Source organism: Solanum dulcamara, chromosome 6 (genome assembly GCF_947179165.1).
Source record: "Solanum dulcamara chromosome 6, daSolDulc1.2, whole genome shotgun sequence".
Lineage (NCBI taxonomy): Eukaryota > Viridiplantae > Streptophyta > Magnoliopsida > Solanales > Solanaceae > Solanum > Solanum dulcamara.
The window spans coordinates 8,695,255-8,820,056 of NC_077242.1; the positions used below are offsets into that span (position 1 = coordinate 8,695,255).

Genomic DNA, 124,802 nt, shown 5'->3' on the forward strand with positions numbered 1-124,802 from the left:
AGAGATTCCTCAAATATATTTGTTGAATTGGGCCAGGGTGCCCCCTTAGGCCCTTCATCATGACTCGAGATCGAGTTTGGACTGCTACATCGTTTTTATTTTTAACTACAATAGATGAGATGATATTGTGTGACATCGCTTGCTTCTATTAATGTGCATATGCCTTTGGTGGTGTGCCCCTGTTGTTTTTAAATATGAGTTTGCATCGGTCTATCATGATTTAGTTTTAAAAAAAGTTAAAACATGAGAGCACAATTTGTTTTTATCTCGAAAAAAGTATAATTTAATTTGTACGCGAGGTTAATAGGATATGTGAATTGTATCGATTGAGATAACGAAATGAATAAGCAAGAAATATTATAAATAAGAAATAAGCTAAAAACAACTGAATAAATTTGTATATATATTAAGTAATTAAAGCCTGTTTTGATCTAATTTTGATGGTATCCTCAATGAAAATGAAAGACGATCTCGGTTAAGCTTGATGAATACAAGAACTGGCAAATAAATAACCGTATGAGCTTACTAAAAACTTTAGTATTGAGAGTTAAAATCAGATGATCTTTTTAAAAGGGTGGATTCTCAAAATTTGATGCTCAAAAATCATTCCTTATTCGTATTAAATGACAACTTAAATGGCATTTAAGTGCAAAAAGAGTATAACAGTTGGTTTCATCAGATGACTCCTCTCGATCGAGTGTTCGAACCTTTGTCTCGGTGTATTGCTTCGAGACATATCATATTATCTATCTTTTATTGTTCTCCCGTTCTTTCATGTGTCTGCATCTAACTTGCTTATATTTTTTTAAATTTAATTTTGCCTTATACATAATCGAAAATGAAATATAAATTTACTTTTTAAATAATTATTTATATATGACATTATATAAGACATTTCTATCCATCTAAAAATTATATTTATTACAATAATATAAATAAATATGCGTAATAAAACCTTATTCGTTACATAAACTTTGACCACCGATGGGTCGATAAATTGCCACACATATAATGCGCGGCCACGGCGTACAAGTGTTGTGCGAGAAGGCCATCCACCTGGTGCGAGGAAGAGAAGGCCTTGCGCTTTTCATGATAATTTTGTTGAACGGCATCGGGGAATGTATAGTTGAATTTACAGGGGTGTTTAATTTTCTTTGGGTCTTATCCACATTGGTTAGCGGCAAAAAAAAAACACTCTTTTCGTAGTCACGTCACAATTAATTAAGCTTATCAATTTGAGATATATAGAAATGATGTGGTGTTTCCATCTACTTGAGGGAATGTTCGGAATAGTTTGTTAAATATATCTACTTTTTGTATAGTTTTGATGTTAGAGTAGGTAAAAATCTCATATTAGTTAAAAAATGAATTGGTGAGTAGTCTGCTTATATAGTCTTGAACAGTTTTTTATTCATGAGCTAATTTTTGGAGTTGAGTTAAATTCAACTGTCAAATCTTTACATGGTATAATTAGAGTCAGTTTCATTCCCATTTGAGCTTTCGATTCACGTTCCAATTGGGCCTGAGCGTAAACGGGTGAACAGGGGTGTTAGAATAGGTAAAAATTCCACATTGATTGTGAAATGGATTGATATTCTATATATATGGACTTTAGCAATTCTCCCCTCATGAGCTAACTTTTGGGTTGAGTTAGGTGCAAGTGTCATATCTTTACATTTGATTCTTTAAGCTTATCAAAATTATGTAATTCTAATTTTCGTTAAATATTTAATAAACTCTATGAGTTATATTTGTGAAAACTATGGGGGGAAAATGATTTAGGGGTACTCATATTCTGAGATGTAGTTTTTGCCGTCTCTATTATTTTTGATCTTTTAAAATACAACTTATTTTATTTTTGGTGTCTATTTCAGTTTTTTTATATGACAGATTTTAGGATTTAATGTAACTTTCTTAATATTTCTAGTTAAATCTTTTTCTCTTTCATACTGATCTCCTCAAATATAACTGATAGAGTTCGTTAAATATTTTAAGGAAACTAAACATGCTTATTTTCAGAAAACTTAAATGATCAATCTTTCTCTAAAAAAAAAGGGCCACAACCATATTTTAATTTTTCATATCAAAAAGAGTTATTTTAGTTTTAACTCATAAAATAATTCTTTCAAAAACTTTGACTCTATCCTTTTTAAGTGGTGAGGTGAACGATATTTTTGCGTACGTAATTGGCGGTTTACATCCCAATTCCCAACAATTCAATTCAGGTATAATAGACATAAGTAATTAAAAGTGACAATAAGTTAAATATGACTCCATTATAATAATAAATAAATAAATAATTTCCATATACAAATACATTTGTTACGTACAAACATCAAATTAAGAAATTTCCTTTTCTGAGAGATCAAGTGAGCTGCTCGAGCGATAAGACATGAGTACGTATTTAACGTGAACGTCATCTACTTGGCCTCGTGCATGACATGAAAGTTCATTCATTTTTGTTTGAATTATGAATAAATGGGGCATTCTATAGGCGTAACTTAATTAAAGTAACTTCCATCTTTATTTCACTTATATTTGTTAGTATGTTTTTTTCGTTTAAGAATAAGTGTTGCTTTTCATTTTTTTGAAATTGAATTTTACTAGCCTTCTAAATTAAATTGGATTGGATCAACTTAATGCTTTTAATTAAGATTTTGGAAATTCAGTAACTTTACCAAAAAAAAGAGAAGATAATATAAGTGCAGACGTGCAGTTCTTCTCATGATAATATGATGAAAAAAATATTTTAAAAATATTGCATGTTTGATTATCGAGAAGCAGGATAACGGAACTACTCCTAAAACGAACTTGTAAAATGAATTTATTTATTTTTAAGAGATTCGTCGTTCCTAATGTTATTTCATCATGACTTCTAATTCGTTTCAGACTATCAAATGAAATGTGCATTAATTTGGCATAGAGATAATACTATATGTATATGCTTAAATCTTAATCCCCTTGAGTGTTCAAATAAATTGTTATACCACTGCAAGAAATCAGTATCATACATTTTATAAATGTCATAGTCATATGAAAAACACATAATCATTTACCGATAGAGATCGGATGAGGGCGGGGGCGGGCAAAGCTTTGTCCTGCGATATATTCAACCCATCATATCTTGCTCCGTTTAACAATTTTAAAATTTTTCACCTTGTCCTACCTCGCTCCATTAGCCCTGCCTTGCCCCTCTTCGTTTAGCATTTTTTATTTTTAAGTTTACAATAGTGTTCTTTTTTCTTTCTACTACTCAAATTATGTTTGTGCTAGAGATAATAAAAGTATTTTAATTTTTCTTAAATGCTTCTTGGCAAGATTTATCGTTCTTTATCATTTGTTCGAATTTAAAATAATGAGTCAGGTGTAAAAGAAAATTCTCCAAAATTAGTGTGTGAAAGTAAGTTTCATTAAGCTCCTAAATTGTTCCGCTCCATTGTCATCCCTACTTATTTATATTTATGTGAAAGAGATTGTTCGAAATACCCTACCAACTTGTGCGTAGTCTCATAGACATCTAAAGGAACATTATACAAAATCTTTAAAATTTTACCCAAAAAAAGATAGAAAATATAAGTTTTTTTTTTCTCGAATAAATGGTGCATATCTAAAGAAAGAGAGACAATAAATTGTCATTGTTAAGGCCTTAAGTAGCTATATAGTACATTATATCCCGACTTCACTTGAGACTTCTTTGTGCATAAAGAATGAAATCACACTCATGCATTAATCATTGAAAACAAATATACTTACTATTATAGTCATTGAAAACAAATATACATTACTTACTATTAATATAGTCGGATTTAAAATTTTGAATTTATGTATATTGAGTTGATTTCTCATATGAGCACTCAATTTATATTTTCTTCGGCCCAATTTATATGACATAGTTGAAATTTGGAGAGTCATCTTTGACCTATGTTTCTTTGTATGTTATTTGAATATTTTGAGTCGTTAATTATTGTGGACTGATACTCTAAACGAGATCAATACTATCATGACTTTCGAATATTTTGAGTCGTTAATTATTGTGATTTGTAGTACCTTTTATGTAATTTTCAAAATATATAAAGTTTATTTCAAAAAAATTAAAGCTTACATGTTCGAATTCACAATCAAAGTTTAATAGTCTAAATCTCAAAATTTTAACTATGCTATGTAAATTGTAACTTTTTGAGAATTAATTATTATCTCATAAAGTCACATTCTTTATTGAAGAAAATTAGAATCACGGAGAAAATATAACTTTTTGAGATAAAAACCATTAGTTAAATGATCATCACAAAAATCAAATTCCACTAAAAGCAACTTATTAAGTGAATTCTGAATAAATGATTATACATATTCAATCCATATTTAAATTGATTATACATATTCCATGCATTTTAACACAAAATTTTAACTGATCTACTAAGCTCCTAGGATTAGAAACAATCAAACTAGTTCTGGATCTACTAAGCTCCTAGGATTAGAAAAATGGCATTGTGCCAAGAAAAACAATTAAAACAGGAAAGCAAAAGTTGTTACAATTAGAAAGAAATGATGTCATCCAAAATAGGAAACAGACAAACACAGTTGCAAAATTTGTCATGGTTGGAAACCTCCATTGCCTCGATATCAACACATTTTGGGCAATTGCTTCAGTTTTATCTTCATCAATCAAGATAAGTAAATACTGTAGATAAGGTCTAAATTATTCTAGCAAAATGATGTGGAAAAATATATTTTTTTCCTTATCCTTCTCTTGGCAATTGGCATTATTGTAGTTTTAAGAAGAGACCATACCTCTATCTTTACTCCTATAAATTGAGGCTCTTTGCCTCAACCATTTACATAAACAATTCATCATTGCAATTGTATAGATTATATACACAAAACAAAATATTTAAAAGTTCTAGCCATGGCTGCATCTTTCTCAGTTCCTTCAATGGTAAGATCATCTCTCATCTCACCATCTTTTTTTATACTTAGGCGGATTTAAATGGAGCGACATGAATAAAAATATCGTCCTAATTTATGTGTCACTTTTTCAAATATATTTATTTTCTTTAAAAAAAGGTTTAAAGATCACCATGGTTAAAATCAAATTATTTGACTCTTGAAATTTGAATTGTCTCAGCTTATGGAAGAAGAGATGAGATTTGAAGCAGAGGTAGCAGAGGTGCAAGCATGGTGGAACTCAGAGAGATTCAGGCTAACCAGGAGGCCATATTCAGCCAGGGATGTGGTGGCACTAAGAGGAACTATGAAGCAAAGCTATGCATCCAATGAATTAGCTAAGAAGCTGTGGAGAACACTCAAGAATCACCAAGCTAATGGGACAGCATCAAGGACTTTTGGTGCACTTGACCCTGTTCAAGTCACCATGATGGCTAAGCATTTGGACACTATTTATGTCTCTGGCTGGCAGTGTTCTTCCACTCACACTAGTACTAATGAACCAGGCCCTGATCTTGCTGATTACCCTTATGACACTGTTCCTAACAAAGTGGAACATTTGTTTTTTGCTCAGCAGTATCATGATAGGAAACAGAGAGAAGCAAGAATGAGCATGAGCAGAGAGGAGAGGGCAAGAACCCCTTTTATTGATTACTTGAAACCTATCATTGCTGATGGTGACACTGGATTTGGTGGTGCAACTGCTACTGTTAAGCTATGCAAGCTTTTCGTGGAGCGTGGGGCTGCTGGTGTCCACATTGAGGATCAGTCTTCTGTTACCAAGAAATGTGGTCACATGGCTGGCAAAGTTCTTGTTGCCATCAGTGAACATATTAACAGGCTTGTGGCTGCAAGGTTGCAGTTTGATGTCATGGGGACCGAGACGGTCCTCGTGGCTCGTACTGATGCTGTTGCAGCCACATTGATCCAAACCAATGTGGATACAAGGGATCACCAGTTCATTTTGGGTGTTTCGAACCCTAATCTCAAAGGCAAGGGTTTGGCCACTCTTTTATCTGAAGCTATGGCTGCAGGCAAAACAGGACCTGAACTTCAAGCCATTGAGGATAACTGGTTGAGAATGGCTGAACTCAAGACATTTTCTCAATGTGTTGTTGATGCAATCAAGAAAATGAACCTCGCGGAGCACGAGAAGCAGAGGAGATTGAATGAGTGGATGAATCATTCGAGCTATGAAAAATGTCTCTCGCACGAACAAGCCAGGGAGATTGTTGAAAGACTTGGCCTTCCAAATCTTTTCTGGGACTGGGACTTGCCAAGAACCAGAGAAGGGTTCTACAGGTTTCAGGGTTCAGTAGAGGCTGCAATTGTTCGCGGGTGGGCTTTCGCTCACCACGCTGATCTGGTCTGGATGGAGACATCAAGTCCTGATATGATAGAATGCACAAAATTTTCTGAGGGAGTGAAGTCTCTAAGGCCTGAGCTAATGTTGGCTTACAATCTATCTCCATCATTCAATTGGGATGCATCAGGAATGAATGATAACCAAATGATGGATTTCATTCCAAGAATAGCCAAGTTAGGCTACTGCTGGCAGTTCATAACTCTGGCTGGTTTTCATGCTGATGCACTCATCGTTGACACATTTGCCAAGGATTTCGCCAGGAGGGGAATGTTGGCCTATGTGGAGAAAATACAGAGAGAGGAGAGGAGCCATGGTGTTGACACATTGGCTCATCAGAAATGGTCTGGTGCTAATTACTATGATAGAGTTCTAAGGACTGTCCAGGGAGGCATCACTTCTACTGCTGCTATGGGCAAAGGTATAACCATCTACATCCCCCTTAACGCAATTTTAAAGTGTCGGCATAAAATTTAAACTTTAATACGAATTATTAGTAACAGAGTATTTAAAATATGACAATTGCAGGAGTGACTGAAGAGCAATTTGAGTCAAAATGGACAAGGACTGGAGCAACAAACTTGGGTGATGGAAGTGTGGTGATTGCAAAGTCAAGGATGTAAGAAGAAAGAAAAAAAAGTGATTTCTTTTGGAGCATGAAGATGTGTGGAGCTTTGGAACAATCTCAATTTTTATGTTGTGGACTTCAAGTACAATAAAGATGTTTTAAGCTTTTTTAATAATTCTTCAGGGATTTGAATCATTTTGGGTATTATTTTGGCCCTCAAATTGGCTACTACTGTTATCATTTGTATCTTTATCTTTCTCTATTTGGACTTCAAGTTGTGCTAGAGTTTCCAGTTGCAAATTTATGGATTATTGATGCTTTTACTAAGCTAGTCAATCAACCTGACTTAAAGTGTCCAAAATTTCCATCAAACTGTGTAAAGTCTAAACTGATGGCTCAAAAAGAAACTAATGATTTGTGATCAGACAACACAATGATGTGAAGACCTTACCTCATTATGCCCCGGGCCCCGGGGTTACCTAAATGGGCAAAGGGACTTGTGTTTTAAGTCAGTCACAAGTTCGAGTTATGTGCCAAGTCAATTAAGTTCAATACCAATCCACTATTTAGGTGGAGAATGTTAGAGGGCCAGTCCAGTATTTAGGTAGAGAATGTTAAGAGGGGCGAGTAAAGGTTGAGGGACTTGTGTTTCACGTCAGTTACAAGTTCAAGTCTTGCGCCAAGCAAGTAAGTTCAATATTTAAGTGGAGAATGTTAAAGAGGCAGATAAATCCGGCATTTGTGTTTCATGTCAGTTACAAGTTCAAGCCTTGCGCCAAGCGAGTAAGTTCAATATTTAAGTGGAGAATGTTAAAGAGACAGGTAAATCCGGCAATTGTGTTTCACGTCAGTTACAAGTTCAAGCCTTGCGCCAAGCGAATAAGTTCAATATTTAAGTGGAGAATGTTAGAGAGACAGGTAAATTCGATATTGAAGTGGAGAATGTCAGAGGGGTGAGTGATTGTAATGGGCCCAAAGGTTGGCTCTTGACAATTTTTTTGATCTTAAACCAACCATAAAGGATAGACTCCAAAATTTCTCAAATCATAAAAACAAAAACAGATTTTTTTTAAAAAAAGACCTTACCTCATTGGTTTACTAATCAACTCTGATTTAGATATCTTGCAAATTGTTGTGTCCTTGCCTGAAACTAGCTTTGAAACATAAAATTGTGTTCATATGAAATTTGTAAGTCAAACAAAGTAGCACCAATTTAGATCCTCAAGAATAATGCAAAGAATCTATATTTAAAATCTTATTATTTAATATAATACGGACAACTTATATTATTAGATACAGAGAAAGATAAAACTTCACAAGAATTACGAAGATACATAGAAGAAAATTTGAAGGATTAACGGCAAGTAATGTGTATTATGAGTAACTGATTACTTCTTCCAAGGTTTGATCACAGAGAGAACGATAATCGCGGCGATAATTAGAAGCAAAATTATGGCTATCATCATACATTTTCTTGATTTTTTCTGCAAGCTCTTTGCAGTTTGAAGTGCATCTGTACCCATATTAACGTGATCCACTGCATATCTCACCTGGAAATCCAAGGGAACAAATTTAATTAACCAAAACACTTAATGAAGAGCAAATGAAATTGGGAATTGGGATTTTATTGCATGCTAAAGTTGAATGTTTGGTAAATTTCATAAATTGTCACATAACTATAAGTTTACTTCCACTACAAAAGTTATTTTTATTATTTTTAAGAAATTTAATTTCCTAAAAAAATATTTTTCAAAAATTCTGATACCTGCCAAAATAAATTACATTCCCTATTTATCATGTTCTATTAATAATATTTACAGCTTTAACAAGTTTGTGGAATTGAAATCCATTTAACTAATCAAATTTTTGTAATGTTTTATATCTTTAAAATTAACTTTTAACTAGCACATTCATTTCTTTCGATTAATGTTTGTATACATAAGCCAATCTAATATCATAAATAATTGTATCAATTCACATAGTATCACATAATTGCCAAGAAATAAGAAGCACTTACAAAATATAAGAATAGGGATCCTATTGTTCAAAATGCAAAAGCATTATACCTATCAATCAATCTATATATAGATATATACAAAGGAGAAACATAAGCCCGCTGATGTGGCATGCTTTATTGATCAGGAAATTGATTTATCTATTTTCTTAAATTTTTAGATTTACTTAGCATTTTTAACTAATTTTTTTTTAATAAATATTAAATATGAAAAATAATTGTTAGTACCGTTTTAAAACGTCTACTGAAACGTTGCCATATGAAGAATCAAATTCTAATTAAATCTCTTACCTTTTAATTACATATTTATTACTATTCTAAATCCATAAAAACTATCTCCTTTGCTGAAAGTTTCATTTTACTTGATTTTTGCATTATTTTCCTCCTCTCACTTCTTTTTAAGTTTCATTTTCCCTACTCATCAAACAAAAATTTTTCCTTCTGTAATTATTACCTTCACATTACTTTTTTATAATTATTCTACATTCTCCATTTGTTTACGCTTTTATATAATTATTTGCATAGATTTCACAAACATATGCTAATATGTAGTTAGTTGTTTTTCAGGTTCTATCAACAGAGATTTATGATTTAAAATTTAGCAGCTATAGGCAGAGATTTATGATTTAAAATTTGGACTTGACAAAAAAAGTAGATGAGACTATAGAAGAAGGTGAGATGAAGATGTTCCAAATATAAAATGTATAAATCTGTGTATTTAATTACATGAGAAAGTATATTCTAAAAAGGTGTCTAGAATTTATTATAAAGGGGAAATTAAAAGATGAAATTTCTTTCTCTTTTCTTGCATAATCTGTAAAATAGTTTAACTTGTATTGTCTTCTCTTTTTTGTTTTGAAAAATTATCCTCTTTATTATTTTGAAAAAAGTGAACGAAACTATAAAAGAAAATGAAATGAGATGTTTCGGATGTAAATTACATAAATTTGTGTGTTTAATTGTATGAAATAGGATACAAATTATATAAATTTGTGTATTTTATCATATATGAGGTATTATATTTTATAGATGTACTCGCACTTTATTATAAAATCAAATTAAAAGAAAAAAAGAGTGAGTCATGACAAGTTAGGATGAGAAGGAAAAAAAAAGAAAAATAAAGAAATTACATACAATTCTTTCTCTTTTTAAGAAAGTTTAATTTGTCAAAATAAAAGTAATTCCCTTTTAGTCTTGACAGATGAATTAGAGAGGGAGAATTGAGGATCAAAAAAAGGAGAAAGAGAAAAATTAGAGGGGAAAAAAGAAAAATTAATTGTTTATTTTTTACTTAAATTTTTCATGTCTTTTAAATTTGAATTGTCAATTATTGTGATTTATAATACTTTTTACGTAATTTACAAATATATAAATTTTATTTAAAAAAAATTGAAGATTCTATATGCGCAAATTTCTGATCAAACTAGTGTGATATAAATTGACAAAGAGAAAGTAGTATTATTTATTATTTTTACCAAAAAAATATTTTTTACTAAATGACATGTTATAATATTTAGTATGCATAGCTGTAGTCACAATATCATTTTTTGGCCACAAATTAATATTTCTTGAAACTGATTAAGAATTTTTAAAATTAATTAATTTATTTTTTCGACCGCTCAAAGTGGGAACATATTCACTAGTTATAACAATAAAGGACCTATATTTCTGGTTTTTGAATTTTGTTGTCACTTTTCTCCAAAGGAAAATAGAAAGAAGAAAAAAGAAAAGATTTTAGGAGAAGTTACATAAATACTAACAAATGAGTAAAATATTCTACAATCTACAATTATTAATTAAATTGCATAATCTATAATATATTACTATACCCTATAAATGAGTAAATGAGAAATCCTTTGAATATGGCAATTTTCTAGTAAATGATGAATTTTAATCTGATAGATTATATTTCTTCCTTCAATTAAGAATTAGGTCGACTAAATATAAAAAATATTTAGTAAAATTAATTAGTTCCTACAAAATTTCCATTATGGTACTATCTATTAATAAGGAAACATTGTCACCAGAGGTTACAAATACTGCATCAGACACTATAGTTTTTATTTACATTCATATTCTTCTTTAGTCCATACAAATTTTCCATATTAGTAAAAATACTATCAATTCATAAAGAAGCACTATTGGGTACATCAAATATGTAGCATATCATGTACAATGCGAGATGAGAAAGGGGAATTTTGAGAGATATATGATAACGATGGAGAATAGAGATTCTTGGAATAATTATAAGGTAGGATTACACCAATCTCATAGTGTTAAGAGCTAATCACATTTTATCTTTATTTTTTTAAAATTACAAAAATCCATTAAATTTGGTGAAATTCAGATACATACCAAAACATACTGATACATCGCGTAAAGTGATATATTCGACGTCCCGATACATCATGTAAAGTGATGTATCCGACCGATACATCGCATAAAATGATGTATCCAAGAATAGGAGAGAGTAGGGGGTTTTGTAATTTTTTCAAATGGTAGAAAATTTTCAAGAATATAATAAAATAAGTTGTGTATTTAGATAATTTTTCATAATTATAATATAGATGGAGAATATATATATATATATATATCGTTTATCTATCTCTAGTCTATCCATCATTGATTCTCCAGTCCAATTTTTTGGTTCCCCGAAGTCCCGAATGAAATGCAATGCTAGAGCTAGAATTTTGATTAAGGGGGTTCAAATTTGAAAAAGTAGACATTCGAACAAGTCGAAGGAGGTTCAAAATCAACTATATATACATAAAAAATTATTTTAATCATGTATAAATAGTGTAATTTTCTACCGAAGGGATTCGACTAACCCCCCCCCCCCCGAAACACAAGGTGGCTCCGCCCCTCATAAAATGGATTGTTTGTGCCAACAAAATGAATATGGAGTCCGTTCTGAATGTTTCAACGATTTAAAAGTTCTCGCGAAGAGAATAAGATATTGCTCCCCTTCCCTCTTTCTTTTCCTGCTTTGCTAGTCTTCCTCTCTAATCTGGGTTGGACTGCGACAAGCGCATGAGGAAGAAACCTAAGAGAAGACGCTCGCCTATTAGGTCCTTTTTTCCGGTGCAATACAGGAAAGCACCCTATTTTTGTCATCCATGCAGCTTTTTAGATTTTGTATTGAACACATGGCGTAGCTAGGATCCTTCAAATTCTTTTTGAGCCTATGTTCAAACCAAACCCACCCCCTATTGCACTAAGGCTGGAAAGAATGCCCACCAAGTTCAGATAAGGGAATGTTTTCCCCAACCATTAAAGTAAAGGCTCAACAAAGGGAGGGAGGTGCAACGAGGGAAGAAAAACACTTTAGGAGATCAATTTTTTTTCCATCAAAAACAAAGGAGGTCGAGGATAGCCTACAGTGTGTCTTATATGAAGAGACCATGTTTTTTTGACCGTCGTTGTATGATTGTCGGACCCTCTCATTGCAGTCAAATGGCTTTTCGCTCGTCTCATCGTTCTGCCTTTCCTATTGGAATAGCAGCCTTTGGATTTTGCCTACCATTTTTAATAAAAAATTCAATTAAAATTTTAAATAAATTGTATTTATGTAATTTTCAGAGAATAGTTATAACTTTTTTTAATTATCACTTTAAAAAGTTGTATCTATGTAATTTTCTCAAGAGTTTACATAAAGATGGGTCAAAAAGAAAGAAAAATAGAAGACTAAATTTTTATTTTTTATCCCTTTCTAGATATTTTCACTTCTTTACTTTCTTTTGTGACTGAAATCCACGGTTCTAAAATTGGGGGGTGGAGGATATTTTATCACTTGGGCAATCCCCCTATCGTTTGTGAAACTAAAAATAAATCTAACCATCATGTGCTTGATGTACTCTATGTACAATTATTTTTATCTGAAATTTAAATATATATGGCTCAAGTTCAGACATTCTCGCTTAAATGACTGCACTTCTAATATATATATGATTAAACTCCAATTCTAAAACACCACATATGCGATAGACGTAAATAAATTTTTTAAAAATAATGCATATTAAATAGCAGTGTCCAAATAAAATACACGTCGATGTTTTTTACTTCACGGTCAAGCTAGTAGCTACAAGCCTACAACTTCTTGTTTAATATCCAAACTTGATAATTTAGGGTCAATTAAGAAACTACATCTAAAATCCGCGTTTGATATAATACTAGTTATTTTTTCAATCGAGTAGACCCCTAAATTGATCTATAAACTTGGCTTAGTCAGCTAAAAATTTGAATTCTAAATCCGATTTGAGATATATGTATTTGTTGGACAGAATCATAAACGTCATATTTAGTATAATAATAATAAACTTATTATGTAATTGGATGTCATTTTTTCTTCCCCTTTTTCCCTTCTACGTTTTCCCTTTTTTTTCCCTATTTTTTCTCCTCCACTAACTTTTGTCCCACCAAGTTGAGGAATCAACTTGTATCAATTTGTTGCTTTCTTCATTTGCCGTGGTTATAAATAGTCACCGCAAATGTAAATATACATACAAAATTTCATCTGCTCCTTTCTATTTTCTCTTACTCTCTATTTCTTATTTTGCTAAGTTAGTTTATTATATAACACGTTATCAGCACGAGCCTTCGTCACTTAAAGCTATTTTAAGAAGGTAACAAAAGTGTAAGAATTTTATTTTCTTAAAATATCTAATATTTCTAAACTTGAATTTGTTGCTCTTGATATATTTAGAAAAAAGCTACTCATCATGGCACTAGATGTCGAAATACACCTAGAATCGATGGTTCTGGCAGACACCATCAAAGATGACAATATGACATCTAGTCAAGACCGTGCCAAAGCCATGATATTTTTTCGCCACCATCTTGACGAGGGGGTTAAAATTACAGTACCTCACATTAAAAGACCCTCTTAAACTGTGGAAGAATCTAAAAAAAAAATATGAACACCTGAAATTGATCATCTTTCCACAAGTACGTCATGATTGGCTTAATTTGAGATTAATTAATTTCAAAAATATAACTGAATATAATTCTGCCACGTTTAGAATTATAGCTCAGTTAAATTTATGCGGAGAAGAAATCACTGAACAAGACAAACTTGAAAAAATATATTCCACATTTTCAACTATGAATATGCTCCTGCAACAATATCGCGAAAAGGAGTTTAAAAAATATTCTGAATTACTTTCTCACTTCTTATTGTTGAACGCCACAATGAACTATTAATGAAAAATCATGATAGTCGGTCCGTTGGTTCTTTTCCACTCTCTGAAGTGAATCAGGAAAATTATAACCAACGAGAAAAAAGTCACGACCCCAGTCGTGGTCGTGGTCGACGAAGAAATTATAATCATGATGCTCGACTGACATCGAGAAATGATCAGCAATATAAAAAGAAGAGTGAAAAGCAAAAGCTATACCAAAGAAAAATTTAGAAAGTATATGTCATAGATGTGGACGCATGAGGCATTGCTCACGGATCTACCGGTCATCAAAACATCTGGTTCATCTATATCAAACATCCTTGAAAATGACAGAAAATAATCCAGAGATAAACTTTATCACTGAAGATAATATTGAGCTTATGCATCTAGATGTAGCTGATTTCTTCAATTTCCCAAAAGAAAATATGAATATTGATAACCCTGATAATATTTAAATAATTTTTCTTTTATTTGTCTGTACTAAATAATATATTTGTATTTTTCTAATCCATGTAAATAAATAAAATTTGTATAATGAGTCATGTTTTAATTATAATGTTTATTTTATTTTATTTTTAAGAAAAATATGGATATGACTCAAATTTTGTTTGGATCAATGATCAATCACAAAGATATTTGTGTAATTAATAGTGGAACAATTCATGCCATTTTTAAAGACGAGAAATATTTTTCTAACTTACTTAGAAGAAAAACAAATGTTATTATAATTTTTGGTAAATCAAAAATGATTGAAGGCTCCAGAAGAGCTACTATATTTCTGCCTAATGAGACAAAAATTATTGTAGAAAATGCATCATTCTTTTCTAAATCCCCAAAAAACTTGTTAAGTTTTAAAGATATCCGCAGAAATGAATATCATGTTGAAACACTAAATGAAATAAATATTGAATACCTTGGTATAATCAAGAGTGTCTAGGCCAGAAATATATTTTAAAAAATTACCAACTTTGTCGTGTGACCTACAATATGCAAAAATTAGTGCAATTGAAGCACATTTGATCGAAAATCAGAAGTTTACTGATTTAAATACATTTGTGTTATGACATGATCGAATAGGCCATCCTGAATCAATAATGATGAGTCGAATTCTTGAAAATTCAACTAGACATCCGTTATAGAACCTGAATATTCTTACGAATGATGAATTTTCGTGTGCTGCTAGTTATCAAGGCAAATTAATTGTCGAACCATCAATTTTGAAGGTTGGCATTGAATCACATGGCTTTTTATAGCGTATACATGGAGATCTATGTGGACTTATTCATCCACCTAGTGGATTGTTTAGATATTTTATGGTCCTAATAGATGCATATTTAGATGGTCTCATGTGTGTCATTTATCATCTCGCAACCTGGCGTTTGCGAAGTTGTTAGCACAAATAATAAAATTAATGGCTCAATTCCTAGATTATTCAATTAAGGCTATTCTCCTTGATAATGCTGAAAAATTTACATTCCAAGCTTTTGGTGATTATTGCTTATCAATTGGGATAAAAATTGAACATCTTGTTGCTTATGTTCATACTCAAAATGGCCTTGCAGAGTCATTTATTAAAGCCTACAATTGATAGCACAACCTCTACTAATGAAAACAAAATTGTTAATTACTGTTTGGGATAATGTTATCTTACATGCAACAGCACTTGTACGTCTCAAACTGATAAATTATAATAAATACTCTCCGTCGCAATTAGTATTTGGTCATGAACCAAATATAGTTCATCTATGATTTTGTGATTGTGCAGTATACGTGCCTGTAGCACCACCAAAACGTACAAAGATTGGTCCCCAATGAAGGTTGGGCATCTATGTTGGGTTTGAATCACCCTCCATAATTCGATACCTTAAACTGTTGACAAGAGACTTATTTATTGCTCGATTTGCAGATTGTCGGTTTGATGAAATAACTTTTCCGCAATTAGGGAGAGAGAAAAAAGAATCCAAAGACAAATTGCGTGAAAATTTTTATCACTATCTCATTTTGATCCACGTACCCGCACATGTGAGCAGGAGGTTCAGAAAATCATCCACTTACAGAAAATAGCAAATCAAATGTCAGATGCATTTACTGATTTGCAACGGATAACTAAGTCACATATTCATGCTGTGAATGTGCCTATCCGGATTGATGTCCTAAAAAGACCATCTACTAGTATCATAGCTTCTAAATCTCAAACACGCCTGAAGCGTGATAGATCATTGGGTTCAAAGGATAAAAATCCTAGAAAAAAAAGTGTAAGGAATAATAAAGATGATACTATAAAAGAACCTCCTGAGGGAGATCAAGATTTGAGTAATCCTGATAATCCTGAAGAAATCTGTGAACCCAAGATTCAAGTGAATGAAGAACTTTCAATTAATTTTATTGGTGATGAGATAAATTTAGATCGGTCGAAAATTATGGTGGATAACGTTTTTGCATATAATGTTGCAATTAACGTCATGCAAGATAGTAAAAGTCTTGAGCCTAAATCCGTCGAAGAATGTCGACATAGATGTGATTGGCTAGAATGACAAAAGACAATTCAATCAGAATTAGACTCGCTTGCTAAACGTGAAATTTTTGGACCTGTAGTCCAAACTCCTGAAGGTGTAAAACCAGTTGGATATAAATGAATTTTTGTGCAAAAACAAAATGAGAAAAATGAAATTATAAGATACAAGTTACGCCTTATTGCACAAGGATTCTCTCAAAGACCCGGGGTCAACTATGAAAAAACATATTCACCTGTTATGGATGTAATAACATTTCGATATCTCATCAGTCTTGATGTACATAAAAATCTTGAAATACATCTAATGGATGTAGTTACAGCTTACCTTTATGGTTCACTTGATAATGAAATTTACATGAAAATCTCAGAAAGATTAAAATTGCCTGAAATATGTAATCTCGGGAAATGTACTCAATGAAATTGCAAAGATCATTATATAGTCTGAAACAATCAGGGTGTATGTGGTATAATCGCCTCAGTGAGTACTTGATAAATGAAGGTTATATAAATGATGTCATTTGTCCATGTGTTTTTATTAAGAAAAACAGAACCAAAGTTTGTTATACTTACCGTTTATGTTGATGACACAAATTTCATTGGAACCCCTAAAAAGGTCCAAAAGACGATTGAATATCTAAAGAAAGAATTTGAGATGAAAGACTTTAGAAAGACAAAACTTTATCTAGGTCTGCAAATTGAACATTTAGCAGATGGGGGCTTTGTCCATCAATCTACCTACACTGAAAATATCTTAAAACGATTTTAAATGGACAAAGCACATCCATTAAGTACTCCAATTGTTGTTCGTTCACTTGAAGTGGATAAAGATCCATTTCGACCCCTAGAAGAGAATGAAGAACTTCTTGGTCCTGAAATGTCGTATCTCAGTGTGAAGAACTTCTTCGTCCTGAAGTACCATATCTCAGTACTATTGGTGGATTTATGTATCTTGCTAATGCAACCAGACCTAATATAATATTTTCTGTTAATTTAATGGCAAGGTATAGTTCATCCCCAACGCGAATGCATTGAAACGATATTAAACATATGTTACGATACCTAAAGGGTACTATTGATATGGATTTGTTTTATACTAACAAAGGTTGTGCAAACCTTATTGGTTATGCAGATCAGGTTATTTAGCAGACCCACATAAAGCTCAATCTCAGACAGATTATCTATTTACACAAGGAGGAACTACTATATCATGATGATCTACAAAGCAGTCTATTGTTGCTTTCAAATCATGCTGAAATAATAGCAATTCAAGAAGCAAGTAGAGAATGTGTGTGGTTGAGATCGATGATAAAGTTCATCAAAAAAAAATGCGGCCTAGAAAATGATGTCAAAGTACCCACAATTATATTCGAAGATAATGTCACGTGCATAGATCAATTGAAAGGTGGCTTCATAAAAGGAGACAGAACGAAATATATTTCACCAAAATTATTCTTCACACATGATCTCCAGAAGAATGGTGATATTGATGTACAACAAGTTCGTTCATTTGAAAATCTTGCAGATTTATTTACAAAGGCATTACCAACATCAACTTTTGAGAAGTTAAGATATAAGGTTGGAATGTGTTGTCCCCAAAATATCAAATGAAGTTTTCATCAGCGAGAGTAAAATACGCATTGCACTCTTTTTTCTTTAACCAAGGTTTTGTCCCACTGAATTTTTTCTGGTGAGTTTTTTAATGAGGCAGCACTAAAAAACATATTATCATATGTGTGTACTCTTTCAATAGACTTTTTTCCACTGATTTTCCTAGTAAGATTTTAACGAGACACAATATTTATGGATGTTTACGATAACTATGTATATTATTTCTTGTAAAAAATTTTTTAATTACACATGGACATCCAAGAGAAAGTATTATGTAATTGTATGTCACTTTCCCTTCCCCTTTTTCCCTTCTACATTTTTTCTCTTTTTCTACTTTTTTTCCTCCACTAACTTTTGTCCCACCAAGTTGAGGAATCAACTTGTATCAAATTGTTGCTTTCTTCATTTGCAGTGGTTATAAATAGCCTCTGCAAATGTAAATATACATAAAAATTTCATTTGTTCCTTTCTATTTTCTTTTACTCTCTACTTTTACTAAGTTTGTTTATTATATAACAAAACTAACAATACTTTTTATTTATTTATTTGAAGGGAAGGAGGCGGTGATAAAATACTTACAAGTAACTTGGGACAGCTGCTTCAATCCTTTAAGAGTCCGTTTGGATTGGCTTTAAGTTGGTCAAAATCAACTTAAAGCCCCTTTTTAGCTTTTGAACGTATTTGCCTAATACTAACTTTAAGCCATAAAGTTCTTAAAGTCAGTCAAAAATGAAAAGTTAAGATTTCTAACCTTTTTTTTTCTAAGTGCTTAAAGCCATTTTATTTTTCGTGGTGGTGCTTCAGGATTCCAATGTACTGGGACACTGGACGAGATCTATCAGCAGCGAATTCCCCATACAAATAGAGGCACCTGACCATGGAAATTACTTTTATATCCCTTATATTTTAACTAAATTTCCAAACTACCATTTTTATTCTTTTAACCCTAAAATTCAAACACTTATTTTCAACATAAGCACTTTTATCCAAACACTCAACTGGTTATTTATAAAAATAACTTTCAGCACTTCAAAGTTCTAAAAACACTTCATACATAAAAGTTACTTTTTTTAAACCCATCCAAATGGGCTCTAAGAATGGATATTCCAAGAGGCTTGGTAGCCATTAAAACAACAATTATATAAAGCTAGTTAAAAACAAAAAATATATTTTCTTTCATTTGTGACCTTGAAAAAACAATATAAAAGAAACTTCATTAAATTCACTAATTTGATGAATAAGGTGAATAACTAAGAAAAGGAAAATAGGCAAAAAGATGGGGAAATTATGACTTATAAAGCCTCTAAGAGACTTAACGATATATACTAATCTACATATTCATGAACAATTAGAAGACCGATAACACCAAAAGCTAGTTAACGAAGTGGCGTGAAAATGTAGAAGCTTAGCTTTTCTATCCCCAGTAAACCAAAGGCGTACACACAGGTCGCATGCATAGCTCGAAGCTAAACAGTTAAGCTCCCTTGTTACTCTTCTAAGGTTGTAATTTGAGAATGATGGGGAGAACTATAATGCACACTATAATTACGAAAAGTATAACGGCAATGCACATGCATTTTCAAGACCTCTTCATTAGTTTCTTTGTTGTCTGAAGAGCAATAGTCCCTGATTGGACATAATCAGCTGTATTTGTCACCTGAACAAAATTTCCATTGAGAAATTCGAGACAGAGCATCCCATTTTTAAGGTAGGAATACGCTGAGGAAATAAAGGGAGGGTTGAAAACAAACCTGTGTTTCGATATTATCTAACAAGTCTCCTTGAGCTTCAACCAGAACAGCCATATCTAGATAAATCTGATGCAGATCAAGAAGCTTTCTCTCAATTTCCTTCACTGCATCGTGTCTTTCCTGAATTTCTTCTACGGTGCTTAAGACCTACAGTTGAGCATATTACCGGATGAAATAGGAAGGGAAAATGATAAAGACGTACAAATGTAGCTTATATTTCTAGAGGGGAAATGTGAAACACCCAATTGATTAAACACTCAAAAGTATAGAAAATCTATTCGGATGTGCGCTCATATATAAAACTCATGTTTCCAAACTAATTATATAAAGATACGTGGAATTCAAGGAGTGGCGTATGGGACAAGTTAGTACGTCAAAGGAATTCAAATGAGATCAGCTGGTACTATTTCTGCTAGTTTAACAAGAAGATAAGAATTAACTAACGCAGAAACCATGTCTTCCCTACATTTTATATATACCTAGTGAAATAATATGTTGACGAGAAAAAAGGAGGACTCCAAAAGTGGATGACACGTAAAGTCAGTCGCAAGTTCTAAAACAATCAAAAGAGAAAAGTACAGTGAAATGTAGTAAGAGGTACCTGCCCACGTCCCATTCCTTGGATAGCGTTCTGGAAGATTTGTTCACTGTTTCCAGTTTCTATCAGGTTGTTGATTGTCTAACATGATCATTAGAATAAACATTAGAAGAAGAAAAAAAGCAATCTTATTGATCAGGATTATCAGTTACAAGACTCTGTACTCACCTCCTCATCTGGTCTAGTTCCAGTTACTGCTCAGTTGCGAGATAAAAACACAATAAACCCACATATTAGATCAACATATGGAAATTCAAATATTGATAAGCAGATATCTCAAGTTATATTTCTGTTCGAATAAAATTTGGGATCCAAACCTGTGATCACCCTTCGCTCTACAACTTCACGATATTCGTTGTCTATCCTCTGCCTTAATGTCTGGAAGAACACAACTTATAACCAATTTAAATTGAAGAGAAGACATCACAAAGCAAATAACAAGACTTGTCTATACCTGAAATTCAGTCATGACATCTCTGAACTTCTTTGTCAAGGCACTGCAGATCAACGATTAAAAAAACAAAAAACATTTAAAAAAACATACGCTCGCACAATTACGACTGCTCAAGCACAAGAAGTGGAAAATAACATCAAGCAATATTGAAAAACTATGTTTATTAATGTACTTAGTCATATTTGTCCTTGATCTGTCAACACTTGTACCCTTTCCACATCCAGGCTTTTGTCGATTAGCCAAGTTCTAAAGAAAAGAAAACGATTAGAGTGCTTTTAAGTGATGAAAATTGAACTCAAAAACTGTTTTACTGATCCAAATATAAAAAAATAGACAAATTACCTCTTTATTTATTGCTTCTATTTTTGCTTTGACATTTCTTGCAATCTTCCCAACTTCATCTATATCTTTCTCCATCCGCTTCCTTATAGCTGGAAACGAGTAAAAAACACTTTCTTGAGAGCTTGTGGTTAGCAGGCTCCAGATTACAAAAAAACACAGTACACAGAGAGATAGACGAACCTATCCATGTTGTTTATTAGTAAAGGATCAAATGCCAATTTTCTCTTCAGTTATAGATGAACTTATCCGTGTTAATATTTCACAATTATAGTAAATGAATTGAAAAAATAGTATCCTATTTTTGAGTTTGGACTGAGCAATTTAATAATCTTAAGAGTTTATATTTCACAATACAATAACAACTTAAAGGTAAAAGATATGAGAGCAATAACAGTTTATAGTGAATCGGTTAGCTATACAAGACATAATGAAATAGCACTTATCCGACCTTTCATTGCTGATGCTTTAGTAACAGATTTTGTTTCCTCATTAGCATCCTGAAAGATAATTCTAATTAGTAAATAATCTCTGACAGAGAAAGGGTAAAGAAATTTTAATCAGATGGAAAAGATTAAAGTGATTGCGAATCGCTAAAACTAAAGCATTTTATTTCAAAATGCAAAGTGAGTTAAAAAGGCAAAAGTGAAAACTGATTATTCTCCAGTACTTGTGACAACAAATTTAACACTATATGAACTGAATATTTTCATCCTGGCAACCAAGATCATATTTTGCCATCCAGAGGAGCGACTTAATTCCTTTTTTTCCCAACTGTTCTCCTATAGTTGAACCCATTCTCAACTGTATACTATCCTATTCCATTCCTTGAATGTCATTGTCATCTTCCTCAACATACAATCCAACAGAATCACAAAGTTAAAGCAAGCACCCGAATTTGTTCTAAAGTTCTCTACTAAAAGTTCTGATCTCTTGCAGAATGAAACCAAGTATACATTTTCTGACACTTCTTCTTAAGTAACAGACTTATTCAGACTTCAGTACATTGGGGAGGTGTTATTTTGATCATATATAAATCAGAGAAAAACAGAATACTGATTTAACTAATAGTATTTGGCCTTCATCACTACAATTATTCTCTTGATTCCTTATGAAATATTGACTAGTTAGCGCCTATCAACTACTCCCATTGTCCCAATTTATGTGACACAGTTCGAATTTCAAGAGTCAAACAATTTAATTTTGACTTGTTTGGACATGGAATCTTTAAATTTTTTGAAATAAAATTTTCATATTTGAAAACTACGTAACGAATACTATAAGTCCCAGTATTTGACAGTTCAATATTTACCTTTTTTGATCCCATGTTTTCCGTTGGTCAACAACCAACTAAATCTATTCTTCTTCACTACTCGTACAGGCTTGACGGAGTTAAGTTGTACTGGGGGAATCGTTTTGTCTCAATCATACAAAGATGCCTCAACTGGATAAATTCACTTATTTCACACAATTCTTCTCGTCATGCCTTTTCCTCTATACTTTCTATATTCCTATATGCAATTATGGAGATGGAGTACTAGGGATCAACAACATTCTAAAACTACCGAACCGATATATGAAAAAATTACGGTAAAAAAAGGGCTTGTTTGAATCTCGAAACCCGAAAGGTGCCACATAAATTGGGACGGAAGGAGTAACTATTTTCTCAGACAGGCACCAAGATTATCTTTTGGGTCCGAAAGAACAAGCAACAACCTTGACTATTTCAACAAGTACCAACTATCTCCAACTAGAACAACTACTTGGTAATTCAACCCACCCAGGCAAAGAAGAAATAACCTACCCTTTTTTATCTCTATTGGAATTTGAACCCTGATAGGAAACCAACTATATTGTTATCAATTTCTTCTAAAGCAAGGAATTTCGATAGTACACTGGGGAGATGTTATTTTCAATTTATATATAGCAAAAGAAATACAAATATTTTTTCTTCAACAGTAGAAATGCTACACTTCCAACATGATACCTTAAGAGTCATCAGTAAACCAGAAAGTTTCTCGACCTGTCTCTCGATTTCTTGTATCTACAAAATGAAAATACCATATGTCAGGAACAAGGAGACGGGAGAATAAACCTTACTTATAGTTTTATCTTTAGATGACAACTACACTACTCTGATAATCTCAAAATAACTCAGGGGTCAGTGAAGCAATACCTGCTTGTTAAAGCTCTCGATTCCAGAATCTGACTGGCTCCTCGTAAATCGGTTTCCCATCTCGATATCAGATTCTTTGGAAGCATTATCTTTGACAGAAACGAAGCTTGAATCCTGAAACAGTAACAGAAATTACAGAACAATAAACTTCAAGATCACAGCAACCCCTTGCTTGAAATCAAATAGTGATTAAGGTACAACCTTCATTACAAGTGCTTGCAGCACAACAACAACAACAACATACTCAGTGAAATCCCACAAGTGGGGTCTGGGGAAGGTAGGATGTACGCAGACCTTATTACTACCTCATGGAGATAGAGAGGTTGTTTCCGAAAGACCCTCGGCTCAAAAGTCATAGTCCCAAGTAAGAGAGAAAAATAATATATATAGTATAATGGCAATAAAACAAAAAGCTATGCAAATTTTACAAGACAAGAATAATAACGATATCAAAGTAATGTGATAAACAAAAGCAACAACAACACATCTATAAAGACACGCTTAGACCTACGACCACTCTAAACCGACATACGGTAAGACACCATTCTATCCCTACTAGCCTTCTATCCTAATCCGCGACCTCCACTCCTGCCTATCTAAGGTCATGTCCTCGGTGATATGGAGTAGCGTCATATCTTGTTTAATCACCTCTTTCCAATACAAGTGGGGAGGTTAGCTTCGTTAAATTGCACTCAAGGGTGTAGCTTAGGGGTCAATAAAGTGGGTTCAGAATCATGAGGTCTCGGTTTCTAATCTCAATCGGAGGTAAAAACACGTGATTTCTTCTATTTGTCCAAGCCTTGATCGATACATGGACAAAGTTAGTGGTACTATGTTGGTGGGTGTTACAGTATCCCGAAATGCATTCAAGCTGACCCGAACAACACAGTTATCAAGGGGGAAAAAAAGAACAAGCTTTGTTATTGTAAATAAAGTTAGAACAGCTAGCAGGAAACACAAGAAAAAGCAAGAAACCAGATAGAATATGAAGGTGTAACCTTAATTTTAGTCCAAACTCTACCACCTATAAAAAGATTGGTATTACTTGTTGAATAACCAAGTATTCAGTTCAGAGGCAGAGCCAGGTAGGCCGAAGGGTTCATTACGACAAATTACACTGTTTATACATGATTAAAATTATTTTTTATATATATAACATCGATGTTAAACCTCTTCAATTTCTTCGTGTGTTTAGTTCCTCATATTTTAAAGCTCTTAATGAAAACTCTGGCTCGAGTTGATACATATGATATATCAAAAGAAGTTACATAAAAATCCAATCTTTAGAAACTTCACTAGACTAATATAAGCAAAACTTAACATACAAAATTCAATTCACAGCAAAATTAAAGGAAAGCAAGACACCTGTGATACAAAAACTGAAATCTTGAGAGAAAAAACAACCAAAAGTTTGTTCTTTTATTTCCCTGTAATGAAAACAGCAAAAAATAGGGTCAAGAAAATCAACTAACCGCTAGAAGGTCATTCATGTTTCCCAAATATTAAAAGTTGGGAAATTCTTTTATGGCCGTTTAAGAAGGATTAGTGCTTGTTGATGTTGATCGGAAGAGAAAAGCAAGAAAGCGAAACAACAGTGAGTGGCAATATTTTACCAGTGTTTTTTGTTTGTGGGGTTTTTCTTCGTGTGTGTAAATTTTGTCTTTGTATGGACCGGGCGACCGGCGTGACAATGGGAAGACGAGGACGAGTATACGATTTGATTTATGTGATATTATTTAATTTAATAAAAGAAAAAATAAAAAAAATTAAGATTTATGACGTAAAATATTTGTGGCGTATAAATTATTTCTAAGGGTAAAATGTCAATTTCAAAAATAATAAAAAATATGTTACATAAATTAAAATAAAAAAAAATACTAATAAATAAGAAAAACTTACATAAATATGCTCTCAGTGTTGTAAATTTGGCTTTATATAATTATAAAAAAAAAAATTGTAACGAAAGGCGTTACATCCAACAATATTCGAAATTTGACTACAAAGATACAAAATCATCAAGTATGACAAGGTTCTGAAATAGACGTTTATTATTTTCCATGTATATAGGTAAAAAAATCCTTATTCTACCAGCAAATTTACTGTCCGACAAAATTTCTAAAATCAGTTGACGTTGAAAAGTGTTTTTAGAAAAAGTTTTTTATGAGAAGCTTTTGTGTGTGGTTAATATTTTTTTAAAAAAAAACACTCTTGAGCGATAATTAATGTTTGATTAAATTTTTTAAAAAAAAATTGAATTTAACTCATTAGCCTTTTAGGGTTGGATTGAATTGAATTGGGCCAGTCCATTTTGATAACTCTATTTGTAATCAGTCAATATTGGATTAGATAATACTCTCTCGATGAGCAACAAAAAGGATATAGAACCTCATATACAGTGGTGGATTAAGTCTGGAACAAGCAGCTTTTGGTGGGATGATTGGCTAGGGGTAGGTCCCTTAGCTTACCACAATGAAAGTCTCCCCAGATTGAATAACTCTATTGTATCAGAATTCATGGAAAATGGAGGATGGAATGAAGAGAAAGTAAGAAAACATGCACCCCCTCAGCTGGTGCACAGAATTCTCAGCACTCCCATCAGCTACAATCCAAATATGCAGGATCAAGCTTACTGGAAGCCTAACTCTCATGGTAATTTCACTTGTTCATCAGCCTGGGAGTTGGTAAGGAAGAAAAAGACAAGATCAACCACTAACAGCAACATATGGCACAATAGTATTCCTTTCAAGGCCTCTTTTCTGCTTTGGAGAGCTTTCAGACTTAAACTCCCCACAAATGACAGAATAGTAGCATTTGGACATGCTCCTGCAGCATGCTCCTGTTGTTATAGAGCAGGTCTTGATGATATAGAGCATATCTTTGTATCAGGTTACTTTGCACAACACATATGGAAGCACTTCTCAGGGTACTGGGGTCTGCAACACAGCAACATTCATCTAAAAAACCTATTGATGAGGTGGTGGCTAATCAAAACTAACAATGAGCTACATAAGTTAGTAATGCAGGCCACCCCCATTTTTGTGTGTTGGAATCTATGGAAGAATAGATGTGCCTGCAAGTATGGGGGCAAGAAGTCTAATGCAACTAGAGTAATATTCTCAATATCCAAAGATCTATATATGCTTATCTCCACTGTGTATCCATATATTGATTTGCCAAGTAATTGGGCAGATTTGGTTACCATGGTTGAAAAAAGCCAACATGAATTGAGAATAACCAAAGTATGCTGGACTAAACCACAGCCTACAATGATCAAACTAAACACAGATGGGAGTGCCCTTAACAATCCAGGGAAGATAGGGGCAGGGGGCATTCTAAGGGACCATAATGGAGTGTTAATATATGCTTTTGCATCTCCACTAGGTTGTGGTTCTAATAACCAAGCTGAAGTGCAGGCAGCAATTATTGGTATTCAGTGGTGCCTACAACATGGATACAGCAGGGTAGCCCTTGAAGTGGATTCTGAACTTCTAATCAAGTGGCTCAAACAAGAGGCTAAACCTCCATGGAACATTGTTGCTTATACTACTGAATTGCAGGTATTGGTTAGCAAACTGGAGAATTTCCAGTTCAGTCATATCTTTAGGGAAGCTAATTACACTGCAGATTCACTCTCAAAGGAAAGCCACATGAAAAGCTATACACAACACTACTACAGCTTTCAGCAGCTTCCAAGAGAGACCAAGGGACATTACAAAATGGACAAAGCTGGCATGGCTAGCTTCAGGAGAACCAAGATGAAGAAGATCAATCAACCACATTGAAGGAACTTCTTCATACATTGAGTTATTAACTGATATTAATAATGATAATTAGGTCCATTGAAAAAGGGAGAGTCTCCCTAATTTACTGCTCTTATAGGATAATCTCCTTACCAATAGATTTAGGATTTAGCAGGATGGTACAGGGCAGCAGGTGCAGGGTGTGGAGTAGCATGTGGACTTGTCCAATGCCCCCCAAACTTTGCAGGATGTTAGAATATATTATTTTGACAAGTCCCAAGAAGTTTCAGCCCAAACGGATAATTGGAGGCGTTAGGCGAGCGACATGGAAACATTCAGCTGCCTTAAGCCTAAAGAGAGGGTCTTTAGTAATTTGGACCCTCCAACTTGGGAAAAAAGTCTTCAAACTTTGCAGGACTGAAGGAGAGGATATATATGCTAACTCCATAAAGTTTCAACTCAAATGGATAATTGGAGACGTTAGTCGAGCGACTTGGAAAATGATAACACTCTCCAAAGCTCTTACTGAGGTCCCTTCTTTATTGCTAGTCTGTGTATATTATGTTTTGTTTGGGCTTGTTTGCTGTATTATTGCATGTGTATGGAGTAATATATTAGCATTCCTCAACAACAAATACATAGACAAGAGCACAAAAACAACTTCCAAACACCCTGTAACCTCTAAGCTTCAGCAGGGCAGCAGGTGCAGGGTGAGGAGTAACATATGGACCTGTCCAATGGCCCCCAATCTTTGCAGGATGGTAGAATATAATATTTTGACAAGTCCCAAAAAGTTTCAGCCCAAACGAATAATCGGAGGCGTTAGGCGAGCGACATGGAAACATTCAGCTGCCTTAAGCATAAAGAGAGGGTCTTTAGTAATTTGGATCCTCCAACTTGGGAAACAAGCCTTCACATTTTGCAGGACTAAAGGAGAGGATATATATACTACCTTCATAAAGTTTCAGCTCAAACGGAGAATTAGAAACGTTAGTCGAGCGACTTGGAAAATGATAACAGTCTCCAAGGCTCTTAATGAGGTCCTATCTCTATTGCTAGTCTGTGTATATTATGTCTTGTTTGGGTTTGTTTGTTGTATTACTGCAGGTGTTTGGAGTGATATAGCAGCACTCTTCAACAACAAATACATAGAGAAGAGCACAAATACATCCTCCAAACCCCCTGCAGCCTCTAAGCCTCAGCAGGGCAGCAGGTGCAGGGTGAGGGGTATCATGTGGGCCTGTCCAAAGGCTCCCAAAATTTGCAGGATTGTAGCTTATGTTTTTTTGACAAGGACCAAGAAATTTCAGCCGAAACGGACAATTAGAAACGTTAGGCGAGCGAGCTTGAAACAATCAGCTGTCTTAAAATTAAAAAGGAAGAATTTTGCTAAATTGAAGCTCCATCTTGGGAAACAAGCCTTCAAACTTTGCATGGATAAAGGAGAGAATATATATGCAAACTTCAGAAAGTTCCAGCTCAAACGGATAAGAGGAGACGTTAGTCGAGCGACATGGAAAATGCTAACAGGCTCCAAAACTCTCTTTGAGATCCTTTCTCTTCTATTAACCTGTACAGGTCCTTGCTTGTCTTTGGTTATTTGCTGTGTAATTGCAGGTTGTTGGAGATATACACCAGCATGCTCTAACAATAAATACATGGAGGACAACACTGCTACAGGACTCTCCATGACTGAAACAAAAGGAGTGTGCAGAAATGGAGCCCCCTATTGTTTTTGGTACTTGTTTGGTTGTATGTATTCCTTTGTTTGTTTTTGTTTAGGTGCAATAACTAATGGGGAGCCACACACAAGCAACTTGAACCAGATCACAAGAGAGGATCCTCTGTTCTGTGAAGCATGCTCCAACACAAAATTGGAGCTGCACACAAACCTTCAGCAGTTTCTCCACTCCATCCATGAACTCTCTAAAAGCTCAACACTTGCAGCAGCCCATTGTGCAACCCCTGTCCTGCTGGCTCCTGGTTGTTGTGTAGCTGCAGGTACATCAACAACTGGAGAGCTATTCCATCAGAAATTGGAGAGCTATTCCAAGAAGTCTAACCACCTCAAAACAAAGACCAACAAGCAGCCTAGGGAACCTGCAGCCATCACTAAGAGTCCTACACAAGGACTGTGCAGAGCAGCAACTTCCTTCTGGATTTTGTGGTTGTTTGGTTGTTTGTATTTGGCTGTTAGTTTTTGCTTAGGGACATCAAAAACTGGGGAGCTATTCCATCAGAAATTGGAGTTGATCACCAGGAATTCACAGACACAATCCCATAACATCCAATCCAGTATTTGGCCTTGTTCTTCTCCATCTTTTTGGACATGGCCTTTGTCCACTTATGCAGGCCCTCTTTGGAACTGCTATGAGGGATGCAATGTCCTGGGGCTTCTATGGAGCAACACACTCAGCTGGTCAACCACACTCTCTATTATCAACACACCCCAGCAACAACTCCACCAACCTGCAGCAGACAAGGAACAAATACAACCTAATAGTACTACTATTGGTTACAGTAGCATGCAGATTTCTTGGGTTGTGTGGTTTGTTGGTTTTGATTGTCTGTGTAGGTACTCCAAGAATTTGAACCTGATCACAACAAAGGACATCCATTCTTGTGTAACTGACACCAACAAGCAACCTAATCACAAAGGAAGCAACAAGAAGATGCACACTTGTTTGAGATCTTTTCTATTAACCTTAGCTCCTTTCTTGCTGGTTCTTGTTTGTTGTGTAGATGCAGATGTCAGGATGGACTCATCAACATGTCTTCCCAACACCTACATAGAACACATCACAACTACAACTACCAAAACAAATACCAAAACAATTACTAAGAGGCCTCCACAAGGACTATGCAGAAATGCAACTTCCTTCTGGTTTTTGTGTTTGTTTGGCTGTTTGTCTTTGGCTGATTGTTTTTTCTTAGGGACATCCACACTCTCTAACATCAACACACCACAGCAAACACTCTACCAACTGGCAGCACACAAGGAACATGGGTACAGCAGCCTGCAGATCCCCTTGGTTGTGAGGTGCAGTCGTTTTGATTTATGCAGGTACCCCAGCTGCAGCTTCCTCCTTGAAGCTGCATTGAGCCCCAAGAGCAGTCACCCCAGCAACAACTCCATCCACCTGCAGCAGACAAGAAACATATACAAGTTTGTTTGTTTTGTTTTTCTGTACAGGTACTCCAAGAAGTCTAACCACCTCATAACAAAGACCAACAAGCAGCCTAGGGAGACTGCAGCCATCAGAACCTGCAGATTGGCAGCCTTGGGTTTGTTGTTTTTGTTGTTGTTTGTCTGTGCAGGTGCAGATCCTCATAATTGTAAACAACTGGATACTAAAGCATGGATCACCTATCCATACATATCAGATGCATTCCATCAACAGCTGCAACAGCTACACCAACTTGAAGCAGACAAGGAACAAATACAAGCTAATGGTTGTTGGAGATACAGGCAACAGTGGAACCCAGAAGGAACTCCAACACCCTCAGAGACAACATCCAAGAACCAACAACAATATCATGAGTAGCTGTAGAATGATACACCTCCATCAACTCCATATACATACTGTGGAAACACAAAACCAAACAACTACTCAGCCACACACCAAACAACAACTCAACCACAGAGCTGAAGCTGAAAGTGCAGAATTGAAAGATGAAGTTCAACAGCATCAGTAACAACAGAGGCCAAAACCAACACACCCACGTACAGCAACCTCCAGACTTGGTTGCTTGTGCATGTTGCTGGTTTTGTCTGTCTGTGCAGGTGCACAGCTACACTTTCTTCCACAACAAATCAAAGGCTGTTGGCTACTATAGTTCCATATATTTCCTATCCTTTCAGCCTCCTTAGCTGGTAATCATGATACTGATACAAAGGCATATTTCACCTGGATTTTCTTGGTACGACAAGACTAAAAAGAGCAAAGATGAAAAGAATTTCCCATCCCATGCGAGATAGAAGTTTCGTATACTTGTTCTTCTTCAATGTAGCTATGTCTGGTACGTAGCATAGTTGGAATAGGACTAGTGTAGGTTACTTTTCCTTTTTCTCATGGAAGGGGAGAGTCTCCCTCATTTATGCTTTCATAGTTGAATTGTACCGGGAGGAGTCCTCTCACAGGTTTACTGCTTTCTAGTTATAGTTAGTCTCTTTTTGTATCGGGGATGAGTTAGCCGACCTTAATAGGTTAGCCGACTTATGAACCACCATAAGATCGGAGGTAAGGTTTATGTCCCCCTCCTTGTATTTTTATTTTGATTATTTATGTTAAGGCTTGGGGGTGTTGCTTAACCCCTGACTGTGCACGAGAGGTGGGAGCCTCGTGTAGGGTCTGTTCCCATAAAAAAAAAAAAAAAAAAAAAAGATAATACTCTCTCTGGTTCATATTAAGTAAATTGTTTGATTTTTTTCATAATTCAAAATAAGTATGTTATTCAGAGTTCAAAAAAATTATTGAATTTTTTTTTCATGTTTACTCTTCATTTAATGAAGTTTTTAACTATTTTATATTTTTAGATACCTAATTTGAAAATAATTAAAAATATAATAGTAAAAAATAGCATTTAATTTATATCCTTAAATATTTTTCTTCTTCATACCCCCGACAATGCAACTTAAGATATGCTAACACAAAAATATGTTTATTTATGTATTAGGGTCACGTCGGATCAAACGAGCCCCTATAGCTCAGTGGTAGAGCGTCAGTCTTGTAAACTGAAGGTCTGCAGTTCGATCCTGCATGGGGGCATTTTGTCTTGTATTCCGTAGAAAAAAACATATTTTTTCAATTTCGTTTGTTTGTCTTATTTACTTTTTATCTGCTCGGTAGAAAAAAAAATATTTTTTCAATTTCTTTTGTTTGTATTATTTACTTTTTATCTGCTCGGTAGAAAAATATATATTTTTTCAATTTCGTTTGTTTGTCCTATTTACTTTTTATCTGCTCGGTAGAAAAAATGTGACACCTATTTAATTTGAAAAAATTATCTTAATACACTCCTTTATTTACCATATTTTTTATTACTCCCATCCATTTCAAAAAATTTCAAAAAATCCTTCTTTCCATCCGGTTATATTAATTCAATAATCCGGATACATTAATTTTGATTCATAAATTATCTCTATGTTCAATGTATCATGCTTTAAATGTTAACTGCTAATACATAAAATCCTAATTAATGTATTCGGATTACCATATTTTTAAATAATTTCTGTAAATTGAAAAAAATAGAGAAAAATGATAATTAGTCCTTTATACTATGTAATTTAGGTAAGTTATACATTTAATTTCTCATGTCATATAATATGTCTAATATCATAAAAATAGAAGACATTTGGTACCTTAAGCCTATTTTTAAAGGTATTCTTTACTTTTTAAACTTTCCCAATCAATTTTTAAAAAGTAAAATAAAATGAAGTGAGTAAAATGGGGAAAAGAAAAGGATCGGTTTCAAATTTATATAATAAAGTAATTAATTTATAACAAATATAGTTATATTTTTATTTGCATAAAAAATAATCAACAACAACAACAATACAACAATAACAATCCAGTGAAATCCCACAACGTGGGGTGTACGCAGACCTTACTCCTACCAAGGTAGGACGGCTGTTTTCTGGAGACTCTCGGCTCAATAAAAGTATAAAAAGATGTTAGATAAGGCTAAAAAATTAAAAACGATATGGGAAAAACAAATAACGAAAGCATCACAGATAAAATAGAGTAATCAAAGTATAGAAAGTAATAAATAACAACAGAAATCAGAGCACACGAAATTGTAATGCGCTATTGCGCCTACGAATAGGAAAGAATAACGAGACTATGTACAAGTCTTCTACCCTGTAACGATCCATTAAGTCGTTTTGAGTACTAGGGCTTTTTATTTCATAAAAGATTCATCCCGTAAATTCTTAATTGGGTATTTTGGACTATTTGATAACTATGATTATTTAATTGAGGAGTAAATTTAGATAACTTAATTAATTAATGGGCTAAAGTGGTAATATATTTAATATCTTATAACACTTATTCCATATTTATTAAAATCAGTTAGTGGGATTGTAATTTTTAATATCTAATTAATTAGAAAAAAGGAGAATGGCGAGAACCTCACCTGCAGCGTCGAAACATGAAAAGGTAAAAATTTAAACTGATTTTGCTTTAGTTAGTACATGTACGTATTGAATGGAAGGGTCATATCATTACTATTAGTATATAATTTCTAAAGGAAAGGGGAACCAATCACTGGGGATGTTAGTTGTGATATTGTTTTTTAATGTAAGCAACCTGCATGTTGACTTCAATATCAAAGGTCACTGGCGGCGTGATTTAGTTCGGATTGGGAGATTTCCTTATGGTTATGGTATTATGATTCAAGTTTTGATATATTGAGATAGATAATTAAATACTAAATGTATTATATTATATAAATATTATTAGATTTATGTTACTTGGAGAAATTAAGACTTAACCCTAGGCATGAAAATTTAGAAAATGTAAGGTTTGATTATTAATATGCATCAAGACTTGGAAACTTGATTTTAGATTTGGGTGAGTTGTTGGGTTTAGGTTAAATAGATATATAATATTGGTGTCTACGAATCGTGTACTTACGAATTTTGTATACTTGATAGATTGGAAACGTGAGGCATTGAGGAAAGGGAACTCATTGGTGAATTAGCTTGCTTGATTTTGGTTCTTCGATTAAGGTAGGTTATGGTTTTATTCTATATCATGGATAGACTCTTAATAGTGATTGACATTCATTGAGTAATGTGTGAAGTTTACTACGCATTTAATTGTTGTGGTTTGGATGCTTGATATGTTGTTGTGATTGGTCTAAAATCTCGAGGCCATGAAATCCATAATCTTGAATTTGTCCTATCAAAAATAATGGTGCCTTGAATAAAGAAGGCTTGATGAAATATTGTTAATGAAGTGAAATGTAATCATAAAGAATGATAAATTAATTATATTTGGATCGGGTGTCACGTTCCGACACGGTATATTTGGATTTGGTGTCACGTTCCGACACGATATATTTGGATCGGGTGTCACGTTCCGACACGGTATATTTGGATTTGGTGTCACGTTCCGACACGATATATTTGGATCGGGTGTCACGTTCCGACACGGTATATTTGGATTTGGTGTCACGTTCCGACACGATATATTTGGATCGGGTGTCACATTCCGACACGGTATATTTGGATCGGGTGTCACGTTCCGGCACGGTAATATTAAAGAGAAATAAATTAAAACTTCTTAATACTACCCAATCTCCAAAAACTCATATTTCAAAAGAGTGTGATGTGGAGGCTTGAGTCCTCACGTGTGATCTTGATATTGTTGACTGGTTATGTAATTGTTCATTGATTGCCACCTGTTAAGTGTTGTTGTTGATTTCCCACTATTATTTTATGTATATTGATTTCTATTTTGAGTCGGCCGATGATACCTACTCAGTACATGTTGTCTTGTACTGACCCCTACTTGTATCTTTCTTTGTTTTATTTTGTGGGGTGCAGCGAGTGTTACACCGACTTCGACTCGACCTCAGCTCTAGTCAGTCTCCAGTTCATAAGATTTCAGGATGAGCTATCCTTCTAGCTGGCGATGGAATCTCTTGTCATGACATGGTGTCCTTAGTTTTCGGATACGTTATGTTATTTATTTATTTGGTGTTTGATAATTCGAGACTTAGTTTTAGAATTTATATGTCCTTCATGTGATGACTTTCAGATTTTGGGGGGGAAAATATTTATTTGAGCTTCCGCGTTATTGTTATTAGTTGGGGTTTGTATCGTTGGTTCTCTCACACAGGAGGTTAAGTGTGGGTGCCACTCATGGCCCATTTTGGGTCATGACATACCCCAATGTCATATAAAATATACATTGGCTATACATTATGACATACTCAAAAAGTTGAAGTATAATTTAGAGCAACTTACATAAATAGCTATAGTAATAGGGTTATTAAATTTGAATAACTATAAGTATGTTATTTACCAAGAATGACTATAGTTTATCTCTATAACTCGCTATATATTTGTATAAATATGTTATTTTTTAAATTTATATAGTAATACAGACATAAATATAATGCACTAAATAAGGTAAAATCTGTTACTATATCTAACAACCCTTTATTTATGTCCCTAGAACTCTCAACATCACATTATTAAATTAACAACTACCATTTACCTATTGAAGGCATATCCGATTGGAATCTAAACAGATTAACGAAAAATTTAGAATACATCTCTTCTTTTATTGTCTCGGTTGTTCTTATTAAAATGTGGCATATCGGATTAAAATATCAAGGATGTAACCTACTATAAAAACTTTATGTATTAATTTATCAAACAGAGTAGAATATCATGTTAGCATACAACGCGACAATTTAAATACATTATCCTTAAGAATACAACAACAAATACAATGTACATATAAATACCTCTGATATTAAACAAAAATTTGATACATTGGACAACCCAAAAGAAGAAAAAAGAAAACATAACACAAAATAGTATCCAATTGTATTCAAATATACAAGCATATGAATACTTTGATTTCAAATTAATACAAGTATTTATATAGCTTAGGAGCTGTTTGATTACTATATAAGATAAATCTTATTCATTTATAAAAAGTTATATTAGTTTTACTATGTTTGGTAGAAATTGTATTAGTTTTACTATGTTTGATTGCGTTTTTTTGTAATCCTACATAATTAATACCTACATAAATTATGAGGGAATTTATGTATAAGTTATGCGGGGTAAAAGGTCGAATAAGTTATTGTTATATATATATTAAAATAATAAATTGCATATTTACCCCAATTCGTTTATTTTTAAATCTTTTTCAATTGAGAATTTTACATAACTATTATGTTTTCCTAGCTATTTTTTTTATATACAGACAAATTTCTATTCCTTTCCGTTTGAACTCCAAATGTAAATATTTTTATTAATATTACAAATTGGATTGTATATATTTTGACGGCACATATGCTAATCATATATTAGCACTAATATTATTAAATATATTCCATATATTTAATTAGCATGTATTATATTTTGTTTAGGACGTGAATTTATACATAATTTATATATTTGGTATGTTAAAAGTGTATAAATAATATATGCAACATATTGATAGAATATTTACATTATATAAAATAGAATATTTGAAATAATTAATAGTATTTTATTTTTATAAGCTATAACTAAACCTTACATAATTAAACCATGTATTACTAATACTTGCATAACTAAGCCCTGCATTATTAATACCTGTATAACTAATACATGTATTACTAATACCTGCATAATTCTAACCAACAATCAAACGGGCCCTTAAAGTATTAATATATCAAGGGTACATATAGAACTTAACGTATTAATATATCAAATAAGATAAATTGTGTTAGCCTAGCATATGAACACAATAATTTAAAATACATTAACCTTATGAATACACCTATATCATATACATGTGAATATCTCTTTTGTTAAACACAATTTGATATATTGAACAATCCAACAAATTTAAATACATTAGCCTTATGGATACACCTATATCATATACATATAAATACCTTTGTTGTTAAACAAAAATTGATATATTGGACAACTCCAAAAACAAGATATAACATAGCACATTGTGATTATCCCAAAGTGTATTCAAATATATTTGTATCCAGATGTCACATAATACAAATAAAGTAAAGTATCTATATATATATAAATATTGTACTATCTATAAAAAAAACAAATTTAAAAGAATTTGTGTCTGACATAATTGATTAGGGGCGTGCATTAATTATTTTGCTATTAAATATTTATTTAATTACGTGTACAGTTAAAAAAATGATTATTTGTTTATAATTAATTTTACTATTTAATATTTAATTGTATTCATATATTATCAAAAAAGTAAACTATAACCATTTATATTAAATATATATTGATGTTTGTTATATTCTATAGTTTTTTTCTATAATTTATTTATACATGAGCTATACAGTGACTATATATTATGATATACTAAAAAAGATGAATATAGTTTAACTATATATGAAGTATACACTGACTATTCAATTCCGATCGACTCAAAATCTCCTCTAAACAGTCTCAAATTTTAAATATGAAATACTCTCAATGCTTTAAATCGTTTGATATAGAATTTGCCTCGAAACGATTCATATTTGCGGTACGTCAAATTTTGAAGGAGAAGAAGAAGATGAAAAACAAGGATGAAGCAGCAGAAGATGAAGAAGAAGGAAGAAAAAGATGCAGAAGAAGACGCAGAGGCTGCGTGGCCATGTCAGGTAAATTTAAAAATTGAGCTAAAAAGATTATTTTATTGGACTGACAACTGACATTTTGCATCAAAAGAAAATGCCTTTCACATTATCTGGTGCCGGTAGGAATGATATCTTTGTTGCCCCCAAATTTGCCTCCATTACTTTCTTTCATGTCATTTTTAGTGATATGGGCTTGACTACTTGTGGGCTAATGAGGCTGAAATTAGGCCCAGAAACTCCTTGAGGTTGTTGTTAAATGTTCTAATTAAATGGAAAAACTACCTAATTACACAAATACTCCTATTATATTTACTATTTTTTTATAATTTAAAATAATTATATATTATCTCATTATTTAATATTTTCATATCATATTTCAATTAAGATACACGTAGATATATGTATTTTTGCTATCAGATACATTGAAATAAGGAGGCGAGCGAGGTAGTCTATGTATCCAGATACATGTGAATCACACTAGATACATGCGTTTGGGATACTAAGATACATTATGAAATACAGATACATAGGAAGAGAGGCAAGCGAGAGAGGAGAGAGGTGAACGAGAGAGTCAGATACATGTGAATTCACTTGGATACAGCGAATCTGGAATAAATTACACCTAATTTTGATCTCATGTATTTGGACTCGTCAAAAAAATCTATCTGAAGTCCAAATTTTGGTAAGATTGTAACCCACATGGAGAGAAGTAATTTGCTCCTAGACTAATGTGATTTGTGTTAATTTGTTTGCCCTAATTAAATCAGCACAACAATATGGTCAGCATTAACCAGCAGAATGCCAGAAAAGATGTCCTAGTCCAACGACCAACGCGATGAACTTAATTTTGATTTTAGTAATTACACACTAATTAACAAAAGATAAGTCTATATTTGAAACTGCACATCAAATGGTTTAATTTAACAACTTTTTCAATGTGAAAATCAAAATAAAGATCAAACTCCCCTTGTATTAATACCAATTTTCTCCAAGTAAGTTCATCACAAAATATTTGTGACACCTAAAACTCTAAAAAAGAGTGTACACAAATCTTACCCCTACTTTAAAAAGATAGAGAGATTGTTTCCAATAGACCTTCAGCTCAAAAATGAAAGAAGCAGGACACAAAAATTCAAGGAGAATTTTCAAGATTTGTTGTGGTGTTACTCTACTTTTGTCAATTATTCTTATAATTGTCTCTATCACTTTGTTCTATACTGTTCTCAGGCCCAAAAAACCTCAAATCAATCTCCACCCTATTTCTCTACATGAGATTGAATCCCAAATTCTCTCGCGATTAAGCCTAAACGTGACATTACAGTTGATAATCACGATAAAGAATCCAAATCATGGTAGCTTCAAATTTGAGGACTCGATAGCTTCTCTTATTTACCATGGTAACAATTCAGTAGGTGAAATAGTAATTGAACATGGAACTGTTCCATCTAAGGGAGAGTTAACTACAAGAAGTAATTATGCTAATATTACTGGGGACAAATTGGTAAAAAGTCCTTATTTTATGAAAGATATTGAGGCTGGAAGTTTGAACTTTACATCCAATTTAACTTTGCATGGTAAAGTGAAGGTACTCAAAATTTTCAAGATTCATGCAACTGTTACTAGCTATTGTAACATTTCAGTTTTGGTTCATTCTCATCTTGCTATTCAATTAAGTTGTCATTCGAAAGTCAAGTTATAATTTATGTTGCTCGGAATTCTTAAAAAAATAGAAGGCGCCAAAATGTCGAATTTGGACTATCTGACATGAATAGTGCAACATTTTTTGAAGAGTAGCAATATAAGTTATAATTAATCCGTGTGTATATTCTTTAATGTGTGTATAATAATTGTTAATTATTTTCCTCCAGTTGTGAAATGGCTCAACTTTTTTGTGTTGGTCTTACTTGGTAACATCTTGAGGTAGATTCAATCATGAAAAAATGCAAATTGGAAAACGTGACAAATAATTACTAGTTTTCACTTGCCACTTCTAGAAATTAAGTAGAAAGAGTAAACTAACAGTAAGAAACAAAATATAAACAATAATATCTTGACTTGTAAAATATGGGTTAGACTTCATTAATGAATTATTATCCATACTCATCTTTACTTCTTCAATGTATTAAATATAAATATCCAATTTTAATAGGATAATATAATAATATTATCTCTATTATTACTTAAAGTGTGTGTCAAGTCAATAGTGTGTAACTATTATTGAACGGAGAGAGTATATAATATTATTCCACTATTTGCGATCATTTTTTTATTTTTTCTTATTACAATTATTTTGAGTTGAAAGTTTATCGAAAATAATCTTTTTACTCTACAAAAATAGAAATAAGGTTTGCATTCAAGCTGCCCTCTTCGGACGAATCATTTATAAAATTATATTACTAGATACTTCCTCCGTCTCATGTTAGTTGATCATTTTTCTAAAAATAATTGTCTCATATTAGTTATCCATATTACTAAATCAAGAAAGTATTAATTGGATTTTTTCTATATTACCTTTTTAATTAATGCTTTTTGAAAGTATTCACATTTGTTTGTAAAATTTCCAATAAATTTTTTAAAAGGTGAATTAGTAAAATTACTTTTTTATTTATGATTTCTTAATATGCGTGTAGAAAAAATGATCAATTATGATACATATGAAATAGTATATATTGTTATATAGTACAATATTATTCCAATCATTAGAGCCGGCGGACGGCCGATGATTGAGTCTAGGCCATTTAATTTCTTATGTTTCCCTTCAATCCTTTTTGAAAAAGTAAAACAAAGTATTTTAAAATCATATATACCATAGATGCCATATTTGATCAAGATTTTGTTCTTCTCTTCGAAATTATAATTTATTCAAGAGTTAGTTAGAATTTTTTTGTCCTATAGAAACAGTCCAAATATGAAAAGTTCCAACCATAAAAATTGTCTTTATTAATTATTATCTACTCTTATTTAGTGGGAGAATTATTTTTTTTAGTTAATTTTGGTTGAAAAATATTCCTTAATATTACCAAGCTTCTGTCACGGCCTTACGAGTATTCCCTCTGTTTTACTTTATATCATTTGATTACTTATTATATCAAGATAAAATTGATTAATTTTTTATTTATTTTATTTCTACAATTAATATGATCTTTAAATATGAACTATTTCTAATACTAGTTATTCATATACTTTATATATATTTTCTAACTTATTTTTATGTGCATTGATATAAATAAAAAGCAAAATAATAAAATTGATCAATTTATTAATAATTTCTTAATCACTATATAAAACAAAAAGTGTTCATCTAGTATGAGATTGAAGAAATATTAAATTAAATTAAGTTAAGAAGCAAAATTAAAATTCCTGGTTGGAACTAAGAATCCTCATTTAGTTAACAACCAATTATATATTTTTGACGCATATCCTTCTTTTATTAAAAATACACTCGAAAAAGATGCTATTGCAACTAAAAACTCTTGTATACTTGTATGGAACTTTCCTATTATTAAATAAAATCCTTCTGTTGTTAAGAAAAATAATAATTAAAGTTCCTGGAATTAGTACAATATTTAAAAACATGTTTTAGTTAAAAGTGAACATGTTCAGACTAAATTCAGTGAACGAAATATTTAATGAGCGGCAGACAAGTTGTGACGTGCATTATTACATTAGTCAATAATGATGGTTTCATTTCGTGTGTCATTAGTGGGAAACGCAAAAGTAATTACTACTCCTGTCTCAAATTATCCTTGCATTTTTTTTGTTTTAATTTGCTCTATCTTCGTTACTACTCCTATTTGGACAGTTAATGAATATTTTTTTCTCATAATTTTTCTAATAATTTTGAATTGATAATGTACGTGTGATATAATATTTTTTATATAGTTTTTAAATATTTCAATTTTTTTAAAAAAAAATTGAAGATTCTATATTTAAATTCAAACAGAACATAAGTTAGTTTGATCTTTGTACTTTGAATCGAGTCAAACAAATTGAAATAATAGGAGTAAGTAATTAGGAATAGTTGTTGACTATTTCATAGTCATTTATATTTTAAGAAACAATCTTTCTTGATTAAACAATTACGAATAATAAGTGTATTTTTAAAAATTATAAAAAGATAATTTGAGACAAGTAAAGTATCTAAGTTATCGTCTCCTACCTAGGGAAGGAACTACCTTTATTTGAAGAGTGTCAAGCGACATCACTTTGTCGAAAAATTACAATATAGATCAATTTTGGTTTAATAAATATATGTATAAGTATTGACACCTTTTGACATAAATTAAAATTTTAGTGCAATGGTTAAAGGATTGTAAAATTTGCTTAAGGTTGAGTATTCTACCTTTGCTAGCAACATAATACTATAGTACTTTTTAACTCCACCCATTTTTTTCTTTGAGAAAAATTTATTTTATTAGCTTTTTTTTGTATTTACTTTTTAATATTTTTACAAGTCTTAATACAAATTTTGACTCCATCGCTGACCCACCTCCGCAAACCCTCCACACAAAACCCCCAACCCCAAATTGTGATAATTACACTAATCACGGGATGTACGTACCACGAAAAACATCATTCTCTTCAAGTACAACAAGTGTAGCTATGGATTATTGTTGACTTTAGTACTACTTTGCTTGGCCAATGACAATTAATATTGAAGTTCTTTTTTCTTTCTTATTTTACTCCTCCCATCTATTTTACTGGTCTTTTTTTTTTCTCCCTTTCACGTCTCCTAAAAAAATATAAACTAAAAGGGAATTTAACTAAATTATTTTATTTTAATTTAATACTATTTTTTTTATTATACTAATTGCTGGTCACTACTGCTATAGATGGAAAGCCAATGACTGAAGCATATTACGAGGGAGGCTAAATAGGATAGCTGATACTCTAGCAGTCCACCCAAGGAAATCAAAGGATTCAAAGATGGATGAAAATCAACCTTATGTTTTTTCATGCATTTCCTTTTTTTTTTTTTGTAACAAACACATTCGATAAAGATGTTACTGAAATTGTGACATATATATCAATTCCTTTTTGTATGGATAATTCTTTAAATTAAATAAAATCCTTTCGCCGTTTAGGCTAAAATATAAAATAAAAATTCTCCATACTATTGAGTAAGGTAATAATTAATTATAATATCTTGATCTTTAAAATAACAACTACTTTGGACCGATTGTTTTTAATAAGCACAATAAATAAAATGAATCAAAGAAAATATTTAATCCGTTCACTTTTACTTGTATTATACACTAAAATAACATGTCTATTTTTATTTGTCTAATTTAGAAAACTAAAAGATAATTTATACTTAATTTTTAATTTACTCTTATTATTAAATATAGTCTTTTTCCAAAATATTAAATATATTATATTCAAAAAGTGATTATAAACTTTAGCAACCATGGATTCATGCCATGGATTTAGAGCTACAACACAGCTAAGATCAAACGTCTAAGCTGGAGAAAGAGAATAGAGAAAGAGAATTTTTATTTTCAGAGAATTTTTTGTTACTCAATTACAATGAGATACTTGACATTATATACACCTACAATTCACACTACAACTAACTCATCACCAACCTACTTAACATAGTTGTAACAACCTATTCTAACTAACTCTGCATAAGTTAGTTACACCTCCCTAACTAACTGCCACATCACTGTGCTCAATACTCCCCCTCAAGCTGAATGGTTGGAAGGTATTCTTCATTCCAAGCTTGTCAAGCAAATGATAATGTTGAGCCTTGCCTAGCCCTTTAGTAAACAAATCAGCATGTTGTTCTTTAGTACCAATGTAATGTGTTTTGATCAGCCTTTGTTGTATTTTTTTCTCTTACAAAATGTCAATCTATATCAATGTGTTTGGTTCGTTCATGAAAGATAGGAGTGGCTGCTATTTGAATGGCAGCCTTGCTATCACAAAACATGTCTATTGGTTCTATAACTGGAACTCCAAGTTCCTTGAACAGGCTTGTGAGTTAGGATAACTCAGCCACTGTTGAAGTCATGCTTCTAAATTCAACTTCTACTGAACTTCTGAATATTGTCTCTTGCTTCTTTGATTTCCATGATATCAGTGAGGTACCAAACTTGACCATGTAACCTGTTATTGACTTTCTAGTTTGTGGACTTGTGGCCTAATTTGAGTCACAATATGCAAATAGGTAGGGCTATTCAAAATCGACCGCTACCGATAACCCAACCGCAAAATTGACTTATTGGTATTGCGTTATCGGATTAGCGGGTGGGGAATGGATTTATATTTTATAATTAACTGCTTATCGATGTGGGGGATGGATTACTAAATTTGGTTATTGGGTAAACCGTTAACCCGTTAAGAATTTATTATATTTTTATCCCTAAACATATAAAATATGTATGATAATTATAATTTGTAAACCTAAAAATAAGCCTCAATAGAACAAGTCCATTTAGTTAAATAGGCCAAGCCCATTTAATTAAATAGGCCGAGCCCATTTAGAGTACAAGACCCTAATTTTACCTAAATCTAAATAAGTTGCCAGTTGCACACTTGCACTTGCTAGCTGCTGCCTCTGTCTCATACTCTCATCTCTATTCTCTCATTCTCTTCTCTCTCAAAATTGAAAAATTTATCGAAATAAGTAGACAAATAATAAGCTACAACCGCCAGAAGAGGACGATTGCTCTAACTCTTAGTCTTCTCCCTCAGTCTTGGGATTGTACTCCTCACTGGCTTTGACTTTGCTGCAATCTTTGCAACCCCAAATTCCCACTGCTTTCTGCTTTACTGCATACTTTCCATAAAACTCACAAAAGTACTTGTTGTATTGGCTAACCTCCATCTTCTTAATCTGCTTACGCAGACTGACACCATAACAGGTACCATACTTTCCAACGATTCCAGCCTTCTTGGTCCTCTTAGTCATTTCTATCTATTGATTTTCTAATATGTTCTTTTGATTCATGTTTACTCTTGTTGTGAATTTTGGCTAAAGCATGAATTTCTTTGAGGTTTCAGATCTTTGATTCACTGATTCTTTATGTTAATATGCTAAATCCTCACTTTATGTCTAAATCGGCTTTGAATCTGCTTTGATTATTTCTGTTAATTTTGGTATGTGCTTCACTGATTTTAGAGTTATTAAACTATATGTATAAAATTGATTATCCATATCGTAGCTTATTTGTGGGTTGTTGATTGAAATACAGGAACTTATATATCGTATCTTACATGTTACCACCAATACACCGCCCGATAACCATCCAATAATTGCTAATCTGATATCGAACCAACTGATATCTTATAGGTTGGCTAGTGGATTAGTACTTTTAAAAGTCGATAACCGTTAAGTCAAACTATTAAGCATAATAATCCATCCAATCCGCCTGATAAACAGCCCTACAAATAGGTGCTGAGAGTTGATAGAGGACATAAATAATTCAAGACCAGGTGCCTACTTGATGTATCTAACAATCCTGATAGCAGCAGACATATGAGACTTTTTAGGCTTATGCATGAATTGACTAAGTGTTTGCACAACATAGGCACTGTCTGGCCTTGTCATTGTAAGATACAACAGTCTTCCTACCAGCCTTTGGTACCACATGTATCATCTAGCAACTTGTCATCAATAGTACTTCCTGTGGCCATATCAAAATCATAGGATGTAAGTCTTTGGTTGAAATCTATGGGTGTGGAAGTAGTCTTAACTCCCCTTTGCCCTGAATCTGCAATCAGTTCAAGGGCATCAAAATACTAGATGTATTTCTAGCAATTCAAGACCAAGAAAAAACATTAAATAGCCAAAATCCTTCATTTTAAACTTGTGTTGAAGGCTAAGTCTAATGGACTATAGAAGATTAGGATTAAATCCAGTGATGAGTAAATCATCCATATAGACTAGGATGACAATAACATTAGAACCAACATGATGAGTAAACAAAGAATAGTCAAAATGACTCTGAACAAAGCCTAAGTCTAGGAAAGCAGAAACGAGCTTCAAGTTTCACTGTCTAGAGGCTTGTTTCAGCCCATAAAGAGACTTCTTGAGTTTCCAAACCTGCTGGAGAGAGCCTGGTGATAAACTAAAACCAGATAAAGTAGTGCATATACACTTTCTCAAATAAATTACCTTGTAAAAAATATTATACACATCCATCTGGTAGATGTGCCAATGCTTAGAAGCAGCAACAACAAGGACTAATCTCACAGTTACCATTTTGACAACTGGTGAGAAGGTCTCTTTATAATCCAAACCCTTCTTTTGGTTAAACCCCTTAGCTACTAATTTGGCCTTGAATCTCTCAATGGTACCATCAGCTTTGTACTTGATTTTAAATACCCATTTGCAACCAATAACAGCTTTACAAGGAGGCAAATCAACTATATCCCAAATTCCATTTTCTTCAAGAGATGTAATCTCTTATTGCATAGCCAGAACCCATTTATCATCCTTGGCAGCCTCATGGTAAGATTGAGGTTCTATCTCAACAATGTGAGCTGCTAGGCAACTAGCATAGTCAGAGTTTAAAGAGTCATAACATAGAATGTTGGACATAGGAAAGGCACAATTATTAGCAACATAATCAGTAAACCATCTTGGAGTAGTCCTAGCTCTTTGGGACTGTCTCAAAGGAACAATAGGTGGTGGTGGCTCAACTACCATAGGCTCTACATTTTATGGAAGAGGAGTAGACATAACATGGGAAGGCTCAGATGGTGGAATAGGACAAGCAACAAGAGTTTCTAGTACATCAACTAGCACTTTTTTAGTGAACTCCATAATAGGAAAAATAGAATCATTATTACTCTTGAGTTGTTTAAAGGGGAAAATAGACTTATGAAATACAACATCCCTGCTGTACAGAATCATCTTAGAATGTAGATCAAGTAGTTTATATCCCTCTTAGTAGATGAATATCCCAAGAACACATTAGGAAAGGCCCTGGATGCTAACTTATCTCTCCTTTTAACATTGAATGCATAAGCTAAACAATCAAACACTCTAAGCTGATCTAGAGTGGGGGCTTGTTTGAAAAATAACTCAAAAGAGATTTGCCTCCATGAACAGGATAAGGTAACTTATTTATGATGTGAACAACAGTAAGAACACAATCACCCCAAAAAGTAATAGGAATAGCTGTCTCAAATCTCAAGGCCCTAGCTACTTCTATAATATATCTATGCCTTCTCTCAACCATCCCATTTTGCTGAGGGGTATATACACATGTAGTCTGATGTGTAGTGTCTTGAGTGGCAAAAAATTCTGCAACTGCTTATTAATAAACTCTGAGCCATAGTCATATCTAAAAACTTTGATAGTAGAATTGTATAGAGTATGAATTTTAGAGAAGAAATTTTTCAATAGACAAACAGTCTCATCTTTGGAATTCATTAAGAACAACCAGGACATCCTTGAGAAATCATTTACAAGAGTGAGAAAAAACCTCTTTCCATCAACAGTTGAAACTTTATATGGACCCCAGACATCAGCATGTAATAGATCAAATATAGCATTTGAACAAGTACTACTGACTGGAAACGAAAGTTTAGTTTGTCTAGCTAGAGGACATACAGGACATAAACCACAAGAACTATATACCACACTATGCATAAATCTGTCCATTTTCTTTATTGCAGTAATGGGCATGTGTCCAAGTCTCTTATGCTAGATTCTTAGTGTAATGGATTCCTTAACTACAGCTGAGGAGGTAGGATGTGACACTTTATTGGCAACTATAGGTTGTAGTGGCTTTGCATCAACTTCATCTTTATTAGTAGCTTGAAGAGTGCATTGTGGTGACTTAGATTCAGCCTCAAACAGATACAGACCTTCAGATTCTCTACCAATCCCCAACACTTTGCCATTGCAAAGGTCCTGAAAGACACAGAATTCAGAATAAAATTCTGCCATACAATTCAGTTCATTAGTAATCTTAGACACTCAGAGTAGATTAAACTTGAAGTTTGGGACATAGAGTACATTATTAATCTGTTGATCTTCCATTATACTTACAAATCCTATGTGAGTGATATCAGATTTTTTAACATTTGGCATATGAATTTTCCCAATTTTAATCAATTGTTTTGAGTGACTTAACAGTTTTAACCTAGAGTCCATATGATTAGAAGCTCTTGTATCAATAACCCACTGTGTTTTCTTTAATCTAGATAAAAGTGACAATACAATACCTGAAGTAGTATCAGTAGTGTTACAAGTACTGGTAGTGTTGACTGTGGTTATGTTTGCTGTAACTTCAGTATCCTGACCTCTTTTAATCATCTGATAATATTACTCTGGTGAGAAGATTGGAGCCAACTGTGAAGAGGATTGTTTTCCTGCATCCTAAGTAGTGCAATTTGCTGTAGTTCTTGGTCGATACTTCCCTTTTGCCCTGTGATCATGTGGTGTTCTATCATGTTGATGCCTCCTTCGATCATGCTGAGAGTCACCTCTGTCATGTGGATATCCCCTATTATTCTGGAAGCCTCTATCATTGGAATGCCCAAGCAATTTCCTACAATAAGGTCTAGTATGTCCTGTTCTTCTACAGTAGTCACAATATAGATATGCTCTCTTAGGCTTATAGTTTGAACTTGATTTATTGGACATCATTGCAATAGGTTTATTCACTTCCAATTCGTTCATCACAGTTGATAGAGATCTCTGATTTTCTTCTTGCATAATCAAGGAACAAATCTGATTCAAGCTAGGCAATGGTTTCATTATGAGAATTTGACTCTTAGCTCTGGAATACGAGTCATTCAACCTATGAGGAATTGAAAAACTTTGTGTTTTTGAATATGTTCAGTACATATTTTAGAGGTTTCATAAGCACATATTGGAGGAGGTACTAAGGCATCAAACTCATCCCAAAAGTCACTGAGTTTTGAGAAGTAAACTGATACAGTGTTGCTTTCGTGAGTAAGAAAAGTTATCTCCTTATGCAAATGAAAGGTTCTTACACTGTTTTTCTTGTCAAATTTCACCTTCAAATTTTTCCAAACTCTTCGAGAATCAGATGCATATGCAATGCCTATCATCTGTTCCTTCAAAACAACATTCATCATCCAGGATAGTACAATCGCATTGCATCTCTCCCATCGTTTCAACAGACACTACTAAAAAGAGTCTAAAAAGTGACAAAATAAAAAGCGACGGACGGCGTCGCAAATAAAATATGACGGATAAAATGACGTTGTTCGTTATTTTTATTTATTATTATTTTTTATTACTAGGAGCGACGGATAGTGACGACTAGTCTGTCGCGTATTTTGATGGTTTTTCTGCTAAAAATAAATATTATTTTTATATAAATATTTTATATATTTTATTAAAAATAATTATTTATAAATTAAATATTACGACTCCATCCATCACAAGTATTTATTAATATTTTTTTTAACTTAGCGACGGACAGGGTCTCTAAGTCCGTCGCTATTGGTCAAAATATTTGGTCAAAAAATTTAAAATAGCGAAGGACTGAGTCGCTTTGTCCGTCTCTTTTTGATCAAAAGGGCGGTCAAATATTTTTAAAAAAGAGACGGACTTAGAGACGTTGTCCGTCGCTTTTATTAAAATATATCTGAAATAGAACGTTGTTTTTCTTTTTCCCCTCTCTCTAAATTCTCTCATCTCATTCCCTTCTCTCTACAAAGCCACCACTTTCCATCTCTGCCCCGCCTCCCACCGCCCCCACCCTCGTCGCTATCCCCTGCCTCCTCCACTGCGCCGCCGCCGCTGCTGTTTTAGAAGTATTATTCATCTTAGAGGTTAGGGCTTAAACCTTATAAAAAAATTCAATTTTATTTATTTGTCATTTGGTAGTTAGTTAATTAGTTGATTACATTTAGTTTGTTGTAGTTCATTTGTATATTGAATTGTGAAATTAGTGAATGTAATTATAGTTTTGATTTAAGGGCTTAAGTTAGATTTGGGTTGTTGAATTAGATTGTAAATATTTTAGTAATTTGTGATGTTGGTTAGTTAATTAGTTTATGCCATTTAGTTTGCTATAGTTTATTTGTATATTGGATTGTAAAATTAGTGAATCTAGTTATAATTTTGATTTTAAGCTTTAAGTTAGATTTGAGATTTTTGTATTAGATTGTAAATTGGATAGTAATTTGTGATTTAGTAGTTACTTAATTAGTTTATTCCATGTAATTTGTTTGTATATTGGATTGTAACTTAGGAAGTTTTGAAGTTTGAAACTTAGAGAAAAATATTGGAACTCAATTAGAGGCTTGAGTTTTAGGACTTTAGAACTTATAATTAGAATAATTTAGATACTTGAATTTTAGGATATTTAAATTTAGAAGTTGAACTTAATTAGAATTTTGAAGTTGAGTTTTTTGTTAACTTTAGAAATCTTGTTGAAGTTAAGCTTCCTTTTGAACTAATTAAGTTAATGTTGAACTTTAGAATAATTTAGATACTTGAATATAAGAAATTTTGAAGTTTAAAACTTAGAAAAATATTGGAAATTGGATACTTGAATTATAGGACTTTAATTTAGAACTTATAATTAGAATAACTTAGATATTAATTTTGAACTTTAGGTTTGTATAATTTTTGAAATCTTTAGACTTTAGAATTAATTAAGCTAAGTAGAGTTAGATATTTAAAGTCATGAAGTTGAATTTTAGGGCTTTTGAAGTTAAACTTAGAAATTTTTTAGGTTTGTATAAATTTTGAACCCTTCAGACTTTATAGCTAATTTGAATAACTTATATACTTGAATTTTAGGGTATTTTAATTTAGAACTTCAACTTTAATGTCATGAGGTTTGAAACTTAATTTTTACTTGAATTAATTATAACTTGAATTAATTAGAATATGAACTTAATTATAAGTTGAATTAATTAGAAATTGAAATTAATTATAACTTGAATGAATTAGAACATGAAATTAATGATAACTTGAATTAATTAGAATATGAACTTAATTATAACTTGAATTAATTATAATTTGAATTAAGTAGAACTTGAACTTAATTATTATACGGGATGCTTTAATGTGGACTATTAATGATTTTCCTGCATACGGGATGTTGTCTGGTTGGATGACTGCTGAAAAGTTTGCTTGTCCTCATTGCATAAAAATAGTAAGGCATTGAACTTAAAGCATGGCAGAAATAAATCACGATTTAATTGTCATCGTTAGTTCTTGCCAATAAACCATGAGTTTAGAAAGATGAAACATGCATTAAAAAATAGGATTGAAAATGACCCTCTACCTCCATCATTGACAGGATATCAAATTTGAGAGAGAGTTTCTCAATTGCCTAAAGTTACAAAAACTCCACCATCTAGACTTCCTGGATATGGTGTTAAACATAATTGGAACAAACATAGCATATTCTGGGAGTTTCCGTATTGGAAGGATAATTTCCTATGACATAATCTTAATGTGGTACACATTGAGAAAAAATATTTTGACAATTTGTTTAACACAGTGTTAGATGTTAAGGGCAAGACAAAAGACAACACAAGAGCTAGAATGGACTTAAAGAAATACTTTAGGAGAAAGGAATTATGGTTGCAAGAACTATAAAATGGTAAAATTATCAAGCCTAAAGCCAGTTATTCATTCACATTAGATGAGAAACGTGACATATGTGAGTGGATTAAAAATTTGGGAATACTAGAGGGATATGCTTCGAATTTGGGTAAGCGGGCAGATCTGAATGAAGGAAAGTTGATAGGTATGAAAAGCCATGATTGTCATGTATTTATGAAAATTTTGATTTCTATCACTTTTAGCCATCTACCTGACAGGATATGGAAACCAATCACAGAGGTAAGTCTTTTCTTTAGAGATTTATGTTCTGCAAAAGTTGTTGAAAAGTACTTTAGACAGAATGGAGAAAAATATTTTTGTTATTACTACAAAACTGGAGAAGATTTTTCCATGTGGGTTTTTTGATGTGATGGAGCATCTTCCGATTCATCTTGTAAAAGAAGTCTGTCTTGGAGGTCCAGTTCAAACAGGGTAAATGTATCTATTTGAGAGGTAATGTTTTTCTTATATAAGTAATTAAGTTATTTTTCTTATATATACTATAATTATTAGTTAACATATATTGATATATACATTCAGAAAAATTGGAAGATGCAAACAAACAATTAAACAGAGAGGAAAGATCGAAAAATCAATTGTTCAAGCTCATATTGCGAGAGAAACTGGTGACTTTTATTCCTATTACTTTGGGGATAAAGTTCCTTGTAGGAGAAATAGGCCTAATCGCAATGATAAAGGTGATAGTGATCCAATATTTCCACCGATTTCAATTTTTAATCAAAGTGATCGAGGATCTAAACGGCGTGAAAGACGAGACTTCACTACTATGGAAAGACAATCAACTGTGACCCATATTCTACCTAATTATCCAGAAATTCAGCCATATCTTAAGTAAGTGTTAAATTATATTATCAAATTACATAGTAATAAGTGATTACTAACTATTAAAATTGTATATATCAATATCAACTAGTTCGTAAGGACATGGAGCAATGAAGCCATATGTACGACGTTTTCCAAATGGCTAAAGGATTATGTAAATGTGAAAGTTTATATTAAATCAATAGGTATAATGTTTTCATTTTATAGTAAATTGTATTATTTTGAAATCAATTTGTAGGTTTATGATGAATACTAAAATGTCGAACATTCACCATTTGTGAGAAAATCGCACTCGGGCCTGAATTTCATATTCATACAATGAATAAATATTGTGTGAATGGTTTTAAGTTTCAAACTGAAGAAGTTTCTATGCACAAGAAAATCAATGATAGTGGTGTGTGCGTTCAAAGTGATGTCGACGGTAATGGACAAACTGTAGAATATTATGGTGTCATTCAAGAGATTATTAAATTGAGATATTCAGGTTGGCCTAAAAAATAGTATTGTTTCGGTGTAAGTGGTTTGACCCATCACACAGAGGCACAAGGGTGGAACAACAACATAATATAATTAAAGTTAACTACACCAGACAATACGAAAGTTATGATCCTTTTATCATTTCTCAAAATGCTAAGCAAGTCTATTACGCTCCATATCCACTGCGTAGAGATAAGGCTGATTGGTGGGTTGTTATTACTACAAAGCTTGTGAGAAGAATTGAAATTGAGAATGTATTAAATGTGGCATACCAAAATGATGCTGCATTTGTTCAACAACAAGTTGATGTTGAGTTGGAAACCACACAAGAACATCCTCAACACATACTCGAAGAGGTTTTCGATGATGAACTTATAATACCAAATGTTGAGAAAGAAGTAAACGAGGAATATGAATCATTTGAGAAAGAGGAATGGAATGACAATGAATATGAAACAATTGAGGAGGAGGAATGGAAAGATGACGAAAATAAAATAAGCGAGGAGGAATAACGTGGTAGATTATAACTAGTAAATTATTTAATTTACGTTTTTTATATATTATATTGTTACTTTACATACAAATGTCATCTGGTGATGGTGATAGATCCCGATCATCTTGGGGTTAGCCATTCTAGTAGGAGTACAAAGAAGTCTAGGAGACTTGTTGATCCTGAAGATATCCCAAGACATATTTCTTCAGCGTCGAAGATGCAGCGCCGCCAAGCTAGTCCTACACATATTCATGTTGTGTCTTTCGGGACTATGGATCCTTTAGTTTACCATAGTCAGTTCCGTAGACCACGCGACATTTTTTCTTCTTCACATATCCGATATACTTCAGATGATCAGCCTACCATCTACCCATAGAGGTTATTGCTCGACTCCAGAGAGTAGCATCTTCGTCTACTCCATCTCCCACATCTCAGTCACCTCACATATCTACTCTGAGACTTAGATATTCTAGTGTTGAGACTGACACTCCTACAATATCAGCTTCACTTTTTTCTGCTAATAGACCAGTGGCAGCACATGATGTGCCCGGATTAGCTCCTGGGCAGAGGGACAAACTTAGGAGAGTCATGATTGAGCCCGATGAATCCTCGTAAGTTTAATATTATTTTTTTCTACATTAATAAATTATGCATAAACTAATTACATGTTTATTATGCGTCTTATAGGTGACATCCTTCGAAGAAAGCTGCTAGGTCTCTTCAGGAGAGTGTTAGGAGGCTATATACTGAGCCCTATCACTCTTGGCAGGAGATTCCAAACAGTATCCGTCAGGCGATGTTTAATGAATTCAAGGTATATATATGTTTAAATCTATTTTTTAAGTTACGTTTAATATTTTTACTATACTTTACTTAACTAATTATTTAACATTTTTCATTTTTTCAGACTCTATGTACCTGGGAGCCAAGATACAATATGGTCATTGCGACCATTTTTGAAAGAAAAACGAGCGTCAAACTTTTTAGCTGGCTAAAGAAAATTAGGGATGATCGGGCACCTTATAGTTTGATACTGCCTCATATATTTGAAGAATTATTCTGCTATTAGGATACCGAAGAATTCAAGGCTTCCAAACAAGAAAAAAAAGCAAGAGTCAGCCTAAAGGGTGGGTCGTTGCACACCGGAGGAGCAAAGAGTGTTAGTACAATTTAGAGAGAGATGGTAAGGTTTCTAAATTTTAAGTTTAAATTTATTTTCTTAAATAAATTATTTGACAAAATATTATTTCATTAATTGTATTTTTATTTATAGAAAAAAGAATTGAGACGCACTCCCTATCGTCATGAAGTTTTTAAAAAGACTCATGTAAAGAAAAAGACTAATGCATCGGATCCGGATGAGTGGGTGGAGGAAATGGTCGAATGAGCCTATGTAAGTTATTTAAAATAATGTATAATATATTTTGATTCTAACTTTTATTTTTTAATATGCAGCAAGATTATGAGCGACACATACGTGATATGGGAGATTTGATCCAACTAACGTCTGAACAATCCACTCAAATTTGGACAGAAAAAGTAGTTGGAGGCAACCACAAAGGCCGAATATATGAAATGGGCTCTAGGAATAATGTACGACCACTCCAATCATGTTTAGAAGGTATTGAATCATCACGTCAAGCCGAGGCCATTGACGGGGTTCAGATAGCTGCTATGTCTCAGCAAATTGCAGAACTTACACGCGCATTGACAGAATTTGAGAAAAGAACGGTTGAGGAGCAAAAAAGTATGAATGAACAAGTTGAGCAAATTAAAGAACAAGAGTTCAACCTCGTCCGTCAGCCTCCGCCCCATTATTCAAGAGTATCTACTGCGGATGAATCCGACAATAGTGATGAATACATAGCAAATAGTCCTTAGGTTTCCTATGTTAGTTTATGAACATTTTGTAATTTTTTGTTAACTTTGAAACACTTTAAATCGTTCTAAATAATGACTTTATTCGTTTTAACTGTTTAATTATATTTGTTATTATGTATTTTGCGTATTTATTTTGTTGTTATTTGTGTTTGAATGAGCTGAATTGCTATTAAGTGAATTGAATTTTGATTGCAGGTGGGCAGCAGAAACCAGTTTCTGCTGTCAAAAATATTGCAGATAAGCAACAGACTGGGTCCTTTAGTCTGTCACTTTTTTGGAATCTTTTAAAAAAAAATAATCAGAAAAGTGACGGACAGAGACTCTCAGTCCGTCGCCTTTCTGAAAATTTTTTAGAATACCAAGATCAAACAGCGACGGACGGAGACCAATAATCCATCGCTTTGTATTAAATAATTACTTTTTAAAAAAATAAAAAGATGGAGTCCATCATTTTTTTTATATATTTTTTTAATTAAAACAATTTAGGGGCAACGCAGTCCATCGCTTTTTGCGACCATGTCCTTCGCTTTTTAAAAAATGTCGAGCAAAAAAGCGACGGAAGTGACTACATCGCTTTTCCGTCGAGTTTGACCAAAAAAATGACAATTTCTGTCACTTTTTTGCGTTATTTTTTCATATTTTTTTAGTAGTGAGAGCTCTAGTGTAGGAAGACTTGATACAAGTACCATCAATAAATCCAAATTTGTTCTTGCCAAGCAAAGCAATCTTCATATACCTACTCCATAAAGCATAATTTTCTTTACTAGTTAATTGAATAGCAATTAGTGCTATTCCTGGAATATTTGTAATCTGCAGAAATAGAGGATCATTGTGATCTGTGACTAGATCAGTGCGAGGTGCAGTCGTAGCTAAATCACTCATTACTGGAAGAGAAGAAGAGATCGAATTAAGGAAGTAAAAGAAGTAGTCGAGTTTGCAGAATTTCTGCACTAGATCGAGTGCTCTGACACCATGTAAACTTCAACAATCATGGATTTAGAGTGGCAGCACAGCTAAGATCAAACGTCTAAGCTAGAGAAAGAGAATAGAGAAAGAGGATTTTTATTTTCAGAGAATTTTTTGTTACTCAATTACAATGAGATACTTGGCATTATATACACCTACAATTCATACTACAACTAACTCATCACCAACCTACTTAGCATAGTTGTAACAACCTACTCTAAGTAACTCTGCATAAGTTAGTTACACCTCTCTAACTAACTGCCACGTCACTGTGGTCAATATAAAATTGTCATTTTATTTATTATTCCTTAAAAGATATGTCAATTGTGGAATCAATACTAAATAGGTAAAAATGAACGGGTTATTGGTGCAACTTGTTGATTCATTCAACGACTGAGCTAATGTTCGTCTATTTATGTTCCTTACCTCCTTTTTACCCTCCAAAATAGAACACACTAATTTTCAACTACTAAATATTTTTATTACTTCCCCCATTTAAATTTATATAGTATCTTTCGAATTTCTAGAGTTAAACAAATTTGGCGAAACACAAAACATACTTTAAAACACTTCAAATTTATATATTCGAGAAATACCTTTGAGGACATTTATGTCATTTCAGTACTTGATGAATGATGCTTATCAACAATTTTATTCCGCTAATCCATACATGTTTTATTTATGAGAGTTGCAAAAAGACGACAAAAGGATAAAGATAATAATAAAATGGTTAGAAATAATTGAATTTTGATTGATTAGTTGTGTGTTGACGGGATGATATCCGACATTGTACATGATTATACAGAGAAATTGGTCATTAGAAATCTTAATCCACTATCTAATCATGCTAAAAGCCATATTACTAAAGATGATCAAAATTATGTGATAATTGCTGTGCATCCGACAGACGTGAAGATTGACATTAATTAATTAATTGCCTAAGTTTGAACTGACAACGTTAATTAAGCATGCATGTGCTTAATCTTGATTTTATTATGTATATAGTTTGTTAATTTTCCATCAAGTTAAGACAATTATGACTATTTTATCTCCACTTCTTTCAATATTGCTCCTTCCGTTCACTTTTACATGTTATATTTGAATTTGATATATTCATTAAGAAAAACAATAATTGACATGATTATTTTATCATATTATCTTTATTAATTGATGTTTAGTTAGTATTAAGTTTTGAAACATAACTTGGCAAATAAGTAATTAATATTAACCGTAAAACATGAAAAAAATTTAAATCTTTTTTTTTTGATAGTTTTATTTTAAAATCTGAAATAGTGAACACAGGGAAAAGAGTAATTCATTTGACAAAGTTAATGAATGAATAGACCATTTAATCATCAATTTCATGAATAATCACTTTACACAAAGTTAATCAAACTTTCTATAATTAGCAGCCATTGTCGGTCTTAAATCACATATCACATTTTATATATGTATAACAATTCACAATAAATGATTTTTTTTCGCAACTTGTTATCGGTTCCAAAATCATACTCCCTCCATTTTTTCTATTGATAAGAAAATGAATTTTAAATCTAATTTAACTAGAGACAAATTCATCTTCCAACCATTGATCTGGGATAATTTACATTTACTTATCCATTTTGTTAATTCAAGAGAGAATTTAGTTTCTTTTTAAATTTGACTCTTACCATTAAGTTATAACTTATAACCCTTTCAGGTTTATAATTAGAGTACAAATAATCAAACTCAAAATTTTAAAGCATAGTAATAAGGATAATTTGGATAAAATAAACATTTAATGGACGCTTTTTTAAGGGTATGCCAAATGTAAACTGAACTAGTAGAAATAAACGAAAAGAGTAGTAAACATAATAGTCAGAAAATTTACAATGCCATATATTTTAAAGTCTATTATATTGATTTATGTTATTACGTCCGCATCATATATATATATATATATATATACTGAATGACTATCAAACATACTGTCAATATAAACAGAAGTTAATTACAAACTTAATTATGGTATGTAATTGACAGTCATTGGTCTTCATCATCTTCTTATAATGTGTACATATGCACATGGAGGGGTCATCTTTATGTTTAATATTTTAATTTGAAATGATAAACACTAAACTTCTCCTCTTAACTAAATACAACTAGATTTTTAACTCTAGTCATATTATGTAGTACTTAATTGTTTGCTACTAAATTTATAATTAGTGGATGAGATTTAGATTAATTAACAATTTTCTAGGAATAATCTATAATTTTTTCAACATGTGGCTGCTGGCAAACTAAGCCACCCCTGATCCACGCACATGAAATGTTGTGTTATAAATAAATTAGTAAATTAGAGAGAATATTGAAAGCACCTTTAAAATTAGGCGTGAATTGTTAGTTTCATTTCCGAATTATTGATAGTCTTAAAAACACTCCTTTACTTGGTTAACTGAACTTATACCCCCAATCTTGCAACATGAGTGAAATACATCCCTAAATTCTCGCCAAGTTTAGAAGTGTTTTCAACACTTATCTCGATTTTTTATTAAGAGTCATATGTTCCTACAAGAGTTTGAAACCACTTGTTATGTCATGTAGCGAATCGGGGGTGTATCTAAGTTCTGTTAGCAAGTAGATGGATGTTTTTAATCCTGTCAATAATTCAAGAATGAAACTAATAATTTACGCCAAATTCAGGGGTATTTTCGATACTTCTCTCTGAATTAAATTCATAAATGAAAAGAGCCATTGAGCCCGTTTGGATGGGCTTTAAAAAAAGTAACTTTTATGTATGGAGTGCTTTTAGAACTTTGAAGTGCTGAAAGTTATTTTTATAAATAAGCAGTTGAGTGTTTGGATAAAAGTGCTTATGATGTGAATTTTAGGATTAAAAGAATAAAAAAAGGTAGTTTGGGAATTTAATTAAAATATAATGGATATAAAAGTAATTTCCATGGTCAAAGAAAATGACTTTAAGCACTTTGAAAAAAAAAGGTTAGGAATCCTAACTTTTCATTTTTTACTGACTTTAAGAACTTTATGCTTAAAGTCAGCATTAGACAAACACGTCCAAAAGCTAAAAAGGGGTTTTAAGTTGGTTTTGACCAACTTAAAGCCAATCCAAACGGGCTCATTGTATTTAATTTGTCGAATATAAGCTTGACGGATAATTTATTTGTTTCTTACGAATTAAATTAAATACAGTCTTCTCCAGTTCTCCTTTAAAATAACTCTAAAATAGTAGGCACAAGAATGAAAATTGGAATATACTTGATGCTTCTGTTTAAAAAATAAGACTTTGTAAAGAAATAAGATAACTTTCTTGGGAAAATTTCGTAAATAGGGCTAAATGCATGTTGATTTGGGAAAATAACGAGACTTTGGTTAATTATGAAATGTAACCTCATTTTGGTTTCAAAACATAGCGGAATGCACTGTATTCAACCGTTTAATAATAATGAAATACATTATATTTTTCCGCATAATAAGTGTATAAACGCGTATATAATATCTTTACTGTGGAATACATTGTATTTTCGCGCATAATAATAGTGAAATACATTGTATCCACACCCATAATGATTGTGAAATACACTGTATTCGCATACATAATATAAAATATATTCACGCATATATAATATCTCTGTCTAACTATATTTGCACAAATAATAAGTGTATCCACACATATCTGCGAAAAAGCCCCAAATATCACTATATCATACATATAATTGCTTTAAACTACTACTATATATTAAAAATAATTAGATGGATCAAACCACATAATTTTCCTCGTTTCTATCCTTAGTTGAATATTTCACATTTACTTTTGACAAAATACTAGTACAATTATTGTCACACTATGAGAATAATTAGGTATTAGTGGTTCCGTGTATTGATGAAGCTAAGCAAAGTCAGGAATTTGGTATGGACTAAAAAAAGGGATATAAGAGAGCCTATATTGTAGGATACATCTATGTTTCTCCACTATTTAAAAGTTATATTATATGATCACAATTCACACACTTGCAATGAATATACTAAAAATGTACTATAAGTGATATATAATAGATGACATTACGATGTCTAAATATGTATTATAAATGATTGAAGCATCTAAGTGATATAAAATACTGTGAAAAAACTATTTAATTACCCAATCATTTCTATCATAAACACTCTATAATTTGAAATAGTCACATATTATCTTACTAATTAATAATTTCGTATTTGATTTTAAGTCAGATACACCGCTCCTTCAGATTTTAAGTCATATATATATATATATCAAAGATACTAGATACGTTCTGAAATATAGATGCATAGAGAGAGAGAGGAGAGCGAGCGAGCGAGAGAGTGAGTGTATTAAGATATATGTAAATCACGCTTGAATACAGTCTATTTGAGACAAATTACATCTAATTTAACTCGTATGTATTCGAGATACATGTATCTGGCGAAGTAAATAATGTAGTACGAAAGGTAATTTCGAAATCTAAAGTGAAGGAACTTAATTAAATGCTAAATTAATAAAATTTGTGTTGTACTTTCTCTTTATCGCTTATTAGTAAGTGAGATTGTTCTAAGAGCCCGTTTGGATGGGCTTTAAGTTGGTCAAACCAATTTATAAGCCCCTTTTTAACATTTGGATGTGTTTGCCTAATGCTAACTTTAAGCCATAAAGTTCTTAAAGTTAGTCAAAAATGAAAAATTAGGATTTCTAATTTTTTTTTTCTAAGTGCTTAAAGTCATTTTGTTTGACCATGGAAATTACTTTTATACCCCTTATATTTTAACTAAATTCCCAAACTACCTTTTTTATTCTTTTAACCCTAAAATTCAAACACTTATTTTCAACATAAGCACTTTTATCCAAACACTCAACTGCTTATTTATAAAAATAACTTTCAGCACTTCAAAATTTTAAAATTACTTCATATATAAAAGTTACTTTTTTTAAGTACATTCAAACGGGCTCTAAGTTGTTTATCTTAATTTCATAATAGTACTTTCTCTTTATCGTTTATTGAGTTACACGTAAGACTTTGTCTGTAAAGTGAAAATTATGTAGCTATTTTTCAGATGATAATATGCCAAAAGATGTTCTATTTGTGATTTGTTTTCCAAATTTTAGGTTTCATAACAATAACTTATTATTATTATTATTATTATTATTATTATTATTATTATTATTATTATTATCATTATTATTATTATCATTATTATTATCATTATTATTATTATTATTATTATTATTATTAGAAAATAGAGCATCCTTTTACAAATTTTAGTATGTTCCGTCATTGTCATGTTATCGGTGCAATGCATTTTTACGTCTTCTATTTTTCGAAGTAAGAAACAAAATTATTTTGTAATGTTCGTGCACATATTAACATGTTTATATAGATGTATACATTTTTCTACTAATTTATTACAATTTTTAATGTAATTTTTATTTTTCATATTTATATGTTTATCTTATTAATTAACAAATTATTCATAGGACTTAAGCCTCATTCCGTATTAGATAAAACACCTTTCTTCGCACCCACACACTTCTTAAAATGTTGATCCTAATATATGTGCAAGAGAACAAATGACAACCTAAATGATTTCAATCTCTACTAATCTGTAATTAATAATTAAGGTTGTATAATTAATACTTGGGGTAATACTATGATAAATAAATACACATAAAAAGTGGAAGGGAAGGGGGGGAAAAATAGAAGAGAAAAGTCATACATAATAAAGTTATATACAAATCTCTCTTTCACAAATTTATTTCCATTTTTCTTATATTGGCTCTTGACAAGAGTAATGATGGAATTAAAAAAGAAAAGTCTTACTTACATGTCACTATTTCAAACTAATTAATACACTCCTTTCCCTTAAAAGAAATAGAAAAATATTTTTACATGGTGAAAGAGGAATTAAATTGACCTTTTTTAATATATAATTTCGCTAATGTAAAGTGAGAAGTTGAACCTAAACCAAAGCCATTTTCGAAATCATATTTTCAATAACTAACATATATGTTTGTCCAACGGAAACACCCAGCGCAAACGAAAGGAGACATCAGCCTCTATAGTTGACCAACATGGACAAAGGCACCAAACAAAGTCCCTTCTTCTTGAGGTCCATATAGCTTTTGTTCTTTTCATCAAGACACATAGTACTATTTCTGTCTACTATCTCCATTTCTTGATGTTGTCTAGAGCCACCTTCAAATCCCTAACCAATAAATAAACAAATAACACCATAAATAAATAAAATTAGTTTCATTTTATTTTATTTTCAAAAGATTAATATTAATATGTCTCAGAATTTAGAGAGAATATTAATTACCAGAAAATTTCCATTATTGTTGTCTGCTCTTCGGTAATTGATGTTCATCTGCTTATTAAAACTACTTACCTATTAAAATCAAGCAAGATATCTCAATACAAAACACTATAGAAGACCAAAGAAAATTAATGAACCTTAAATAGGCAAATTATTCATTACTAGTGCGGGTGAAAAGTAATATATAGCTATCTAATAGAATAGTCAAAGATGTATACAAATTGTCCCGAGATTGAGCTAAGTTGAAGAAAGGGGGTTTAATTAAAAATATCACATAGTATAATTAGGGGGAAAATGTTTTTTCTTAATTACATCTAAACTGTTGAATTTCCTTAATATAAGAAAAATTATAGTAAAGATAAATAAGGTTCAGAAATTACTTTTAAGTTATAGATTAAGATTCCAAGTATGACATTTTATTTTTATTTTTTACTTTATCTTGAATCTCCTTAACAAAAGTATCGGCTGATCTGTTAGTGTCCAGACATGACCACCATTATATAAAAAAAGGATAGCAGGCATAAAACATCTCATGTTCACAGAGAATTTGGAAAAAGGTCGCACCTTAAAAAGAAGTGTGATGTAGACAGTATATTCTAATGCAAACATTGAATGCTTGCTTTCAGAGACTTCAACTTGTAACTAATTATAAGTAATACATAGACAATTTTATCGTTGATCCAAAGCTTCCTTTACCGCCGTTAGAATCATACCTTAGGACTATTGACAGGTGAGCTAGCAGTGTCTTCTAAATCAGGATCAGAGATTTTCTTGTTTCTTGGTTTCTTCAAATTCAATCTCTTTAAAAATGGTGAGCCAGTACCCATAATATAGTTGGGAGAATTATTTGTATTACTCATGACATGATCATTGTTCATGTTACAATTCTTCCAAGCAGCATCAGACAACAAAGAGGGGCTTCCAAAACTATTATCATCCTCATAACATGTGTTATTATTATGTTCCATTGAAAAATCCTCCAAATAAGCTGTCCATCCACTCTCTTCTTGTGCATCACTATGACTTGTTTCTTGTTGATTCTTAGATGAATAATCCATTTTCTCTTTACGGGATACCAAATTTAAAGTTTTATTTGAAGTGTTTTGAGGAAATATAATTATTGGAGTTGTTTGATTATTGAGAGCATTTGATGACTTGTAGGCTAAGGGAAGAGGGCTTATAATTTATAAACAATAGAAAATATGTTCAGAAAAAAAAAAGACAAAAAAAGGACTCGTGACGTGGAATCTTGATGGTGGGGCCAGGTGGGGTAGTTAAGGATGTTAAAATTTTGTTGTTAAAATTTAAGTATCATATGCTTTGAATTATTTTATTTGAGTCTAAATAAATTTTTCATTTTTATTAAAGTAGGAATAAAGTTACGTACTTAGGGTATACATTAGACTTTTCAGACCTCATTTATTAAATTAAATCACATAATATGTTGTTATTATTGTTGTATTTTTCTTTCTTAAAAAGAATATCATACTTAATTAGAAAGAATTTAAAATTGAATTTCACAAGTTACTTTAATATTGTTTTAGACTATAAATTCTAAAAGTCATTTTTTTCTTAAACTCCTTGCTCATTTCATCTCAATAAAAATATGTGTAATTAATTACTTCCTTCCTATTTTATTTAACGTGTCTTAATTTGTTTGAGCAAGAAATTTAAGAGGAGTAAATAAAATTTTTGAATTTTATGATTTAAACTTAAAATGTGTATATAATATTATCAAAATATTTTTTAAATCTTATGATCTTAAATATGATAGTTTTGACGTTGGAATCAAAAATATTATTAATAGAAAGATACTTATTTAATTTGTAACTTGATTGTATAATTATTTTTGTAAGATGCATAGAAATTAAGCTAAAAAAAGAGCAGAAAAAGAAAAAAAAAAAGGGGAAGAGAACGTGCACAAAGGAAATAAAACTCAAGGAAGATAAAGGGATAATTCATAATAGTTGACTTGTTAGTTTTGTATTTGCTACTGTACTGAATTAATGAAGGAAATTATAGGCCTTTCTTTTTTTCATTTGGTCACCCACTTTTTGTCTCAACAGAAAAAGGTGTTAATGCCATTGAGACTTTTTGTTTCTTCCATTAATATTATATATTCGTACTTCTTGAACTTTTAGTTGTTGGTGAACGCATTAATTAAATTAATTACTTGTGAACAGGTGCATGAACTACGAAAGAGAGTCTTAAAGTAACAACAATAGAATTATTTTTATTTGATTTATAAATTGTAATTGGGTTGGAGCCATAAAAATAGATATTAATACTTGTATTAAGATAAATTAGTTACATTATACTCATTAGGCGTAGTTTTTTTTAAATTCGATATATATTCGAGATGTTTTGTATTTCGGTTCTTCGAATTGCTCAAACGAATACATAAACTAATACAATATGCTCTAGGTGCGCCATGTCATGATAATCAATCAAGTGTTTTTTTTAATTGGTTTAGCTAATTGGGGAATGTCTGTTAGTTTAATTAGGAGACATGACTTTAGTTAATCAAAAGATATTAATTATTATGATGATCAAATAAGAAGGGGCTTTAGTTTATTGAGCAACATTAGTTTATTAGGTTGAAATTAATGGCAAGCAACGTTTCCTTTGGGCTTTGTCAACAAATTGACTTGTACTATTCCTATTGGTTAAATATTATTAGACGAACAAATAATTCTATTTATAGAAATTGTAATGTAAAGTTGAAAACTATATGTTCAGCTTCTGTTAACCCCTGGATACTCGAAAGAGTCATCTAAATCCCCGCTAAATATAGTATAATTTTGTTCAAAGGAATAAATTTAATTATGTTCAGTGAGCTCAATTCTGATCCATGCAAGATGATTACTGGAATCCTATTGTGTAATTTAAATATAATGTAAACTTAATTACTAATTAAAACTCGATAATCAAGCATAATTATTTGGTATACTTTGTTCAGTTTAGTGGCACGGGACTTGCTTAGGGTGGTCTATCTCTTGTGTGGTTTGAGAGTTATAATTACATTGAAACGGTATTTACTCTTTGCAAATCCGAAGGATAACGACGACGAGGAGTTCTCTCGTCATAAAAAAATGTCCAAAATTTATTTCTTTGTAAATTAATTCATTCTCTCGATCTAAAGATGATCAGTTGAAGTCACTTTTTGCATTTAAACATGCATCTTCATTACAAATATACTATAACTTGTCCTTATGTGGTTTGTAGACTATTATACAGTAGAGGGTTTATTTAGTGTGCACAAAGTGCTCACCACAGAGTGCTCATTAGAAGGCCAAACGCTGTGGTAGAAGTTGTAGTGGCTGCGAGTTATCCTAGGATTTCAAAAAAAATATATTCTATAACTTTGTTTATATTTTCACTTACAACTAACAACTTATTTATCTAAAAAAATATTTTCCAAAATTTTTCACCAAACTGAACATGAAAAAAATCGAAAAATCATACTGAACACGCCCAAAATGTGTGCTTCAGAAAGAAGACTAATGAATTCATTTCTATCACTATTAATTAACCACTATAAAGTAGTTAGGCATTTGATGGTTAAATGGTGATCATGAATAACTTCATTTTAAATGTCCAAAATAATTAAATTATTCTCATTTTGTGAAAGATAACGAATTTTCTTCTTTAAGTTCCCGCAATATGCGGAGTCTAAGAAAGGGGTAGGAATAGGACCACTTCAGTCCCACTTTTGACCTCGCTAAAGATAATTGTGGTGTATATCTAGTGTATATTGCGTGTATTTTACTGTATATCTTATGTATAACACTGTACATACTGTGAAATACACATAACATACAAGTACATACACCGATATACAAGGGCCTAACCAATCAACAACCCTCTAAAGTTGGCACTAAATTTCACTTAGATAGTTTAATCAGATTTTGTTCATTTTAAACACCTTATGTAGGGCCGTGTTGTATCATTTCGACGCCTTTTTTTTTATATTCTCAGATCCAGTTAAGCGTGTATTGACAAACACCTCTACATGGAAAAATAGACCAATCTGAACGTGACACGTGGATTTTTTTAAAAAAAAAAGAGGAAGACCTCACTTTTAATTCTTTTTTTCTCCAAATCTGTAATCCCATGGCCCACACCCCCTTTCTTCATCTTCTTCTACCCAAACTCCACCAAAAACACGAGAATCTCCAGCAATTTCATTCTCAGTTTTAGTTCTTCATCTTCTTCTTATTTTATTCCTTGAAATTATTATTTTTTTCTTCGAAGTAATTTCATTCTTGCTTTGTTATTTTATTTTCTCTTCTTCTCCATTTTCTATATGTAATCTCCCCTTCTCCTAACCCATTTCCTCCATCTTCTTCTTTCTTCTGCTATTATATATTTTTTGTCCTTTCTTTCCATTTTTACGAGTCATTATAATTGCAGCGGAAGATATTAGTATTAAATGATGGATAAAAAATCAAATTTGATTTTCAAGAAAGAAGAAAAAAATTAGTGTACAAAATCAACAAAAAATATAAGTTTTCTCAAAATTTGTGTGGTGATGAAGGGTGGGTCTATGATGGCAGAGAGAAAGAGTGAGGAGGAAAAAGAAGGAGAAAAAAACTGAATAGAGGGTGGTGTAAGGCTGCAGAGAGAGAATGAGGAAGAAGAAGAAAGAGAAAAAATATATATATAAAAAAATCTTTTCAAACGCGCTTAATATTCGTGTTACACACACACTATGCCGAGTCAGCATGAAGTGTTAAAATGACATATCGAGACCTTACTTGAGGTGTCTAAAATGAATAAAGCTTTGTTAAAGTGTCTAAGTGAAAGTTGGTGTCAACTTTAGGAGCACACCGATGGATTCCGCCATCTACAAGTGTGTGTAACCATATGTTACCATGTGTATGTCATATGCATGCCTTGTATATTTAGCGTACGCAAATGTATATCATTATATACAATGAGTAAGTTAAGTATATACATTGACATACATATGATTATTTAGTGTATGCAAATGTATATCATTATATACCATGAGTGTGTCAAGTGTATACATTGACATAAAGGTCTTGATATACACCTTAACTTTACCATTAAAAGTTAATATATCGATCGTTATGAAAGTGTCTCATATATACCCCTATTATTATATAAATAGCTTACATATACCCTTACCGTTACAAAAATGACACACATATACCCCCACCATTACAAAAGTGGCTCACATATACCTTTTTCATATTAAGGAAGTGAATTTTTTCTTATTTTTTATTTTTTTAAAAATTCATGTCGGGGTATATTTTTTTATGAAAAAGTTTTAAAAAATAAAAAAATAAAAATACACCCATACATGGATTTTTTTCTAGCAAAGTTTAGGGGTATATTTAATATTTTTCACACATGAGTTATTTTTTACTTATTTGATTATCATTATTTAAGTTTCTTATTCTTATTTTATTTTTTTCCTTTTCATTATTTGGTGTAAAAATAAGAGAAATAAAAAGAAAGAAGTGTGAATGAAAAAAGAGAAAAAAGTAAGAAAAAATTTAAAGCCTTTTTTTCCGGCTATATTGTGATTTAAAACTAGTTTTTTGTTGTTATATTGAATTTAGTTTTTGAATCTGCGAAAAAGAAATTGGGGCTTGTATAATAAATTTTATATGAAAAGTAGTGAGAAAAATAAATTTGACCATCAAAATAATAAATTCCAATTAGATTTTGAATCAAAAAAAATCAAAAAGAAAAAAGTATGTGTTAGAAGGATCAGCTATACCCCTATATGGATTATTATTTTTTAATAAAAACTTTTTAAAAAATGTTTTTTTCATTTTGTTAGAAGAAAATGATATATACGATTTATTTACGTAACAATAGGGATTTATATGAGTTACTTTCATAACGATAAGTATATCAGCTATAAATGAAAAGGTTAACAGATATATCATGCCCTTTTCTCTCTATGATATTCTTAGTACATGAAGAGAAGTTGTGGAAGCATAAGGGAGAACTTTGCGGTGAAAAAAAATTAACAAAGAGAGGCATTTGATTTTGTGGCTGAGCAACGATGACTAACGGGTGGAACGGGGACTACAACGACTAGATTTTGCGTGATAGAGAAGAAAAAAATCCTAATTTTGTGAGATTTGTTGGAGGTTGTATGTGTTTTGTGAAGTCATTTTTATTATTTTTGAAAGTTGAATAGTATTATTAGTTATGATAATTATTGAGTTTATTTTCTTATATTAATATAAAATTTCAAAATTAAATGATAGGACAATCTGCGTAAATTCTAGAATGGGCCAGTTTATAGTTCTATAGCCCATTAAACTCGACCAAGCCAATGTTTGTAATTGTCGAGGCCTCGAGGGTAGGCATGGTATGATAGAATATCAAATTATCATATCGAAATGAGATTTTCGATATCTTGATTTTAGTATTATGACATGATATTTGGTATTCGATATTTATATATATATATATATATATATATAATTGAATATTGTATCGAAGTATATGTAGTCATATATACAATTCATATAAATATTAGCAAATATTTAAAATGTTATTACTAGAAAATTAATTATTTAGATGTTGAAATTTTGACGACTCTATCTTGATTGAAGTGTTCTTTTTGTGTCATTGATTAATGAAGAAAATTGCTTGCACTTTCTTTTATTTCGACATGTGTAAGGTGTAAATAATTTATAAGTGAGACGTTTCTTAAAAAATCGAAGTCATAATTCTTTATTATATTAGTATATGTAAGTAGTCAAAGTATAGAACAAACTATGATTATCAATTACCATACAATAAAATATCGAAATCGAACTATATAAAGACAGAACTAAATCAAATTAATTTGGTATGATAATGATATAGTATTTTTAAAACTGAGAAATAAAATTACTAAAATAAAATTTTCAATACCGTACTATGCCTGCCCCTAATAACAACTCATAGGGAGTCAGAAGCAAGCAGAGTAAAAGGCGGGTAAAACTGAGACACATTTCAAAGTTAATGAATCAAGTGGGAAAGGCCCATTGCAGTGGCTCCTTTTAGCCCTATGTGTTGAAGTTGAACAAAGAGAGCTTGAACTCAAATTCCATTTTTTTATGGTCGCCATTTAACTAGTACCCGTTTCATAATTTTTTTTTGCAAGTTTACCCGCTTTTGTCAAAAGGTTGGATAGTCGCGTCTGAAGCTTGATAACTTCAATATTGCTTCTAAAAGTGAAGACATATGAGAGACACAAGTGAGAGGTAAAATGGCAATGGAAAAGTTTCACCCAAAAGCAAACTTGAAATTAAAACACTGAACATTGGTTATCTTTATGTGTGTTAAACTTGCATATCCAACTTATATTGACGTACAACAGGTATTGTATTTGTATCAACAGGGAATTAAGAGGAAGGGATGGGTATTGGCAAGGCTAAAAATCCGATATCACAAGTCATGATTGTTGCTGATCCGCTTCTGCCACTAGAAATTACAACCGAAGTATTCTAATTTACTTACAGGAAACATACCTTTCCAGGAATAAGTATTAACAACCTTTAAGAGTACACATGAACATTTTCTCTATTTAAAATACAATGTGATAAATGGAATCTAATAAGGTATTCCAATGTGATAAAAGTAATTTGTGCCTGGAAACCAAGTTTCATAAAATTGAATATGATCTATAGTTTAGAATAAGTATTAACAACACAGTGCACATAACTGTAGGAAGATTTAATAGTAGAAAATAGCAAGCATAACACTGGATACAAAAGGAATCAAATCAAGATTTAATACTAACAATGTCAGCACTAGGAAACTACAACTCATTTTGTGATTGTCTACGTGAAAATTCATGCACAAGCCATCAAAACATAATGTCGGCAAGGGAAACGAAAAGGAACCAATAACAAAAAATGATATGGTTACTAGGGTATCACTGCCAAAAGAAATACAAACTCTTCAATTCTAAGCTTCTGAGTTGAAGGATTAAGCCCTCTTCTTCCTGCTTATAGCTGATCTTTTACCAATACTCATACTCTTGCCAGAATGAGGTAGTAGACCACGTAAAATTGCTAGAACAGCAAATCCTAGAAATGGATAGTACACCATCAGCAATTTGTCTGATGCTTTCTCGGAACCTTTCATTTCACTTAGTATCGCCACCTGAAATTTGCAACATTTATTAGAAAAGCAAAACATAAGCAGATGACTGCTACCTCAATTTGGGAACCGCTGCATCTCTAACATGACCTTTTACTCTCATCCAGAATCAAATGTTTTTAAGTAGAGAAGATGTACGAATAAATGAAACCAAAATTCTGAAACTAAAACAATTGCAACATGTGCATAATGCTGAAACTAAAACAATTGCAACAGGACATGTCAAATCCTCCAACTGGAAACTCATTTACACATTGAAAAATAAATAGAGAGTATCCATCATTGCTCTCATGCTTCTGGGACTCTTCTCTATTGCACTATGTTCATGTTGGTTGTTGCTCTTGAATTAGTACAATGTTCATTTTATTACCTTAATTGCAAATCGCCACACCAACCCACCCACCCCCCAAAAAAGTAAGCAAAAAAGGAAAAGAAATAGAAACAAGCTACAATATGAAGCTCGTGTAAGATTGACGATCAACTGGTTTGGATTTGTCTAATACAAAACAGCAAGACTAGCTAAGACGTATGCATATATTTCTATATTTTTCCTTTTCAGAGACACTAACTTGATTGGAGACAAGATGGTCATGATACCAACAACATCATACCCAGTATAGTCCCACAAGTGTGGTTTGGGGAGGGAGGGGTGTATGTAGACCTTACACTACCTTTGTGAGGCAGAGAGGTTTGTTTCCGATAGACCCTCGGCACAAGAAAATCATTTTTCAAAACAAGTTTGAAAGAAATGTAAAGAGTAAAAAAACAATTATGAAAATATTAAAGAAAGAAAAGTAGTGACAGTAACAACGTAAACCGTAAAGATAACCAAAGTAAAAGAAACAAGGTGGCCATGATACCAAGCTGGAGAAAAGAAAACAGATAAAGAACTTAACATTGCAGATCGAAATGGAAACTGGAGTGGTAAATAGAGTTCCAACTTTTCTTGAGAAGGTGAAATTAGAGTTCCAACTTCCAAGCATACATCAACAACATATCCATCCCACAAGTGGGGTCTGGAGAGGGTGGAGAGCGCAGACCTTACCCCTACCTTTGTGGGGTAGAGAGGTTGTTTCCAATAGAGCTCCAGCTCAAAAAAGAAAGCTTTTGATGCAAGGTTGTCAGAAAATATGACAACAAAGCTAGCAAGATACAAAGCAAATGAAACTACATATACTAATACGACACAAGTCACAAAGAATAAGAAACTAATATTGCTAATAAGGATAGGAGGCTAGTTCCCTGCCTCTCCCACATAAAGTGCAACCACACACGGCTACCTCCTAGTGTTTTACCCTCATCTTCGACCTCCACACTTTCCTATTAGGGTCATGTCCTCAGTAAGCTAAATTGTATCATTTCCTGTCTAATCACCTCCCTAAGTTCTTCTCCGGCCCATCTCTACCCCTCTAACTCCTGCTACAGTCAAACCTCAACCTCAACATACATCCTTCCCATTAATTTCTCAAATTATTTCCAATAACCACAAAAGGTCCAAAAGTTACAATCTTTCATCTTAGAGCTGATGTCAATACAACTTATATTCGGATAAACTAGAGCTTGATGAATCCAATCTTATGGGGGGGGGGGGGGGAGTTCAAAGAAAAGCAAAAGGTAAAACTATCACCCAGAGGGCAGAATACATCTGTTTCATCCCATAATGTTACTAATAAATTTCATCTAATTTAATGCAATTCGACTGATTTATGAAACATAAACCACAAAAACAAGACAATTTGAAGCTATCACAATTCACAACAATCTATAATCTTCAATTAAGCAAGACAAATTGCAATTAGCCCCAAAAATTAAAACAATAAATAAACTCAGCAATTTGAATTAAAAATTAGACAAATTTATTACCATGGCAGTGAGAGTGGAAACACCATAGAGCAAGCAGGTAGTATTAATCCAAGATTTTCCAGCTGCGATAGCATAAAGACTAAGGAGAGAGAGGGGCCAAGCAAAGAGAAGCTCTAACCAGATTAACCCAACAAAGAAATGGGGTTTCTCAGAAACCAAATAGTCACCATATTCTTGAGTGTACCAGCTCTTTAGGTCAACCAACACAGGAGGAAACATGTGTTTAGGAAGAGCAACTTGGCCATCAAAGAGTGGTGCAACAATGGCGATTAACAAGAAGTAGACGAAAAGAAGCAAGTCCAATAGCTTAACAAAACCACCCATTTTCGTCTTCGTTTCTGCAGCAGCAATAGAGGCAGGCACCCAACAGTTGAGCCAATTTTGGAAATAATGTTTTTTTTTTCTGTTTGAAATCTCGCCCACTAGTTCACTTCCATGAAAAGGGGATCTGAGTGAAGATCCACAAACATTCATTTATATAGTACAAGTATTTCTTGCTCATTTCTTTTTCTTTTTCTTTTAAACTTCATGAAATGTTCGATTTCTAGACTGACACGCATGACGCACACTTTTATCTTTTTGTACAGGTATCTCTAACGTTTCAATTTTCCTATGAACACCTATCACTTTGTTGGGATGTTGTTACATGTGTAATGTTATATGTTAGTATTGTATTATATCGCATTAATTAATATAATATTTAGATAAATTATATTATTTTTTATTATATAATGTCCTACGTCAATTTAAATCTAAATAAAATAAAATAATTTAAAGTGCGATAACACTTCACGAATTGAAGGTGCTTCAAAGATAGGAGTCAACCGTCTTTTTGTCTTCTAGGTCAAGTCTTCACATATGGCCACGAGGCACTCCATAGTTCGTCGATCACTTGACGAGTCGTCGATTTTATCGTGGTTTTTAAGGGTCAAATTGTTGAGTTGCAAACATTGATCTACGAGTGACTAGACAATCTGTGAACTGATTTCATGGTCCGTCAAATAATCCGTAGAAGTTGAATTTACGATGCCTACAGAACATTTTCGACGGTCAAAATGACGATTGGTTGAGTGGTTTCACAAGTCGCCAAACGAGTATTTATCTTGAAATCCTCTCGCCTACTTGCAAATCCTTCTCTACGAGAAATAGGACAATCTGTGGATGAATTTCACAGCTCGTCAAATACTATGGTGGATCAATACTTTTAATTCAAACTTCAACTTTTAGGTACGCAATCTATCAAGTTCAAATTTTATTCAAGGAGGTTAAAATGAATCATATTATTATTGCAAATGACTTGACTATATATGTTTCCTTCTTTAGCGTTTGACGGTTCATAATCAGTGCAAATTTTTTAAATTTTATTTTTTCATACAATTTTTTTTTGATCTTATTACACATCTTATTAGAAAATCTTTTACTTATAATCTGAATCAACAAATAATTATTTTCTTTAGCGCTGAGAATAAATCGTTAAGTCTATAAATATATTAATTAGCTAAATTTTATCTTCTTTCCTTTAATCTCTCTTACTAAAATGTTTGATAACATGAAGAATTTAATTTTCATTTCAAATATAGTTAGGCTTAAATATTTTAAATATTTTGGGATGAGATAATATTAAGATTTTGAATAAATAAAAAATTATCTTTTAGAATAAATAAAATAAATAATTAATTATTAAAAAAATCAATTTAATTAAATTTGGGTTGATGATATTTTTAGACTAAAAGATGAAAGGGGCGGTGTTCTTGAATCAAAAAAATGTTGAGGGTATTTTTAGACCAAAAGATGAAGAGGGTATTTTTGAGCTATTTTCAATAAGTTAGGGATATTTTTGAGCCATAAAAATAGGTTGAGGGTATTTTTAGATCAAAAGGTGAAAAAAGGGTATTTATGAGACTTTTTCCGTAAAACAAACATAATAATAAAATCGATCTATTTTAAAATATATATATATATATTTTGCAAATCTACCATTTTATAAATTTCAACTTCTGAAAAATTAAACAAATTATATCCAATAAAGTCGTTGGAGTATATTTGCCTTGGTGATGGATGAATTGACGCGACAAATTCAAGGTGAGATGCCATGGTGTATACTTTTTGCGGACGACATAGTCCTGATCGATGAGACTCGTAGCGGAGTTAACGCTAAGCTGGAGGATTAGAGACATACCTTGGAGTCTAAAGGATTTAAGCTGAGTAGGACCAAGACAGAGTACTTTTAGTGCAAGTTCAATGAGATACCTCAGGAGGCTGGCGCGGAAGTTAGGCTTGGCGACTAGGCCATCCAAAAGAAAAGTAGTTTCAAGTACCTTGGGTCTATCATGCAAGGTAGCGGGGAGATTGACGATGATGTCACACATCGTATTGAGGTAGGGTGGATGAAATGAAGGTTCGCTTCCAGTGTGCTCTGTGATAAGAATGTACCACCACAACTTAAGGGCAAGTTCTACAAAGTGGTGGTTAGACCGGCTATGTTATATGGGGCGGAGTATTGGCCAGTTAAGGTCTCTCACGTTCAAAAGATGAAAGTAGCTGGGATGAGAATGTTGAGATAGATGTGTGGGCATACCAGGAGCGACAAAATTAGAAATGAGGCTATCCGGAACAAGGTAGGAGTGACCTCGGTGGAAGACAAGATACGGGAAATGCGACTGAGATGGTTTGGGCATGTGAAGATGAGAGACATAGATGCTCCAGTGAGGAGGTGTGAGAGGTTGGCCATGGATGGTTTTAGAAGAGGTAGGGGTAGGCCGAAGAAATATTGGGGAGAGGTGATTAGACAGGACATGGTGCAGTTACAACTTACCGAGGACATGACCTTAGATAGGAGGGTGTGGAGGACCCATATTAGGGTAGAAGGCTAGTACATAGTCTCGTTATTCTTTCCTATTAGTAGGCGTATTAGCGTACTATAATTTCTTTTGTGGAGGACTCATATTAGGATAAAATGCTAGGTGACTTAATCTTACACCATAGTAGTTGTAGTTCTGCTCATTGCTTATTGTCATTTGATTTCTGCATTGTATTGTTGTTTATAGGTGTGGGGCCATTGTACTTTGATTATCTTATTTATTTATAGTAGTTAATGCCTCTTTCTTTCCGTACTATTCTATCATGACTTTCTCACTTTTGCTATTTTTTATTTTCGATATGCTTATCCCTATCTGACCTTTTATCTTGTTTTCCTCTCTTGAGCCGAGGGTCTTTCGGAAACAGTCGCCCTATCTTTCAATGTGGGGGTTAGGTCTGCGTACACTCTAACCTCCCCAGACCCCACATGGTGGGACTATACTAGATTTGTTGTTGTTGTAAAGTCGTCGGAGTATAAAATTTGAAATAAAAATATGTCAGAAAGAACTTTTAATTTTATTCTCATTGCGAAAAGTTTATTTCTATTATAAATAAATCTCTTCCCACACATAAATAATAATAATTTTTCTTCTTATAATAAATTTTAGCATCTTCAAGTCATTAGTAGCAATAATATGATTTATTTTATCCTTCCATTGAATAAAGTTATGACTTATAGTTTTTTTTTCTTGTTAATTTTGTTTTGAATTGTTGAAGTTAAAGTTTTTTTCATAAGAGTAATTTGAAGAAAAAGTAGTGGGAGAGAGAAATAACTAAAAAATGAGTTAAGATATAATTTCACCGAGGCATGAATTTCATTAATATAAAATTAAGTTATTTATACAAAAAATGAACAAAGACTAAAAATGATAAGTTTTTAAATACTTAAAGGACTAAATTTGATAAATATATAATTAAAAGACTAAAAACCATTAAATGTATAATTAAGAAATAAAATCTAATAAATTTTTAAATAGTTAAATAACTAAATCCGATTATTTTAGACCTTCCTATAGTTAAGGGCTATTTATGACATTTTGTGACAAAAAATAAATAGAAGGTAGGAAAAAAGGAAGAAGAGACCAAGGAAGAAAGAAAACGCACGCACGTACGCTGTCTCCGGCTCAAATCCATCGCCTTTGATTATCAGCGCCAGTTAAATCTCTCACTTCTCCTCTCTTTCTGTATGTTTATAGATTTTTTTCTTTTTTTCTTTCTTCTTTTCTTTCCCGTAGCTCGTTTGGTGTGGAGTTTGGGGCACAATTTGTGCAATTCTGATGTTGTTGGCTGATTGAAATGTAATTGTGCTTCATTGAACTATAATTTCAGTTAATGGCAGGGAAAATCAATCGCCAACCGCCAAATCAGTGAAAAATGCTTGGTTAAAGTTCTGCCTGCAACCTGTTCGACAAATTGTCTGACAACCAATTTTAATCGCTAGTGAAATGGGTAACCGAGCGACATTAGGAGATGCGTAGAAGTAACTGTGAGTGGTTTATGTGAGATTAGGAGAACTGAAATTTGTTTCCTTTGAGAGACTTGAGCACTTTGACACACATGTGGGACATATACTGAATTGTGTTGTCGGCTGGGATTTCAAATGTTGTTCCTTTGCTCAAAATTTTTCCAAAATGAGTTTACTTGTTGAATTTAACATGTTTTTCTTTTAACTGGTTGCTTTTTCTTTAGTTGACACCACACCTCAATGAATAAAGTCATGCTTGTTTCTTTATGGATGTTGTGATGTTACATTTTGTTTTGATCACTTTGTGGTAGGTATAATTTTTTAAGAATATGAAAATGGTAGTATGTGCATCATTAAATTAGTAGCATTGAGGCTGGTGTGGGTTGTTATATTTTGAGTATTAACATTTGAATTGAGGAGTCTTATGCCATACAAGAGTACATGTATTGGGAGTTTAATTGTGGTAGCACTTCAATAATAGATACGCCTTGAATTTTATTTGGTTGATCTTCATTTTTGAAGAGATAGAGTTAACCTATGATTTCCTTGAACTGAGAGTAATGATGTAGCATGGTACTACTGTAAGGAGACTTTAAGTTTTCATGGGAATTTGTTGCAAACTGGACAAGGTTTAAGGTTCGGCAAAATAAAATAAATATATTGTCAGTTTGTTTTGATTTCGATTATATCTTCTTCTTTTTTAGTAATTAAATCAACTATGGTCAAATTCTTTTTTAATATCAAACTAAATCTAATTAAAATCACTAATGATTTTTTTTTCCCCCTCAATTTGATTCAAATTATTGATTTGCGACCCGATATTGCCCTAACTCAAGAGGGAAGAGACATAAAAGTGTTGTATTATCAAGGTTGAGCGAAAGGACATTAGACAGTAGAGAAGGAAGATGAGTTCTCCAGTGCCCAGAAGAGAGAGTCCATGGGGTTTGCCGGAAGGTGATAACAGACAGCCTAAGGCCCATAGATGCAACGACCGCGTTGAGGATGTTGTTCAGGTCACCTTCCTCTCTTCCCAGTCTGAATTTTATCTTCATTTTTATTTAAAATTATTGCGTCTGAGGTTCTGTTCCATTTCTTAGATAGTTAGATCAATACTGATGCGTGAATCTTTGTGGCCATTCTGGTGGATGTTAGTATTTCAGTCTAATTGAGTACTCTGTTTGTTCCAATTTAAGTTTCTTATTTTCCTTTTTTATCAGTCCCACACTTTCTAAGTTTTCCAATTCCAATGTTCTACTTGACAAGTTGACGACAAGATTTAAAGGAATACACACTTCTTTAATTCAAAACTATTTTTCTTAAACTTCGTGTCCAGTTAAATTAAGACACTTAAATTGGGACAGAGGGAATAATTTTTTGCCTTTTTAGATTCTGAAAGTGCACATATTGTTAACTTGGATGTGTTAAGCCTGGAGATTGTACTCTGAAATTTGTTTCAGCCTATATTGTTATTTACTAAAAATGAGAGAAAAAGCTGATGTGGGATTTTGAAGGTGGAGGAGTAACATGACTTGGGTATTCCAACATTAGGGTGGACCTAGTTCTGATCACGTTGAGAAAATATGGACTTTGAACCTTAAAACATAGCTCAAGTATCATATGGGAAGACTACAATGCATACACTTACCAATTTTAGGATTCTAAATAGTACTCGACACGATGTGCTGAAAGATGTAGCTTCACTACTAGTCTACAAGCAGGTAAAGGAAGAGTACCAATGTTTTGGGGGGACACTGGGCATGTTTTGCGGCTTTTAAAGCGGAGTGCTTCTGGGCTTCAGCACCTCTATGGGGAATACGGTGGTTCAGAAGGTTGTAGAACTTTTGTTTTACTCTGCATCTTCTTGATGCCAGAGATGAAACTTCTTACTCCCTCCATTTCAATTTGTCTGTGTTACTTTCCTTTTTAGTTTGTTTAAAAAAGAATGTCTCTTTCCTAATTTGATGACCGTTTAATTCCAACATTCTACATGGCATATTTAAGGCCACAAGATTAAAGGGCATTATGATACATTAAACATATTTTTAATTAAGACTACAAGATTCAAAAGTCTTCTTTACTTTCTTAAGCTCCATTCTCGGTCAAACCAAGACAAATAAAAAGAAACGGGGGAGTATTACTTCATCAAAAAAATTAAAAATTGATGGTTCAGAGGGCCAAAGAAATGAGGAAAGAATGAAAGACAGGACTTTGCAGGACTTGTGCAATTCATGAGTTTTTCTTTGGAACGAGGAAAAAAAAAAGGAAATCAGGAATCTGACCTAAAATTCTTTGGCATCCCTAGCATAAGGTTCCATAGATTACCAAGTTCAAGAAACAACAGAAATTTCACCAAAAGTCGTAGATATCAACTTCTACTTCCGTTTTTTGTTTGCCTTAATGAATGCGCTTAGGTATTTCAGATGTCACTGATTTTTTCCTACTTTTTACTTCCAAACAATGAGAAAGCTACATTTGGTATACTTCTACGACGCTGTCCAAAGAAAAATTAAAGTAGAGACTTGAAGAGTCCATTAGTAACGGGCTATTGTCTACTTTTTTGATTCATCACAAACCATCGAACTACTAGAAGAAACTTGGCTCTGGAGTAAGTCTTATCTGTTCTAGCTTATAGACCAAATTACAGTTGCATCTAAAAAGAGAAACAAAAACATTTAATCAGTTGTACCATAGCTCATAGAGTTTAAAATTTTGGGCCGGGAGGGGGGAACTTTAAGTTCAATCTATATCTAGGTAAAACTGGAATGCGATGACCAATTTTTGTGTATACAACAACATACCCAGTGTAATCCCACAAGTGGGGTTTGGGGAGGGTAGGATAGACACAGTAGATCTTACCCTACCTTTGTGGAGGTACTTTGTGGAGGTGGAGAGACTGTTTCCGATACACCCTCAGCTCAACAGACAAGAAAAGAATTTGAAGCATGGTAACAAGAAAATATGACGACAAAATAGCAAAATACAAACCAAGTGAGGCAACAAGTAATACACATAGAAGAAAAGGAACATCGCGATTACTAAATACTACTACTAATAAGAAGCATAGAGGAGGCTACCAACCTCTCACACCTTCTTGCTTGCCCATCCACGCACCTCCTCTTCACATGCCCGAACCATCTCTCAGTCTTGCTTCCCTCATCTTGTGTGCTAGGATTCGGAAACTTCCTTTATGTGAAACTCCAATATAGTGGGATGGATTTCAAACTTCTAAACTCCCTGTATGTAAAATTCCATACAGTATCATGGAGTCCGAGGTTTTTTTTTCTAATTGAGAAATGGTAACTTTTGCATCTATATATCCGCATATATACTACATCAAAGTGTAGTCCCCCTTTCAAAAATATTACAATCTAATAAGCCTATTTGTACTTTTTGTTACAAATAGTCTAAAACATCAAAAATATCTTCAGTCTGTCCTAACACTTTTTGTTCACACCAAACGTAATACAAAGCCAAGCAATTCATCTTAAAACTCTGTAGTAGTTCTGCTTGCCCTCAAAACATCTTTGATTTCTTTCTTTCCATACAGTCCACCATATACAAGCTGGAACAATCTTCCATCTCTCCTCCTTTGCTATGGCATTGCCAACTCTAATCCAGCACTTCAATACTCCTATTTTCCTTGATTTCACCCAAGTGATTTTCCTCAAGCAGATGATTAGTCTCCATTGCTGGTCAGTCCATTTACAGTGTAAAAAGAGGTGGTTGACTGTCTCCATTTGTACTTCGCATAAATAGCATCTCGAGCACAATTGGTATTTCCTCTTCTTCATGTTTTCCTGTGTCAGTACTACTTCTCTGGTCAACAGCCATGTGAAACAATTGACCATGTATGGATGGAATCCGAGCTTTTACAAGAGAAACTAATCACTATGTTGGAGTTCTGCCATTAAAACCTACTTTGATGTTGCGCTGCCTTCATCCAATGGCTTCCAACTTATCCTATTTCTGCTGATGCAATTCTTTCAGTTTAATCAAACAATATAAGGAATGTTCATAAAAATCAAGTAAGAGAAATTCCATTCTAATGTTGAACTATATATTAGAAATTAGCTGTGGAGTACATGCCTATACTCTTCGAGCACGCTGCTGATGTAGTGCTTCATATTGGCCCTGCAAAAGAAGTTCCATGTTTGTCACTTATATGTCTTCAAATTACGTTGGTGTAGTAGGTATGTAGTATATTGATCAAGAAACTTAGTGTATACATCTCCTTTCTCAAAAAGATGATTCAATTTTTGCCAAGGCCAGGTTATTTGAATTTGCAGTAGTTCAAATATCGAGCATTAAAATGCGGCTACTGTTGTTTAGTGGTCTGCAAAGTGGCTATTTGTCCATTTTTCCCTCTATCTAGTGTTTGTAGGAAGGAGAGATGTTTGCATATCCCTTGACAAGGATGGGAGTATCCTTCGAGCCTTACTTGTTACCAGACCAGTCCATCGATTCATTGGTTACATTGTGCCCCTGTTTCCATAATCAGATACTCAACTCTTTTGAATGTCTTTAGTTCACCACTGGCCATTTTACATTCTTTCATATAACCGAGCATACCTGTTCAACGTACACATTTTATGCTTGTTTGCCTTTTCTTTTTTCTGCTGAATTATTTATAATACTATGCAGGCATGTTTTGAAGGCAATCCATTTAAAACGATACCAGGGCCTTTCAAGCTATTCTGGCGGTGCATGCGGTCTAAGCCTGGGTAAGCTTCAAGTAATTATTCCGTGGATCAGCTGTGAAATAATTGACATTGAAATAATTAGTCTTATCTCATTAATCATTATATGTCATATAACGCAATGCCTTATATCAAACCATCTTCTAATGGATATTGCAGTTCAAATAAAATTATTGATGAAGACATCTCTTGTTACTCAAGTTACATATTGGCTTACGTTTTCTTTTGATTATCTATAATAGGTATTGGAATAAAGTTGGACTTCTTAAACAATTAGTGTTTATAGAATGCCAAGAATTTGTTATTTTTATCTAAAAATATATACTCCTGAAGACTACTCATACATAATATACAATTAGGCTCCAAAATTTGGAGCCAATCCGAGCATCAGGTTTTGAAAATGATGAACTAGGTTGTTCGTTTCTGATCTTAGATGTTGAAGAGTGAACAACTCAAACAGCAATAAACTTCAGTCTTGACATCTTTGAAATTAATGAAGTTGAATTGTGTGGAAGGAAGATATTTTTCGGGGTTGGAGATTTGAAAGGGGTAAACTTGAAGAGATAAGCTGTAAGAAGGTGAGGTCTAGGGAAAGATACAGTAAACATTGAAGAGTACTTTGAGGGTATGTCATATAGCTTTCAGATCCTTATAGCCTGGATGTTAAATATTTTGTGTTTGAGGCTAAATTAAAAAATTTCCAACGCTGAAACAAATAAACAAGCAAGAATCTTTTTAAAAGAAAAAAGATACGAAGAAATGCTGTTTGGAGCAAGTGCCAAATTTAACTCTAAGCAATAACTTGAAAGTTCTCTTTATTGCTGTCAGTTGGTATAGGTTTCTGTTCCTGTAGTGCTAAAGAAGAGGCTTTTCTAACTTTCTATGTAACATGGTTGTGCAGGGAAGAGCCTACCGAGCCATTCTACTATTTGCAATTGGAACCCCCAAAGAGAGAAGTGCACCTTGAGTAGAGCTTTGCTTGTGTTAATTTCTAAACCTGTAATGAATCCTGTCACTCTAGGTTGTGTTACTTGGCGACAACAATCTGCACTTCGGAAGGTTGTTCATGGCGAATATTCCCTCGAAAGCTTATGTTCTAGTATTTCCTGTTTCCGAATAAGGACGAATATTTTCCCCACCTCTGTCCTTTATTCTCTCTTTTGTTGCATTTATTTTGACTAATGCTTGTACCTGCTCATTATAATAAATTCAACGATGACATGCCTTACGTTCATAATATTTTATTCTACTCCAGTTTTTATCTCCTGCGTGTTTAGCCACTTCTTGGATTAGTCCCTTGGAACTTCAATGTAGGAAATGACATACAAATGTTACTCATACATGTGATCAATTTTCTTGGCTAGAAGTTAGTAAACTCTATTCTAATAAATTTGCAAAACAAGCAATTGGATCTTCATTGTATATACTGCAAGGACGAAATAAGATGGAAAGTTTTCGCCATCCATAAGATATCATATTAACAGCATACCAACACGCTAATTTGACAAGTGGGGCTTAGAGAGGATGATGCGTATGTCGCCTTAACTCCCTACCTTGAAAAGATAGAGAGGGTGTTTCTGATAGACTCTTTGCCCAAGTAAAACATATAAAAAAAACTGGTATATAAAACAAATACTGTAGTAAAATCGAAGAATAAGATAGGTAGAGAATAACAATAGCAATATTGATTAAAAAAACAAGATAATACTCGACTATCTATTAACCTTCCAACTTAATTCTCGACCTCCATGTCTTCTTATTTAGGATCTTAATCCTCAACCTCCATAGCTTCATGTTCTTGGTAAGCCACATGTGTGTCATGCCTTGTCTAATCATATACCTCAATACTTCTTCGGCTAACCTTTACCTCTCCTCATACCCACCATAGTCGACCTCTCACTCCTCCTCATTTGGCCATCTGTGCATCTCCTCTTTCAAAACAACCTGAACACTAACCAAAGTCCAAGTGATGGGTTGACTGATCAGATCATTTCTCTTTCTGGGATTTTAACTGCAGAATGGAAGTGGAACTAGAAGTCAATGATGGGTTCTCCAATGGTGAGGTTACGTTCCATTGTCCATGGTAAGTTGAAGAGCTTGGCTGTGATGAACTTGAATATCTTGTTCACATTTATGTTGTATGTTGCACTTGAGAAAAATAGGGCTGCATTCAGTGCTTTTGCATATGCTCTTGCCTGTTCAAAATCATATTGAAGTATTGTAAATATCAGTTTTTCTCAGCCCAAAGCAACAAAATATGGTCCAAATGCATGCAGTACTTCAGAGGAAATTAAAGATATACACTAGGAAAAGTATCTCTATTAATGTACCTAAGTTGTAGCTGCCCCAGAAACGGAGCACAGGTTAGTGGTTTCCTGATTCTATGGCTCAAACTCATGACCTACAAATCAAACGAACCTCTCTTCGGTGATAAGAAAATGAGGATGATACCTGATTTGCAATGGTCCATTGTACATCTAATGGCAATTGCACGAAATCATCAAACTTTGTTCCTATCAATACTGGAATTGCCGTCTGAAAATTAAAGAACAAATTAATAGAAACATTTCATAATCAAGATAGAAACAGAGAAAGGATGATGATTTCTACCTGATTCCATTGTCGTGCTTGTTTATACCAACTAATAACACTGTGATTTATCAGCAAAAACAATTTTAGGCCATTATTATATATTTCTCCTTCAAATAAAGATTAAAATATCTGATACCTATTCAGTGTACACCGACTTGTGAGATCAAACATGAATAACATTGCTATAGAGTCTTTACAAGCTGTTGGAATCTGGTTACATGCTGAAACATCACCTGCATTATATTGTTAAGTCAAATATGCATCCAAATACGAATTCAAGATTTAAACTAGATGGATTCAATCTTTAAATTTCTTAGCCAGAACAAATTATAAAATCTTTTGAAATTATTGAAATTTGTAACAACCATAAAAAGTAGTACCATTAATATACCTTGAACTTCCCATATGGTATAGGAGATTCTTGCCCCTTTAACACACAGAATTTTATCCATTTGATTTAACCCACTTGTTGAACACCTTTCTTCTCCTCTCTCCTTTCCTACATACTTTGTCTTTAATCAACATTATAAAAGCAAGATTAGAAACATGAAGAAAGAAAAGACTTTTGAAATTTGTAGACAGACTAAAAAAGAAAAAAAACGCGTATACAAAGACTAACCAAGAAACTTGTCTTGCCAATTTGGTTATCACCCAATAGACATATCTTCAAGGCAACCAAATCCTCCAATGCGGCGGAGATGGATGGCGAAGGCATGGTGGTGGTGGTGGAAGTGGAATGGTGATGGTATGACAATTTCCTATACTTAATGGACTTATAGCCTATACAACAACCAACAATTTGGTTCCAAAATGACTTCACATACTTTTGAAGTAGTGCCACCCTGCATATTATTTTCCTCTTTTTGTTCACCTTAAACATTCTTCTATAGCAAAGCAATATACACTTCCTCATGATTGTTTATGTTTTTTGAATTGAAATTGAGAAATGTCCTCAAAAGGAGCTTCTTGCTAATTCATGAAAGTTGTGAAATAAAGACTCTTTTACACTCACATTTTTCTTTTTGTCTACAAGTTGTTTAGTTAATTAATTAATTGTTTTTATGGGGTTAAGGGGAAATTGGATGTGTAACGGTTACCGGCGTTACGGAGAAGAGTTGACTGTTTTATTTGGGCACGTACGTAGATAAAGTCAGATTATGTCTTTGTCTATATCTCTTCTTTGATCGATCCAAATGCTAAATTTCTACTTCTTGAAATGAGGGAAATGTTTGTGGATCCACGTTTTTATTTACTTTTTTCCCCCCATTGTTTGTGGATCTACTTGGTCAGCACAATTTTTTTTAGCTTTTAACACTGTTTTTGTCCATTCACTTTTACTTGTCACGTTTCATTTTATGAGAATTATTTTAATGAACTTTTAGAATTAAATTAATTTAGTATTTAAAATTTAAATAAAGTTATAATCTTTTGCAAGTTAATATAATGAAAAAAATACTTCTTAAAATATTGTCAAAATTCATTCAGTTTGATTCTCAAATAGCGAAACACGACCGGTAAAAGCGAATGAAAAGAGTATTATTGCCTTATTTGATATAGTTTAACAACAAATTATTCTCTCTTTTATAAATTAGCGATAATAATTAGTATGAATTACAAGAAAGGCTAGTGTTATGCAAACATAAAGGAAGATCTCTGAAATTAACTTTTTTCTTTTTATAAATTACCGATTCACAATAATTGTTTGATCTGTTTAAATAACGTAATAAACAAAAATGAGATAAATAATCGGAAGACCTCCCTCCAAGTTCGACCTCGACTTTTGGTAACGAAGAACATCTTTCTCATGTGTACGTGTGGTCATTGAAAGCTCTATACGGATAAAAATAAACTCCTCCAATTTCAAATTGTTCATATTTCTCCTTCTGCTTAGTCTGAGAGGATTATAAAATGAAATTTCATACAACATATATGATTTTAAAAAAATGTTCAAAATGTAGTTAAACATAAGGTTTAATTTTATTTGATTTTTAAATACATGTCTACATGTAATATACTAGTAGTATAAATTTATTCTCCCCAGGTCCCCTCACGAAACCTAACGAGGGGACATTGAACTGATTTAATATTAATTAATACATTGGAGAACATAAATTGGTTGGCTTTGAAATTGTCTGGCTATTTAACATTACATAATCTAACAGGTTTAGATAAGAAAAAAGTAATTTAAAAATTGCATGTGAGTGGCATTGATTCGTTAAAGCATCTTTATATATATATATATATTCATCTCCCTTTTTTCTTTCCATTTTTTTTCTTTAGTGCTTGTCATTTCTCTTTATTCTTTATGCCCATAATTCACTAATGAGGAATTTTATTATTATGCTTCTAATGATGTACCACATGTTTATGTTTCGTGGGAAGCTCTACTTTTAAATATACAGTGATTAATTCTCAAATTAAGGAATAAAATATTGGTAGTTTAAAACTCCACGAAAACTTCTTTGAAGTTCTATATTTTAGCTAGAGGTATTTTTTATCTAAATTTTATTATCATATTAAAATGTGGTTAAATGTTAAATAGTTAGTAAGTATTGTGCTTTTTTTGTCCTAAAATAAGTGTTATCTTAATAAAATAAATATTTATTAAGAAATTAATAAATACAATACTAAACTATCGCTATTAAATAAATGTTTCTCGAAAATTGAACACCATTAAGAAGATGAAATATAAGGATATAGTTGAAAAAACATAGTACTAATTTTTGTTTTGAATTATTAAGATGACACTTAGTTTGATTTTTTTTTAATTAAGATGACATTTATTTTGAGACGGAGAGAGTATCAATCAACACCCGAAAAGTAGATTTTTGCCACTTTACCCAAAAGAATTCCAGAAACTCCTCTTCTGTCACGTTTTAGACTCCAAGAAATCTAGACAAGATGAGCTGCTCAGATAATAAGTGCCCTTTGCCTCTAATCTTAAGGTTGTAAGTGTTGGATTTTTGCCTTGCCTCTCCAAAGAGGTTCACAAATGCTATCAGGTAAGAAGGAATGAGCCTTTATTTATAGAGTATAACCCTTTTCCTATAAATAGAGGCTCATTCCTTCTTACCTGGTAGCATTTGTGAATCTCTTTGTATTTCGAGTGAATTGTGTGAGGTTATTTTTTTTTGATATTTTGTACTCTCATATTTATAGTGTATTACTCATCTCTTCTTGTGGATGTAAGTCGATTGACCGAACCACGCTAAATGTTTGTGTATCTTTTGGTATATTTCTCGTTTATCTTCTTATTCATGGTCTGTCAGGGTTTGATTTGCTAACTTCCGCATGACATCTGATTATTTTGATCATAACAGTAAGTTCAAATCATCAAAGTAACAAACTATTTTAAATTGTTTCTGCTGCAAACAAGTCATTATTACCAAATAATAAAGTTAATTGATTAACAAGTAAAAGTTATGATGGAGTGGTAAGTATTTTTTTATCCTTAACAAGAGGTCTCAAATTCAAACGCACGAGCTGCCTTTGTTTGGGAGCGCCTATAAAATGCTGGGGTTCACTTATGATTAACTTGATCTTAATGGTTCAAACATATGTACTTCACCAACATTATGTTATAACTTAATCAAATAATTGAACAAATTGGGTGGCTCTTCCCTAGGCTATCTAATAGTAGTAGTTGAACATCATACAAACTTACTGGAAAAGCAAGCAAACTGATCAAAATCTTAATAATTACTACTATCATTTTAAGACAATTAGTACAAATGTTACCATTTTTTTTCCCATCTATCCTATTAGTATACAAAGACATTTTTTTTCCTTCTAATATACCTAGCCTTCCGTGTATGAAAAATTGAAATGAAGGTTATTCGACGAGGGATCATTTACATATTAATCATAGGTGCATTGCATTGAGCAAGAAATAAGCAAGCCAATGAACGAATCTTTGATTCAAACAGGCGAGCTCGGCTGCCCATCTGAGCTCTGACCTTGATGTCTCTTGCTGTCAATACTCTTCCGCTTGAGAATGTCCTTAATTTCACTTTCTCTTCTATCAACAAAGGTTATTAAGTCCTTAAAGCTAACGGAGCGGAGGGTACGCCTACTAGGACGTATAGATTCAGGTTCACTGATCTCATGATCCTCTGGCTCGGGGTCATACCTCCGGAATTGACAGTATACCCTGCAGAAAAATGCTATAAGAGCTAGAAAACAAGCAACAGCACATATGAGAAATAGGCCCCAGAAGCTTTTGAGTGAAAGCTGAGTATCATCAGATTGGTTGTTTTGTGAAGAGCATCCGTTTTTAGATAGCCATTTGTCATGGATCCTTTGGAGTTCGCCATTTTCTGACAGTTGAAGGATTGCAGTTGATAGATCAACAGCAAGAGGAGAGTCCCTTTGAAATGCCTGACCATGGATAGTGAAGATTAGCTAAGAGTAGATTGGCTTGCTTGTGCATCAATGTAAAGATAAGACATCTGAGCCTTTCTCAACCCCAAAAGTTGGCTCATGAGGGGAGAATTGCCCAAGTCTATATAAGCAGACCACCAATCCATTCCTCAACCAATGTGGATTTTTACCCACTCTAACACCTCCCTTTACGCACATGCCCAACTGGAGCGTGGATCGGGAGCCCAAACGGGGATGCACCTAGCTCTAATACCATGCAAGTATATGACACTTGAGCCTAACTCAACCTCAAAAACTAGCTCATGAGGGAGGATTGCCCAAGTTCATATAAGCAAACCACCTGTCCATTCCCAAAAAAATGTGGGACTTTTACCCACTCTAACAATCAATCCTTATGAATATACAACAACAACAACAACAAGCTCAGTGTAATCCCATGAGCGGGGTCTGGGAAGGATAGAGTGTACGCAGACCTTACCCCTACCTTGGGAGGTAGAGAGGTTGTTATCGATAGGCATCAATCCTTATGAAAAATGTGCCAATAATATGTAGACTCCCTTTTTTTTCTTTATTTTGAGTTTGATTTCTTTGTTCCTGTTAGGGGTGGGGTGGATGGGAACTTAATGTCTGTTCAGTAATGCAAGGGAAAAGATAAACTTACAAAGCCCCATCCGCCCTTCGTGAACTCCTGTCCTACTGTCCTGAATACGCATTTGCTGTTGGATAAGAAGAGCTCAACATAAGGAAGCTCGTCCACAATGCCAGCAACGCCACCACCTTGCGGACCTTTCTCCAGGGCACTAGTATATTCATCTTCTGTTTTCAATATACGGATCCGTGATTCTAAAACACCTAGCTCTTCAATGAGGTAGTTATAGGCAAATGAGCCGTCCTGAACTCCAATTGGTTCACCAGTTGCAATTAAACTGTCAATTCCTTGAATTCCTGATGACAGCTGCCTTACTGTCAGGATAGATGTCAAGCTAGCTGTATAGCTCGAATTGATAATTAGAACGACAAAGAGCCAAAAGATAAGCACTAAGCGTCCCAAGGTGCTCATTGTGTTTTCTCCTATTAGTTCACACAAGGAACAATGTTAGCTATGCTAGGACAAGCTAAGCTTTCTGTCACAAGAGGAAAGATCTTAAAAAAACAAATCAAAGAGGATGTACGTACTGTGTGCGAAAAACATTGTTGAGAAACTAAACCTGAAAGAGAAAACTGAATCTTAGCACCAGAGTCAATTTTTACCTACAAGTTAAATGATTTGAGTAAAAGGACGATCTTTTTTAGACTTTCACTGCATTGATGATGCCATCAGGATTATTTTTTTTTTCCGCTAAAGAAAGAGTCACTGTGTTATGATTGAATGCAAATGTTCTTAAAGTTTCACATAAAGCATGCATTTGATTCTACAACAAGAGTATAAGACTGAGTTACTAACCAAAAAACTGTAACAAGTTGTTGCCTTGGTGAACCACGGAATTCAGGATTATGTCGATGCTCAAGAATCCAAACGACAGTTCCAACAAAGAGAAAGAAGACCCCAGTTACGCACCACATTTGGAGGGTAAATGGCTGAAGGAAAGCCCATGGACTGGATTTCAGCTCTTTGATAGGAGCAATTACGACAAGTCCAGATTCCATGTAAGGTTGTGTGAAGTCCACAATCCTTGTGCGGTTTGTAGTAATTGTGACATCTCCCACAGCTGCATCATATTTCTAAGATGCAAAATGCATCCTTATATAAGTAACCATGAAAAAATGTTTCAGCATCACATTTTGCGTTGAGTTCTAATACAAATCAGGACAGATATCCCTGATTTAGCAACATATTAGATACTGAACTCAGAGAATTGTTTACAAAACTCTATTCAACATGCACGGAAGATGTTAAATTGGTAAGGTAACTCATTAACTGAAAAACTTTATTCGAGGATTCTGAACTTGCTGATGCAATATCAACATCTACAATCACAGTAGTTTAAGATCCCATGAACAAAAAACTTCAGGCATTTTCTATTTATACCACAGGAATTCAAATAAAATTGAAGGAAAGCATATGTGATAAGATTTAACAAATTTTACTTGAATTCCAAGTTTAAATGGATTTTTTTTTATTAATGAGCTACAACAATTGCACCTATTTAAGCAACTAAAACGATTATTGAGTATGGCACCCCTTTCCGTCATGAATGTATCTTTGTTTAGCCTACAACTCTTACTCTTTCAATCAGAAAACTGAATGTCTACTTCATTATTCATATATCATAGATATCCATTGGTAACCACTCGCAATTCAAAATTAATCAGTATTCCTATTGTGGTAACTAGTAAACAAATGTAAATTAAAGAGATATTAAGTCAGTCTGATCAAATTATTCCATCATAATTAAAGAGATTAAGTCAGTCTGATCAAATTATTCCTATTGTGGTAACAAGTAAACAAATGTAAATTAAAGAGATATTAAGTCAGTCTGATCAACTTATTCCATCATAATTAGTCAATGAATAAAAAATTGATAACACAATCAAGAACTCACATTTGTCGTGACGTCATTCACCAAGTTTTTGAAAGAGGGGTTTCTCTTGCCGTCTCCATACAGAATATAGATGTGAGGAACGGCATAAGGCAACAAATCTATGGCAGCCTCAAAAACATCAATGCAATATCCTTTTACCCCAGAAGGTCCTTTATCTTTATGCACAAACTCTTTAAAAGTAACACGATAAGGCACAGCAATTCGCAGAGGCTTTCCATTATGGGGGAACACCCATCCTCGAGGTCGAGTTACAGTTTCTCCCGGCCATATGACATTGTATAGATGTTGGGTACTGGTTGAAGTGTTTGGAGGTTTTGAATATAAAACCTCTGGAGTTACAACTGATAGACCAGAATAGTTTGACCAATAACCTACTGTGCGTAATCCCGTTCCACCAATGTTAAGAACATCATATGCTGAATGAACCAAATTTTTCTCAGGATCAAACTGAATCTGGCCAGTTAGACCTGTGAAGTTCATGCCAATGAGTATCTGGAATAATTTCTGTCCTTGGTCAAAAACTTGCATGGATGACAAATGCAAAGCACTCCCATTTGTATCACGTAATCTGGGGTCATCAGAGAAGGTAACCTTTCCACCATCCTTGAAGAAAAGGTCGAGAGCTCGGGCAAGTAGCCAAATGGTATCGTAAGCATAGAGTGCATAAGAATTAAAACTTCGAGTTTCAACATCCTTAAAGTTTTTCCATCGCGATGCAAACATCTTTTTCTGATCAGAATCTGCGGTGTGATGGCGAAGTGCTACAACACCCTGTATAAGATCCATAGTTTCTGGATTAACTGAATCTGAAGAATCCAAAAACGATGGAAGCCAATCAGTAGCGATCCAAACATAGCCACTGACCATCATTCCCAAATTCTTTGCCTTTGAAAAAATTGATAGCCCAGTATCAGGATTTACATGAACAACAAATACTCGTGCCTCCATAAGGTTCACACTGACTAACAAATCATCAATCTCACTACCACTTGCTCCAGGAGAAAAGGCTGCTTTGTAGGTGAGCTTAGCACGCTTCTTTGCGAGGGCATCACCCAACACAGATATCCCATTTCTACCATTATCATCATCAACAAATATGGCTATAACCTCTTTCCATCCAAAATAATCAACCACATCAGCTATAGCATACATTTGGAAGTGATCATTTGGAACAGTTCTAAGAAAATACGAGTACTGCAGAGAGGATAGAGTAGGGTCCGTGGCAAAAGACAAAAGAGGGACCTGAAGTTCATTCATAACATGGGAGATCACATGTGCTATTCCTGAGGATTGTGGACCAATTGCAGCAACTACTTCTTTCTCCATCAGCTGCAAAGCTACAAAGCAAGGATGCCTGTAAAATACTAGGAAAGGCAAAGAAAAAAAAGAAGGAAATACACATTGGCAATAGTAAATACTGATAACTCAAATGTGACGAGAAGGTTCGCCTGGAGCTTTTAAACAAGGTATTTTGTCTGTGAAACAATAGTGGTACAAGACAATGAACTATTCGTGAATTCAAAAACGGGCCATGAACTAAAAAGTTTGCTTCTTTGTTTCTTTCGTGACCAGTCTAAATCGCATTGCTTTTGTATTTTCTTTGTTCAAACTTCCAAATACTTGCCCAACCCCCATTACCATGTCCCATTGAGGTTTCAAATAAGCTACTGCATACAGAAATTCCCTCACTCCGCATCTCCATGTGAGCAATTTATCAAATACTTCAAAACGATCAAATGAGCATGTCTTCATCTAAACTTAATGAATGCACATCAATCAATCAATCAACTTTACCTCAATCACAATTTAGTTTCGGTAGGCTATACAAATTCTCTCTATCCATTCCACTCTATTCAGATTCATTATGTTCCAGTATCACTTGATTGAATGTATAGGACACCAAAATCATAGAAGAGAGCATAGGGTACAAGATATCATGTCACAAAGGATGAGATGATATGGCATATGTGTCTAACTACCTAAGTCTATATAAGAAAGACCACCGGTCTATTCCCCAACCGACTCAAATCCACTCTAACAATGCCCATACTACTGAGAATGAAGTATGGTACTTAGTACTTACATTTGATATTATTATTTTCTTATAAAAAGATCATAGTAGAGGTGAAAAGTGGGTACCATCAACAGTGCCAACAAACCCACTGCAATTTGTATCCTGAAATATGAGGTTCAATTTGGTTCCTCTGAGAATGCTAGAATCTGAGTTAACATCATTGATGGCAGCTACAAGAGCTGGCTCAGCTGACCATCCAATAACAGAATTAGCTGTAAATAAAGCTCCAATATTCACCACCTTAGGCCTAGAAGAGGAAGATAAAGGAGTAGTGGCATTTCCTGTGTTATTCCCAGTCCCTCCAAGAACTGCCAAAGGCAGCCATATCCATGAAACCAACAAGAGAAACACTCTCTTCCTTTGTAAATACACCTCCATCCCACGAAGACAGATCCAAAATTTTGAGTTTACTAGTTCTGAATTCTGTCTAGACATTCAACAAATTTCTTTCTTACCACAAACCAGTAGCTAGAACTCTAGCTCCACCTCTGAGTCTTCAAAGCATCAATTTACATCACCAATATTTCTTCCAGAAACTTCTGCAGATCACCACAACACAAAAGATAAAAAGTCAGAGCTCAACATTTCAAGGTGAAAAAAATTCAAGACTTTCACAAAGGTTTCTAAAGATACCATCTTTTTTTTCTTTTTTTCAAGTAGATGGAATGTGTGCCCCACATCAAAATATCGACAAGACCCATGATGACAATTCATAAACATTTAAAACACCAAGCAAGAAGAAAACAGGGATGACCCAAGAAAGAGTCAAAAGAGGAAACTTCCTTACAGAGAAGAACAATGAATTTTGTACCTCAAAATACACAACTTGGAACAAAAACGACAAAATTTTCAGTATGTTGTAAAATCCCACTAAAAGTAGAATCTTTTGTATATGGATGCATGATTGCCTCGTGTATTAAATATAAATAAACTAATTAAAGAAGAACAAGTTGGATGAAATATGCCCATTTTTTCTTGGAATTCAACTAAAGGAAATGATAGAGAATCTTGATTGTTAGAGGGTGGTGGGTATTGGGATTTAACTAACTAAAATCCATAGCTACAAGTCTACAACATTAAATAAGTATTTTTTTGAATTCAAAATCATAACCCATTTGGTTATTGTTAGCATACATGTAAACAATTTACACTATTAAAAACTTTACAAGGTAAAATATGACAAATTTAGTTTTGACATTCAAGTAGTTGTACCTCCACACTGCATTACTTACACATGACAGTACAAACTCAAAAGAACAGGTGTGTCCGCATTCAATTTAAATAACACACTCATGATTCTTTGTTTGTGTGTGGACAAAGGAACTATCACAATAATGTTAACCGACAAATTTTGTAGCTAAATAAAAATATCATTACTCAGCGATAGATTATCAAATAATTCTATTAGCTACGACCTACTTGATGACAGATTAGTGATGAGATTCATAGTTAAATTATGTTTCTCTTGTGATGTTATTTTTTCACAATTTGTATGATTCACTTTTTTTTAGTCCGTTAAAAAAAGAATGACATATTGTTTTCTCGAATTATTATACTTCACACTAAACGACTACTTAATGAAATAATTTATTGACACACAAATATTTATGATTTATTTTAGATTATTTATTTCAAAGGTTAGGATAATTGCCTTCCAAGACCCGAGTTCGACTCTCGGCAGACACAACTCTATGATCCAAACCTCATTTATAAAATTTCATTGAATATATTATTATATATATTTCAAAAAAATATATTACTTACATGACATAAATTAGGACAGCGGGTAGTTTATTCGTGTGCATGTATCATAAAAGTGGAAGAGCATAGCATATTACAAAAAGAGATCCCAATGACAACAGTCTTGAAAGGTGAGGAAAGAATAATACTTTTCCTAGTTGTCTAATATTTCATTTCAACTTTACACCAACAACACAGATGGTATAGTGTTGCCACGTCATCAGATGAGTAGGATAAGAGCAACCTGTATCAGACATCAGGTGGGACCTACTAGTCAGAATTTTGTGAAAAACGTGGATTAGCATGTGATTAAGCCTAATTAACTTGATAGCATAGAAAAGGCTATATATGGAATATCTTTATGGAGTCTAGGAAGTAGGTGTAGTTAAATAAATATCTTATTACTATTATTATTATAATTGTTAATACTCCCTCCATCTTTTTTTTATTTGTCAAATATTGCCGGAGTAATAATATGTTTGCATTAATGGCCACTCAAACGCACTTGTCTATCATTGTCGACTTGTCGTATATCAATTTAGCATAACTGCATAAGTTAGTCTACACTTTTTCTGATTAAGAAATAAAAGTCAACTGCCTATTAACTCGTTTAGAAAATAAGCCTTCTATTTAGCCATAAAAGAAATTCATTTTTTTTGTGGAATTTTTGGTTACATTATTTAAAAATCAGTATTTAATCATAAAAATTACAAATACAAATAAAAAACACCCAAAATCTTATTTTTATTATATTTTCCTTTTTTAAATTTTACTCTAATTTTTTTATTTTTATTAAAATAACTCCATTTTTAAATTATGTTTTATGTTTATTATTTTATGAAAGTACATTCAAATAATCAAATATTATTTACTAATTATAGTAAACACAATTCTATCTTCAACTCCAATTTCAAAATTTTCAATTAAAGTAAACAAATATTTATAATAATATGTAGTAGCTTGTATATGAAATCTAATATATGACATTATGTGACAATTCTTTATAACATATTTAACTGTGCGTTTCACGTAAATTTGCTAAGTCGGGTGATGCTGCTAGTTTTTTCTATAAATTGAAGGGTATAATCCATATTTAGATTTCGGACGTACTAAGATTTAATTTTAAATATCCTATATTTAAAATAAGTTAATTTCAGACGGATACTCAAAAAGTTAAGGAAACCAAATAAAATATAAATATAAAATTAAAACTTTAAAAATAAAAGAACATTTTAAAACAATATTATTACTTTTCTTTAAAAAATACTAATAATTTTTTCAAATCAATTAATAGTGAAAATATGAGAAATTAATTAAAGAGAATTTTTTTAGAAAAAAATAAAAGCAAGGAAGAAAATAAATATTTCACAAAAGAAAGAAAGGAGAATACTAAACTATATATAAGTTTTAATGTTAATAATTATGTGTAATCAATAATTATAAAATGCTTAGTTAAAAAAAGACACGTTTGTAATATTGATAAGATTTTTCTAATATTTTTAACCTCTCACGTTGCTTTTAAGAGAGAGAGAGTACTCTCTAGTTAATATCAAAAACTAAATTGGTTCTATACATATAATTAGCAACAAGAAAAATAAATGCAATAGCTAAATGGTGATGACCAATATCAATCAACCATATATATATATAAGTAAAATATATTTTCAAAAATTATGGATCAAACACATATTAAAACTTCAATCTAAATTTTGGCCAAATTTAAATTCTCAAAAATATTTGAAAGTGGAAAACGCCGTACAAGCTAATTGGGGTTATCTGGAAGTAATTTTGATGCCGTAAATAAGTGGATTTATTTGGTTGGCCACTACAAATGGTCTCCCATGATTTAATTTTAAAGAAAATGACTTTCAAATTTTAATCCCTAAATTCACTTCAAATTATTATTATTATTAAAAGTTAGGAGTAATAACTAATATCTATTTCCTCCATTCTAATTTGCATGATATAATTTAAATTTGAAACTTCAGTTTCTTTATTTTAACTATGCATATTAATGAACATACAATCTTTAAAGTTTTTAAAAATTATTTATATATTTAAAAAGTCATGAGGAAAAATGTTCATAATTGGTTTGGAAAATTTTCTTTTTAAAAATATTCATTTTATATTTATTTACATTCTCCATTCCAATTTATTTGGCACCATTTAATGAACACAAAATCTATAACTATATATTTAATAAAGCTAGATATAATCTAGGTTATGTGGCACCTCTCAATGACCACCATTCATATTAATTTATTTTTCTCAAATTTTTGAAAATTTCCCCTTTTTTCTAATGTGCTATTTTAGAAATAGCTTTAAAATTTTATTTTCTTAATTACACCTCCCTCATTTACTCTTATTAATTTCCCATATCTTTTTCAGTTTCTGAAACTCAAAACGCTATCATTAATTCTCTATAAATAACTCCACTTAAATGGTTACCCAAAAAAATAAAATGACTTTTTATCTCCTTTATGATTTAATTTCGATGGCCTCATTTGTCTTCCATATAAAATTTTCAGAGAAGTTGCTAAACAAGAAATTTAGTACACCAACTCATTCACATTAGTCAAATAATGCTCCTAATTAATATTTTCTTAAGAATTGTGCAAAACCTTATCATGACAATTAAAAAGGGATGGAAGGAATATTATAGAAAAATAAATGTGTCAATTAATACTCTATCCTCATATTTTTTATTAATAATTAATTATATATACAACATTTGGTGAACACAAATATAATTAACTTTTTGTATCTACTCTCTTTGTTTTGTTATATGCTAAGTCGGGTGAATGAAATATCCTTATGAACAGTGTTATTGAAACACTTAAGCTATGCTAAATATTATTTTTTCTTAATAGCAATAACCATACTATATATCATTTGAAACCTTTTTTTTTGGCAATCAAAGGATTAGCCAATTTGTTGGATCTCTACACTTATATATATATATTCTCACAAGTGTTCTTCACTAAAAAGATGATGAAAACAAGAGATAAGTTTCTTCTCCCATATATACTTACATATTTTCTTCTTGTGAGTGACTAAATAGAGAAAATACCCTCCTTCCTTTTGCTAGATTTTCTATCAAAATTTATGCGTGTTAGTTCTGTGGTCCTAATTTATATTAGAAGAATTTATTGAATCTTTTTCGAGGTAGAAGTTTTTTTTTTAGAAAGATGTGAATGGGAAAAAATTCTGAATGCACTTACACAATTATCCTTAATGATAATATTTTTGACATGCTTCAATCTTTAAAGAATTTCCTACTATCTCTGTGATCAAGTATTTCTAGAAAAATTTTCATCATTTTTTTAAAATTAGATTTTCTAGTAATATTTGGCGTCTCAACTATTTGCCATTTAAACAGACTTTGTCTTTTAGTGGGAGATGTACGGTTCTTATTAAAAAAAAATTGGCATGCCGCTACTTTACGTTGACTTTAGGAATTTTAAAATATGTTTACACCTAGACTATTATATTTCTTGGATATATAGAAGATTTTTTTCAGTGTGAATTGTAACAATATCACTTATTTAATAAGAACTTGCCAAGATGCATGGGCAAATTTAGTAATCTTGGAAGCACGTATTGGGTATTTATCTTGACTTTTTTTAATATGATTAGATTTTTCTTTTCCTAAAAAGAAAATACAAAGTATTCATATTTGTTTAGTTTTTTTTTTGTTGGAAAAGATTTATCACTCTATAAATAGAGGCTCACTCATTCTTACTAGCATTCACAATGTAGTCCTAGGGGCTTTGAGAGTGTTGTGTAAAGGGAAAAACGGTGAGACACAAGTGTTATGTTAACACATGTGTGAACTTCTTTATATTTCGAGTGAATTATGTGAGGTTATTCCCCTCTATATTTTGTATTTTCATATTTATAGTGGATTGCTCATTTTCTCTTGTGGATGTAGGTCGGTTGACTGAACCATATTAAATGTTTGTATCTCTTTTGGTATATTATTTCTCATTTTGTCTTCTTACTATTGATCTTTCAAAATTTATTTTGCTAGCTTTTGCGATTTTTTCGATCTTAGCAAGTGGTACCAAAACTTGTGGTTGTTGTTAGTGCTTGTCGGCTTTAACAGCACGTAGGCACGATTTTTTGTTCGTTCACTAGACCTGCCTGTCGACACTAATAACAAATAAAACAGCTTCACCTAATTTTAATAGATAAAAATATTGTGAAACACAAATGAATTTATTTTTTATCCCTATTAAATATATATGAGTGAATCAGATATTTTATCTATTTGTAACTCGCCTATATTCAAATAGATTTTTACTTTTATTTGTTATTTTTATCATATTCAGAAAAGAAATATTTTTAGTTTGTGTTTCCTCAACATTAATTTCTTCTTCCCCAAATTATTTCTCAAGACTTAAGTTTATATATCAATTAATATGAATATTATGGTAAAATATTATCATATTAATTATTACTTTTTAAGAGACGTACAAAATCTAAAGTGAACATGTAAAAATGAACGGAGGGAGTATCATTTATCACCATTGGTTGGTAGGTACTTGGTAGACATAATTTGATAGCAGTCGGTTTAATGTACATCATTAATTAAAATTATGGACACTCATTTTGCCAGATTGAACTATATTACCCTTAAAATAATTCATGTATCAGCCAATTTCCCACGTTTATCCAACTCTGAAGAATTATTACTCCTACCATTGAAGAACTAATATAAACCAGAGCACTCATTTATTAGCTAGGTAGGTTGATTTTTAAATATACAATCATTCGATCTATTATGAAAAATTTAGTTAGGGTGACCTTTTGTTCACGAATCTTCAATTTGAATTATTTGCGAAACTAGAATATAGTACGTGGGTTCAATCGGATCCAATAGTTTTGATCCAAAACTTGTATTAATTTTAAGAAATCCATCAAATCTAACAACACAAAAAACTAGAATTTCAAACCTACACGTTTAATTTCTGACTCCGCCTCGATGAACCACTCTTATCTAGTTATCATAAGTATATATAAACTCTGCGCATTATGTTTTCTCACGTATGTGGGAATAGGATTAAAATCTGTGAAAATTAATGTTTATGGATTTGGTCTCTTGATTTAACACTAATAAATGAAGATTATTGTTGTATATGTGTTAATAATCTCTCCTTCTTAGAGTCCGAAGCCGAAAGGGCAAAAGTTTTAAAATGGTGATCAAATATTTTATGAAACCAAAGGTGGCCCCCTTAATATTTGCCTACTTAATTATTAAAAATCAATAAGGAATGACTTCTACTAAAATGATTCTAAGGACTATTTATATTTAATTAGCATGTTTTTGCAACCTATCTATAATCATTAGTAACAGATTAATATTACAATTTAATTAGTTTTTTTATATATATAAATTTACTTAGTTTTCAAGGTCTAATATGTCAATTTTTCATCAATTCTAGATTAATGCTTTATTTATATATTCTTCTATGATTTTTTTCATCACTTCAAAGTTTTTAGTCTTCTATAAATACTTATTAGTAAAGAAAAAACTCTTATTATTCTTAATAAGATATATATATTTCTTTGTACACTTGTTATATGTATGTATCCAATTGTATGTTTTTTTTAACCTAATAAAAACATTTTAAGAAGTGTAAGAAAGAACACAATTATAGTGAGAGATCAAAAGTTGGTTAATTGAATTTAAAATTATTTCGGCTTATTAAAAAAGTATAGACGAAGAGAAAATGGTGAAAAGGAGTTTAATATTCTTAAATTTTTTTATTTCTTAATTACACAAATTTTAATGTTCTCAAGTCTTAATATAATTAACAAAAGAGATATTAAATTAATAGAGCATAAAAGAAATATATTGTAGAATATGATGAAGTATATATAAATATTATAATCAATATATTTATGGGTGGGGTGGGCTGGGGGTGGGAAACAGGGTGGGGGTTGGGAAGAGGGGTGGGGTCCATCTTTACAGGAAGTTGCACCGCAGAATGCGACTTGCTGTAATGATGGCTTAACGATCGTTACCTGACAGATTAAAAGATGCTCCCTGTGGTGCATTTTACCCCCTTTGATTTTATAAAATATTTGATCATCATTTTAAATTTTTTATAAATAAAATTACCCTTTAGACTCCAGACTCCCTTATTTCCCCCAGCTTAGTTGAAAAACTGAAATAGACTAATTACACCATCCCCTTGACCAAAACTGTATCAAATTTTTTAAAATATTATTCTCTTGTTTTTATCAATAATACTTAGAAGAAGAAAAGGAATATAACATTCTTATAATAAGTTAGGGACTAAAAGTCACACAGACACATAGTTACATCATCATATTTGGCCACATATATATATCTCTATTATTAGTGGTTAAGTTGAGTTTTAATCTCTCCTACATTATTATGACAACGAAATATTAGCACCTGGATTACTTATTTGTCCTAGTCAACTTTTAGTCCTCTCTAATGTGTTTAATTATTTATTACTTCCTCTACTTTTTCTTATTAACTATATTACTATTAAAAATAAATGTCACTTTTACATATTTACTTTAATAAATTAAGAGACAATTAATCACTTAGTTTTTAATTTATCCTTATGACTAATTATAATTATTTCTTACACTACTAAAAAAATGGATTGCGTCATTTTTTGGTCAAAATCAACGGAAAAGCGACACAGTCACTTTCACTGCTTTTCAAAAAGTGATGGACGGCATCGCTCCGAACCAATGCAGTCCGTCGTTCTTGTTGTTATTTTTTTAGATTGTTTTTTTGAATAAGCGACGGATGACATCACTTTTTTTTTTAAATGAAGCGACATAGTCCGTCGTTTTGTTCTTCACATTGAAGAACAAAGCGACAGACTGCAATGCTTTTCTATGATTTTTAATTATTTTTTTTCCAGAAAAGCAACGGACAAAAGAATCCTATCAGTCGCTTTTCTGCAAATTTTTTGTAGTAGTCAGTTTCTGCTGCCCACCTACAAATAAATTACAATTCAATTCAACCCATTCATAAGAAACCAACCAAGACAAATATTACACATAATACAATAACAAACTTCATTAAACATTCAAAAACACTAAAATCACAATTTAAAGACTTATCAAGACTTTCAAAATTAGTTTTAAAAATATAAAATGTTCACTAAAGGGATGCTTAGGGGTGCTATCTACGTATTCTTCTTCTTCATCATTCTCGGTGTCCTCACATGGAGAGGACCCTCTTGAAGAACGGGATGTAGTAGGCCGACGAGCGATATTGAACACTTATTCTTTAATTTGCTCAACGGTATTTTTCATGTTTTCTTGCTCGGCCACTCATTTTGCCTCGAATGCTGCCAATGCACGTGTAAGTTGTTCAATTTGTTGGGACATAACAACTATCTGGACACCGTCAACTGCCTCGTCTTGGCGTGATGATCCAATACCTTCTAGATTTAATTGGAGTCGTTGTACATCGTTCCAAGAGCTCACCCCATAATATCTGTCCTTATGTGCCCCTACCACTTTTTTCTTCCACAGTTGAGTGAATTCTTCAGGTGTGAGATGGACGTGATCGCCCATCTCAAGCACGTGCCATTCATACTCTCTCTACATATTAAAAATAAAAATGAGTATCAAAATATATACATGATATATATATATATATATATGCACTATTTATCTTAAAATTTTAAATAAAATAACTTACACAAGTTTGTTCAGGCCTTTCCTCCACCACTCATCCAGATCTGACTCATTAAGCTTCTTTTTCACATAAGTCCTCTTGAAAACCTTATTATGAATGGGAGTGCGCCATAATGTTTTTTTCTATAAATAAAAATATATTTTTAGTTGATATTAATCAAATAATAGTTAATCAGCTTTATTTAAAATTATGAATTAAGAGTTAAAATTTAATTTTTTTACCATATCTCTCGTAATTGTTCCAAATCTCTTTGCAACTCTAATATGTAACTAGGCACCCCTAAAACTGTTTCTAGCTTTTTTGGCTTGTTGAGACAAAACTTTGAATTCATTTGTGTCCAAATACCAACACAACTCCTCAAAGACATTTGGAAAGAGCCAAGTTTCAGGTGTCTTTATATTCCGAGTTTTCTTTAGTCAGTTAGACAGTCTCATGCTGGTCTTCCTCTCAAATATGATCGGAATGACCATATTGTATTTCTTCTTCCAAGTACACATAATTTGGAAAAAAAGTAAGTAGTGTTTGATAATTAATAAATTAAAGTATACTAAAAAATATTTAACTTAACTAAAAATATATATAACTAATTACACATATATACATTAATTCATTAAACATCGTCTGACGTATCATATCTGGAATCTCACGCTACGAGTGATAAGGTTCTTGTAGCATTCTGAAAATTTCTAAGTTAAGATCCGAACTATTCTTCATATGCATATAGGATAGTATCGGGTGATTCTTAATTGTGCATAGATTTTAAGGTTAATTCTTTAGTGTGAGAGTAGATTTGGAGATGAATTAAGGTCACAAGAATCCTTTAGTACAAAGTTAAGTTGAAAGTTTCCTTACCGATTGAGTTTTGATATAAGATTTTACGTGGGTCAAATTCAAACGATCATATCTCCTAGAATATACAGAACATAACCTTTCAAATTAAAAGTCAATGAATCCTCTTTCTAACGCCACTAAGTTTTCCTCATTTGGAGTTTAGAGTAAAAAGTTATGCTTATTTCAGTGAAGTCCTGTCGGACTGGCAAACCTTCACAGACACCTATACGACCAGTGAAAGTCTTCACAGACCATATAGCCTTCCGTGAAGAGCTTGCTGCCAAATTTTTCGGACCCTTTTTTTGGACACCTTCTAGAGGTATTTTGATCTTTTCCAAAGCTTTTCAATTCTATTCTAAGTCATTTTTTGGGTGTTTTAAAATAGTATATCATTCAACTAACTAGTTTTCCTCTCATAATCATCAATCAAAACATCCTAGGCTCAAGAAACTCTCTCAAGAGTACTTATTTTAATTAAGGGTGACAAAAGAGCTTCAAAATTAAGAAAAAGTGACTCAAGTCTTAATTATTGAGTAGATGTGACAATTTTAAAATTAGTCCTAATGACACTAATTTTAAGACTCTCAAATTTTATTATTTACACAAAAGCCCTATCGTTTCCATCCCACCACTCCCCCTACCCTTTTAGCGTTGCCATCCCCTGCTCTTCTGCCACTGTCACCACCAATTCTTACCCTTATTCCTCTATTACCACCACTTCCTCCTCTTCTCTTTCTTCCATGCACCACCACCTCTTCATCCTCTTCTTTCTCCTCCACCACCACTGTTTTCATCTCCTTCTCCTCCATTGTCGCTGCCACAATAACTACCACATCCACTTTTGTTACCACCAACATCAACACATTCTTTGCCGCCACAATCACCCCCTCCTTCACTTCACTACTGTTAAAATTTTGAAATAGGAAAGTCATCTATTGCAGTATATGACGCCATCTATTGCAATAGATGACAACATCTGTTGCAAAAGATAAGGATCTTTTCCTATCTGTTGCAATATATAGGTTATCTGTTACAACAAATATGACATATGTTGCAATAAATGTCCGAATATCTGTTGTAACAAGCAACCTCTTGCAACATATTTTTAATATGTTGCAATAGGTTGTAAAAGTAAGGACCAAAAAGAAAAAAAAGAGCGCGCTAAAAAATGATGAACGTCGACGACAATGATGACAACAATAAAGAAGAAGAAAAAGAAGAAGAGGAGGAGGAGGAAGGAAGAGGGAAGAAGAAGAAGGAAGAGGGAGAAAGAGAAGGAGAAGAAGAAAAAGAAGAAGAGGAGGAGGAAGGAAGAGGGAAGAAGGAAGAGGGAGAAAGAGAAGGAGAAGAAGAAAAAGAAGGGAGAAGAAGAGAGAAAGAAAGAAGAAAGAAGAAAGAAGAAAATGATAAAGAAAGAATAAAGAAGAAATTGAGGGGGAGAGAAATCTGAAAAGAAAAAGAAGGAGAGCGAAAAGAAGATTAAAAAGATAATAAAGAGAGAAATTTCAAAATTTGAAATTTAAAAAGGGAGGGAAATCTTTTCAAAGTTTTCAAAATATTAATATACCCTCCAAAGTTTTTAATTATTCTAATCAAGTACTTTTCATTTAATCTCATTTGACCAAGTCAAAGTCATCAATTTAAAAACAAAACTTAAAAGACATCCTTTGTTAAATCTTCACTTCCATCCAAGGTTTTCCAAGGTCTTTTCTCCAATCAAGCTAGGGTTTCAAAAACTCAAGTCTCCTTTTCAATCTTATAGCTAAGGATAATCGAGGTATGTGAGAATGATCCTTTCCATCCATGAAGTACCAAAGGTTTTTATCTTTTTCTATCAATTTCAATCAAATTGTTCTAAGATTTTGATGATTTAGCATTGGGTTCATCCAATTATGATTTTATTCATTCTTAATGATCGCATCATTGCATCTTTTTTTTAATAATAAACACCAAAGCATAAGATTTACACAAAGATGTGGAATTTAAGTGGTAATCAGGAATATCACGGAAAAAAGTGCACGGCTGAAATATTTACTGCGAGGAATTCACGTGCCATAAACTTCTGAAAAAAAGGTGATGATATACTAACAACTGCACAAGTTGCCTACTCAGGCAAGGTCAAAAAATTTCGCTGCTATTTCCTTAGCAAACAGTATTCACTTCCATGTAGTGCCAAGAGAAGTCAATATAACCAAGGTATCAACTTGTTGCCTCAGGACAATTAAGTATTTGAACAAGTTTAGCTTCTCTTTGTCGATTTCCAAGTAGTCCCGAGTGATAAGATCTTCAGTTCTCTTTTTGATTGCTTTGAAATCAGGCTTAAACATGTGGTTCAAATGCTCAACACACTCCAATAGGAGCTGCTGACGAGGAAACACCTTTTTGGCTCTTCATTATGCACACAATACAAGCATCAATTGCATAACGTCCTAATCCTCCTCATTCTGTCAGTGAACTTGGAGTTAAATTCAAAATGATCCATTGACGAAGCAGTTCTACTTTAGCTAGGCTCTGGTCAGAATTTTATACTTGGCACATGACATGGATTGAAGCAATCTGATCAAGTCATCGTCAGCCAAATTTAACTGACTGGGTGTCACGACCCAAATACGGGTGTGATGACACTCATTTCAACCCACCGAGATGAGTCAGCCTAATAACCAACGAAAAGTAAATGCGGAAGTAATTGAGATAAAACAAGGTTTAACTTAGTCAAAAACAAATAAATAATCTCCAAAATCCCCCAAGACTGATTGTCACGTATACAAGCCACTAATAAATTATCGAAGTACGAAAGAAAATACAGTCACAATGTCTTTATCTCTAGAGTAGGACTAAAACATAATAAAAGAGTAAGAGGTGTCCGCTAGATGGATGTAACAGCTACCTCAACACTCAGAATTGATAACCTCGGATGTAGTAGAAAATAGTAGGAGCTCAAGCAGGTCCGGGCTCACAACCTACACAAGTGTGGAAGCAAGGGGTGAGTACCAAACAACACGGTACTCAGCAAATGGATAACTAAAACTAAGCAAAGCTTAATAGATACAAGTACTCCTGTCCTCCCAACCGAACCTCCTTAACTAAAATCTGCATAAAATCAGTCCAACTCTACACTTGTACAATAACAACAGTAATACAGTCCACAAATACTCATCAATAGTATCGTCAATGAATCATACCAAGCCAAGTTCAGCACACACAGAGCAATATGGGGATAAACACAAATTCACAAATATCAAAAAGGTGCAGTGCAATGCAATGAAATGATGCATGTCTGTCCTATCGGTACACATCCACTGAATCACAGTCCGGAACCCATGGAGGACATTTCTGTCCATGTAACCTGCCACAGAGCGTGTGGCCCGCCCCCTCAATATATATATCCTGCCACGGAGCGTGTGGCCCGACCCCTCAATATATATATCCTGCCACGGAGCGTGTGGCCCGACCCCATTGTTTCATAATACCTGCCACGGAGCGTGTGGCCCGACTCCTTTGTTTCATAATACCTGCCACGGAGCGTGTGGCCCGACCTCTTTGTTTCATAATACCTGCCAAGGAGCGTGTGGCCCGACCCCTTTTGTTTCATATCATTTTCAGTCTCAACACAATATGTCAGAACCAATGCAATCAATTCATGTTCATATAATTCACGATAATAACATGACAACAACAATAATTTTTCCTATCTCACATTAACATAGTCATTTCACATGTCCAAAATCACAACATATCAATTCCACCAATACATGTCATTAGATCACCATTTTATACCCCTCATCTCTATTTTTAAGGTCAATCATACAGTCAATAACCCAATCCAATTCTCATTACTCCCTAGTATATATGACACGGAAATACAAGCATCTATAAGCTTAAACTGAGGTTTAGAAATTCACTTGCCTCAAATAATCAAGCAATTACTCCGGTACTTGAGTCTTCCCTTTTCGTTGGGCCTCCAAATAAGTATAATCTAATAAAATAAATAATCATAATAAGATTTCGAAACTAACAACAACCCTATTATTATATGTCTAGCCTAGATCCAAAACCTACCTAAATCTATAATTAAGTTCTCAAATCTTGATGTCAATTAATAAATCAAATCTTATATTTTCTAAATTTTAAGCCTAGGGTTAAGTTCCAATTTTCCCCAATGTCATAAATATAAGGGTGTTCATATAATACAATACACATAATACTTAATTACATATCTCAATATATGAAAATTTAATTTACATCTAAATGACAAAATAAGAATAAGCAGAAGACACTGATAACGAACCAATGGTAGTAGTCATCACTTTAATTCTATTGATCGTATATTATTATAATAATTTTTTTTTCTTTGGTAACATGCTGCAACCTTCACTTATGTCAGTTCTTTAGACATTGCCAATAATGACAGACTTGTCATCTTTCCGTGACGGCGCCGCAGCAAACCCCAATTACGTTCATATTTTTTTTTATTTTTTACTCTACTCATTTAATAATAGCAGATATTCTTCTTTACACAATTATATACATATATCCACGAATGAAAGAAAGTAGCAATCATCGAATGGGGAATTTACCTGATAAATCCTACGCTTCGCCGTCACTGCACGATAAATTTCCTCGCTGATCTCACTTCTTTTTTTTTTCTTTTCAAACTAATTATGTACTAAAAGTTACAAACTCTCCTATTTTAATAAATAAAGTGGTATAAGATATTAACTAAACTAACACTTTAGTCCATCAATTAAATTAGTTATCTAAAATTGCCCCTCAACTAAATAACTGTAGTTATCAAATAGTCCAATAACCCATTAAAAAAATTACGGGAAGAATCTCGTATGAAAGGAAGATAATTATTTCTCAAGATGACCTAACGGTTTATTACACTGGGTAACTCAATCTATCCGAAGTATTAAATATAATAGAGTAGCAGCCTAGTATGTTCCCGCAATAAGTTCAATAGGTTTTGGTTCAAACTTGCCATTGATATTACATGTACCCAGTGAGTAAATCCAGGTCAATTTCCTATGTTGTTTTCATCTGGTATTACATTATGGAGGTACTCTCCATAATTCAGCAGTTAAATGTATAGGTTTCTTCCTAACCACCATAAGATTCTTCACATTCTAATAACCAGCATAGCTGTTAGCACATTATTCAGCAGTTAACATGATCGACTCGAAAAAGATTGCATAAACAACAAATGAACACCATGTACCTGGAAATGCCAAGTTAAGAAAACAAAAACTTAATGCATGAATCTATGAATGTATGACTTGCCTCATATAAAATGATGTAAGAACATGGAATTTATCTCTATCCTAAAGTTCATTATTTTCTTAACTGCTCAACATGTGAAATTTCATCTTCAATAATGTTGCGTGTGGTTTGTAGTTTGTGCCTGGTCTAGCTGCTGAGGGTAAAACTCCTAAAGTTGGTTGTCAAAATTTTGTTCGAATATGTAAAATTGGTGTAAGGATTTGATTATGGAAGACTTATTTGATATGCATTCCAGCTTATCAGACGACTACTAAAGGTTATTAAACATAGTTATTTGCTTAAATTATTATCTCATGTAAAAGCTAATATTTTGTGGTAATCTGTTTTTTTTCTGTGAACTTAATTTTGAAGTGTCTGCTTCTAGTTTTCTTGTCCTTCTATTATATGAGCGCAAATACAGACACTGACCTTTTTTTTTGCTTCGTCTGAACTTGCCTCTCATACATATATTTGTCTTACTATGGGTCATCAGCCAAATTTGATTGCAGAAAATGTCTGACCAATGTCTTTCTTTAATAGGCAAGCAGTTGATCATCGTTACCTTCTAATGTATTCTAGAACCGAATTGACTAGTGGCAATTAAGAGGCTAGAGATGTTGAACAATCATGTGGCTTATGTCATGATGCAGTGGAAGATCCAGTAGTGAGTTTGCGCACCTCTACCATTCCCCTCCCCCCAAACCAAGAAATAGGAAAAGAGAGAGAAGAAAAGGAAAGAAATAAATACCAAACATGTTACTCAGCTGAAGTTCAATTTGATAGCTCTTTTTTTTTTCCATTTACTAAATTATTTTTATGCTGGACATTCACGGTCCAAGAACATCAAGCACCTTTCAATTTCTCATTGTCAGCCTGAATATTGTATGTACACTCTTTAAACGTCATTTATTCTTTTTGGAGTTCGAAAAATTGTCGGAGTTCGAAAAATTATGGATGAGCAATTGGGATACTCTCTTTCTAGCGGCATATACATTGAGATTTTATCGAAAGTACTTCTAGTATAAAGTCCTTATACATAGACAGAGTCTTCTTTGAACTGTGCATCTCTTTTTGATTGTTGTAGGTTACTTCTTGCAGGCACGTGTTTGCAAGGTGTGTTTGATAGATTTAGCTGAAAGTGTGAGTAAAACACCATGCCCTTCATGTACCAAACTCCTCACATTTCACTTCACTGCAAATAAAGATAAGGGAGATTCTAGTTCTAAACCTACTAATAAAGGGTTTAGGTCCTCAAGTATATTGAACAAAATTCAGCTTGATGAGTTCAAGACAAGCACTAAAATAGAATCTTTGGTATGCAATTGAATTCACCATATTCTGCTCACTTTGCTTTTCTTCTTTGTCTTATGGGTTTCTTAACTTTTTACAAGGAGAGCAATGAGTGTCATATACAGGCACTAAGCCATTAATTATTGTGATTCTCAGGCTTATTCAAAACTAAGATAATGTTCTAACCCAAGGGGTGTGAGCTCATGATCTTGTATCTTCATTATATGCTATTGCATTGAAGAAAACCAAAATGTTTTTAAAATTAGTTGTGTCTCACTCAGTGGAACGAGTGAAGCCTGTGCATTAATATAATCCCCATTTCAAATGTGGAAGTATTGAAGAATCTCAATCTTATCAATTTGATTGACATTGTCCTTAACTTTTTGATTCTTTTTCTTGTGAAAAATATTGCTACAGTACCTCTATTTTATAGTACAGAACTCTATTAAAATTGACAAGCTTCTAGATAAAAGTTTGGTAAACTTTGACATCTTGATACATAGTGATGTCATGGATGATATCAAGAATAAGAATGTGGTGTCATGGATGACATCAAGAACAAGAATGTAATGTCATAGATGACATCAAAAGCAAAAATGTGATGTCATGGATGAGATTAGGAACAAAAATTTATTCCTATAAATAAGTAGCTCTTGATTCATTTGAAACACACATCTCATCACATCTCTCACTTGTATTCTCATAATCTAAGACATTTGTAAAATACATTAGGAGAGTAGAGAATTGATAGAATAATTCTCTTAAATGTATTTAGGATCTCTTTCCTTTTTTTTAATATAAAAATAGTTGTTCTCTGGTAGATATAAGATCATTCTGATCCAAACCACGTTAAATATTATTGATCTTTCTTGTTCTTTATATTCACATTTTCTCTAACAATTGGTATCAGAGCCAAGAATCTGTCTGAGTATATTCTATGGTTGCAACACAGTCTGAACTTTCACATTAGAAAAGAGTTACTTTGGTTTCATGTATTTCCAAATACTTTATAGTAGAAAATAAAGAACAAGTAAAAATAAGTTCTATGAAGTTTGAAATTGATAGATTTAATGGGCGCAACAACTTCAATATATAAAAAATCTAGATAATGGCGTTACTGTAGAGGGAAAGTTCAATCCATGCTATTGATGGAAAGTAGCTCGATACCATATTAATTTCTGACAAGGCAAAGATTGAAGGAGATGCATTGAGTGTAATCCAACTGTTCCTTGCACCTAACATGCTCTTTGAAATGAGTACAAGTACCGAGGAGATGGCCAAACAGTTATGGGATAGGCTGGAAAGGCTTTACTAGGATCGGTCAGTTACAATGACGTCTTCACATATTTAATATGAAGTCAGGTACTTTATTGCAAGAACATCTAGATACATTCAATAAACTTGTGATAGACTTACAAATTGCTGGAATTAAGAAGGATGAGAAGACACTTGCATATGCTTTGCTATTTTCATTGACTTCAAAATATTGTGATATTGAGAATTCAATGATGTATATCAAGGAGACTATCACTCTTGAGCAAGTGCGGCAAACACTTAACTCTTATAATGTGCGAAGGCATTTTGAAGAAGACAAAGATGATGAAGCTAGTGGGCTCTTTGTGAGAGGTCGTACTAGCTAACAGGGAAGGAGCAAATCAAAGCACAGATCAAAGTATCGTATGAACAAGAAGAATGCGGAGTGTTGGGGCTTTCACAGGAAGGGACACTTTAAATGAGATTGTCCTATGTCAAAGTCCAAAGAAAATGTGAGTGCATCTATTGTTGAGTAGGTACATGATTCTAATGATGAATATGTACTAACAACATCATGCAATAGTGGAGTCTATGACAATAAATGGGTGTTAGACTTTAGTTGTACTCTACATATGATATTTCGAAGAGATTGGTTCAGTAGCTATGAGACAATAGAGGAACTGTAGTAATAGAAAATAATACAACTTGTAAAATAGTTGGCATTGGTTAAATTTGGGTTCGCTACCATAATGGAATCGTGAGGACTATTACAGTAGTCCATCATGTTCCTAATCTAAAGAAGAATTTATCTCCCTAGGTACTTTAGATAAATAAGGCTATAAGTATATGAGTGATAGAGGTACAATGAAGGTGGCTAAAGGTTCCTTAGTCATGCTGAAGGCCAAGTTGGAGGATGACCTCTACACACTAGCAGGAAACACCATTGTTGGATCTGTTAATGCATCTACAGTGTAGTTATCTGATGATGACAAGGCAAGATTATGACACATGAGACTAGGCCATATGAGCACACAAGGACTGGAGATGTTGAGCAAACACAACTTTTTGAATAGTGAGAAGATCAACACTTGAATTTTGTGAGCATTGCGTCCTAAAGAAGCAAAAGAAGGTTAGTTTCAGCACCGGCAAGCATAAGACAGGATGAGTGCTAGACTACATCCATTCAGATTTATGAGGTCCTTCTAAGCTTCCATTGAAGGGAAGAAAGAGGTATCTTCTAACATTCATTGACGATTTTTTATGAAAGGTTTGGATGCATTTCTTGAAGATAAAAAGTGATGCTTTAGAAGCATTTAAAGAATGGAGATTTTGGTTGAGAATCAAATAGAGAGAAAAATCAAGTATTTTCGCACAGATAATTACTTGGAGTTTTGCAGTAAAGAGTTCAATAATTTTTGCAAGGTTCATGGGATCGCAAGACATAAGACAGTCAGGCACACACCACAGCAGAATAGAGTTGCTAAGATGATGTATAGAACTCTTCTTGAGAAGGCTCATTGTATGATCTTAAAAGCCAAAATGTCCAAAGTATTTTGGTCTGAAAAAGTTTACACTACTTCTCATATTGTCAATCGATCTCCAGCATCATCGATTGACTTTAAGACTCCGATGAGGTATGGTCAGGTGAACCCTATAACTATTCATACCTACGAATATTTAGGTGTCCAGCTTATTATCATGTTAATGAACCAAGGGCTAACAAGGCCGTATTCATAGAGTATGTAGATGGAGTAAAAGGGTACAAACTTTGATGTTTGTCTTTACTCAAATTTGTAGTTAGTAGAGATATTACCTTTAATGAATCCTTTATACTTGATCCTCGTAAAATTTCTGTGGAGTTATCAAGAAATAAGAACAACGAGCAGGTGGAGCTACCGATGGAGCTTACCAAGGAAAATGATCAAAAGACTCAAGTTGATGAGTCAAAAGATGCAGATCTTGAAGAACTTGTTGTCAATGAACCATACACAATTGCAAAGGGAAGGGACAAAAGGCAGATACGGAAATCATAACGTCTTATAGAGCGAGCAAATCTGACTGCATATTTATTCGTAGCTGCATAAGAAGAGATTAAATATCTCGAGCCCTCCTCTATGTTGAAGCAACTTCTTGCAAAGATGCTGCATAATGACGGTTAGCCATGGTGGAAGAGATAGAGATTCTTTACAAAAATGAGACATGGGTCTTAGTTAAAAGGCCAAAGGGGAAGAGAATAGTTGGATGCAAATGGGTCTACAAAAAGAAAGAAGGTAATCCAGAAATAAAAGATGCTATGTTCAAGGTGAGATTGGTTGCAAAGGGCTTCAGTCAGAAAGAGGGAATTGATTATAATGAAATCTTCTCTCCATCATGAAACATAGCTCAATTCGTGTGCTACTAGCATTTATTGCAAAATTTAATTTGAAGCTTCAACAAGTTGATGTCAAAACTGCTTTCTTACATGGTGATCTAGACGAGACAATCTATATAGATCAGTCTGAAGGTTTCCTAGCGGAGGAAAAAGAAGATCATGTATGCCAACTGAAAAAGTCTTTGTATGGTTTAAAGCAATCCCCTAAATAGTGGTACAAGAGGTCTGATACATTCATGACTATACATGGATTGTCGAGGAGTGCATTTGATAGTTGTGTGTATCACAAAAAGATGTTTAGTTACTCTATGATTTATTTATTATTGTATGTTTATGATATGCTTATTGTTACTAACAACATTACAGAGATAAATATTTTGACGAAACTGTTGAGTAAGGAATTTGATATGAAGGATTTTGGAGCTGAATGGAGATTTTAAGAGAAGATGGTGTTGTACATCTTCTCAGAAGAGGTACATCGAAATGGTTCTTGAGAGATTCAATATGCAGATGAGCAAGCCTATAAGTACACCATTAGCTTCTCATTTTAATCTTTCAAAGTTACAAATGTCTTAGTTTGAGGATAAGGTGGAGCATATGTCAAAAGTTCTTTATGCTAGCGCAGTTGATAGCATTATGTATGCTATGGTGTGTATGTACAGATATTGCTCATTCTGTAAGTTTGGTAAGCATGTACGTGGATAATCCAAGAAAAAGGCATTGGGAAGTTGTCGAGTGGATATTGAGATATCTCAAAGGAGCTTCTGATGTGGACTAACCTTTCGAAAAAGTGAAGATATTTCAGTTCTCGATTAAATAAATTTTGATTATGCAGGGAATCTTGATAAAAGAAGGTGCACAACTAGATACATCTTTACTCTCGTTAGCAGTGTCATTCGTTGGAAATCAACTTTACAGTCGATTGTTGCTTTGTCTACAATAGAGGCAAAGTATATGGCAGCAATAGAGGCAGTGAAAAAAGCTATCTAGTTGAAAGTTTTGGTGGCAGAATTTAGTTTGGTTTAGGTGGAATCACTCTAAGATGTGATAGTCAAAATGCTATTTGTTTGATTAAAAATCAAAGATTTCATGAGCACACCAAACATATTGATGTCAGAATCCATTTCATTCGAGGTGTCGTTGAAAAAGGAGATATCAAGGTCAAGAAAGTTATCACAGACGATAACGCTTCAGATATATGACCAAAATAGTACTGCTTGCCAAGTTTGCATACCGCAAGGACTTGGCGGGAGTATACATCAACTGATACAACTCTGGGAGGATAACTACTAGGTGGAGCTAGTGTGTTCAACAAAGGTTTGATTCTTCTTATTTCTTACAACGTGATTGCCCTGTAAGCTTAAAGAAGATGTAGGGCACATGGGTGGATTCAACCCATGCTTTGAATAGCCTTACATACCTTGGTGAAGACTTTGAAGGAACCTTGATGTTAGGTCTTCAATGGAAGGCTTGAATCATTGGAATTTTTTAGGGCAATTCTTGTTGGAGATGGATTGAGAGAGAAGAGAATGGAGATTTGGGCTCTTTTTAGAGATGCACAAGACTAAAAAATGGTCCAAATCATCCCAAGCTAGTGTATATATAATTAGGGAAAATGTCCAATTTGCCCTTCCTCAATCATCTGGAAAAACGGGCTAAAAACCCTCCTGGCGCTATAGTGGTGTGCCGCGCCACTGCAGCACCAAGCCAAAATGGGCTTAAAACCCTGCACACCTAATAGTGGCGCATCGCGCCAAGGACCAAACTACTGAGGCTGTTTTCTAGTGCTATAGTGGCGCGTCGCGCCCTTGCAGCGCCAAGCCTAAATTTTTCTGAAATCTAGAAAATGGGCTTAAAAACCCTGCAGGCCTAATAGTGGCACATCGCGCCAAGTACCAAACTACTGAGGCTTGTTCCTGGCGCTATAATGGCACATCGTGCTACTGTGGCGCCAAGCCCAGGTTTTCCGCAGTTATAGTCTAGGCCTGAAATTCCTGCAGTACTAGTCCGTCATAGGATAGTCATAACTTTTGACTCCAAACTCCAAAAATTACAATCTTGGCGGTGTTGAAAAGAAGACTCAAAGATCTTTAATTTGATAGGTCATGGGCTACCCAATTCATTATATTCAAAAATATAAGGTCATTGGAAGTTAACCCCTATACGAACTCATTCAGAAACTTAGCCAAGACGAGTTCTTTGGACTTGGCTTGGTTTTAGGGATCCCTTATGACCCTAAATCACATCTAACACCCTTCAATTATTTAAGAATTGATCCTAACTCATGCATGCTATTTAAAATCGTCGAGTATGATCCTACACGTACACGAAGAATGGTCCGAATCTTAGTGAGAAATTTTGAGGTATTACAGTTTGAGCATTCATCAAGGTTTTGCCTTTCGTTGGAGCACTGATGCCAACCTCCACGATTGTCCAATACTGTAAGAAAGTCAAAGAATGCTGCACCAAAAAAGCTGGCAAGAAAGCAACGTCCAAGACAATTTAGCAGTAACTTTTTCAAAAGTTGTTGCCCCTTTTTGACAGAAAGGAAATTAATGCATAAATATTTTTATGCATTTTTATCCTCCTATAAATAGAGGGCCTCGTGCCCTCATTTGATCTATAATTCATAAAAAGAGAGTAAGAATACAAAGAGAGTTATACACCAACATAAATGTTGTATTCTTGAGTGTCCTCTTTAGTAGTTGTTCCTTTTACAAGAGAGGAGTGTTGATTGTTGTTTTTTCCTTGTACAAGAGAGTAGTGTACTCCCATATTTTTATAGTAAAATCTTTTTACTCCGTGGTTTTTTTCCCTCTATCTGTTTGAGGGGTTTCCACGTAAAATTCTCGTGTCCAATTTATTTTCATTATTTATTATCATATCAATAGTGCTTTCTCCTCCCAACAGTGGTATCAAAGCCCTCGATTATTCTATTTATTTTATGCGAATGTACTATCTATGAATAGTAAATTTTTATAAATAGTAAAATTCGATGAAATGTACTATTCACGTGAATAGTAAATTTTGATGACGGTACAGTTTGTCACGATTATTCATAAAAATATTCAAAAACAATTTAAATGGGTGTGAAGCAAATAACAATGATGAGTACAACAAAATTTGACGTTGAGAAATTTAATGGAACTAATTTCTCTGAATTTTTTATTGTGGAAAATGAAAATAAAAGCAATATTGAGAAAAGACAATTGCTTAGCTGCAATTGAAGGCAGACCCACAGACTTTGTTAATGACAGTAAGTGGAACGACATAGACAGCAATGCTGTTGCTGATCTATACTTGGCACTAGCTGATTAAGTATTGTCTAGTGTGGCCGTAAAACGGACGGTGAAGAAAATATGGAATACTCTTACAGAATTGTATGAGGCCAAGTCTTTGCATAATGAAATCTTCTTAAAAAGAAGATTGTATACTCTTCGAATGTCAGAGTCCATGTCAGTAACTGAACACATCAATACTTTGAATACTTTGTTTTCACAACTTACAATAATGGGTTGCAAAATAAAAGGGACTGAACTTGCGGAGCTTCTACTTCAAAGTCTGCCTGACTCGTATGATCAAATTATCATCAACCTGATGAACAATACAGACAATCTAGTTTTTGATGAAATTGCAGCTGCTGTCTTAGAAGAAAAAAATTGGCGCAAAAGTAAGGAAGACAGACAAGCAAGTTCACAGTAAGCTGATGCTTTGACGATGGTAAGAGGAAGACCAACAGAACGTGTCCCCAATGGGAGTCACAATCATGGTAGATCTTAATCAAGAAGTAAGAAGAATATCAAGTGCTACAACTATAGCAAGAAAGGGCACTTCAAGAAAGATTGTCGGTTAAAAAAAAAGAGTGAACACCCTGAGCCATCAAATGCTTAAGGGAATGTTGCATATACCTCGGATGATGGCGATATCTTATGTAGTGAAGCAATATCAAATAATGAAGGCAGAAAATATTTCACTGATATCTGGATCATGGACACAGGAGCAACATGGCACATGACTTCCCAGAGAGAATGGTTCCATCAATATAATCCTATCTCAGGAGAGTTTGTGTTCATGGGAGACGATCATGCTTTGGATGTTATTGGTATTAGGTCCATTAAAATAAAAATGTATGATGGCACGATATGCACCATCCAGGAGGTACGACATGTAAAAGACTTGAGAAAGAATCTATTGTCTTTGGGACAGTTAGATGATAATGGATGTTCATATAAGACTCATGGTGGAGTCATGAAAATATCCAAAAGCTTCTTCTGAGGCTCAAAAAGGTTTCACTACCCTTTTATGAGCATTGTGTTACCAATAAGCAAAATAGACTGAAGTTTAGCAGTTCCTCTGCTAAAAGCAAGGATATACTAGATCTGGTCCACTCTGATGCCTGGCAAGCACCGATGGAGTCCCTAGGAGGAGCAAAATATTTTGTGTCATTTATCGACAATTACTCCAAGAGAAGTTGGGTATATCCAATCAAGAGAAAGGCAGATATTTTTTTGGTTTTCAAAGAGTTCAAAGCGCGGGTGGAACTTGAATATGAGAAAAAGATCAAGTGTTTAAGGATAGATAATGGAGGAGAATACACTGGTGATGAATTTGATAACTTCTGTAAATAAGAAAGTATTAAACGGAAGTTCATGGTGGCATATACTCCACAAAAAAATGGAGTACCAGAGCGGATGAATAGAACCTTATTGGAAAGATCAAGAGCTATGTTGGCAACTGCAGGTTGGAAAAAATTATTCTGGGCAGAAGAAGTTAAAACCGCCAGTTATGTGATCAATCGGTCACCATCAATCGCAATTGATCTGAAAATGTCAATGGAGATGTGGAAAGGAAAAACAACTGATTATTCTCGCTTACATATATTTGGAAGTCCTGCTTATGTTATGTACAACACCCAAGAAAAATCAAAGTTGGATCCAAAATCTAGGGAATGTATTTTCTTAGGGTATACTGATGGAGTCAAGGGGTATCGCTTATGGGATCCCACTGCCCGCAAGGTGGTAATCAGCAGGGATGTTATATTTATTGAAGATAAGATACAAGCAAAAGAAGATAGCACTTCAAAAGAAAAATCGGAGACTACTACAGTTGAAGTTGAAGAAATAGAAGAAGTTCTAGTTTCTTCTGAAGCAGCAATAAGCACGAAGAACAAGAGTAAGCTGAGATCGAAACTCTACAAGTTCGACGGTCAACTAGGGAGAAAAGAGAACTAACTTGGCACTCAGATTATTCCATGGAGGGTAATGTTGCATACTGTCCATTAACAGAAGATGGAGAGCCTTTAACTTTTCATGAGGCTATGAAAGGCCAAGAATCATCTCTGTGGTTGACAGCAATGCAAGAAGAAATTGAAGCTCTTTATAAAAATAAAATATGGGATCTTGTTCAATTACCACAAGGAAGGAAGGCCATTGGAAATAAATGGGTCTACAAGATCAAACGCAATGGTAATGATCAAGTGGAGAAGTATCGTGCAAGATTGGTGGTAAAAGGATTCACTCAAAAAAAAGGTATAGACTTCAATGAGATAATTTCTCTAGTGGTTTGACTCACAACAATTCGAGTGGTCCTAGCAATGTGTGCTACATTTGACTTGTACTTGGAGCAGTTAGATGTTAAAGCTGTATTTTTTCATGAAGAGCTTGAAGAAGAAATTTACATGCTTCAACCAGAAGGTTTTGAAGAACAGAGAAAAGAGAACTTGATTTACAGGTTGAACAAGTTTCTATATGGTCTCAAACAGGCCCCGAGATGTTGGTATAAGAGATTTAATTCCTTCATTATAAACCTTGGATACAACAGACATAGTTCAGATCTTTGTGTTTACTATAAGAGATTTGGTGATGAAGATTTTGTTATTTTGTTGTTGTATGTTGATGACATATTGGTAGAAGATCCCAACAAAGATCGTCTGACAAATTTAAAGGCACAGTTGGCTAGGGAGTTTGAAATGAAGGACTTGGGACCAACAAATAAGATTCTAGAAATGCAAATTCACAGAGACGGAAATAATAAGAAGATTTGGCTTTCTCAAAAGAACTACTTGAAGAAAATCTTGAGACGCTTCAAGATGCAAGACTGTAAGTCAATTTCTACCCCACTTTCTATTAATTTTAAGTTATCCTCAAGTATGAGTCTTAGCAATGAAGCAGAGAGGATAGAGATGTCTCAAGTACCGTATGCATTAGCAGTGAGAAGTTTAATGTTCGCCATGGTATGTACAAGACCTGACATTGCACAAGCAGTGGGAGTGATCAGTCGATACATGGCTAATCTTGATAGAGAGCATTGTAATACTATTAAGAGGATCCTAAGATACATCAAGGGTACCTCAGATGTTGCAATGTGTTATGGAGGATTAGACTTTACTGTTAAAGGTTATGTTGATTCATATTATGCAGGTGATCTTGATAAAAACAAGTCCACCACAGGTTATGTATTTACTCTTGCTGGAAGAGTTGTAAGCTAGGTTTCAAAACTGTAATCTATCATGACTACATCTATGACGGAAGCAGAATAGGTAGCAGCTACACAATTTAGCAAAGAGGCAATATGGATGCAGATGTTACTAGAGGAGCTTGGGCACAAAGAAGAGAAGGTTACTCTATTTTGTGACAGTCAAAGCGCTTTGCATCTTGCAAAGAATCCAGCATTTCATTCAAGGACAAAGCACATACGAGTTCAGAATCGCTTTGTTCGTGAGAAGGTGGAAGAAGGCAGTGTGGATATTCAGAAAATTCACACTAATGACAACCTATCAGATATGCTTACAAAGCCGATCAACAGTAACAAGTTCATATAGTGTCGATCTTCTATTGGCCTAGCAAAAACATAACATTGCAGTAATTGGGTAGAAAAGATGGTGTGAAGACTTAATTTTCAATTAAATCTTCAAATGAGAGAATGCAAGAAAGTCAAAGAATGCTGCACCGAAAAAGTTGGCAAGAAAGCACCGTCCAAGACAATCTGGCAGCAACCTTTTCAAAATTTGTTGCCCTTTTTTGACAGAAAGAAAATTAACGCATAAATATTTTTACGCGTTTTCATCCTCCTATAAATAGAGGGCCGCGTGCTCTCATTTGATCCACAATTCAAAAAAAAAGAGTAAGAATAAAAGAGAGTTATACACCAAGATAAATATTATATTTTTGAGTGTCCTCCTTAGTAGTTGTTCCTTTTACAAGAGAGGAGTGTTAATTGTTGTTTTCTCCTTGTACAAGAGAGCAGTGTACTCTCATTTTTTATAGTAAAATCCTTCTACCCCGTGGTTTTTTCTCTCTTTCTGTTTGAGGGGTTTCCACGTAAAATTCTCGTGTCCAATTTATTTTTATTATTTATTATCATATCAAACTTTAGTTGTGGTGCTTCCTCCCCAACAAATACTCCGTTGACCTTAAAAAAATTCCATCAGCATGCTCCAATGGTCATAGTGACCATCAAAACGCAGAATAGTTGCTTGCACTGATAGAAAAACCAGAATCAAAAAATATATATTTATAAGTTGAAAGACGATAGAGAATAGAGAGGCAATATAATCGAATGAATTTTTTATTGACTGAATGACTAAAGAGCTATAACTGCAATATCACATATAAACCTTTCTCCAAATCCTATTTGGATGAGGTAATGTTTACAAATCTAATTTCTAATAAAAATATCGGCAGCATTAATAATGTAGTACAATTTCAATTGGACTTCCACATCATGTCCTTTACAGACTTGTCAAAGAAGTATAATTTAATTTTCTATCTTTCTTATTTTGGAGCAACTATTAATAATAGAGACATGTTTGAACTATTTCGCTAATTGGAGCCTAGAGGTCATTCTTGAGCCCAAAACATAATTGGGAATTTATTTTGAAATAGTTTAGGGTTATTTTTTTGGGAAAATTACCCTTTTACACATATTAAGATGCTATATTTACTTTTATTCTCTACTACACCAAAATATTTTCAAAATCCCTCTTTTTCCTTTCTTTCTCTCTCTCTCACTGATACATTCGCCTCCTCCTTCATCCTCTCCCTAATTTGCTCTAGTTAATTTGATCCTCTTCAACCGTTAATCAATTTCAAGGTTTCAACTAAGGTATATTTTAATCTTTCCTTATATGGAATTTCACTTCATCCTCATTCAATCTGATTTCTCCTAAAATTTGTATCTTTTGATTTCTTCTGTAAATCTTTGAAAAATCTTCTAAAATTTTTATTATTTGCTTTCTTCTGTAAATCTTTTTATTTTTGTTTCTCATACCTTCAATGATACATATGAAATCCGTTCATGGTCTCAAACAGTCCAATAAAAATCAAGGAATTCTTGTTTCACCTGGTTCTGATTCGTCTTGGGAAGGTTACGACGAGGTTAGATCCAAACATCGTAACGATCCAGCAGTGATGAATAAGCTACGTGAGAAATTGAAGTCGAAAGCTACAGTTAAACATGCACTCAAAGAAATAGACAATAAGATTGAAGGGGTTACAACACGCCTTAATCTCCCAAAGGTATGAGTTCAATTAAGTTTTTTTTTAGAGTGAAAATTTTGTGAAGGTTTTAATGATTCTGATACATATCATTTATGTATCAGATACATAATGTCTTTTTCAAATGCAATTTTTTAGAGATTTACTATTTCTAATACATCATGTTTAAGTGTCAGTTTTTGTTGTTTCAAGTTTTAATGATTTTGATACATATCATTTATGTATCAGATACATAATGTCTTTTTTAAATGTAATTTTTTGGAGATTTACTATTTCTGATACATCATGTTTAAGTGTCAATTTCTGTTGTTTCAAGTTTTAATGATTCTGATACATATCATTTATGTATCAGATACATAATGTCTTTTTCAAATGCAATTTTTTGGAGATTTACTATTTCTGATACATCATGTTTAAGTGTCAGTTTCTGTTATTTCAAGTTTTAATGATTCTGATACATCTACATTTATGTATCAGATACATAATATCTTTTTCAAATACAATTTTTTGGAGATTTACTATTTCTGATACATCACGTTTAAGTGTCATTTTCTGTTGTTTCAAGTTTTAATGATTCTGATACATCTATATTTCTGTATCAGAATATAATATATAACTGCTTCTGATACATCTTCTGTATGTATCAGAATCTCATCTTATGCATCAGATATTTTAATGCATATGATACATCGTATTTATGTATAAAGTTCAAGTTGTATTTAACCATTTTCATGTCAATGCAGGGAATGAAATACGTCATCAAGAAGATTCCGTCCCACCCATTGAGATTCAGAACTATAAGAGCCAATCATACCTTATCTCAATCTTCTATCCATAAATAGCTGATGTGCATTAACTATTCTATAGCTAAAGTTATGTATTAGATACATAACTCATGTATCAGCAAAAGTGAAAAAATAATTGAAATCAACTTCGGTTTGAATTGATGCTCTGTTTTTTCCATTTGAGACGATGCTCTGTTTTTTGGCTTGAATCTTCATGAACATCACAGTTGCATTTTTAAACAAATTAATCTCATTAATTAGATCAGTGATTCAATTAAATAACCAATCAAAATTTACATTAAAATACTAACCATAAATAGCTGATATGCATTAAGTATTCTACATCTAAAGTTGATGTATCAGATACATAACTTATGTATCACCAAAACTGAAAAAAATTGAAATCGACTTTGATTTGAATTTATGCTCTGTTTTTTTGGCTTGAATCTTCACGTACACAACCATTATTTTTTTAACCAAATTAATTCCATTAATTAGATCAGTAATTGATTTAAATAACCAACCATACCTTATATTAAGATAATATCCATAAATAGATGATCTTCATTAATTACTCTATAGATAATTGATGTATCAGATACATCACTAATGTATCAGAAAAGTTGAAAAAAGGGGATATCGGGTAATTTTGGTACAATGAGGGATGTATAGTAATTAGACTTTTCCATTATGGGATTTAGGTAAAGTTTACTTATTTTTTTGTGCTTTTCCGTTGGTCATCCTAACACCTCTATTAACTGAGGTGACTCGGGGGCGCTAATGAAGCCTTTGCTTTATGTCCCAAATATTGGATGGACCTTTGCTTTGAAATATCTATTAAAGTTTTTCTTTTTTTTTGCGCAAAAATGGCCGAAATAAATTAGCTTTAGTGGCTAAACATGAAGGAAGGAAGAAGGAAATTAAGTAGCGAATGTGTGACAAAGGAAGCCAAGGTCAATAAACATCATGTATATACATTTATATAAGTTACAATATTTATACATTGTGGCTTTTTTCAATCCCGACTAACTTAAATCTCCTCTAAACTATTCAAAATCATGCAAAAACGGTTGAAACAAACTTCTTGGTAATGCCAACATCCTGCCTATGGCAAGGCCCATGAGGGGCTAGAGTGGCCACCCAGATCGGAGTCATGATCGAACATGACGCTTGTGTGGTGGATTTAGTTAAGAAATAAAGTTGCACCTTTGCTATCAGTTATATCTTTTGGCATAATGGTAAGAGTTTGATCTTAACAAGATAAGATTTGTGCAGTATTTATAACCCATTTGACTAACCTATTTCATTATAGTATTTCATAATTCAGTGCCCACAGGTAAAGATGTTTGAATGCAAAAAAAACAACAGGTTTGTCATCATCAAAAAGGGGAAATTTGTTGGCATTTATGCAGTTTTGATGATTGACAAAGAAAGACGTTAATCAACATGGTCTAAAGATACACTGGCATGATCAATTGAATTAGGGCAAGCTTTTAAAATGAATAAGGACAATAGTGCAGAAATCAAGGAATGGATAATATTAATTTCATGACAAAACTCAACGAAACAAACATATGTTGAATTAAAGAAGGGGTCTAAAGAATCAAGGAGTTTGATTTGAAGAAGTCTGAAAAGGCAAGGAGTTTGAATTGAAGAAAGAGTCTCACTTGAAGTAGAACTCTAAGTCAAGAGCGTTTGAGTCAATGTGGAGTTTGAAGTGAAGAGTCAATGTGAAGAGTTGTGCTTAAATAGAGGTGAAGTCGTCCAGAATACTTGTACACTTACAGAGCAAAAAAGGCAGTTGGAAAATTGACTTCGCAAAGTGCTACCAGCGGAACCAGGTTCTGTTACAGAGTTTATGTTCTAGGAGTTCTTCTTTGTGTTTGGATTTTGATGTAATCTTAGTTCAGTGAGTTATAAACTAAATTAGGAGTATTTTCTTCAAGTTGGGATAACTCGAAGACTTAGGAACACATACCTTGGGAGGTTTGTGTTGAAGATTAGGAATTAGAGTTAGTTCCTAGGATTGCAAGAGTTGCAATATGAATTCATAAGTTGAAGTTTAGGAATTACAGTTGGTTCCTAGGATTGCAACAGTTGCAATATGAACTCATAGCTTGAAGTTTAGGAATTATAGTTAATTCCTTAGGTTGCAGAGTTTGTAATTTTAAGCCGTTGAGGCTCAGTGATTTAGTGAAGTTGGAGTTAAATCCTGTAGGGGTACATATCGTGATTTTTTACACCTTTGGAGCCGGGTATTTTCCACATAAAACTATTGTGTTTTTTACGTATTGTTCTGGCTGCTTCATAGGAACATGTTAGACAACTTATTTCACTCATAGGCTAATTTAGAGTAAATCACTAGG

The 124,802-nt window shown here is 33.0% G+C and overlaps 8 protein-coding genes, 1 non-coding gene and 1 pseudogene across 15 annotated transcripts; 5 read left to right on the forward strand and 5 right to left on the reverse strand.

Annotated features, from left to right (window-relative positions):
- The first annotated feature begins 4,799 nt into the window (after nucleotides 1–4,799).
- Nucleotides 4,800–7,155, forward strand: LOC129892179 (isocitrate lyase). The gene is made up of 3 exons (XM_055967738.1): nucleotides 4,800–4,933; nucleotides 5,123–6,725; nucleotides 6,833–7,155. Exons 1-3 carry the CDS (start codon nucleotides 4,904–4,906, stop codon nucleotides 6,925–6,927), a joined length of 1,728 nt encoding a protein of 575 aa, XP_055823713.1. The 5' UTR covers nucleotides 4,800–4,903; the 3' UTR covers nucleotides 6,928–7,155.
- Nucleotides 7,156–8,116: 961 nt separating this feature from the next.
- LOC129892001 (syntaxin-132-like) lies at nucleotides 8,117–25,167 on the reverse strand. 2 transcript variants are annotated; one of them, XM_055967516.1, is made up of 12 exons: nucleotides 24,977–25,167; nucleotides 23,505–23,618; nucleotides 23,316–23,372; nucleotides 21,780–21,828; nucleotides 21,332–21,420; nucleotides 21,162–21,235; nucleotides 20,990–21,032; nucleotides 20,853–20,913; nucleotides 20,704–20,729; nucleotides 20,539–20,616; nucleotides 19,938–20,084; nucleotides 8,117–8,422 (listed from the first exon to the last, which is right to left on the reverse strand). In XM_055967516.1, the coding sequence occupies exons 1-12, from the start codon at nucleotides 24,992–24,994 to the stop codon at nucleotides 8,261–8,263; spliced, it is 918 nt and encodes a 305-aa protein (XP_055823491.1). In that variant the 5' UTR covers nucleotides 24,995–25,167; the 3' UTR covers nucleotides 8,117–8,260. The 2 variants fall into 2 exon arrangements, with proteins under 2 accessions (XP_055823491.1, XP_055823492.1); XM_055967517.1 differs by lacking the exon at nucleotides 8,117–8,422 and adding an exon at nucleotides 19,382–19,843 and having other exon boundaries at nucleotides 24,977–25,165.
- A 2,801-nt stretch (nucleotides 25,168–27,968) lies between these two features.
- Nucleotides 27,969–31,496, forward strand: LOC129892672 (uncharacterized). The gene is made up of 6 exons (XM_055968257.1): nucleotides 27,969–28,005; nucleotides 28,352–28,471; nucleotides 28,862–28,975; nucleotides 29,027–29,245; nucleotides 30,038–30,529; nucleotides 30,629–31,496. Exons 1-6 carry the CDS (start codon nucleotides 27,969–27,971, stop codon nucleotides 30,787–30,789), a joined length of 1,143 nt encoding a protein of 380 aa, XP_055824232.1. The 3' UTR covers nucleotides 30,790–31,496.
- A 445-nt stretch (nucleotides 31,497–31,941) lies between these two features.
- On the forward strand, nucleotides 31,942–32,013 carry TRNAT-UGU (transfer RNA threonine (anticodon UGU)). The gene has a single exon. It is a non-coding gene; the product is annotated as a tRNA-Thr (tRNA).
- Nucleotides 32,014–61,688: 29,675 nt separating this feature from the next.
- On the reverse strand, nucleotides 61,689–63,267 carry LOC129892109 (vascular-related unknown protein 1). The gene is made up of 3 exons (XM_055967655.1): nucleotides 62,823–63,267; nucleotides 62,113–62,181; nucleotides 61,689–61,998 (listed from the first exon to the last, which is right to left on the reverse strand). Exons 1-3 carry the CDS (start codon nucleotides 63,165–63,167, stop codon nucleotides 61,843–61,845), a joined length of 570 nt encoding a protein of 189 aa, XP_055823630.1. The 5' UTR covers nucleotides 63,168–63,267; the 3' UTR covers nucleotides 61,689–61,842.
- Nucleotides 63,268–69,797: 6,530 nt separating this feature from the next.
- On the reverse strand, nucleotides 69,798–72,645 carry LOC129893281 (uncharacterized). The gene is made up of 2 exons (XM_055968789.1): nucleotides 72,109–72,645; nucleotides 69,798–70,248 (listed from the first exon to the last, which is right to left on the reverse strand). Exons 1-2 carry the CDS (start codon nucleotides 72,580–72,582, stop codon nucleotides 70,072–70,074), a joined length of 651 nt encoding a protein of 216 aa, XP_055824764.1. The 5' UTR covers nucleotides 72,583–72,645; the 3' UTR covers nucleotides 69,798–70,071.
- A 3,349-nt stretch (nucleotides 72,646–75,994) lies between these two features.
- On the forward strand, nucleotides 75,995–82,366 carry LOC129892344 (uncharacterized). Of its 4 annotated transcripts, none has more exons than XM_055967918.1 (4): nucleotides 75,995–76,122; nucleotides 77,269–77,445; nucleotides 81,074–81,153; nucleotides 82,031–82,366. In XM_055967918.1, the coding sequence occupies exons 2-4, from the start codon at nucleotides 77,338–77,340 to the stop codon at nucleotides 82,098–82,100; spliced, it is 258 nt and encodes an 85-aa protein (XP_055823893.1). In that variant the 5' UTR covers nucleotides 75,995–76,122; nucleotides 77,269–77,337; the 3' UTR covers nucleotides 82,101–82,366. The 4 variants fall into 4 exon arrangements, with proteins under 4 accessions (XP_055823893.1, XP_055823894.1, XP_055823897.1 ...); XM_055967919.1 differs by having other exon boundaries at nucleotides 76,005–76,151; XM_055967922.1 differs by having other exon boundaries at nucleotides 76,005–76,151; nucleotides 77,302–77,445.
- Nucleotides 80,804–80,920, forward strand: LOC129893664 (U6atac minor spliceosomal RNA; annotated as a pseudogene).
- A 421-nt stretch (nucleotides 82,367–82,787) lies between the features above and the next one.
- LOC129892444 (septum-promoting GTP-binding protein 1) lies at nucleotides 82,788–84,634 on the reverse strand. Its single transcript, XM_055968011.1, has 6 exons — nucleotides 84,341–84,634; nucleotides 84,113–84,233; nucleotides 83,858–83,954; nucleotides 83,740–83,779; nucleotides 83,581–83,664; nucleotides 82,788–83,324 (listed from the first exon to the last, which is right to left on the reverse strand). Exons 1-6 carry the CDS (start codon nucleotides 84,632–84,634, stop codon nucleotides 83,160–83,162), a joined length of 801 nt encoding a protein of 266 aa, XP_055823986.1. The 3' UTR covers nucleotides 82,788–83,159.
- Nucleotides 84,635–87,402: 2,768 nt separating this feature from the next.
- Nucleotides 87,403–94,008, reverse strand: LOC129891760 (glutamate receptor 3.4-like). 3 transcript variants are annotated; one of them, XM_055967240.1, is made up of 7 exons: nucleotides 93,931–94,008; nucleotides 92,784–93,257; nucleotides 90,645–91,981; nucleotides 89,546–89,823; nucleotides 89,278–89,309; nucleotides 88,763–89,172; nucleotides 87,403–88,098 (listed from the first exon to the last, which is right to left on the reverse strand). In XM_055967240.1, the coding sequence occupies exons 2-7, from the start codon at nucleotides 93,151–93,153 to the stop codon at nucleotides 87,640–87,642; spliced, it is 2,886 nt and encodes a 961-aa protein (XP_055823215.1). In that variant the 5' UTR covers nucleotides 93,154–93,257; nucleotides 93,931–94,008; the 3' UTR covers nucleotides 87,403–87,639. The 3 variants fall into 3 exon arrangements, with proteins under 3 accessions (XP_055823215.1, XP_055823217.1, XP_055823216.1); XM_055967242.1 differs by lacking the exon at nucleotides 93,931–94,008 and adding an exon at nucleotides 93,530–93,839; XM_055967241.1 differs by lacking the exon at nucleotides 93,931–94,008 and adding an exon at nucleotides 93,352–93,480.
- Nucleotides 94,009–124,802: the final 30,794 nt, after the last annotated feature.

Bases quoted from the DNA above. Each gene is read 5' to 3' on its own strand.
- LOC129892109 (XM_055967655.1), bottom strand. From the start codon at position 63,167: ATGGATTATTCATCTAAGAATCAACAAGAAACAAGTCATAGTGATGCA. The intron at 62,182-62,822 runs GTATGATTCTAA...TGATTTTAATAG, and splicing joins CACCTGTCAATAGTCCTAAG to GTAAGTAGTTTTAATAAGCA. The intron at 61,999-62,112 runs GTAATTAATATT...TTTATTGGTTAG, and splicing joins ACAATAATGGAAATTTTCTG to GGATTTGAAGGTGGCTCTAG.
- LOC129892444 (XM_055968011.1), bottom strand. From the start codon at position 84,634: ATGAGGAAGTGTATATTGCTTTGCTATAGAAGAATGTTTAAGGTGAAC. The intron at 84,234-84,340 runs GTTAGTCTTTGT...TGTTGATTAAAG, and splicing joins TTGGCAAGACAAGTTTCTTG to ACAAAGTATGTAGGAAAGGA. The intron at 83,665-83,739 runs GTAGAAATCATC...TTTAATTTTCAG, and splicing joins AAGCACGACAATGGAATCAG to ACGGCAATTCCAGTATTGAT.
- LOC129892344 (XM_055967918.1), top strand. From the start codon at position 77,338: ATGAGTTCTCCAGTGCCCAGAAGAGAGAGTCCATGGGGTTTGCCGGAA. The intron at 77,446-81,073 runs GTCACCTTCCTC...AATACTATGCAG, and splicing joins GCGTTGAGGATGTTGTTCAG to GCATGTTTTGAAGGCAATCC. The intron at 81,154-82,030 runs GTAAGCTTCAAG...ATGGTTGTGCAG, and splicing joins TGCATGCGGTCTAAGCCTGG to GGAAGAGCCTACCGAGCCAT.
- LOC129891760 (XM_055967240.1), bottom strand. From the start codon at position 93,153: ATGTCTAGACAGAATTCAGAACTAGTAAACTCAAAATTTTGGATCTGT. The intron at 91,982-92,783 runs GTACCCACTTTT...CTTGCTTTGTAG, and splicing joins GTTTGTTGGCACTGTTGATG to CTTTGCAGCTGATGGAGAAA. The intron at 89,824-90,644 runs GTGAGTTCTTGA...TTTGCATCTTAG, and splicing joins TGAATGACGTCACGACAAAT to AAATATGATGCAGCTGTGGG.
- LOC129892179 (XM_055967738.1), top strand. From the start codon at position 4,904: ATGGCTGCATCTTTCTCAGTTCCTTCAATG. The intron at 4,934-5,122 runs GTAAGATCATCT...GAATTGTCTCAG, and splicing joins CTTTCTCAGTTCCTTCAATG to CTTATGGAAGAAGAGATGAG. The intron at 6,726-6,832 runs GTATAACCATCT...TGACAATTGCAG, and splicing joins TACTGCTGCTATGGGCAAAG to GAGTGACTGAAGAGCAATTT.
- LOC129892001 (XM_055967516.1), bottom strand. The intron at 21,236-21,331 runs GTAATTTGTCTA...TCTTTTCTTTAG, and splicing joins TAGAAGCAATAAATAAAGAG to AACTTGGCTAATCGACAAAA. The intron at 20,617-20,703 runs GTGAGTACAGAG...TGATCATGTTAG, and splicing joins GAACTAGACCAGATGAGGAG to ACAATCAACAACCTGATAGA.
- LOC129892672 (XM_055968257.1), top strand. From the start codon at position 27,969: ATGGACCTGTCCAATGGCCCCCAATCTTTGCAGGATG. The intron at 28,006-28,351 runs GTAGAATATAAT...GTATTACTGCAG, and splicing joins CCCCCAATCTTTGCAGGATG to GTGTTTGGAGTGATATAGCA. The intron at 28,472-28,861 runs GTATCATGTGGG...GTGTAATTGCAG, and splicing joins CAGCAGGTGCAGGGTGAGGG to GTTGTTGGAGATATACACCA.
- LOC129893281 (XM_055968789.1), bottom strand. From the start codon at position 72,582: ATGAATGTTTGTGGATCTTCACTCAGATCCCCTTTTCATGGAAGTGAA. The intron at 70,249-72,108 runs GTAATAAATTTG...TGCAAATTTCAG, and splicing joins TTTCCACTCTCACTGCCATG to GTGGCGATACTAAGTGAAAT.